Consider the following 108,649-nt stretch of genomic DNA (forward strand, 5'->3'; position numbering starts at 1 on the left):
GGTGTCAGTCACAGACACGGCTTGGGTCCAGCATTGCTGTGGCTGTGGGGGAGGCCGGCAGCTGCAGCTGACCCCTAGCCTGGGAACCTCCATACGGTGCAAGGGAGGCCCTAAAAAAGCAAAAAAAAAAGGGGGGGGGCGAGCAGCTGGATTTAGACAACTCCCAGTGAAAAGCTTTTAAAACAAAATCTCATTTTGAGATGCTAACCCACATGTCCAGAAAAATGGATGAGGACTTATATTTAACTGGTTTACATATAATTTATACCCTCTGCCCTCCCTCTTATTGTTTTAAGCATAAATTTGGTGCTTCCCAATTGCTATTCCAAAGCCAATTCAAGACAACTACTTGGGCTTATTTATAAAACAAAATCAGAAACATTCTCATGGAAGCTCTGGGCAGATTCAGAAACACGTTGTAAAGATACTGTTTGTGTTTTGCACTTTTTAGGGCCACACTCGAGACCTATGTACAGAGGTTCCCAGGCTAAGTGTCGAATCAGAGCTACAGCTGCCAGCCTACACCACAGCCACAGCAATGCAGGGTTTAAGCCACATCTGCAACCTACACCACAGCTCAGGGCAACTGAGTGGGGCCAGGGATGGAACCCACATCCTCAAGGATACTCGTCGGGTTTGTTACTGAGCCACCATGGGAACTCCTACATTTCTTATAATTTTCAGGTCCCATTTACTATAAACTAGCTTTATTGTCCCCAGATTCAGTTTCCTGTGAATTATTTTATGCAATAACCCTCAGTTAGCTGGGCTTTAAGATAGTATCCACTTGACCTCAACATTGTTTTGTCAGTTGAAGCATCATTGTCAAAATAATTTCGAAATGAGCTGAATTTAATTAAGCACCCATGGCCCTGGGTAGCTGCATTTCATAGCAGGCAGGTGAGGACAGAAAGAGAACGGATAAGTTTAGCGAAGGCAGGCACGTCTCTTGGCCCCTACAGCGCCTGAATTAAGACAGGATTTCTTGCTATTAAAAGAGAAGTTTAGGGATCAAACTTAAGATAAGTATCTGCAATTCCACAAAATTCCCACGTGGAAGTCTCTCAATTCTGTTTCTGGAGAAATTCAATTTCCATTCCAAGAGCTGTAATTCATCTTCACATTATATCATTAAAGACATTACAGGTCAATGAAGTGGTGGTTGACTTTTTAAAAAAAATTTGGTGATAAATCCACTAGTTTAAGACTTTTGCTGACTGTATAGCACAAGGAACTATACCCGGCTTCCTGGGATATTTAGGTATAACCGAGTCACTTTGCTATACAACAGACATTGGCATATTATTGTAAATTTAAAAAACTTCCAAGATATAAGGAACACGGTGTGGCTGAGGAGCCCAGGCGACAGAATTATTTGAAAGCATTGGCCGGAAGATGCGGAGACAGGGGTTGGTTTTTAACACCACGCAGAGATGGTCTTTGAAAATATTTGTCTCTGTTGGTGGGGGATTTACATGCAGCACCGACTCCGTTTAGAGTAGACCAGGAAAAGCCCTTTGCACGTCTGCTCCTGCGGCAAAGACGGAAGCAGCCACCCAGGGGACTCAGAGAGGATGTTTCTGAATGAAGGCAGAATCCCACGAAGTCATCCCCGGGTTTAATTGGCCACGAACAGATCCTCGAAGGAAATAATTCTGATTTTGAATACCACTGCTCAAGACTGTCACTTGAAATAAAACTTGGGCCATGGCACAACGAAAACCGATCCTGATGAGAAGAAAATCACTGCTGGGGAACTGGGGTGAGAGGGAAGGTGCTCGCGACAAACAGGGGTCACTCTACGCGCAGCCGGAAACAGAACATCCCAGAGAAAACGGAGGATTTAGGACTAGCTATTGGGCCACAGATTAAGAAGAACCACTTAATGAGTCTTTCTGTGCGGCCAGACCTCAGCCTCACTTTAACTTGGCACTTCTTTAAATTTTGAAAACAGTAAAATCCCGTGTAATAAATGTTATAATAAATCCATTCCTCTCAGAAGTGATAGATGCAACTCTCGTCCTGATAAGGAAGGAGAATGAAGAAGGTACAACCACAAAGTGTCCCTCCAGTGCTTTCTGGAAGATGGAGCCTGAGAAAGGAAAGCCATCCACGCCCGTCAACGAAGGCTGCTGTGATCACCAGCCCCTGCAGCCACCCCACCCAAGGGCCCTCAGGAAGCACCACCTGCCCCCTTCCAGCGGCCGTCAGTCTGCAGCCCCTCCCCCGTTCCTGAGCCCTGGGGGTGTGAGAGCCCAGGAGGCTGCCCCAGAGCCGGGGTGCATAGGAAAGGGAGGACTTGGGGAGCAGCATCCTCCCACACCCAGAAAAGCGCCAAGTTCCCTGAGATCTGGATTTCTTTGATCGACAGTCATCTTTGTTCCTCCTACCCTCCCCCCTCTTTTGCAAAACTCCTGTCTACGCCAGCTTCCCCCTCGCCTAACTGGAGCCCTTCTCTCAGGGTTACTCGCGAAGCTGCCTCCTGGGGCTTAAGTCTTCAGTCTTGTCCACCAAGAAAACACAAGTCTCAACCTCAAGGTTGTGCACATTTTTTCAGTCGACGAGCCAATGGCAAAAGAGATGCCGTTGACAAGAGCACGATTTGTACCCGTTGATGACAAAGGAAGAGTGTCGAGTCTGAGGCACTTTATTATCTCAAATTTTCGAAGCAATTCTCAGGGGTATCATCTAATCCCTCTGTCCCCTAAGAGCTGGCCAGGTCCTGAAGCCACATTCCGCGGCTGGAGAGCACAGGTCCACGCCAGCAGAATCCAAGTCCTCTCCTCCTACAGCTCTCCGCCTGGACGGTAAACACACCCCCACTGCCTGGAGACGAGACAGTGACTCAGGGGCACACATGCGACATCACGCTGGGCCGGGATTCTAGGAGCCTCAACCTCCCAGAGCCCCCAGCAACGGAGACGCCCCCACGAGGAGAGAGCAAGAGCATCTAAACCTCCCAGACCTGTTGTGTCCACGCCCAGGGTCCAAGGCGCAGGTGATTTTTGAACAGAATAAAAAATAAAAATTACATTATCATTTTTCAAAAACATCAACATACCTTATTTTATTTGACAACCAGTATTCCATTTTCCACAATTGGCTTTTTTCTTCTTTACAAACTCAGCTGAAGATCCAACTCTTCCAAAGAAAATTGTATCTACAGTTTTACATTTAAAGATTAGATAGAGAGGTAGGTACATACATGAAGATATTTATATACCAAGTCTAGAGCAATTTGATATAGCCCGAAATGCATCTTTTCTTTAGAGACTGTGACAATTTTTTTAACTTTATAATCTTAAGTTTACAAAGAAGTGCACTGGAACTAATGCAGGAAATAATACAATGAAAGAAATTCTCCCCTTAAGACATGGCGTTGACAACAGCTAAGCTAGTTTACATCCTATTCTGTCAGAATAAACCTTAAGGATGTGTCTAATAGGATCACGAAAAACACAAAGTTTAATCGTTTCGGCAGGTGAAAAACGTCTTAATGGCTTCAGACTTTACTTAGGACCAAAAATTTGAACAAATACAAATTCCAACCATTAAGTGACGGAATTATATAGAACATTAGTTATCTTCTGTGTGTGCTGTCATTTGATTTTGAGAATGAGTAACCTGGATTAGACTCCGCGTAGAGAACACACAGCTTTCACACAGAAGCACCATTCACCTCGCCCACCTCACTGCAACAAAACTGAGACCTGGGCTTTGTGCATTTGGCCTGGAAATGAGATTTCTGGCTGTTCACACGCTGCAGCTGGCGGGGGACTGAAGTAGTTGTCCACAGTCATGCAGATACTAAATGAAGGGGCCAGGGTTTGATCCGTCTACTCTGCCCACAAAGCCCACATTCACGTCGTCTCTGCTGTCTAGGCCTCCATGGGGATGGACCCAGACAGGCTCCAGTGAATACTGGCCCGTGTCCATTCGGCGACTAGGAATTCCCAGCAGCTTTACAGTTCCTGGAGGTGAGACGCATCCGCCCCATGGGAGGTAACGCAGCAACAGCCGGACCCAGATCATCACTCTGAACTGGGGAGAGAAGCCCCACAGAGGACCCAGGCTTGCCCAGGCCTCCACCGCCCCGGACGCGGCAGGTCGGAATCCGGAAAGTTCTCTGCTTTCCGTGGTCAGGAACGTCGACTCCCCCAGAGAGGGTTGTTACGATTTGGCCCCTTAATAGTTTTTACTTAAGCACAAAACACAGTCATGGGTATCCTCTTGCGGTTTCCCCCTTCTCATTCGGGTCCACACAGCCTGCGCCCTGGTCCTAGCATCACTCAGACGCAGTTTGAGTGCGCCCTGCTGCCAGCATGAGGTCAGTCTTTCAATATGAACTAAACCACTGTCTTTCGGGCACGATTTTAAGACCATTTTCGTTCGCTGTGTCTCATGACTGAGGTTTCCTCATCTTCATCATTAACCCTTCACAACTGAGCAAGCTTTTGCTTTTAACCACATTGAATGAACCTATAAACTTCCACCATTGGGGTCAATTCCAAGGCCACATATTGAATTGCCCTGGTTTATGTTGAGAATATCTTTTTTCTGTTTCTGTGTCGCCAGCAGTCACACGTGTGGACTCTTCCAAAATCCTGCATGTATCATCAAAAACACTCATCATTTGTCTCAACAGCCTCTCACTCAGTCACTGCGAATCATACAGCAAATGAGTTCGGTGAGCCTCTGAAGCCTACTGGACTCTCACGACACACAGAGCCACACTATCTACCCATTTCTTTGAATTTGTCTTTTCTAGGGCCGCACCTGCAGCATGTGGAGGTTCCCACGCTAGGGGTCCAGTCAGAGCTGTAGCCACTGGCCTACACCAGTCACAGCAATGCCAGATCCGAGCCGAGTCTGCGACCTACACCACAGCTCACGGCAACACCAGATCCTTAACCCACTGAGCGAGGCCAGGGATCAAACCTGCAACCTCATGGTTCCTAGTTGGATTTGTTAACCACTGAGCCACGACGGGAACTCCCTGAATTTCAAATATATTTTGAAATAGCGAGGACTATATTGGCATTAACAGTAAGACAAAAGCTACAGCAATCTGCGACAGTGTTTGCACATTTGAGTTATATAAACAATAACAGAGTAAAAGGGAAATATTTGGGAGTTCCCGTCGGCTCAGTGGTTAACGAACCCGGCTGTTTCCATGAGGTTCCAGGTTCGATCCCTGGCCTTGCTCAGTGGGTTAAGGATCTGGCATTGCCGTGAGCTGTGGTGTAGCTGGTGGGAACCTCCATAGGTCGCGGGTGCAGCTCTAAAAAGACAAGGTGGGGGGAGACACGCAAGTTAAGTTTTGTACATAATGTAGAATCCACACGTTATAAAGCAGGATGGTCCAGGCCAGTGGCTGAAACGATGGCTCATGCTGTCTATATAGAGTCTGCATTCCTACCAGCGACTCGCCTTTTGCTCTTTTGTTTATCGGTCTAGGCAAACCTTTAATAATCAGTTGGAAAATTCATGCTCGTTTAAATAAGAACGACTTGGTGGCATTTTAAAGGCAAAAATGCTAATACCAAAACGTCTCGCTCTGATGCTGAAGCAGGAAAAATGATAAACAAGGGTGGCAGTCGCTGCTTTCCCCACAACACGGTGTCCAGCAGAATCACAGAGGGTGGACAGACCGTCACATGCAGCAGTGAAACAGGCCCTTCACAGACAGTCACTGTCCACCAAACACCCGGCCCCCTGCATCCCTGCCCGGAGGCGTCTCCAGTCCACACTGCTTTCCTTTTGGTCCAAAAAACCCCACTGTACTGAGGTATTACCGACATACTCTGACAAACGGTACACGACTTGGTGAGTCCGGGGACAAGTGTCCAGCTGTGCTGTGAACTACCCATCACCTCCACGCCCCCCTCCCTCTTCCCGATCATTTACAGTGACAGGCACTCTTGGGACCGACCTTGCCGCATATTCTGAGGCACCCCCAGCGCAGTGAGCGGCAGCTGCCCCGCGGTGCAGCGGATCCCCGGGCTGCCATCTCCCATCACCGACACCCTGCGCCCTGCGACCAGGCCCGCCCGTCTCCCTCTCCTCACAGCAGCCGCCACCCTGCATCTGTGGGTCTGAGGAGTAGGTCCCTCTTCCTAGTCCCATCAGGCGGAGCCGGTCCCACGTCCGACCCGCCCCATTGGGCCCACGGCGTCACCAACGGCAGCCTCTCCTCCTAAGGCAGAGTAAGATCTCGTTGGATGGAGGGGCCTCATTTTTTCTGCCACTTGGTCCATCAGCCCTCAGGACGCTTCCACATCGAGGCTGCTGTGAACACGGGGAGGCAGGCGTCCCTTCGGGATCCCGGCGTCAGTTTCTGAGGACTTCCTCACGGGTGGGGTTGCTGGGTCACAGGGCAGCTCTGGGCTGAGATTCCTACGGAAGCTCCACACCGCTCCCCACGTCCCAACAGGGATCAAGGGGTGCCTTTTCCCCACACCCTCGCCCACCCGTCTTTTTGAGAACAGCCCTTGACAGCTGGGAGGTGGCGAGCGGCCCGCACTTTCATTGGCCATCTGGATGTCGTCTTCGCAGAAGGATCTGTTCACCCTTAAACCTCTGCCGGTTTTAACCCCTTTTGTCTTGGGTGTTGCACGAGTTCCCAATAGGTTTAGGATGGTACCCCTTCATCAGACTGCGAATGTCCCCTGCCATCACCGCCCTGATGATGCCATCACCGGGGAAGGCCCTGGGCGCCACCATCACGTGGGAGACCCCCACTCGTTCCCCGAACCCCGACCCTGCCTCCTCTGAGGTTGGCTGCTCTGTCCTCCCAACACAAATAGAAAATCATCTTTTCCCACCATCTGCTTCCAAAAAGTGTGCCCAGAACGACTCACCTGGCAGAACCGGCAACGTGGCGTCTGTAAAACTCCGGGCACTAGACAGACACCGACCACATTCGCGAGCGGGCTTTCCAGAAAGGTCTTCACACATCCTTCCGGATAAGCCAGACTCCAGCCCGAGCTGCAGGGGCCGCCACTCTTGGCCGCCCCTTCATTTCACTGCTATTTTCTGGAGAAAAAGAGCAGAGGTTCTCGTCCTTCTTTCTGGCAAACAGTCAACTCTTGGCACATGTTATTTCTCCCCCCTTAAGGGTCTTTTTATGATGGTTTCTGCCGACTTGAGAGTGGTTCTCAGAAGCTGATTTTAGAAAGGTGGCTCTGATTTATACTGTGGGCAAAATACAACAGCAGCTAAAGCATCTTCTCTCCTGCTGTCAGCCTTCTTCTAAGTAAACGTTCCCGTCTCGTTACCGCGCACTCTCGTGTCACTTAGGACAGAACGTACTTAGTATTTTATATAAGCAAGTGGCTGCTGGGAGACAGCGCTTTGCATAATGTGTTTTCACATATGCAGATATACACACATTTAACACTGTACCATGAATAACCGTATACATGCACAAGTTTATCGACTATGAAGATTGGAACATGTTTGGAGAACATAATGCATGGTGCAAACATACCCTCAAAGAAAATGCCTGAAGAGATCCAGTGAGACATTGATACATTATTTTAACAAGATTTTAAGGAGCTACGTAAGGCAAAGGATATTCAAAATTTCAGGAACAAAGCAGAATGGATGGAATTAAATGGCTTAAAATGGAGTATCCTTATGCATTTTGTGATTTTTATATACACATTTGAAATTATATTCTTTCAAGTGCTTTTTATAAAGCTAATGAGATGTATTTTAACTTTTGGTCTTTTTGCCTTTTCTAGGGCTGCACCCGTGGCATATGGAGCTTCCCAGGGTAGGGGTTGAATCGGAGCTGTAGCCACCGGCCTCCACCACAGCCACAGCAACGCGGGATCCGAGCCTCGTCTGCGACCTACACCACAGCTCACGGCAATGCCAGATCCTTAACCCACTAGCAAGGCCAGGGATGGAACCCTCAACCTCCTGGTTCCTAGTCGGATTCGTTAGCCACTGCGCCACGATGGGAACTCCTATACTTTAACATGGTAACATTTATAACATTCTACTGTCAAGCTACATGAATATCTTCATGTTTTACAGTCAGGTATCCTTTTTAAATATCAAGATTGAATTTCTAAGAGTTGAAGCATTTTACTTTCCCGTTAATAGGGAGAGAGATCTGCGGTTTCCTCCAGAAAATGTGTCTTTCTGATTATCAGAGCCATGCGATCTGACAAAACCAGTATTTGTACATAACCACACGAGTCCACCCCACATGCATATCACATATGCATGTGTCTGCATCCTAAACCAACAGGTCCCATACATGCAGTTACACGCCAATTCTCAATGCTCTGGGGAAAAATGCCACGCTCAAGGCAGTTCTTTAATACTTAAGAAAATTTTCCATAAACCCAACTGGACCTTACAGTTGAACCAAAGGTAGTTTTGTGCCCGTTTTCAGCATTTTTCATACCTGTTTGCCGCGGCACCCTTGAATGTTTTAAAATCTAATCTGAAATTGAAATTAACTCACCTGCATTTACACCTGATGAAATTAATTCACAGGTGTGGTTTCTCCAAACATCAGTAATTCCTTTTTGAAATATCAACGTTCTGGATTTGTCTCCCTCGCTTTGTTCACCCGTTTCTTTACAGATGTGTGTACGTGCGTGTCTGCCTCTACCCGTCAAGTTTCTCACAGTAAACCTGAGTACAATCCAGCTGTTCCGCCTGGATTTTGAGAGCCCCCCAGCCCCCCGCGGCCGATGCTTCCTCTTCCGGTTTTCAGCGCGGTTTCCCTCCTTTATCGCTCACACACCAAGCGTGCACTACTTTGTTTTACGTTTGGCGTATCAAACCATTCTCACTCTATTCCAGCATTTTCTAGGCGAAATTTGTTCGTATTTTCTCCCATCTAATATTTGGAGTTTGCTAATTAAGCTCCATCCCTGGACACTTGGTTGGATGCTCGTTCACACTTCAGACTTTGCAGAGGCGAGTTAAAGAGGCGTCAAGGCCAGGAAAGCGGCCTCCCCCCACCCCGCCCAAGTTCCATGAAGTTAGGAAATGTCTCTGCCTCGCTGGTCACTGCTCCAACTTCCGGGCACGGTCTGCGTGTTGGGAGAGCAGCAGGGGTGCGAGGCAGGGAGGGGACCACGAGCTCAGGGGAGAGGGAGGCACAGGCCACCGCCGCGCCGGGGCCCGAAGGTCCACCGGCCTCCCCACTCTGCCCCGGCCACGGTGCTCCCACGCGCACTGGAGGGAGGGGCTTGAGAGACATCCGCTGAGACGACCTCATAATTTACGAGCTTCCCGGATCGAATTGTCCCCATCGCAAGGGCGTCTCGGCCATCTTCCTTCAACTGACCTGACGAACGCCCCACGGAGGGTGAACACGCAGCCATCCATCAAGCCTTCGCCCCGGGGCACGCGTGTGGAACCGCCAGAGCCGCAGGTCCCTGGACGCCTGCGCAGCAGCAGCCGGGCAGGTGCAGGTCCTGAGAGCGGAGGGCGCTCTCTGCGGGGGGGCGTACACAGCGCCCCGAAGGCGGTGGCGCCGCGAGGGTGACAGCAGGCCGGCGTCTCCCCCAGCACCGCAGGGCATGTGGGACTCGGCCTTTCCTAGGTGGATAGTCCGACACCCAACACACGTCTGCATTAGGGACCGCAACCCGAGCCTGGGACACAGGAAGCCAAGTTAAATGGACCAACGAGGTATAGCGTCACATCCTAAGAACCACGAGGGTGCAAGACAGCTTTTTCGGAATATCTACTTTCACAAAAGATAAACCGAATCGCCCAACATAGCGACTGGGAGCTTATCGCGGCATATACGGTACCATAAATTTAAAAGATACCGAACAACTTTTAAGCATCCAAGGTATTTTAAAGGATTTCAAATATTTTATCACAGAAATACATGCACATGATTTAGAAACCACTGGGAATGCAAACTTTCTCTAAAGTATCCTCTTATCTGCTTTTGTGCCCTCAGAGTTAAGTATCTCAATCATGTCATTGTTTGTCTTCTTAGTGGCCGCACCCTCAGATGAAGTTCCCTGGCTAGGGGTCAAATCAGAGCTACAGCCACTGGCCTACACCACAGCCACGCAGGATCCGAGCCGCGGCTGCGACCTACACCACAGCCACAGCAACGCTGGATCCTTAACCCGCATCCTCATGGATACTAGTTGGATTTGTTTCTGCTGCGCCACAACAGGAACTCCCCGTTTCTGGTTTTAAATCACCCTGTCCCTAAATCATAGTTTTATGCTGATCAGCACCTACTTCATTTTCCCCAATTCCTACCCCAAATATAGATATATTACTTCAGTATTTTCAACGTCTGATATTAACCACAACTTCTTGTGCTGTCAGCTCGAGGTCCTGTCTAGTGACCTCTATTTAGTAGGCATGAGAACACCCACACCTGTCGTTACTAGGCGAGCTCAGGAAAACTGCACACCTGCTAGGTGCCATTTCAGAGCCCTAGCCCCTGCATATGCGTACAGACACTTGCTAAGCCTAAGAGCAATAGCAGCATATTAACAGACGGAAATGAAGGATTTTTTTTTTTTTTTGGTCTTTTCTAGGGCCGCACCCACAGCATACAGAGGTTTCCAGGCTAGGGGTCTAATCAGAGCTGTAACCACCAGCCTACGCCCACAGCTCACAGCAACATGGGGCATCTGCGACCTACACCACAGCTCATGACAATGCCAGATGCTTAACCCACTGAGCGAGGTCAGGGATCAAATCTGCAACCTCCTGGTTCCTAGTCAGGTTCCTTAACCACTGTGCCACGACGGGAACTCCAAGGAGCACGTCTTAATGAGGGTAGTTTGCAGATTCTGACACAGCTTCAACCACAAGCAGAAACTGCTATTTTTGAGACGTGTGCAGAACAGCCCCGGTCCCATGCTCATCACGATGAAGCCCCTGCAGCCACCGCACTCGATCGGGACAAGAACCGGGTTTAAATCCAGCGTGGTCCCCAGGTCTCCGTGTTTCTGAACAGCCCTGCTGAACACTTCCTTGTGTATTAAAAACCAGGCTATCAAAATATAATGCCAATTTAAGGTACCACAATTATTTATATTAGTGTTACTGGGACAAAAAAATACGATGTGGTAAATTAATCTTTGTGCAGCAAAGTACTTCTTAAAATAGGTCTTCGGCATGCGTGGTAATGAGGTACTGCTATCTCTGCTGAACAGACATCTTGAAATAACGATGTCCAAAGTTGTTTAAAATCCGTTCCCGAAAATTCCCGTTTCAGCAATGCAAGCAAGACTGATTTTCTCACTTCTAACACCACACAAGCCTCTTTTTTTTTCCCCCCCAAATCCTTTGCTCAATGTAGGGACTCATGAATCAGCTGTGACTTTTACAGGCCTCCGTTGACCTTCCCACTGATAAACATAATAATGCTTGGCTGCTGAGGATCAATCAGCTTTCATAAAGGCAGCTGCCCTCAGATTAATCTCATATTATTAATTTTCCAAGTTAAAAAGACAAGCAAAAGACAGGCGTGATGGCTTTCACTGCTATTTGCTCCCCTAAAATGATTTCCTGTGGACAATAAACAAACACATTTCCAATGTGGCGAGGCTGTAAGTGTGCAGGCTTCATAAACGTCCATTTAAATGGATGTGACGGAGAGTTTGGGATTGTAAAGATTACGGGAGACGCCTGTCGTTGTAATTACCTGCTCAGTTCCTCTGTCACTCAAGATGCCACAGCTGCATTAAAAACTCTCATCATCATCTAATTCTCAGATCAAATTCCCATCTTCAATATACCCTTTAATAAGGCTTCCATTCTCCATCTTTTAGCCTTAATTATCGCTCCCTGTCTCCCTTGACAACCAAATTAAAAGGTACCCGCTACAACTCCATAATGTGATCATAATACTACCTTGGAAATCAGACTTGTCTCCTGCGAATGGGGACTAACCCTGTCAAGGTTGGAAGTCTTCTGATAACTAGATTTTCTACGGATAGTTTCAGCACTGGAAGATAAGAAATGCAGTTATATAATCTTTTATTGATTCTTTTGTTTCCCTTTTCCCTCCTTACCAGTACATACAATCACCCAGGCAGCTTTTAGATTGGTGAAGCTGGAAGTGGAAAATTCAGAGACCCACCTGGAGCTGTATGCTGAACTCCTCACTGAATACTGGTAGTGCCTGTTGAAAAAATAAGGCCGTGGCAGCTGGTGTGGTGAAAAGGCTTTTGATTTCAGCATGGAGCCAGCAGGGTCTACACCGACTTTAGCGTCTCTACCTGCGAATACGAGTAGTTTGACTTAGAGCTCTAGATCCTCGACTCTCCTGCTTTTGAGATTGCATCACAGCAAAAACAACTTCTGTTTTTAAACGTGCCATTTTCCACCATGGCTACAAATCTTCGGTTATGCCGGTTTTGTTATTTTGCTTTTTAGGGCTGTGCCTGCAGCATGTGAAAGTTCCCAGGCTAGGGGTCGAAGTGGAGCTGTAGCTGCCGGTCTATACCACAACCACAGCAATGTGGGATCAAAAGCACACATGTGACCTACACCACAGCGATGCCAGATCTTTATCCCACTGAGCGAGGCCAGGGATCGAAGCCGCATCCTCACGGATGCTAGTCGGGTTTGTTGCTGCTGAGCCATGACAGAAGCTCCACTCTAGTACTTTATGTCAAGAGGTACCGCGATAACCCTCCCGAGACCCCCATGAATTCCCCTGCAGGAACCTACACGTTTGGTCTTTAACTCCTTGTTAGCTTTGGTTGTCAACGCCCAACAGCCTGGCTTTCTACCACCCGAGCCCCCCCCACGGACTCCCACCAAGTGAGGGGCCGTTACAGTCGTGGTCGGTCGTGGCGATGCGGGAACGCGTGGTGGCTGGTTGTGGGAAGTGGGAGGGTGGTCCGTGGTCAATGGGGAGAGCGGTTTGCAGTCGCTCCGTAGGAGGTGGTGGCTGGTAACGGTCCATGGTTGGTGGTTTCTGCCGAAGGAGGCGACTGTCAGTTGCCAGTGGGTGATGGTGACAGCGGTAGTCGGAGCAGTGGCCGGCTACTGGCACTGCTGTCGCTGAGCCACTATGAAGGCCTTTTCATCACAGGACAGTCTTGAAAACCACACGGTTCCTTTTCCGGCTTCGTTGCTCTTCCGCGCTCGTTCCTCTCCCCCACGCATCCCGCTGGCGGGCTCCGAGGCCATTGTGTAGAAGTGGAGTCTGGGCTTCCCCGCGGCTCAGTCACCTCTTGCTGCCATTTTGCACGATTTATAGCAAAGCTTCCAGCCTCAGCGAGTGGAGGTGTCTGAGGAAGCAGGCCAAGTATTTTCCAGCTCCTTCCAAGGTCTCTCAAGTTACTTATGACCTGCATGCAACTACAGAGCTGGCTTTCTGCAGCAGATGTAAAGGCAGGCAGCTTATTGTCATAGCGTGTTGGGATATTTCTAATCACATCGTCACATGTGTGCTGTCATGCAGCACATGTCACATGTTCACTTTTCATGCAGATACTGATCAAAGGAAAGGGAGCGTTAGAGCAGGAGCTTCTGAAACTGAAGAGTATTTTCTGGAGTCACTCTGTCAGAAGCTGACAGACAGGTGAACATAATTCAAGGGGAATGGATGTGTCCAGAAAAGACTGACGATGGGTTGAAGGGGATTCAGTTCAGCACGAAGAGAAGAAACGCAAACCAGCAGGCACAGTCAGCAGCGATGCCCAGGGTGGGCCGCCGGAACCGCATGAGCAGAGATCCTTTAAAGAGTCCACCCGACAGAGCCGTCGATTTGGGGCAGAGAGCAGCGCGATTGCCGGCCGTGGCCACAGAGTCAAGGGCAGTGGAGGCAAAGGCGCAGGGCCAGGTCTCTGCAGATAAAGGGTCCTGCAGGAGGCCCACCTCCGAGCCCCGGAGCCTTTAATTACCAAGAAAGCAGCATTGATTGGGACGGCGGCGCAGAAACGCAAGCCAGGAAGCAGATAGGAAGAGAAAGGGCAGGATGGTTCTCTTAGGCAGTTTATTGAACTAGCTATTCGGTCCCAGGCGATTCCGGCTCTAATCCTCCGAAACTGGAGGAGCCCCATGGGAGGAAAAAGGCACGGAGACCTTGACCGTCGAGAGGCTTCCCTTAGAGGTGACTTTCGGTGAGCACACGGCGGCCGGGTCAGCAAGTGTCGGCAAAGATGGCACAAGTCACTGCCTGGGAAACAGCAGGAAGGTGATGGGCACTTAGGAGCAGCCCTTCGGTGACCGGGCACGTCGCGAACGTTCTCCGGGATCAGGGAAGGGAGAGCTCACGGCAGCTGCCACGTGCTGGCCACCCACCACCAGGGGTCTGTTTTCAGAAACATTTACACATTAGGCCATTTCATCCGCTTCTCAGCTTGAGTTGTGTCCTACTGTCCACGTACTTGGGGGAAAACACAAAATCTCCCCATTGGCATGGGTGACAGCCGAGACCATGCGTGGCCAGCCTCGGTGGGCCTTCACAAATGCCAGCGCATCCAGGAGGACACTGGCAGGAAAGCGATGCACTGACACATGTTAAATCGGGTGAAATCACAGTTACTGGGGGGGTTGAAACACCTGAGGGTCCCGTCTTCATTTAGGAGCTGAACTGCGGTGTCTGCACCGTCTCCGTGAGGAGGCCCTGTGGGCACGAGAGCCAGGCTGACAGTGTGTGGGCAACAGGAACTCGAGCCACATGCCCCGGGGCAAGCGCAGGCTTTGCTCTGGCTGGGTGGCTTTGGGGGCGCTCCTTCCCCACGTTGTTTTTCAACTTCTGCGTCCATGAAGTGGGTAATAGTGCTGGTTACCTCCCTGCGGGGCAGCGAGGACGAGTGTCCTGCTTGGGGGTGCTCAGGAGACCCGGGGTGCAGGGGGTGTTTGGTATCTGCAGTCACCAGCCACATCACACCAGGCCCAGGCCGTCATCACGACAGCTCAGCACTGACAACGCGTTTCATTTCCACTCATTTCTTTGCAGACAGACATGAATTTCATTTTTTTCCGCTGATTGAGAAGATGACTAGAATTAAATGACTAGAATTAGCAGGCTGGAGATCTGGGAACTGATCAAATCTGGCAATTTCTTCCGCCAAAATTCTTAAACTGCCTTTCAGGTTCAGCCCTTGTCTACACATAAACATAGGTACTGACAACACAGTTATCACGAAGACTCAAAACTTATTAAAATTATTCAATAGGGGTTAAACATACTTTTGAAATGGTAAATCATGAACAGAAATGACTATACCAACATATTACACATAATCTCTCAGCATCTGTGATTATACTCACTGGTAAATACAAACGTACCCCCTACATCCAAATTATTCGGATTCAAACCAGAGATTTTTTTTTTTAATTGAAATTCTTGAGTTCTCACTGCAGCACAGCAGGCTAAGGATCCAGGATTGCCACAGCAATAGGTCACAGCTGTGGCTCAGATTCGATCCCTGGCCTGGGAACTCCCATCCGATGGGGTACAGCCAAAAAAAAAAAAAAAAAAAAAAAAAAAAAAAAAAAAAAAAAAAAAAAAAAAGCTAAAACTCACCTGGCATTAGATGCATCCCCAAATGTCCTAATTTTTTACTGACCCTGAAAATTCAAAGTAGACCCAGATCATGGGGAGGGAACAGCCAGGAGAACGTTGTTCTGGAAAGGACATGGCACTTCCAGGCTACCTTGGAAGGTCAGTGTGCGTTAAAAGTGTAGAGCTTTGAAGCCACTTCCCAGAAATTCACCTTCAGCAGGTCTGGGCTGGGAACCGAAGTCTCCATTTTTAAGGAAATGGAACATGACTCCACGACAAGCGTAAGACTTCAGGGAACTTTACTATCGGCCTCTCCGAGGCCATGGGATGCCTCGTGGTATATGCACAATTGACTATTTCATGAAATCTGCAGAAGAAAGATGCTTTACTGCCATACAAGACTACTGTTTTGTTTGAATGTGACTTTCCTCAAGGCAAGGGACCCAAGACGGTGACAAGCTTAGTCTGGATTTAGCGGGACATGGTTCTGCGGCCTTCACGATCACAGCAGGGCCAAGGGCAGCCTACCTGGGAGACGACGCCTTCCAGGCTCACTCCCATGGCTGGTCTGCTCCTCTCCGAGCTGATTCACTAGGAGCCTGGACCTGGGGGACAGGACCAGAGAAGGCCCTGAAGTAGGCCTTTGTCCTGTGCAAGCAGGGAGAGGGCCAGGTTTGAAATGCAGGGGCACAGAAGCCAGTTCACGGAAGTCATGGTCCAAAGAGTGCAGCTCTGAAACAGACATCGGATATGACCTGTGCAAAGCCAACAGCCTAGAGATACTTGCAGGACGTTACCAATGTAACATCTGCATTTTCAACATTAAAATGTAACCATGTTAGAGTGAGCTTCCTACTCCCCGTGCAAAGGACAGCTGGAAAAACCGGAGGGAAAACTCTCACAATGTGTCATTAATACACACATTTTATAGATTTCGTAATGTTTGAGATACTTAGTATTTTCATTTCTAACTCAAAATACTCTAAGTTTTATAGTCATGATTGCAGTCTTTTCCTTAAAGGACCCCTCCTCCCATTTGTAATAGTCAATCTTCATAAGGACTGAATCCATCCCTGAAGGAACTCTGGATGATTCTGAAGCTCCTGACATACTTAAAAGATGTGCCTTTGAAGAAATCCATATTGTCAAAATGACTAGATCTGTAGATTGCCTTGGGTAGCATAACACAATCCCTACCAAGTTACCACTGACAGTCTTCACAGAACTTGAGCAAAATATTTTAAAATTTGTATGGAAACACAAAAGACCCAGAGTAACTGAAGCAATATTGAAAAAGATAAATGGTAGGAAATGGGAGGAATGAGGCTCCCTGACTTCAGACTATACTACAGAGCTATAGTCATCAAAACAGTATGATACCGACACAAACACAAATACCACTCAATGGAGCTGGATAGAAAGCCCAGAAATAAACCCAGGCAGCTATGGTCACTAATTTATGACAAAGGAGGCAAGAACATATACCTTGGAGGAAAAAAACAGTCTCTTCAGTTAAGTGGTGATGGGAAAACTGGAAAGCTACATGCACAAGAATGAAATTAGAACATTTGCTGACACCATACACAACAATAAACTCAAAATGGATTAAAGATCTAAACATAAGGCCAGATGCTATAAAACTCCTGGAGGAAAACATAGGCAGAACGCTCTTTGACATAAATCACAGCAACATCTTGTTTGATCCACCTCGTTGAATAATGACAATAAAAACAAACCAGTGGGACCTAATTAAACTCAAAAGCTTTTGTGCAAAGGAAACCATTAAAAAAATGACAAGACAACCCACAGAATGGAAGAAAAAAATCTTTGCAAATGACACAACTGACAAGGGCCTAATCTCCAATATACACAAACCACTGATACAGTTCAACACCAACAAAGGACCCAATCAAAAAGAGAAGACTTAAGTAGACATTTCTCTAAACACAACACAGCCAAGAGGCACAGGAAAAGATGCTCAACATCACTAATTAGGAATCCAAATCAAAACTACACTGAGGTAACACCTCACACCAGTTAGAACGGCCACCATTACTAAGACTACAAATAAAATCCTGGAGAGGGTGGGGAGAAGAGGGACCCTCCTACACCGTTGGTGGGAGTGTAAACGGGTGCAACCATTATGGAAACAGAATGGAGGTGCCTCAGAATCTAAACAGAGAACTACCTTATGATCCAGCAATCCCACTCCTGGGCATCTAGCTGGAGAAAACTACAATTCAAAAAGATACATGCACCTCTATGTTCACTGCAGCATTATTTACAACAGCCAAGACACAGAAACAGCGTAAATGTCCATTGACAGATGAATGGATTAAGAGGTGGTACCTATGCACAATGGAATATTACTCAGCCAAAAAAAGGAATGAAATAAACCAACAGGACCTAATTAAAAGCTTTTGTGCAAAGGAAGCCATTTAAAAAAGACAACCCAGAGAATGGGAGAAAAGTCTTTACAAATGATGCAACCAGGATACAACTAGAGATTCTCACACTAAGTCTAGTTAGTCAGAGAGAAAGACAAACGCCATATAAGATCACATTTGGTACCACATGTGGTATTAAAATATGGCACAGATGAACCCATCTACAAAACAGAAAAAGATCAGGCCTGTGGTTGCCGGGGGGGGGGGGGGATGGGATGGACTGGGAGTTTGGGGTTGGTGGATGCAGACGATTCCATTTGGAAGGGATGAGCAATGAGGTCCTGCTGGGCAGCCCGGGGAACTACCCCCAGTCTCTGGGGAGAGAGCATGGCGGAAGGCAGCACAGGAAAAAGCACGTACACGTACGCATGACTGGGTCGCCATGCCCCACCGCAGAAATTGGTACAAACAGCTTAGCAGGTTAAGAACCTGACTGGTATCCACAAGGATGTGGGTTCAATCCCTGGCCTGGCTCAGTGCGCCGAGGATCCGGTGCTGCTGCGAGTTTCTGTGTAGGTCACAGATGCAGCTGAGATCTGGCGATGTGGGCCAGCAGACGCAGCTCTGATGTGACCCCTAAACTGGGAGTTTCCATGTGCTGCAGGCGCAGCCCTAAAAAGAAAACAATTGGCACAACACTGTAAACCGACTATACTTTACACACACACACACACAAACAAAAAACAAAAAACGCATGGCTGTGTAACAAGGATTGGCAAACTGTGGCGGCGGAGCAAGTCTGGGCTGCTGCCTCCTCCATGTGTTCCTATTGGAACATAGCCCTGCCTCGGGCGTCCGAGTACGCCGCGGCCCTCTTGTCCGCAAGGACAGTTGAGGCAGAGACCACGGGGTCTGCCAACTCTAACTGTCCCATTGGCCGTTTGTTGGTCCTTTGCTGTAGAATGCGGCTTGGTCAACATCCACACACAGGCCCCCACTTCTGGGAAGGTTGCACTTGGAGTCTATCTCAAAATAGGTTTAGGAGTTTCCTAGAGGCCTAGTGGTTAAGGGTTTGATGTTGTCACTGCAGCGGCAAGGGTTCGATCCCTGGCCTGGGGACTTCTGCTTGCCGGGGGCATGGCTAAAAAAATTTGAAGTTTAACATTTTAAAATAACCATGCCTCAGTATACTTTAGATTTCTTCTAAAAAACAAACATCTGCCGTAAATATGTGTTCCTGTAAGTTGATTTTATAATATACTTAAGTCCCTTGTCACTTCTAATCCATATGGGTTTTTAATACAACAAGTTTTTTTGAATTAAAATGCACTTTGAATTTTTAAAATCAGGAACACTGAATCAGACAGGAATATATAAATGTTAGGTAGATATCTCAGATTTCAGTATGGAATAAAATATGCACCTTAAATTCTTAAACTTTCCAACTAAATCCCATTGTTCAGGAGAAATAATTCTAAATTAGCCATTTTTAGCAGAGAAAGCACTTTGCAAACGTCTGACCAGTTTGGCCCAGTCTCTGCACAGCCTCCCCCCCACACCCGCTGCCCAGAAGTTTATTACTGTCCTTGAAAGTAGAGAAAAAGACGCCACAAACGGTCCTTGTGGCCGTGGCTTCCCTTTTTTTGCACTCAGACACTGGATTAATAAAGGGTCCTTCCTCTGAGGGCACAGCGACGCCACAATCAGCCGTGGAGAAGTGCCACTGGCAGCAGGGCAGCCTCGCGGCCCCCAAGGTCTGCGTTTCCGCAGCCGCCCCCGCCCCGTCACAGGCCAAGGCGCTTCCGGGACCCTGCACCTTCTCACTCCCGGGAGTGCACCCGACATCATCCAAAGCTCCACTGGGAACCATCTCAGCGTGACACGCATCCCTAACTGCTCTCCTGTACCCTGGGTCACTGGGGAGGGCAGAGCCGCCGAAGAAACAGCTACATTCAAAGAAAAGCCACTGGGCAAGCGAATCCACAGGGCGGGTCTTGGGTCCTGAACACGGGCCACCGCCTGCCTCCGACGAGCCGCCTTGTAAGCTGCGCTCCTGCTCCGGCTTGTGGGGGGAGCACAGAAGCCCAGGACAGGTGAGAATTCGGAAAACGCCAACCATGTGCCTGTTGCTCGGCCCGTATTCAAGTCCCCACCGTGTCTGAGAGCCTAGGTGTGTACACCTCCTCAGAGGGAGGGCTGGAGGCCTCTCACGCCAGAGCACCCTTTAACCCACGTGACCGCCGACTTCCAAACGAGATCACGTAGGACTGTTAAGTCTCAGGTTCGTGAGCAGGGGGAAGAGTCCCATTTCTAGGGCACAGGGTACTTGGTATTTCCGTAAAGATCTATTTCAAAGTCATGTTAAGTATCACCGGTGCCAAAATAGCTCGCGTGTCAGACCTTCTATGACAAAGGGTATTTGTCACACATTTAGGATGCCTAAATTCCCATGCTAGCGCTAAAACAGAGCAGACCACCTATGGCGTTGAAACTATGCCCCTTTCTCACTGGCCACACTGAGCAAGCATCGTTACGGGTCCGCAGGTGCACCGGAAAGTAACCCCCTTTTTGGAGTAAATCTTTGCTCCGATGTGTCTGCATCAGTGACACACCTCGGCCTGCAGACATTAAGAGGAAGACACGGCTACCTAAAAAGAAACTTTCTCACATCCAGGAGCAGTGAACAAAGACCAAATATGTAGAAAACTACACTCTGGGGGGGTATTACCCAAACAGGCTGCTCAGTGCCTCGGGATCGTGATACAAAATTGACGGGTGTTTTATTAAGATTCCAGAGGACAGAACTTAAAATGCCAGGGACGCCGCTTCGGCTTTTTCACTGAGATCTGTACATTAACGTCCACACACGGGGCCCAGAGCAAGAGCCACTTTCCTTCCTGTGTGTGGCCGGAGAAGGTTCTCAACCAGCGTTTGCGAATCAAACCGATGGCTCTCGGGAACACCAGCTCATGCCGAAAAAGGTCAGCAAACACCGTGTGGAGAGTCCCGATGCCTCGTCTCTCCCCAATTCAAGATGCCACCGTACGTTTTCCATTGAAGACAGGACTTCACGAGCCTACGGGCCAATCTCTCGGGTTCCTTGGTGATACTCAAAAGTAAGATCAGGCTTTGCGGGATGGAGCCCCTGACAGCTCCTCCCGGGGGGACGGGCCGGATTTACGTCTTCAGCACGTGTCTATTTCTCGAGGGGCTGAAAGGGACTGGTCTTCAAGAACCTCGCCTGTTCGTGCGGTTCTGCCAAGACGCGGTTTGGTGTTTGCCTCCCGTGTTGCGGATGCTGACATTCTCGGCTGAGGAGTGAAAACCCAGCCGGGCCCTGTGGGGGCTCCTGGGCACACAAGCCCTTCCGTGTCCCCCATTTCTTGTTCTTAGGAACGGGCCTCATTCACCTCCACGGCCTTCCCCGAGTTCCCAGGGGCAGGCTCGGACGGCTGCCGATCAGGGGAGGGAGAACCAGTCAGGCGACAAGAGCACGGCCTTGGGGCGGGATCCCGGTTCCCTCTCAAGGGGTTCACGTAATGCGGGGGGCCTCCTACACACCTAAGAGCAAAGGGAGAGTCCTCGTGCTTCTTTTCGAAACGAATTCTTAAAACTGAACACCCTGGGGCCAACCCTGTGCTTCTCCCTCGCTGGGTGCATCCTAAACACAGTCGCCCGTGACCAAGGACGCGGCGCCCTCGGCAGCCGCCTGTGGGTTCGGTCACCAGCACAGGGTGTGTTTCAGGAACTCGCCGGGTTTCTTCGGATCTCTGACCAGCATGTCCTCTGGGACAATCGGCTGTGTCCCTCTGGGCACAGACACAAGACCAGCATCGTGGTCAAGCCGAGATCTCCTGCCACCAGCTCTGATGCCCAATTCCCCCAAAGAAGGCCCCTCTACCCCAAACCTGCTGTTTTTCTTTTAGACAATACACCTCCCCGCAGTTCTTCCCCGAGGAGGACACATCTTTCCGGCATTAGCCTGCGGTGGCCTCCTTCGCCAGGCAAAGTAATAAAAGCTATTTTTCTTCTTTACCCCAAACTGTCTCTGCATTTCTCTCTGCGCCAGTGGACAGAGGCCGAGTTTCGGTGATGGGAGCGCACAGGGACGGGGGCTGGGCAGGAGCACAACTTGGATGGAGCCGGTCTGCAAAGCGGCCCCAGGCACGCAAGGCAGGGAGACCTAAGAGCGGGCAGACACTCCAGACGGGCAGGGGCGGGGGGCGGGGGGGCCTGCACGGGAGGCAGCCCGACAGGAGATTTCCACACCTGCCCATCCAGGAGGATCCCCCTCCCTGAGGCCTTCCCGGGGTTCACTCACCTGCTCTGTCCAGGTGGCCTTAGCACACTCCCTCAAGGCTGCGTGCTTCCAGGGCTCCTGACCGGGTCCAGCTCAGAGTCCAGTCTCCCGCCCTCAGGCTGTCAGGACTCGATCATCCCTCACAGGTGCCTCCTCCAAGGACCCAGGGCCGTCGAGGGGCCCATCTGTCTGGCAGCTCTGCGGCTGCACCGAGCGGGACACAGGGTGACGACCCAGGCGTGGGCAGGAGCAGGCAGGCTGAACCCCAGGTCCTCAGGGGCTACTGTGTCCGCCGAATGCCCCTCGGGCCAAACCACCAAGGCCAGAGGCTGGGGGCTTCCTCGGGGCATCACTGCCACGTGACTTCATGAACCCAAGCCCACTCGCCAGGTACCTGAATCCTGCTCGGACAACAGCACAGGTGTCTCCCTGGGAGGCAGTACTGTCACTGAAACTTGGCCTCTGTCCTCCAGTGCCGGACAGAAATGCAGAGTCAGTTTTGAGCAAAGGAGGAAAACCAGCTTTTACTGCTGAAGGAGGCGCAGCAGGCTAATGCCTTAAAGACGGTGCCCTTGGGAGGACAGGAGATGCTCTTCCTGCGGAAACGGGGCCGCGGGGAAGGTTCAGGGTAGGAGCCAGCTGGCCTTCTTCAGAGCGGCTGTTTAGTGGCCCTGGGACGACGGGTCCCGGTGGGCCTCCTTTCTGGAATGGTAAGGCTTCATCAGGTAGCCAACATCTTCCACCTATTGGGGGTTTTAGGTCTGCAGAAGAGCTCAAAGGTATGACGTGTATCCCTTGAGGAGCCAGGACCCTGCCCAAGGTGGCACCGTTGTGTCTCTTGACCGCTCCTCCCCGGGCGCTGCATCCCCTCCCTTCCCTGAGCAGCACCTGCCCCTTGGAGCTCAGGGAAGGCCGCAGAGGATGCAGCTTGTTCTCGACACACAGGAAATGGGGGACACAGGCTTTTGCGCCCAGGAGCCCCACGGGCCCTGCTGTTTGCTTCCCTCTTCTGACACCCTTCACCCTCGAGAACAGGTGATGGACAAGCGGGTGAGCATGCGTCTTGGACGGAGACGTTAAGCTCGGCAGAGGAACTCGGCTTTCGCGGAGCTGGTTTTAGGTCTATGCTCCCGTTTTGCCCCAAGTCTTTGCATGGGGAGCAGGGCAACAACCCCCTACTTCCTGCTGAAATGGGGCACAGTCCTGCCTCATTTTGGGGAATGGACACCGAATTAGAAATATTCCTGAGTCCCGAGTCCTGGCTCCTAGTCTTGTATGACTGAGATCTCGATGCCTGGACTGTTCTGGAGTGACAACCGAACGTTGACAGAATCTCACTCCCTGGGGAGTCCAGGAGACGTGGCCCCAAACTCATCTGGACGGGCACTGCGGAGAGACCTGGAGTCCGGTGTCCACCTTCATCTAAGCGGGTTTTTAACGTCCGATGTGGTACTGACATATACCTAAAGCGAGCTAGTGGCCATCACGCATCGTTTTTCTGCTGATGTCTGATCCAAAGTGATTTCATTGTTTAAATAGTTACAAGAGGAGACCTTGAAACCATAGGCTGCAGCTACCAGCAGACATCGCTGTAGGAATGCCTTGGTGGCAACACACGTCCGACACAGCGCAGAAAGCGCGAGTTCCCAGCAACACAAGGAGCCGTCTGAAACCACGATCCTAATGCCGCCTAGCATTAGTCTGCACGTCTGAACCACGGTTACTCCATGTTTATCTGTAAAACTATTTTCCTTAATGGCCAAGGCAGATATCACTGTCAAGGGTTTTAGTGCTTTTCTAGCTATGAGGGATGCAAGAACTGGGCTCATAAAATCTTCTGAGGACCTGGCTCTGTGGGTTGTCCCAGAGCAGAGGCCTCCCTGCTGATCTCCACCCGGAGCTCTTTTCAAGGGGTGTTAAGTGCCAGCAGCTGCGGCGGCTCACGATTTATCCATGCAGAGGCAGACGGCAAGCGCTCCTCTCCAGCTCACAGGGCTCCCGACGCGACCACTTTGGGAGGCATTTCATCCCACGGTGCCAGGATGCTCATTCCCAGGTCTGGCAACGCTCTCATTGACAGGCCCTTGATGTGCTTTCACTGGACTGGGCCTTATCGCAACAGCCGAAAGTCTCTGGACCACCGTCTTTCTAGTCTGTCGTGGTCCAGGACAATAATTCCCTTGTCACATCTTCTCATAGCTAGAGTTACACTACGGCAATCACTGACCTGGCAAAGAACTACGTATTTGATCAGCTGCTTCCAGTCACTTCATTTTTTGGAGGCTCAGCTACACATGTGGCAAAACAACAAACAGCCTTATAAAAAAAGGTAGAATATAGCTAACAACAGAGTATACAACATACACCAAGAGCTTCCCACGCCAAGCCAGTTTTCAGAGATGTCAAGCCCAGGGAGCAGACCAAGCAGCACAGGATCTCGGGATTCCGTCTATGCCCAGAGCCTGGTGTTAGAGGCACAGAAATTCATCCCGGCCTTGCGGGACGTGCCCTTCTAACAAACCAGCTACGGTTTTTGGTTGAGACTTAGCTGCTCGTTTCTAAGTTTGAGTGACCCTAAAAGAAATTCTTATCTGTGGTCAGGGTCACAGCAGGTTTTATTAATTGGCCAGGTGAGATAATCCTGCCTAGCAATAAAGTTCCTAAGGGCTATTTGGTCAGAGCCTTGGGAAGGAGAAATGCACCAAGCTAACCTGGAAGTACTAGACACAGATAACTGGCCACAAACCCAACGATTGTTCTTTTTTTTGGGGGGGGGTCTTTTTAGGGCTACACCCATGGCACATGGAAGTTCCCAGGCTAGGGGGTGAGTCAGAGCTGTACCTGCCGGCCTACACCACAGCCACATGGGAGTCGAGCCGGGTCTGCAACCTACACACAGCTCAGGGCAATGCTGGATCCTTAACCTCACGGATACTAGTCAGGTTCGTTAACCACTGAGCCATGATGGCAACTCCTGGACTGATTTTTTTTAAATTAACATAGGATCCTGCTCCTGATGGAAAAACATTTGATTCACACACAGAAGTTCAGGAAAACAAATCATCTCACGAGTCAGGTTCAGGGCGAGGGGTCTGCATCCTCTCATCCTGGTGCAGTTTCACTCCATGTGAGCCTTGCTTTAAGATGACGCTGATGCAGGAGTCCTCTCTACAGACCAGTGCAGTGCAGGGGTCCAGTTCAGCACTGTGGTCTGAATATCAGGAACTCACGTTTCAAAGAGTCCGTTCCATAAATTTTCTCTTAAGAGGAAGCATTTTTGCAAAGCCATCCCAGTAAAGCCATTAACTGCCTATACTGACCAGACTCAAGAGACATTTACGACCTGATTACAATGCAACTGACAAACTTGGTTCCTGTTGTGACATCACACGGACTAATCCAAGGAGGCTTATCACTCATTTGATAAATTAACTAGGAAAATACACGGGAGAGCCTTACCTCCTCCCCTTCCACCACTCCTGAGACACCTTGGGGCCTCTGAAGCATCCCAAAGTCAGCTGAAGTGGGAAAAAAAAGAAAAAACAAAAAACAGAAGGAAACTTTGATAGGAAGTTCCTTAAACATATATTTTTTAAACATTTAAAAATTACAGGTCACCGTGGATAATACTTTTCCCAAGTGACGAGAGACCTCAAAGGCAAAAACAAATCACTTAAAGGCAAAGAGCGTCACATGAGCTGTTGTCACGAGCACGCAAGACGGTCTTCGAGCAGAGGACGGCCACGTTCAAGTTTTGCCCCAGCTCGCTGTTCAAGTTCAGTTAAAATCCTGAACTTAGTCCGGAGCGTCCACTTCCCTCAGACCTTCCGTCTGTCCTGTTTGTCCCGTTTCTTCATCCCAAACAAGCCACCAGACAGAATTCCTTCTCCTTAAGAAACGCAATTCCATTCCACGTTCCTTCTTTACCGAAGGCGCGCATCCTCCTTTTCTAAAGCCACCGTAGACTTGCTGCTACAACTCGGCAAAGTGTCCATCAAGCCGAGGGGCCCCTTGGGGCTGGTTTCCCGTGAGTCGATCCCAGAAGAGCCCTTGGTTCGTAGCTACGAGAGGACCAGCTGGCTCCCCAGGGAACTGCCTGATGGAATTTCAGAGGTGCTTCCCATATTGGCTTTGTTCCCCCCCTTGCATGCACAACTGGGGCCTAGGCCAGCACGCCCAACAGCCGAGCGGAAATCAGACTGACCGCCTAGTTCCACTCAAAAGCTTTCCCACGGTACCATCACATGGAATTAAATGCACGCAAAAACAAAGCAAAAACACCACGATAAAGCCCTGGACCTGAGTCCAAGTGATGCCTTTACAAACAGACTTGCCAGCAAGAGCCTAGAATTGTCACAGGAACCAGAACCCAGGGGCCTCAAAGTGTGCGCCAGGCGACTTACCCAGACGCTGACAGAGATGTCCCGACATCCCCAGACTCTGCTTTTCTTCTCCCTCAAATGATTTCTCCGAGCAGGAGGTTCGGGTTGGTGTGGGCTGGGTGACGGCCTTGCCTCTCTCCTGTTACCTGCTCCCACCCCAGAGATGGCAGGGCGGGTATGATCAGGGCATGGCTCTAGGGGGGACCCCTGGCGACCTGGCCTCTGGAAGCCTCCTCCAACCCTCCACTCTCCCAAAGGAGAGAAACCCCAGAGCAACCATCAAGCCGAGGTGCCCCACAGGGTCAGCCGCCCACGAGGCCAGGCCGGACAAGCCCCCAAAATTCACCACCGAACCCAGCTACTAGTACCAGATTAATGTGGAAACGGTTCCGAGCTAAGGAGAAAAAAAAATTGCTTTCATTTCTTTGCCAGGCAAGGGCAGCCACAATGGGCTAATGCCCCAAAGGCTGTGCCACCCTTTAGGAGAGACTAGGAAGTCGTTCTATAGTTTGGGAGTAGAAAAAGGACCACAGATCTGGGTGGATGCCGGCTTGCAGTCTTCTCCAGAGCTGGGGCTGGGTGGCCCCGGGACTGGTTCCGGGGGTCCTCCTCTCTGGTTTCCATTTGCTGGGGGTTACAGTTCGGCAGAAGAACTCAAAGCTGCTGTTCTGTGTCTTCCTAGAGGAGGAACCAGGACCTGCCCCAGGCTGCGCTACTGTCTCCCGACGGCTCCCCCTGCTCTCCACATCCTCTCCCTGCCCTGACGAGCGACTGTCTGAACCTGCCCTTTGGAGCCTGGGGAAGGCCTTGGAGGCCGAGACCTAGTCCATAAAAAGTAAGAAACGGGGGATGCAGAAAGGCTTGTGTGCCCAGGAGCCCACAGGGCCCTGCCTGGTTTCACGGTCCGTGCTTAGTGAAGACGGGCGTTGCTGGCCGAATTCAGCGAGGGCTTCTGTGTGGGCTGTGACAGACCAACAGAGGGGACCGAGCCCGTACCAGAGGGAAACACCATGCCTGCCTGGCCGTGAGAAGGGGGAGGCTGGCGCTGCAGGAGCCTGACCTGGTGGTCCGAACACCACACACTGGCCCGAGGCCGTGCTGGCGGCAGATGCTTGATGGACGGGATGGGATGGGCCAGACCAGAGAGTTCCTCAGGATTCGATGGCAGCGTCTGGGCCTCAAGATTGCTGTGGGCTTTTAACCAAGAGGACCCCGCAAGGCCTTCCCAGAGCAGACTCCCACTCATGCTCTCCAGCTGCCTTTTTTAGGGATACAAAACTTCAGAGAACCAATTCAATCAGAAGTGAGAAAATAAAGGAAAACATTCAAGCAAGACAATGATGGTTTAGCCATTCAACAAAGGCAAGGGCCTTCAGTTCTTCCGCAAGGGCCACAGATAATACCCTGTCCCTGGAGCTGCGCTGCAGGCGCTGAAGCCCCACCATGGGGGCGAAGTCAACTGTGTGCTGCCCGCAAGCTCGGAGACCCCGGAGCGGTGGGAACCAGCAGGTGGATGATGCTGACGCCCGACGACCTCACCACCCGCCAATCAGGAAACGCCCAGGAGCTGACCACGCCCCGCTCCCTGAACCAGCAGGAGTCCTCGCCAGCCCCTCCAAGGTGAGGGAGGAGGGGGACTGTCCTTGAGTCACTAGCCAGCTGTGTCCCCCTCTTTGCCTGGACATTAAAGCTACTTTTTCTGTTCCCTGTTTCTCCTTGGCATCGGTGTACAGAGACTGTGATTTTGCCCGCAGGTTGGCAGATCAGCCTCTTCCTCGAAGGGGTTCCAGCAACGTCTGCGGATGGTCCTGCAGCGGAGGTGAAAGGAAAGCAGGAGAGGGTGGGTCCAGGCCAAGCAACTAGGTCTGTTCCCTGGGGACAGACGACCGCAAGATGAAAGCCGTGTCCTCGGATGCAATCAGATAGCATCCGCTTCTCGCTCCGGAGGTCCAGGGGCGCTCAGGGATGGCGCACGCGCAGAAAGGTTACCCAGGGGTCGGAAGGGAGGGCCCCAGACCACAGCACTGCCCCCCACCCCACCGCGGCGCCCCCGAGCCCTCGGGCTAGAATCCACCCGAGGGCAGGCCTGAGTCAGGCCACAGCCAGGCAAGCCAGACGACACGGGCCGCAGGAGTGATTTAAAGCGCACCTCGCTCCCCCCAACCCCCGACCGGCACCCCAGCCGGCCTCTGCCGCCCCCGTCTTTCCTAACAAACCTGCCTGGCCCCCTCCACGCCCGTCTTCTCTCTTCCTCTCCGTCCAAAGGCCTTTTGTCAGTCTCTCTGCCAAATCTTTCTCCAAAGGGACAGAGTTCTGGGGACCGACCCGCTAGGAGGTTCAGCTTCAGGGCTCCCCTGACAGCCACTGAGCGCAAGAGGACCGGCCACCACGGCCGCGTTAAGGGCCTGCCTCTCTGGGCGGAGGACAGGGTCGGTCTGGGGCTCCCCCGGACACGCGGGCGGTGCCGCCAGCCTCTGGGAGGGGCTGGCCTCCTCGCAGGGGGGCAGGTTGACTTACCTGTGCTTGGAGGCGGCCCAGGAACCTCCTGAGAGCACTCCAGCCAGAGCACCAGGAACCGTCCATGAGAAAAGAAACACGGCCACGATGAACGCCCTGACAAGCTTATTATACTTCAATTGACAGGAATTTAGTTATGTCTGTGACATATTTTAGTCATTAGAGTTACGACAGACCTCTATCAGGACAGTGTTCTTTAGAAATGTCATAAAATGACAGCCGGATGTTAGTTTAGCATCACTCGTGCTGAATTACAGGGGAGGGCAGTGTAGCATCGAATAAGCCGCATCACCTTGGCAGCTCCTACTGCAAGGAGAGAGGACATGTCTTATGTTTCAAGAGCCCGCCAGAAGAATCCCAACTTAAGTTCAAGGTCTAAAAACCTTGGCGTTCCCGCTGTGGGGATCGGCAGCGTCTCTGCAGCGCTGGGAGGCAGGTTCAATCCCTGGTCTGGCACGGTGGGCTAAGGATCCAGCATTGCCACAGCTGCGGTGTAGGTCACAGCTGCAGCTCAGATCTGGTTCCTGGCCTGGCAACTCCATATGCTGTGGGCCAGCCAAAAACAGCCTTCATTTTGCATGATTGGAGGGTGGGGGGGGAGTTTGCCAAAAATATCAGGTTTCCAAATAATTACATAGGATCATAGGTCTCCATGAAACAAGCTACTCCTTCAACCTAAGTGACAAAGACTTCACGGCAAATATAAAAATGGATGTAATTATAAAAAATAGCTCTTTTAATAAGGACGACTCAGTTTCCTTGAGTATTCAAAGATCTGATACAGACAATATGCAGCAGGGGAAATTATTTTGATAAGACAGAATCTTTGTTTTATGGGCAGTTTACTTAAACAGTAAGGCTTTCACAACCTTGGAGAACAGACCAATAGTCCAAGAAATCCGCATTTGGCAAGTTAAAAGTTTTGGTTTTACCTATGTGCCTTCTGGATATTAAAGATTTTTCTTGAAACTGACTAGAGGTCTTTCACAATTTTGACAATTCATCCAGAATAGAAAATTATACGCATTTATCCATAAAGAGACAGTCATCCCACAGCTTTTGTTCCAAAATTTTAGTCATCCGTCAGGTGCAATGCCGTAAACCTCATCTAGCGTCTGTTCTGAAGGGACAGACGCAGGCGTCCCCGGCAGTGTCCCCGTACCTTCGGGAGGGTTTACTTTTCAAAGACGCATGACTTACATCTTCAAGGCCAAGGGAATGCACATGGCTTCCCAGGAGTTTTGGGGTAGATTCTCTATTAGAAAATTTTCTAATTAAAACTTCAAATTTATAATTAAATTTTTATAACTAGAATTCTAGAACAGGGGCTAAACAGCACGGGGCATGGTTTCCACTCACTGTCAAGCACCACACTGTCCTGCATCTCACGCCTTCCCCTGGATCCTGCTCCTTACTGCCCTAAATCCGGCTTCGCCCCCAAGCTCAGATCTTCCTCCTGCCGCCTGTGCCCTCTGAGCTCCGCAGGCGGCCAGCTTAAGCCTCCAACCCCCCATTTCCCTTGGTCCTGGGGGAACCAGCGTCCAGGTCTGTGTAGTGTCCTGCTCCCCAACCCGCGCCTGCGGAGCGAGCCGTCACCCTCCCGCTGCGCCGCCTCCAGACCTGGGCAGTTAATTCACATGAAACACACATGCTGGCTGAAAATTGATGGGGGAAGAGTAAATGAAAGGCATTGATGCTGCCGCCCCCAAACCAGGCTCCCCTCCCTGCAGGCGTCCAGCCAACAGACCCAACCAGCCCGAGATCCATGGAGGGTTGTTACCTGCAGCAAGTTAGGGGTACCCTGGGAACCTGGCCCAAAGCGGTTTCTGGGAGAAACAGCAGAACTGGGCACGTTTCAGGATGGGGGACGTGTACGTTCAGGACGGGGCCTGCAGCACAGAACGGGGACGGGGTGGACAGGGTCCAGGCCTCAGTTGATTGGGATAAGCAGGGTCCACACCCTTCGTCCCCCACCCCCCAGTGGGGGGGGGGGTCTCAGGGGCGCAGATCCCAAAGACACATTGTCACCTGTATCCCTGGAGGCCCCGGGATTCTGCCGCATCCCTGCACTGTGTCTGCCTGCCTTTTCCCAGCTCCTGCCTGCCTCTGTTCCCTTCAGAGAATTCCTGAGACCTGTTCCAGGACAAGCACTGCAGCCCGGCTTAGAGCACAAAATGCCTTGGGCCCAGCGGGTTCTCTTATGTCCAGAGCACCCCGCCCGGCTCTCTTTCCCCAGGGACCCCGACAGTGCAGCCTTCACGTGTACCGAACGTTTAAAAACCTTTCCACTGAATTTTAAGAGACGGTTTTTTAAATCACGGCATATACAATGTTGGACGATTCTCAAAAATCGGAGGTTATCTTTATAATTTCATGTAAGGTAAAACTGAAATATCAAATCTAAAGTCCCTTCTAAGTTTAAAAGAATCAAACCAGCACATTAAGTGGCTAAGACATTGTCCTGTTCCCCACGAGTTGTGTGCTTGGATCGACTTGAATGCTCAGTTCCTTCTCTCCACCGGCGGCCTCGGACGGAGGCAGCAAACGTGTTGACTGGTCTCTGCGAAGGTTCAGCGTTACTAAGAGTCCAAAGTGAACTGAGGTACATTAAAAACCTGAAGAGCTCATTTCAACAGAAACTGACTGGCATCGGTCAGCCCCAAACTGAGTGGGCAGGAGGCCCTGCGGTCGGTTGGGGCCGGGGACTTGGAGAAAGGGCGCAAAAATGAAGCAAGACCATTATTGATCACCTGGAGCCTACAGCCTCGGGATGGGCCGTCCTCGGTGTTTGATTTGATAACCTCTAGCCTTCCTTTCCTGCCTGACGTAGCTGCCTCGGGGTCACAGCCATTTCATCTAACAGCGTCCTTATGAGGACGTAATGTTTTTTCTATAAAAAGCCTCCCTTTTGGCTTATGACATTGTCTAGGATCAGAGTATTAGCTTTTCTAAACAACAGAAGGTTGGCCAGAAACAAAATCCCATGCTTTTTCAATTGCACTACTGTTGATTACTGATCATTAGCTTCGGTGCCAACTGTGTTAAGAAGCCAGGCGGACAGGAGTTCCCGGTGTGGTCAGCCGCAATGAAACCGACTAGTATTCACCCCGGTGCGGACTGGATCCCTGGCCTCACTCAGTGGGTTAAGGATCTGGCGGTGCCGCGAGCAGGGGCTTAGGTCACAGACTCGGCTTGGATCTGGCGTTGCTGTGGTAGAGCAGCGCCTGCAGCTCTGACTCAGCTCCTCGCCTGGGAGCTTCCATACGCTGTGGGCACGGCCCTGAACGAAAAAGAAAAGCTAAGAGAACAGATACAAATCCTCCTGTTACAGGGGTGACATCGAAAGTCAGGGTAGCAGCAGTGACCAAAGCTCACAGTCAACGAGTCCTTGCCACGTGCCACGCTGGCCCACTTAAAGAGAACCACCTTACACAAAAAAAAAAAAAAAAAAAAAATGAGAGAACCTTGAGAAACGTGAAACTTGCAAAGTCACATAATCTAAACACGCCCAAGTAAAAAAAAAAAAATAGGTATTTCCTAAAGATTCACATGGTAATTCAATCTTAATCTTCCCACAAAACAAAATTTCGTGCCAAAACTTCACACAGGACTGAAATCTGATAACCGGTTACTATAGAAATTCTATCAATACCAACGTGATTGCTTTAGACGCAGACGGACGTGAAGCCTTCTTAATAGTTATCCTTTAAACAAACACAGTCTAGACTGGAAGGTTATGATCTGGACTCCTTAGGTTAATGTCAGCTGCGCTGCAATGACCTTTCTCTACCGATTGGACTAGTTCTCGGTTTCTGGAGTCTGATTCCAGCCTGGTGGCTGCAGCAGACGCCCGTGTTGGAGGCTTAGGAATGACCCACATTTATTTCTCACAGTTCTGGAGGCTGGACGTCTGGGATCAAGGCGTCCAGGTCAGGGTCTGTAGGACCGCTGCCTGGGTCGTAGCAGGCATCCTCTCAGTGGGTCCTCAGGGGACAGAAAGGGTGCGGGAGCCCCCCCCCCCATAAAGGCACTAATTCCCATCCGACTCCAAGGCCCCAGCTCCCAGCACCATCATCTTTGGGGGTAAGAACTCAACACACACACATCAGAGGGCATAGGGTCAGCAAAGCTTTTCCCCTCTTCCCTCTGGGGTCTTTAGCAGGTGCATCAAATAGGCATTAGACAGATGAGCAGGAGAGAAAGACCTTCCACACCCACGGGAGCCCAGGAAAAGTGACACTCGGGGGGGGGGTCAGGCGACTGAGGCTTCTCTCCCACCCCGAGCCAAGGAGGAGGGGTAGGGCTGCGGGGGTCCAAAGATGCCAATGACAACTCAGAAGCACAGGTGTTTGATACACAAGTGTTGTCCCCGTTTGCCCGGTCAGGCAGGCGCGTCCCACGGATAACAGGGAACCGAGTATCTTAAGTTCCAAAGAACAAAGACAACCTGAAGTGAAGGAAATAATTTCGACAAAACAAGAGCTGAGGAAAATCCTCCACAACCCTGTCAGGAACAGACCGACAGTCCAAGGAAACTGCCCTTTTAGCAGGTGAAGTCTGTTTATGTAAGGACACCATTGATCAAGCTTATCTTTAGAATCACTAACACTCTCATTCGATTTTAGCTGTGGCTTAAACAAAGAAAAACCTCTCTCCGTCCCCAAAGCTTTCTGGATCCATTTAGTTCATCCTCTATTTTTCTCTCATCCTGGAGGAAAAGCCATTATACCACCCATTTCCTAAAACAGCTCCATAACACACATTAGCCAAAAATACAACCTATGTTCCCTGCATGCACAGTCGATTCCCTTATTTCTAGGGGTTTCAATCATATGTGTGTGTGTGTATGTATATAAGAATTCTTAACGCTGATAAACCTTAATTCCTAGTGAAAACTAGGTTGGCGACACTCAACTGTTGCACGCCAGCATTCTGGAGGTTGGCAAATACCTACAGTTCGTAACTTCCAGAAGCATATGCTTACGTAGGACAGTTTTAATGGGGCCTAAGATATGTCTACTGACAGATCCAAGTCATCTTACCAAAAATAAGCCTATGTGTAGGAATGTTTAATTTAGAAATGATCTAGTCAATGAATTTCCATCATTAAACTGAGGAAACATTTAAAGATGTAAGTTGCCAAAGAATTTTCTCTAAGTAGATTTACCATAAAACACGTATTAGTAAAATGTTCATTTGTAAACTTGTACCCAGCTTACATCTATTTAATTCTACTTAGATTAGTCAGGAAATTTCATGAGGTATTCAGCTATCATTCAAGTTATTTTCTTCACTGAAATTTTGTAAAAAGAAAATAACATAAGCTTAGTTGACTAATAAAACCAGGTAGAATAAGCGCTGTGAGTACTGTATTTAGCCTTGATAACTCTGAAGACCTGTCTTTTAAAATTAAACCTATCAAGCTAGACTTTACCAAATATGTTACCTAGATCATGAGAACTCAAAGCATTTAGGTTATTTTCTATTTGAGAATTTAGGAATAGTTATATAGCACTTTGCGTTACGTCAATGAAGTACAGCTATTTACCAGTTTTTTTTTTAATCTTTTTACCATTTCTTGGGCTGCTCCCACAGCATATGGAGTTTCCCAGGCTAGGAGCTGAATCGGAGCCATAGTCACTGGCCTACACCAGAGCCACAGCAATGCAGGATCCGAGCCGCGTCTGCAACCTACACCCACAGCTCACGGCCATGCCAGATCCTTAACCCACTGAGCAAGGGCAGGGACCGAACCCGCAACCTCATGGTTCCTAGTCAGATTCATTAACCACTGAGCCATGACAGGAACTCCTATTTACCAATTTTTTGCACGACCATTTGAACATAGAAAAATCACATGCATGAAACAAACACATCTATAGATATAAAAACGCAGACAGGTACAAGCAGAGACTAGCTTCTGTCACAAAATTTTAGCTGTGAATTGGGTATGTCAGCACAAAACCAGGATTGTTTTAGGGCCGCACCTGCAGCATATGGAGGTTCCCAGGCTAGGGGTCGAATTGGAGCTGTAGCCGCCAGCCTACACCACAGCCACAGCAATGCGGGACCCGAGCCGGTCTTTGACCTACACCACAGCTCATGGCAACACTGGATCCTTAACTCCCTGAGCAAGGCCAGGGATTGAACCCTTGTCCTCATGCATACTAGTCAGATCCATTTCCACTGAGCCACAACGGGAACTCCAAAACTCACTAGTTTAGCAGTAAAGGATTGTAAATCGCTTCTTACTCATGTTTGTGAAGCAGACGGAAGAGGACCAACCCTAACTCTTCTTCACAGGTTCTGAGCCAGACCTTCAGCTGCACTGGGCTCAGAAGGGGGCTTCTGGGCAGCCCGCATCATAAAGTCTCTTCCTCTTTGGTCTTGGGGGCATGTGGGCAGTTTCTCACCTTCGGAGGTGTTTATATTTTTGGACATGGTAAGATTTACTTCAAGGAAGAGAAAAAAATGAAAGTGGAATTCTGGAATATATCAGAAGTCCAAGGAAGTTACCAATGAAAAATGTTCCTTTTTAAGAGCTGGACAGTCCTGATTCCAGACCCTCATCTTTCACAACATACAGAAGCGCTCAGACCAACAGGGAGGAGGGTCTGGGGAGTGGGAGGCAGATGGACTGTGCAGTCTTTCCAGAGCCGCGTGTCCGGATGGGCATTTGTGAGCTCAGGACAGGTGCGTTTACCTCCTTAAGGAACGGGGTTGCAAGCCTGATGTCGAAACATCAATCCACCCACCCAACTGCATCATTTTCAACCGCTCTGTATCAGGGAGAAGATTCCTAAGCAAGAAGGAAAGCAAGTTCCATGTTCTAGAGCTTCTGGGTTCCGCGTGATGGGCCTTTGAAAGGTCCGCACAAAGCATTTAACAGAGGCCTTCAAATGTCCTCCCCTCTGGGTGCAATTCAATCTTCGCTCAGTTGCCTCGATCAGCCCCCAGCGGGCCCAGTTCCTCCTCATTCACAGGAGGACCTGCGAGAAATTCTTGTCCTCTCTCCTTTGCAAGAGTTATTTCCGGGGCCCTGCGGGCTGGTCTGTTAACAGTGTAACTGGGGGGAGAACAGCCTCAGCGGCTAATCCTGGGAGCATGGCTGGGAGGTCCAGGATCTTCACCTCTCCCCGAAGTTGGGGGGAGGGGGGAGCTTGGGGAAGTGGAGACAGAAGGGCTGAACAACGTACAAGACCCGAGGACAGGGGGCAGGACACCCCTGCAGCCCAAAGCCCGAGCAGACCCGGGAAGCAGGAAGTTAAGGGAGCAACCACACGACCCCGGCGCTGCTGCTGCTCCTTCCGCCAAATCCATTCCTGGATCTCAGCATCTCCACGAGCCACCTGTGCTGACGGCACCGCAGGCCCAAGTGCTCTCTGGAGGAAAAGGAGTTAAATTGGCAGCTGAGTGTTTAAGGAACTTCTCTGGGGAATGCAGAGGCCTTTGGGGAGCTTAGGGGGTTTTCCGAGAAGCTCGGGCGAAATTTAAGCCTCTATGTCAGAGGCAGCAAAAACCAAAGTGCACGAGCCTGAGCTGTTCTTGTTGTTAAGGGGCCTACGGCAGGCGCTCAGGTTCTCTGCGAACTTTTTTAACTGGGTCTTTCCGTGGCTTCCAGCACCACAACTGCTTAGGATAAGGGTGCTCTAGTTTTTCTTCAAATGTAAGGTTTTCCAGTCAAAGGACCCACCATCCGGCCCCTGAGAAGCAGCATCCAGCGGTGGTCCTGACTGCGACTCATCCATGGACGCCCAGGTGCCCAGGAGCAGGCCTGCTCCAGAGCCAGGATGTTCACCCCAGGGTGAGCCTCAGCCAGCTCTCGTCAGTGATGCTGAGAACAGCCAGATGCCCCCGGTCACCCGGCCACTAACCTGTAACACCGGGCAGGTGCTACTCGAAGGGGACTTCAATTCTGACAAAACGAGGGTTATGACAAAAGTCTCTCATGGCCCGGGGCTCCGAGTGACAAGCTCCCGTGTGAGCCGGCACAGCTGCTTCGTGTCCGGGAAGCCCAGTCAACAGCCACCAAATGCAGGCTGGGACCTGCACTGTCAGCTGGTGGAACCAGAGGACTCACTGGTCACCGAGCCAAACTCCCAGGACGCAGAACTCGTGACAGCAAAACCTCCGGTGGCTTTTCCACGAGGGCCCACAGGTGAGTGTGCACACCAGACGCCAGTGTGGACAGAACCGTGTCTCAGAGCTTGCGGGTGAGCACGCAGATGGGACCTCGGCCTGCGTCCTCCCCTGTGGTCTCCCCACTGTGGACAGAGGCCAGAACCGAGGGAGATGACGTGTCGGGGAGGAGGGGTCACAGAAACCGGGCTGTGCCTGGCAGAACCTCCCAGAGACACCACCCCCAAGGCCCGACCCAGCGCCTCTCCGATGCTCTCAGTCCAGGGAAAGACCGCTCTTCCGCCCACCGGCCCCGCAGGCGGAGGCCGGGGAGGCCGAGGACCTGAGAACTTCCCGCCTCGCAAGGTCTCCGGAGGCTTCGGGACCCCCATGAGCGGGGCGCCCCTCGCAGGCCACCAGAGCTGCCCCTTCCTCCTCCCGGGTCGTTCGACACGGACCCGAGACAGGTCCACACCAGAGGCCCCATCCGAACTGCGGCCTGTGTGCCACCCGAGCCGACAGGAAGGCGGCAGGCGTCCGGGGCTTCAGAGGGGAGGGAGACGGTTCAGGAGCCGAGGATGTCGGTCAAGAAATGTTTGCCCCGTCACGCAGGTGCCTTTCTGGCACGGAGGTTCTCCCGCGACGGCTCTGCCTCGGGGTACAGAGCCGCACCCCCAGTCTCTCAGGCAGTTACGGCAAAGGTGAAGAACCGCGTCGGCGGGGTCTCCACTGCCTTCAGCTCAGAAGAATCCCAGCACCAACGTGGCACACTTCGGGTGGAAGACTCTGCCCTCCGTGGGGGCACCTTCAGGCCACAGCATCCCGCCCACAGAAACCACAGCAGTGTCAGCCCGCCCGCCCCCAGTGCCATCACATCAGGACTCAAGACCGAAACTGGGGGGCAGGCACACTGGTCTAGAGCAATTCAGACAGCCTGCTGACCCCCAGAGCCGGGCTGAGGGCCCACCGCACAAACGGCAACCGTGACAAAACACGCCACTCGCTTGCTGGGAGAGCGTCCTCGCATGTTTACCGAGGCCCAAGCACTGTCCTCGGAAGGCTTTAACTCAGTGAGGCGGAGACTTGGTCACCTGAAACGTGACCAACAACAAAGTAACTCATTTTGGATCTCACGGTGGGTGATGCCTGCATCCAGGAGGAATTCATCAACGGGCACGGGCACCGTGCTGCGGGCATCTCGGTGGAGGGGGGTGCTCAAAGGTGTGATCTACGCTGTGAATTGCAGCAGAAAGCAGCTCAGCCTCAGAGGACAACGGCACCCGCCAGTCGCCTCCAGGGAGGACAGCTGTGCCGAGTTCAGACGTGCTTTGTGGGGTCAGACCTGGTCTCAAATCCGGGCTCCCTCACGGGGAGCGTTTCACAGCCCCCCGCTCTGACGACTTCCGTCTAACGGTGATATCACTGTCTCCATTAGTTCCGACCCACGGGAGAACCTGGGCACGGCGCTGGCGGGTGGAGGCCATTCTAAGGGGTTGGTCCCGGGCTCAGGGATCCAGACCTTGGGCCGACGTGGGTCCCCTTCCGGTCTGCCCTGGACCGCCTGCGTGGTGGGGAACGTGCGCTCACATCCCAGTTCCAGCCTCAAGTACCCTCATTTATAAACCTGCAGAGACCATGAAGCCTACAGCACAGAATCACGATGAGAACTGTGTGTTAATATTTGAGAAGCCCCGAGAATAGTGTCTGGGGCATGTGATAAGCAGTTTCAAGTCCCGGTCCAGGTTGTGTTATAATTTGAAGGAATCCATCTGGAAAGAAGATTTAGAGTGAGGAGTTCCCACCACGCCACAATGGGATCAGTGCCAGGACACAGCTTCAATCCCTGGCCCAGCAGAGCTGTGTAGGTCCCGACTGTAGCTTGGATCCGATCCCTGGCCTGGGAATTCCATATGCTGTGGGGGTGGCCAAAAAGGAAAAATACTCAAAGATTGGAAATTTTTGGCATTCCTGTTGCGGCTCAGCAGGTTAAGACCTAGTATCCATAAGGATGTGGGTTTGATCCCTGGCCTCACTCAGCCGGTTAAAGACCTGGTGTTGCCTCGGCTGTGGCGTAGGCTGGCAGCTGCGGCTCTGATTTGACCCCTGGCCTGGGAACTTCCATATACTGCAGGAGCGCCCACCCCCCAAATAAAAAGACTCGAGGTGTCTAGCTCTTACAGGATGTCAGCATCTATACAAAGGGCAGAGAACTTACACTCTCATCCCAACTTGCAGGCCAGTCAGGGCGAGAACACATGCGGGAGGAGCAGGGACTGGTACGAAGGGCGGCGGGCGGGGTGACAGGGCGAATTCAACTACGCTCTCAAAGCTGAAAAGCCTACACAGCAGGTGAATGAGCCTCGGGGCGAGTAAACGCAAGTCGGACGCTAAAGGCTGCAGACCTGCTAGAACGCGCAGGGGACAGTCCCCTGCGCTCTAAGTGCCGAGCATCCCATTCATTACAAGACTGAGAAACAGGCCAGGACACAAATGAGCCCACGCCTCTGCAGTGATCCAAAACAGAGTAAAGCTATACGCAAATGTACTCCGTAGCATGTCAGCAGTGGACATTCCAGTTGAATAAAGTCAGAATTTATGATATGCTTTTAAGATCGAAATCTAGAAAGGGATTTAAGTTCTCATAAAATCTGACGAAAGGAAAACTGTATGAAAGAATGCTGGATGAAATAAACAGAATCCAGAATCAGTCCGAGCACATGCAGAGGCTTTAACATTGACCAGCGAGATGGAAAAACAGGAACCCCAAGACGTCATGGCTTCAGAAATGCAATTTACTTTTGCCCTCTCTCCTTCTGTTAAATTTCACAAGGATTTGAATTTTTAATTTTTAAAGGTAAACATTTGAGGAGTTCCTGTCGTGGTGCAGTGGTTAACAAATCCGACTGGGAACCATGAGGTTGCGGGTTCGGTCCCTGGCCTCGCTCAGTGGGTTAAGGATCCGGCGTTGCTAGGAGCTGTGGTGTAGGTTGCAGATGCAGCTGGGATCCCACGTTGCTGTGGCTGTGGTGTAGGCCCAGTGGCTACAGCTCCGATTAGACCCCTAGCCTGGGAAACTCCATATGCCATGCGAGCGGCCCAAGAAACAGCAAAAAGACCAAAAAGAAAAAAAAAGTAAACATTTGATAACATTTCAAATAATGAGAGATGCTTGCTATAGCGAGATCACGTAATGCTTTGCTCATGGCCATTATCTGGTTGTGATTTAATTCCAAACAATCTCGCAGAATTTTTGTTTTGAAGCATGTACAGTAAATGTTTCTGCTGTTTTCCAGAAATCATGACCAATTCTCCCAAGAGGTGTGAGCGATAGGTCTGAGGCAGGGCTTCGGCAAGACCAACAGGAGACGGTACATATCGATTCGGCTTTTTTCTAACATCGGGAACAAGGCAAGGATGCCCACTCTCCCCATTTCTACTCAACGCAGTCCTTGAAGTGCTATCCATCGCAAACCAGACCAAAAGAGGCATTCAGACCCGAAAGTAAAGATTTGTTTGCAGATGATGTACGTAGAAAATAACTCCAAAAAGCCACCAGACCTAAAACAAATTCAGCACGTTTGCCAGATAAAAAATACAAAAGTCAGTTGCAGCTCACGAACAATGATCTAAAACAAAAATACGGTTCCATGTAAAAACTGCATAAAATTGCATCCACAAAAAGGCAAGCACTCAGAAATGCATTTAGCCAAGAAAGGATGAGACCTGCACGCTGAGAACTGTACAGTATTCAAGTGAGGAAAATAAGGGAGCTCTCCTTCACGGCTGGGAGAATCGTCTCTTTAGGGCCACGCCTTCGGCATATGGAGGTTTCCAGGCTTGGGGTCCAATCAGAGCCGCAGCCGCCAGCCTACCCCACAGCCACAGCAACGCGGGATCCAAGCCACATCTGTGACCTACACCACAGCTCCCGGCAACACCAGATCTCTCACCCACTGAGCAGGGCCAGGGATCAAACCTGAATCCTCATGGATACTAGCCGGGTTCAGAACCTGCTGAGCCACAACAGGAACTCCCCGGACGAATGGGAAGCATTGATAATAAAGAGTCGAGGATCGTGGCGACGCCCCACTGACAGCAACGGACAAATCATCCGACGCAGTCGAGAAGGAAACAGGGGACTCGGGTGACACGTTAGGCCAGTTGGTTTTAACCGTCTGTCTACACGGCATTCCACCCCACACAGCAGCACACACACACTTCTTTCACACGCACGTGGAGTATCACCAGGATGGATCATTTTCTGGGCCACGAAACTAGTTCCAAAAACTCTCAGGAATTATCATTTTCTCACAATGGTATGAAACTGAAAATCAAAAATGGGAAAAACAGACATGGAGACTAAACATGCTACTAAAAATAGGTCCATGAAGACATCAAAGAGGAAGTCAGAAAACTCCTCGAGACACGTGAAAACACACACAGCTTTTTCCAAAGTCTATGGGATGTGGCAAGCGCAGGTCTAAAAGGGAATCTATGGCAACACAAGCCTGCCTCGAGAAAGAAAAACGTTACCCAAACCACCTCCCTCTAAAGGGTTTGAGAGGAGGAGCTCGAGGCGGCGGAGCAGAAGGGCGTGATGCTCCTGCAGATACACCTGCACGTGGAACCGGCCTCTCAGAACACGGCTGGACGCTGGCAGATCGCACACAACCCAGACTGCAAGAAACATCATCGCGTAACTAGAAGCAGGCATCAGGTCGGGCCCTGTGCCCTGGGAGGGAGATGCCCAAAGGAAAGGTTCCCCCACCCTGGAAGCCCCTTCGCCAGCAGCCAGGGTCAAGCAGGGGCAGAAAGGGAGGCTCGGAGGGGAGAGCGGCAGGCAGGCCGGAGCCTAGCACAGAGGTCCTGACCCCTCCCCGCGGCCCTCATCCCCAGACGCGTAGCTGCCGCGGGCTGGCGGGCTCTGGCAGGTGGAACTGAGGGGAGGACAACCTGGGGGCTGGAGTGTGATCTGGGCCACAACTGGGCGTGTGTGCAGGACAGAGCCCAGGTCTGCCACAGACGCTCAACTGTTGACAAGAGCAAAGGGAGGGTCGGGGGTCTGCCGTGGCACCCTCACTCTCCCGTGTTCACAGTGGGCACGGCTCTGCCTCCATGGCTCTGGGAGAGCATAAGCTCCAGGAGGTGCCCACACATAACACGGGGTCAAGACCTGAGCAGATGCCCAGGGGTGGTACCACTTCAGAAGCAGGGCTAAAATGTTAGCAATGTCCCCCACAACCATGAGATCCACAGGTTTACGTGTTGTGGGAGCTTTGGAAGCTCAGCTCCTGCAGGGCATCCCAGCAGATCACTGTTGGCGCCTGTGGCCAGGGAGCCCAGCACTCCGTGGCTCCCAGCTTTGCCAGCATGCGTGGTCGAGGTGGGACTAGGGTCCAGGTGCGTGACTTCAGCGGGTCTGCACTGGTGGCTTTGTGAGCCCAGGACCTTGCACAGCTGGGCTGACTGCCTGCACTCCCCGCAGTTGAGGCGGGACCCAGAGAGTGCCAACAGCAGTGCAGTTTTTGAGCTGGCACAATGGGAGCCAGGCGACACCACAGAATACACTGCCAGGGATGGCTCCTGCTGAGGAATACCCAAGTGTGCCCCACTCTACCCCCATGGAACAGCTCCAACCCCCACCAACCTTCCACAGCAGCTCAAACGGATCTGGGGGCTTCTGCTGGAGCAGCCACAGAGCAGACCCTGCCCCAGAGAGGGCAATGCCAAGCACAGAGCGAAGAGCCGGCCCCATTCTTTGCAGGGCAGGCTCTGGTCACCACACCACCAATCACACCCTATGAAGGGGAGGATGCCCAGCACCCACTGAGGAAACACCTGGCAGCATCCACACCAACAACAGCCTTGGCACCAAAGACACTGGACTCAGGTTAAAGAGACACTCCCATGTCAACACAGCCCAAACCCACAGTGGATAACTCTCAACCCTGAGAAATAAAGCAGCAGAGGAGCCACTCCCAATTAAAAGATCAAGGGAAACCCCTTGAAAGAAAGCAATGAAACAGAGCTCTCTAGTGTAAGGCAAGACACCATAAAACTCCGAGAACAAAGGCAATACACTCAGGCCTAAATCTTATCAATGTTTCCTTAGGTCAGTTCTCCCCAAAGGCAACAGAAACAAAAGTAAAAAATCAAACTTAGAAGCTTTTGCACAGCAAAGGACACCATTAATAAAAAGACAGCCTTTGAACTGGGAGAGGGCACCTGCAAATGATGAAACCGGTAAGGTCTGAATTTCCAAAATGCACAAACGGCTCATACGACTCAGCAACAACCCAATTCAAGCACGAACATCCAAACAGATTTCTCCAAGGATGACCTATAGGCGCATGTGCAAAGATGCTCAACCACCACTATTAGGGAATGGCCATCATTAGAGAGTCCAGGAATAGCCAGTGCTGGGGAAGGTGTGCAGCAAAGGGCGCCCTCTGACATGGCTGGTGCAGCCACTAAACTGGTGCAGCCACTGTGGAGAACAGTATGGAGCTTCCTCGAAACAACTAAAAATGGAGTTGTCATACGATCCAGCAATCCTACTCCCAGACATACGACCAAGAAAACTCAAGAAGAAACATGAGTCCCAATAATCGCAGCAGTGCCGTTTAATAGCCGAGCCATGGAAGCAACCTAAGTGCCCATCGGCAGAGGAGTGGCTAAAGGCACATTAACCACCAAACTTTCCCCAGCATGACTTCCTCTTTCTCATCCTGTATTTCCTCTCAGGCCGATCCCTTCCATGCCTGTAATGGAATACGACTCAGCCACAGACAAGAACGAAATGATGCCACACGCAGCAATGAGAATATGCTTAGACATGATCATGCTACGTGAAGACAGAAATACTACATACCATTTACGCGCAAATTTAAAATACGCGAGTCAATTTCCAAAACAGCCACAGAAAAACACGGCTACCAAAGGGGAACGCAGTGGGAGAGACAAATGAGGGGGTTGAATTAGCAGATAGAAATTAAATATAAAATCAAAAAGCTCCTGTTGTATAGCATGGGAACTATGTGCGATACCCAGTAATAAACCATAACGGGAAATACGAAATGTATGTATTACTTTCTGCTGTACATCAGAAACCCTGTAAATCTATAGTGATAAAAAGAATAAAGTCAAAAAATTAAAGGGTTAAGAAATAAAGCCCCAAATCAGCAAAAGGAAGGAAATAAAGATCAGAGGAGAAATAAAGACCAAAAAAAATAAGTCACAAAAACCAAGAGTTTTTGGAAAAGGTAAAACTGATCAGCCTATAGCCAGGCTCATCAAGAAAGAGAGGGACCCAAATAAATGAGACCAGCACAGACAAAAGTCACGAACATACATGAACAGTTTTCTGCAACAAACAAGGCAACCTAGGGATGGATACATTTCCAGAAACACAGTCTTCCAAGTCTGAATCAGGGAGAAATATTTAATCTGATAGACCGATCCATGTTGTGAAACTGAGTTCATAATAAACTTCCCGCCATCAAAACCCAGGACAAGTGGGCTTCACGGATAAATTCTACCCGAGATGCAAGGCGTGAATTCCTCTGCCTTCTTGAACCATCCGGAAAGCCTGCAGGGACACTGCCCACGAGGCCAGCGTCAACTGACACCAAGACACTATCACCAGGAGAACGTCAGGCCAGTGAATCGTGTGCGGGCCCCGCGTCCTCGTGTTTTGAAGGAAAGGGCCTTTCCCTCAGCCCCGGCCTCCCCTCGGCCTCAAAAGGCTGGCTCGGGAGTGAAAGATCCGGAGATTGTTCGGCGGCATCTATAAGCTGGCGGGAGAAGACGTAACACGGCCCCACCAGCCAGATGCCTCCGGGCTCCAGACGCCAAGGGGGAGAACAGACTCCAGCGATGAAGGCCCAGGACCGAGACAATCGAACGAAGGGCCAGGGGCTGTTACCCTTCACACTCGCTGACCAGAACCCCTTCCCCGAGCCCCTCTCTCCTCGAGGCTAAGTGACTTCTCACACAAACCCAACGAGAAGCACGCCCTGGCCCAACGGCGGGGAGCCTGTGCTCCCGGCCACTCGGCCGGTCGCTAAACCTGCTTGCGACCTCGTCTCCGTGCTCCTGCCTCAGTGTCTCTGTGCCCCGCCGGTCTAACGGAGACACTAACACAGCTAAAAACTAAGCAAAACCGTCTTTGTGTTTTACCTCGCCTCAGTTCTCTAACTTACTCTAAGCGGCTCTTCGAGTGACTTTTTAACGACTGGTCATTTCCAGGAAGTGGCACTGGTGTTTTCTTTCCCTCCGGATGCTCCCGACACCCTCCCCTGTGTGAGCATCTTCCCCGCAGACGGAAGGACAAGGTGTCACAAACCCCAAAGACAACCAGAAACTGTCACTGGACCACCTGACTGGCCTTGAATCGGAAATGGCCCAGGGAGAGAAAAAGTGCAGGCGCCTTAATCCTTATCAGCAGCCCTGGTTTCTGAGCTAAACCGATAAAACCCCTTGCGGCCCCCTCTCAAGGCAGGACACATTTGGAGGCCTTACCTGCTGTGGCGGCCTCCGCCTGGCAAAGCAATAAAGCTGTGCCGCTTCACCCAAAACTCCGAGACGTCACTGGTACCCGTGAACAGAAGCCGGTTTGGGCTACAAAATTTTGAGGCTCATCAGGATCTGACTTGGAGGCAGGCAGCTCGACCAGAAGGTCCGAGGTCTTCCTCCATCCTGGCCAGGCTCCTTCAGGAAAGCGGAGGGTTGGAAGACGCCCTGGGCGCCAGATCCCTGGGCCCCAGGATGGGGAGCCCCGCCTCACTCCCACCGGCCTGCCCGCCCCGCAGTGGGACTGCTGGGGGGACGGAAGGTGGAGGAGACGCCAAAGCGGCTGCAGAGGCCGCCCCCAGCTCCAGGCCATTCCTCTCTCTCCCCCACACCCCAGCTGGGGTTCCTGCTCCGAGGAATTATTTGTGGGAGGGAGAACGTGTCCAGGATGCTGCCTCAGCCAGCACCTGCCTGCGTCCCCAGATGAGCAAACCGAGGCCTCTTTGACCTTGTCTGTCCGAGGAACCTCGGGGTTCCGCCCAGGGACCTTCTGTTTCAGAAACCCTGTCTGGAAGGTCCCGCCTGGACGAAGGTCACAGGCTTAGTGGGGCCTGGAAGCCAACCTGAGCTTTGTGCTTCTTTCTGCTTTGAGGCTTCCACTTACTTGCCAGAGAGGGTTCTGGTTTGTTTCCTGTCCACACGGGCAGCACTTCCTGCTCCTACCTGACAGCCCCCCACCAGGGAAACTGTCCGATTGGTCGACCTGCAGCTACAAACCTGCGATTAAGGAAAAAGATTGAAAACTGTGTGGCCACAATATTTTCTTTAGACTCCAGAGAAACGAGTTAACACTCCCCAACTAGTCCTCCTTCCAGACACAGGTGGAGACGGCTGGCCTGAAGAAGATGCCCCCACCCCGTCCCCGGGTTCCAACCCCCAGAGAAAGCAGGCACCCCTCTCCCTCACGTCCTTAATACACACACACAGCCCACCCCGCCCCAGGCTTTGGCTTCGGCTTATTTAGAAGGTCAATCCAGAGTGGGCTTAAAAAAAAAAAAGGGGGGAAGAGGCTTTTAAATTCAAGTAAATGTAACTCATTCCAGCGGCTGCTCTTGATTGTACTTGGCCAGGTGAATTGCCAGGACACGTGCAGTCGGGACTCCCTTTCTATTTACACGTTGTTTGTTTAAAAACGCCTTTTACTTGACAAAGTCGAAGCTGGTGGATGTCGCCCGCGATTTGCTCCCGCAGGAATCGGGCCTCGTCCTGCACGTTCCCATCTGTCCCTCGTGTGCGTGTCCGGCTGGACGGGAAACGCCAGCTCGTCTCCAGAACTGAGCCGCTTTCAGTTACAAACCAATAAAATGAACAAAGATGACTGTCCTTCGTAATACGGCCTGACCAGAATATTCTCTAGAGCAAATTTCAAGACCCGCCAAGAGATCTGCACGGCTCTGTGTCTGTCTCCGGTACTAACGAGCTCTCTTGACGTCGCTTCAAGTAAGCACTTGCAATTCTGAATATAAGAGAAACTAAGCAAAATAAATTTCAGGTTTACACGACCTGCAAAGAAGTTAACACCTGGCATTAGAGTTTAAGAATATTAATACAGACTAACTTGAGAGCTGTACTTCAGTTTACTCAAAGTTGATACTATATCACATTTGCTGTGACTGATGGGATAAAAGCTCTTAAACACTTTAAAAATGTTTTAAAATGTCTACCTGAAAGAGCTTTTCCAGATTTTTGGTGACTTGAAACATTAAAAATCATTTAAGCTAATATACAGGCATATTGATGAACAAATCTAAACTTACCTACTTCTATGAGGGGAAACTAAAGATGTTTGGTTTATTAAACATGCACTTTGTGCCACATTAAAGAAAAATTGTGCATTAGGGAAACATTTTGTGTGTGCGCGTGTGTTTAGTGCCGCTCCCGTGGCATGTGGAGGTCCCCAGGCTAGGGGTCCAATCAGAGCTGTAGCCCCTGGCCTACACCCCAGCTCACGGCAACGCCGGATCCTTAACCCACTGAGCGAGGCCAGGGATCCGACTTGCAACCTCATGGACACTAGGCAGATTCGTTTCCACCGAGCTAGATGGGAACTCCTGGAAAAAACATACTTTGAGAGGTTTTATGGAGGATGTGAAGTCTCTCAGCAGAGAAATCTAATATGACAGACAATTCACAATTGCTTTCTTGGTTTTCCCTGAAGTTCTTAAGGATTGAGAAATTATATGTAATTAAAACTACTAAATGAGGAAAACATTTCCAAGTATAAAACAGTGTTGCCAGTGATCTAAAAACTGAAAATTTTCTTCTGTTGAGAAAAAAGTTCTGAAATGCTGCCTTTGGTAGAAGATTGTGTGAATTTGTGTTTAGGTGACTCGTGGGCCTTTAAAATCTTTTCTTACTTTAAATACGATTTGATCAAATGTTTTAAAACTATTTTTTAAACAAACTTCTCAAGTGTCAAGTTCTAATTAAAGTTCTTCTCCAGCTAATTTTGAGGTACTTGAGAGGCCCCCAAGGTGTCTCAGAAAGATGATAAATTGGGATTATTTGCCAGATTAAAGAGAGGAGACACTGTCAGATACAAGGTAACAACAGGACCTAGGAAGAGGTCATGCCACAGCTACAGAAAAATTAACCCCTCCTTGTCAGGCTCTGCCATCCTGATGTCTTGTGCCATGGCAAGAACGTGTCCCGACACCAGAGCATTTAAGTGGGTAAACGGCAGCTGTAAAATAAACAGCGCTACAGGAGATCCAAGCCGGCCGCTTGGCTTTTCCGGCTCCTGACAAGCCTTGTTTTTATTTGATGGGTTAAAACTTCCCTTGGCCGTAGGGCCGATGCCCTCATAGAGGGAAAAATAATGGTTAAAATATATTTTCCACTTGGGGTGTAGCTTCTACCGCTGTTGGTGATCAAGGTGCCCCCTCACTGGACACATCATCCAAACAAAACCCTCCAACTTCTTGAAATTATCACTGTCACCGTCATTGTCAATCATCAGGCAAAAGTCAGCAAAACTAGTAGACACGCCGGACTCAGAACAAAAATCAACTACCATGAGATTAAATCAACTGCTAAATATGAATTTATGGCTTTTGCCTGGCTAATTGCTGGCTTTTAATCTTTGTTTTTCAGATAGAGAAGCTCTTCCCCCAGGCACTTATGCTTTACGACAATGTGGTAATTTACAGCTTTGCGTTAAACTTGTTTTTCTACCTGATCGATCCTTCTCAGAAACTGGGGACACGTGGGTTCTGTGAGCTTGGAGCTTAACCTCCCCCTGACCCCACACTGCAGGACACGCACGCCACTGCCCCCCGCCCCAAGCGGGGAGCCAGGCAGACATCACCCGCTGTCTCCTGTCATCTCCAGCTGAGGAGTTCCAGGGTGGCAGAACTTTGGCCCAGCAAAGGAAGCCATCGACAAAAAGATGAACTACTCAATGGGACAAAGTATCTGCATAATAGTATGACCCAGGGGTCAAACAACCTGATTTTAAAGTGAGCAGAAAATTTGAATATTTTTTTCAAAGTACTGAGAGCTAACAGGCACATGAAAAGATACTCACTGCTCATCACCAGGGAAAAAACTCAAAACCACAATGAGGTATCACCTCGCACCCGTCAGGATGAGATCCGAGAGATTAAGCACCGGTGAGGTTGCGGACAAGGGGGAACCGGGCCCACGGGGGAGAACGTCCCCGCACAGCCCCCGTGGCAAACAGCATGGAGGTTCCTCCAAAAACAGAAAACAGAGCCACCCTGTGATCAGGAGTTCCCGTCGTGGCTCAGTGGCTAAGAGCTCAGCTAGTATCCATGAGGATGGGGGTTCAATCCGTGCCTCAGTGGGTTAAGGATCCAGCTTTGCCTCACACTGTGGTGTAGACGCAGATGCGGCTCACATCCAGTGTTGCTGGGTGTAGGTCAGCAGCTGCAGCTCTGATTTGAACCCTAGCCTGGGAACTGCCATATTCCACAGGCGTGCGGCCCTAAGGAAAAGAAAAACTACGACCCTCTGATCCAGCAATCCCGCTCCTGGGCGTTTATCTGAAGAATAAGTTAAAACTAAGTCGAAAAGACACAGGCACCACTTTGTTTACTGTAGCATTATTTATAATAGCCGAGACTTGGAAGCAACCTAAGGGGTCTATGGATTTTAAAAGACTGGCATATATACACAGGAATATTGCTCAGCCACAAAAAGAATGAGCACGTGCCATTTTCAACATGGGTGGACCCTGAAGACATCATGCTAAGTAAAATTACCCAGCCACCAAACAAGTATGCATGATCTCATACAAAAAAAAAAAATAATAATAAGACAACATAAGGTAAGACGATATTATAAAAGTGAGCGTGAAACCAGAAACAACTCAGAGCACTGCGGCGGCTGGCAAAAGCAGGTGTGGGCAGACAGCAGCATGGGTGGAGTGGACCACAAGGTACAGGCCTGCAGTGACGAGTCCGAGGATAAACTGTGCCGTGCAGTGGAGGCTGCGAGGGCGGGTCTTACGATTCTCTTTGCGAGAAAGTAACTTGGCACTCTGGGGGGCTGCACGCCGCCCACCGCGGTCACTCCGCGACGCGTACACACCTGACAGCAGTCCGTCAGCTACACCCCAGAGGCCAACACCGATGCTGACCACCAGTTAGGGAGAACTCATCATGCAGAACATACATTTCAGGCGCAAATTTATGAACTTCAAACTCATTCCTAATTGTTTAAGGGAAATTTTATTAATAACTTATGAAAAATGGCCCAAAGCTATAAAATATAGAAGTTAATGATTGAATAAAACCACAATCTATAAACTTTTAGAATTAAACTGATTTAGTAAAAATTGATGGATACAATATGAATAAAAATAAGTACTTTTTTATGCCTGTCAGAATTTAGAAAGCAATACCACTTAGAAAATAAAACAAGGAGGACCGCTGACATTCTTAAAAGTAGTAACTGTCATACAGACTATACCAACATTTTGTGTCGTTAAAGTGGACTAAAGACATTTTAATGCAGGACTACCTTTCCTACAGTTTATAAATTTAATATGTTTCCATGAAAATTTCAAAGAACTTTGAAGAATCTAGACTAGCTCATATTCAAGTTTAAGCAGCATGATAAATGCTCATGATCAGTAAAGACTTCTGAAGAATGGGTGTTGGATAAAACATTTTCAAATGTAGATCCAGACTTACTTTCAGTCTATAGCCATGCAGAGAGTATAGCAGTATAGAAAAAAATGGAAGAACACCCCACAATCTTGTCCAGGAAGACTACAAAGAAGTGCTTTGTGTCTCGGTAAAGCGTGAACTATAATTGCTATCAGGACAGGTGGTTATTCACGTTAGAACATTAAATTGGGTGTCAATTACCGACTGTTTCAAAGACCACTGTCAGGTACAGTAAAAGCATATAAAGTATTTACAGACTTAACAGAGGACATGATACTATATATAGAAAATCCTAAGGACCCCACATAAAAACTACCTGATCAACAAATTCAGCAAAGTAGCAGGATACAAGACTAACATTCAGAAATCACATTTCTGTATACTAACAATAAAATATTAGGAAAGGAATACAGGAATACAGTACCTTTTAAAAATCACACCCCCACAAAAAAAAAAAAATCACACCTGGAAATAAACCTGACCAAGAGGGTGAAAGCCTTATATGCTGAGAACTATGAAACATTAATCAAGGAAATTAAAGAGGATTCAAAGTGGAAAGATATTCCATGCTCCTGAGAAAAATTACTATTGTAAAAATGGCCATACTATCCAAAGAAATCTACACACTAAATGCAATCCCCATCAAACTGCCCAAGACATTTTTAACAGAACTACACCAACCCACCCAAAATTTCATATGGAACCACAGAAGACCCAGAATTGCCAAAGCAATCCTGAGGAACAAAAACCAAGCAAAACTCTTCCAGATTTCAGCCAATATGACAAAGCCACAGTCATCAAAACAATGTGGTACTGGTACCAAAACAGTCAGACCAATGGAACAGAATAGAGAACCCAGAAATCAACCCAGACACCTATGGTCAATCTTTGACAAAGGAGGCAAGAATATATAACGGGAAGAAGACAGTCTTTTCAGCAAGTGGTGTTGGGAAACCTGGACAGTCACATGTAAATCAATGAAACTGGAACACACCCTCAGACCACACACAAAAATAAACTCGATATGGCTTAAAGACAAACGTAAGACACCAAACTCCTAGAGGAGAACAGAGGCAAAACATTCTGACATCAACCTTACAAATAGTTTCTTAGTCCCCCAAGGCAACAGAAATTAAAGCAAAAATAAACCAATGGGACCTAAATCAAACTGACAAGCTTTTGCACAGCAAAGGAAACCAAAAAGAAAACAAAAGACAACCTACAAACCTACAGAATGGGAGAATAGTTTCAAATGATGCAACTGACAAGGGCTTAATCTCTAAAATATACAAACGTATACAACTCAACAGCAAAAAGCCAAACCCAATTGAAAAACGGGCAAAAGACCTGAATAGACATTTTTCCAAAGAAGATATACAGATGGCCAACAAGCACATGAAAAAATGCTCAATACCACTGATTATTAGAAAAGTGCAAATCAAAACTAAAAGGTACCACACCTCACACCAGTCAGAATGGCTATTATTAATAAGTCCACAAATAAATGCTGGAGAGGGTGTGGAGAAAAGGGAACCCTTCTGCACTGCTGATGGGAATGTAAGTTGGTACAACCACTATGGAAGCAGTATGGAGGTACCTTAGAAAACTATACATAGAATTACCATATGACCCAGAAGTCCCACTCTTGGGCATATATCTGGATAAAACTTTCCTTGAAAAAGACACATGCACCTGCATGTTCACTACAGCACTATTCACAATAGCCAAGGCATGGAAACAACCAAAATGTCCATTAAAAGATGAATGGATTAAGATGTGGTAAATATACACAATGGAATACTATTCAGCCATAAAAAAGAACAAAATAACACCATTTGCAGCAACATGGAACTAGAGACTCTCACACTAAGTAAGAGAGACAAATACCAAAAGATATCACTTATATCTGGCATCAAATAACCCTTTCCACAGAAAAGGAACTCATGGACTTGGAGAATACTTGCGGTTGCCAAGGGGGGAGGGAGTGGGATGGACTTGGAGTCTGGGGTTAACAGATGCAAACTCTTGCCTTTGGAATGGATAAGCAATGAGTTCCTGCTGTACAGTGCTGGGAACTATATCTAGTCACTTATGATGGAGCATGAGAATGTGACAAAAAGAAAGTATACATGTATGTGTGACTGGGTCACCTTGCTGCACAGTAGAAAATTGACAGAACACTGTAAACCAACTGATGGAGAAAATAAAAACTAAAAAAACCTTAATGTTAAATATAAACCAAGTCCCGACGTATCAATGAAATTGTAAAAATCTTCCGCCACTGGAATGTAAAAAGATGAGGAAAATAAATTACCACACGTGTTCAAGTACGAATGGAAGCAGTAAAGTAACGCCGCTGTCTGTCCATCACACGGTTCTGATGTCTCGGTCTTGACAGGAACGATGTGCAAGGTCAAGACACCAAGAGCCGCTCTCGCTACCGAGAAAGTCTGCGGTCACGGCCGCTCCCACGCCAGGGTGGAAACCTTGACACAGATGCACTCTGACAGCGGTCAGGGGCTTCGGAGTAGAGCTACAACCAAGTCGGTCCAGAAGAGGCGTCACTAGAAAGACTCTGCAAGGAAATACCGAGAGGAAGACACAAGAAATCACCCTGGCCCGAAAGAATAAGGCAGGTAAGAACAGTGAACACTGCAAGATGTCTATGATTCGGGGAAAGGAAATCTGAAGTTAACACATTAACACTTAGAAGCACTCAGAAGTACAGGAATTCTCTATGTGAGCACACAGCCTTTTGTTTTTTTTTTTTTTTGGTCTCATGGGCCGCATCTGCAGCATATGGAAGTTTCCAGGTTAGAGGTCGAACCGTAGCTACGGCTGCCAGCCTACACCAGAGCCACACCAACACGGGATCTGAGCCGCACCCACGACCTACTCCATAGTTCATGGCAACGCCAGATCCTTAACCCACTGAGCGAGGCCAGGGATCGAACCCTTGTCCTCATGGATACTAGTTGGGTTCGTTAACCACTGAACCACGATGGGAACTCCCAGCATTTTTATCTTATAATCCTGCAGCCCACTTAAAGGCTCAACCAGGGAGAAACAGTAGTCTACCAGGCCACAGTATTTTAAAGCACAAAACGCAGAATGCATACCAACACTGCCACTGCAACACTGCTGTATTTTAAAAACTACAGACCCAGAATTTCAGACGACATGCTGCTACTAGACTACGATCCTTTTTTGCATATCGAAATATAAGTTTAGATAAAATGAGACTTTAGGCACTTGAGAACTGCATAATGCACATAATTAAAGGGTTTTACAACATTCTAATAAACTTAACATCCTTAATAGGAGTTTTAAAAGTTTAAACCTACTCAAACACACTTTTTAGCTTTTATTTCATGGCTGTTCCTGTGGCGTATGGCCATTTCCAGGCCAGGGACTGACTGACATGCTGGATCCTTTAACCCACTGCACTAGGCTGGGATCAAACCTGCACTTCAACAGCCACCTGAGCCACTGCAGTCGGCTTCTTAACCCACTGCACCACAGCAGAACACGCCAGTTTTATAGCCCGTCAGCTTCCAAGGGAAAAAGCAAGAACACCTACCAGTGCAAGAGAGTCGTCCCGATCAACAGCTCTTCTAACGTCAACACTCACACATGGACGCGGGCACACGAGACGCACCCGTGTTTGCGTTGAGGTGCAGATGCAGGAAGGGACTAGTGGGGTACCTACTGAGCACCCCTCACTGGAGATGTTACTGCAGCGTCAGTATCAGTACTCTGAGCAACTTACCGTGTTTTACTAAGGACAATCCTAGATTGAGATGGTGGAAACGGAGTCCCTGCATCTAAGCAATCCTCTCCCCAGATCCTCGGTGCTAAAGCCACTCAGAACGATAGAAAACCACGAAGATGGGACCAGACAGCAGCAAGCCTGAAGTCATTAGATCTGGCAAACAGACCAACAGAAGCCCACCCAGCAGAGCCAACCAGGACCCCCAAGCCCGCAGTGAGGAAAACCAAGCCCGGCTTTAAGTGCGGATTCGATTCGCGGAGCCGCTCAGGGGCGCGTCGCCCCACTGGGATGGGATGAGCACGCGTTAAACCGGAGCTGGACGGCGGGGTTCCATTCCGCGCGTCACCTCGGCTGGACAGAGGGAACATCTGGCCGAACGTGACCGGGACGTGGCGGAGCGTTTCGGACGAAATGAGCACTCGGGTCAGGAGACGCGGTGAAGCCCATCGCCCTCCGCGGCACGGGCGGCAGGCCCTCTTCTACCGGCAGGTCAGCAGAACAAAGCCTGCCCGGCCCAGGGACCCAGGACGTGACGTGGCCCTCTCCCCCATCCGGGACTCAGACCCCAAGAGCCCACCGTCTGTCGTCCATCTGCTTCTCTGTACGCACACCCTGTAGCCCTGTTGCTACTTCTGTTTGCACATCCCAACGCTGTGTCGCTACACCCCTGTACACACACCCTGTGGTCCTGTCCCTATGCCCCGTACCGACATCCCACACTTGTGCTCCGCTGGAGAGCCCCGACTCCCAAGTGCCTGGAATCTTGCGAAGCAGTTAAATCCCCAGGTTGTTTACAACAGCTCCAGGCTCTGGGTGACCGTCCCTTCCTTCGCGTCACGCCGTCTGCAGGTTTATTCTGTGTGGAGGGTGACAGGTTCTCAAGACTGGAAACCAGACACAGTTGAGGGCACGGCTATCACTCTTCAAAGAGAAGCAGGCCCACACCACGCACTGGAGGCGCCCCACAGTATCTGCCAACCTAGCTCCTGGAGCCGTGCAATGGGTGCAACCTTTCAGGAACTAGCTGAGCCTCTCATGAGGCACCTGCACTCCACGAAGAGAGACGTAAAGGTTCTGGCCATGACGTCATCTTGAGCTTAAGCTCACTACTGAGCAACCCAATCTTCTCAGAACTTCTAAGTTTATTACACTGTTCTCATTTGTAAACAGTTAACAGCCTGATGAGGTAAGTATGACACCAGTTTTTAGACATTAAAATTAAAGACTACAAGGAAAAAGAAATACCATCAAAGTCTCCAGAGTGGGAGTTCCCATTGTGGCTCAGCAAGTTAGGAATCCCACATCCTCATGGAGACTGTTGGTTTGAGCCCTGGCCTCGATCAGTGGGTTAAGGATCCAGTGTTGCCATGAGCTGTGGCGTGGATCACAGAGGCGCTTGGATCTGGCATGACTGTTGTGCAGGCTGGCAGCTGCAGCTTGGACTCAACCTCTAGCCCATATGCCACAGGCGTAGCCGTAAAAAAACACTAAGGGTGATGACAAGTTACTGTTTTCAGGAGGTTAAGAACAATGCTTCAGGAAACATGCTGAAAAGCTTTTAATGTTATAACACCACCTCAATAGAAAAATTATAAAAAGATATAGTTGAACTCTTCCATAAAAGTAGATGATAAACAGATGGCAAAGAAATCTGAAGGACTAATCCTAAGAGTCCCACACCTGAATGATATTGGACATTTCTGAGAAAAAATTTAAAAGAAGGGGGACGGAATCAACTAAACCATCCAGAGTCCTGAGAATGAAGCAGCATTTTCTAAGTCGAAAGGACCCACTCAAGCCACAACTGGCCCCACGCATGACACCTCTCGTAAGATAGGAGTTAGATCCTAAGATTTCTCAGGAGTTCCTTTTGTGGCTCAGCAGAAACAAATCCTCTTAGTATCCACGAGGATGCCGGTTTGATCCCTGGCCTCGCCTAGTGGGTTAAGGATCTGGTGTTGCCATGAGCTGTGGCTCGGATCCCGCATTGCTGTGCCTGTGGCATAGGCTGCCAGCGACAGCTCCATTTGAGCACTAGTCTGGGAACTTCCATATGCTGCACATGCAGCCCTAAAAAGCAAAAGAAAGATTTCTCAACAGCAGCACCAGAGGTCGGAGACAGGATTTCATACACCACAGGATAATTTTTAACTTTAAATTCTATCCCCAAATTATTAGTCAAGTGAGAGAAAGGCACTGTTAATTTATGATTTTAACTAAAGACCCTTATTCCCCTTATGCGTTTTGTCAAAAGCTACCTGAGGATGTGCTTCACCAAAACAAGGGCATAAACCAAGAAATATACAAGGTTCACAGCAAACAAAATATAGGAAGGAGACAAACAGAACAGAGATGATGAAGGAAACTGACTGCCACGGACAAAACACAGGGGCGCAGGTACCCCAAATCTGAGGAAAACAAGGTCTTCCGGCAGCCACACTGCAGTGACTGCCTCCGTGACTGTTTTGGCCCGGCGATAACTGGAAATTACAGCAAAACGGGACCATCATTTTGATCAGAACTCTTTGACTGGGCTGTGCCTGACGGACCTAGGGTCTCAGTGGTTACCCTGCAGTGGTGTCACTTCCTCAGCAACTCTCAGGAAGAGCATTCCGATCGCCAAGGAACACGGGCTCTGCTCAGGCTGCACACACACAGTCGCTGAGAGAACGTCCCGACTTAACATTGGCTCTCTAGGGAGGGAAACGGTGGCTGCTGGAATAGGTTATGAAACAATTACATTTTTATGCGTTCTTATTTCTTCTGAATTATCATAAACATGATTTATTCAAATTGAATAACATTTTCTAAAGACATTAGCAGCACATGCAAATACAATTTGAGCCAGCAATTTTACTTCCAGGATTTTGTCTCATATTTATACACATTTTGATGATCTCTTTAGAAAGATTTGCATTGCAATATTGAGCTAGAAGAGTATCTAATGATCAAATGCTGGTTATTGAGAGACTAGTAGTGATAGATGGTAGGTAAAACTCTGCAGAAATGCTAAAGTATGAATACGCTGGTATTGGTAAATTTTTCCATATTCTTTAAAGAAAATCAAAGTTAAGAGCATATTACACGCTACCCTTTGTATAAAGTGAAAAGATTACATTTTCTGTATTGCTTAGATACACATAAAATGCATGTGAAAAAGAACATGTATGGTAAAGATTCTTGTTGCATTTCTTCTTGTATTGTTTACATTTTGAACACATGGTGTATAGCCCAAATTTACTTTAGAAGGTGAAGGAGAGCAAGAAATAACTGGGAAAATCAAACAGATGAGTGACCTAAGGAAACAGATTGTACAGAATCTAAGTTTTCAAAGAAAAGTGTTTAAGAGGGTCTTGGAGGAGGGATGTTGTTTTGAAAGAATCTGAAAGAGAAACTAGTCAAGATTCAAAGCTTTTCAGGCAGATCAATGTCTAAGTGCATGGAAATGAATGCCCATGGAGCGTATCAACAGTGGAAATTCCAGGATGACAGGAGCAGCAGAGGAAATACAGCAGTAATTAAACTAAAGCTGAACATTCACATTGCACAAAAGAGGACTACCTGACATGGCCACGAATGGTCTGTATGTAAATGAAAGTTGGAGCCTAAAAGGGACCCACGTGGAACTTCAGGAATTCCATTATTTATGAACAGTATTTCCAAATGTAATCTTACAGAAGGATTTTTTAAGTTACTGGTGTCCTATATAGTTACTCCCATTATATATGTTGTTTTGCTTTTTTATAGTATTTAGTCTGTTGACCAAATGCAGGGACTGTCACATGTGTGACGTCGTGAAAGTGAGGGTTGGTGTGGCCATGACAATGTGCCCTGAATCTGTCCTATATCCCCTGACACCCTTCACGCCCTCAACAATACTTTACAAGACATAACTAGTTCTGGTTCATGGACTCTGAAAAAAATTCACACTGTAAACATTTTTAATTACGCAGTCATTTGAAAATATCAGGCTTTGACATGATTATCTGCAGTATTAAAACACTAAATAAAAAAAAATCATATCTACAAACAAAATACACTAAGCAGAGTAACTGCATTTATTTATGATGTAAAGTAAGTGATGTATGTAGTTCCTTCCAGATTGTTACATCATCTGACATTTAATGCATCTATTACCAGCTATTTTGCAAGATTCTGGGCCTATCAATAAAAAGCTTTTATTTTTAGGGAGGGCACATACGGACTGAAAGTGAAAGGATGGGCAAAGATAGTCCAGGCAAATGAAAGCCAAGAGAAAACTGGAGTAGCTGTATTAGACCAGAAGACTCATGAGAGACAGGTCATTACATAATGATGAAGGGGTCAATACCATGACAAAGCATCTGTCAATATGACACCCAACATGGATCACCTAACTATAAAGCAAATATTAACAGACCTAGGGAGAAACAGGTAAAAGTACAGTAACAGTAGGTAACTAACACCCCACTTACAACAGTAAATAGATCCAAACAAAAAAAAAAAATGAAGAAGATGCAGACTTAAAGGCTAGGCTAGACTGACTTCAGATATACAGAACATTCCATCCCAAAGCAACAGTATTGTCAAGGGCTCATGGAACATTTTGTGAGATAAATCGAAGACTCCTGGTTCTAAGACTGTAATATCAAATATCTTTTCTGACTACAATATATAACTAGCAATCAACCACAAGAAAACTGGTCAATTCACAAACCTGTTGAGATGCTACCAAGAAATCAGTGGGTCCAAATAGTCCAGAAAACTCAAACTCCCTTGGAACACAAGTACAAGATACCTCAAATCATGAGACGCAGCAGCAGCAGTTCCGCAGGGATATTTACAGCAATAACACGCCTACCTTGAGAAACACGTCTCAGCCTAGCTTTACATCTCAAGGAACCACCACAAGAGTAAAGAACCCCAAGTCAGAAGGAAGGAAATAAAGATCCGAGCGGAAGATAGAAACAACCTTTTCTACCGAAATTTTAGTCAAAGACTGGATTCTTTGAAAAGAGAAAATGGACAAACTTCACTAGACTTACCGAGAGGCCTCGAAGAGGAAGCATCATCACAGGGAGACCACAAAGAAGTCAGTGGAACACCTGCTATCACTTGGAATCTAGAAGAAGGATACAAACTCATTTGCAGAACAGAAACAGGCTCAGACTTCGAAAATGTATGGTTACCAAAAGATACAGATTAGGGTGGGGAGAGATGGACTGGGGGTTGGGAATGGCATATGCAGACTCGGGTAAGTGGAGTGACCGGCCGACAGGACCTGCTGTACAGCACAGGGGACTCTATCCAATATCGTGATCATCTATGCGAAAATCTGGAAAAGGATGTGTTTCTATGCCTAAGTAACTGAATCACCTTCTTGTCCAGCAGAAACTGCCACAGCATTGTACATCAACCATACTTCCATGAAACTTAAGGGAGAAGAGTAAGGAGACATTGCAACTGATACCACAGAGATACAAAGACTCCTCAGAGACTGTCATGAAGAATTACACACTCAAGTTGGACAGCCTAGAAGATACGGACATTATGTTTTAGAAACCTACAACCTTCCGAGACTGCATCATGAAGTGGAAAATCTGAATAGATGGATGAGCAGGAAGCTGGAATCAGTCATCAAAACACCTCCCAGAATCCAAGGACAGAAGGCTTCACTGCTGAACTCTACCAAATGCTAACAAAAATACATACCAGCTTATAGTTAAAATTCTTCCAAATGCTAGAATGGGAGGAAACACTCATTTCATGAGGCCAACATTACTCTGATACTAAAATCAGACACAGATACGACAAGAAAATTACAGGCCAACATCTGTAACGAACACAGATGCAGCAATCCTCCACGAAATAGTAGCCAACCAAATTCAATGGCACATTACGAGGCCTATACATCATCATCGAGTGAAAGTTATTCCAGGGTCAATATCCCCATCAGTGTGACAGGTACCACGTGACCAAAGTGAAGGAGCAGTCTCAGTAGACAGATTCGACAGATCCACCCACACCCATGGTAACGAGATCCCAACGATGTGGGTAGAGAGAATCCCCCACGTAACAGACCCACGGCCAGCCTCGCACTTGGATCGGGAACAAGACAAGGAAGCCCACTCTCTGCTTTTGTTCAGAGTATTCGACGTCCTCGCCAGTGCAACTTAAAAAGCCATCAAAACTGGAAAGGAAGAAGTGCAATCTGCAAAGGATAACAGTTTTATGTATAATCCCCAAAGATGCCCAATTTAGTCAGAATTCAGCAAAGTTGCAGAACACAGAAAACACATTTCCACACGCTAGCCATGAACTATCGGCAACTAGGCCATCCCAGTTAAAACTGCATCAAAGAGTATCAAAGAATAAAACTTAGCCAAGGCAGTGAAAGACCTATATGTTGAAAACTACAAGGCATTAGTGAAAGAAACTGAACAGAAAGATTCTGTGCTCATGAACTAGAAAATTGTTTAAAGGTCCATACACATCAAACGACTGTGATTCAATATAATCCCGATCAAAATTCCAATGGCATTTTTCACAGAGGTCGACAATCCTAAAGTTTCTATGGAATCACCAATAACTAAATAGCTGAAGCATTCTTAAGAACAAAGCTGGAGGCATCAAACTCCCATACTTCCAACTACGTTACAAAACTTTAATGAAATGTGTTTCTGCTTTTATGCCAATGCCCATATCAGTGGAACAAAAGAGAACCCAGAAATAAACCAAGCAACTGATGACAGAGGAGCCAAGGATACAATATGAGGAAGACCTCTCTTCGATAAATGGTGCTGGAAACTGGGCAGCTACACACACACAGGAAACCAGCCGCTACCTTACTACACACGCAAATTCACACAAAGTGGATTAAAGAGGGAGTAAGCTCCTTGACATGGGTCTTGGCAGCAAAGATTTTTAAGTCTGACTTCAAAAGCAACAACAAAACAAAGTGGGACTAGTCGGAAAGGCTCCTACAAAGAAAAAAACCTACAGATGACCCATGAATAACCCGGGAAACGCAAGTCAAAACCGCATTGAGGCATCACCTCCCACCTGTTGGGATGGCCGTCACTAAAGCACAGGGACATGTGGCGTATTTCTGGTGGGGCCATTGGTGAAGGATCTGGTGGTGTCCCTGCAGCGGTTTGGATCCAGTCCCTAGCCCTGAACCTTCACATGCCACAGGCACGGCCAAACACACCAGGTGTCGGCAAAGATGCGAAGAAAGCCCTGGAGCCCTGTTAGTGGGGAACCTGAGTGGAGCCTCCACTGCGGGAGATGGATGGAGGCCTCGAAAGAGTCAAACACAGAACCCCCACGTGATCCCGCAAGTGCCCTCGTGAACACTTACCTTAGGATAAATGAAAATATTATCTTAAGACATCTGAACCGGAGTTCCAGTCGTGGCTCTGTGGTTAACAAACCCGACTAGCATCCATGAGATTGTGGGTTTGATCCCTGGCCTTGCTCAGTGGGTTAAGGATCCAGTGTTGCAGTAAGCTGTGGTGTAGGCTGCAGACACGGCTGGGATCCCGTGCGGCTGTGAAGGTGGCCAGCAGCTAGAACTCCGAGTGGACCTCCAGCCTGGGAACCTCCATGTGCTGTGGGTGAAGCCCCAAAAGACACCTTGACCCAACACTGCATTGTTTAGAAGAACCAGGGCAGGAAGGCAACCCATGCCCAACAATGGACAGATGGACAAAGGAGGCCAGATCTAATGGGTTCTCCTCAACCATAAAAAGGAAGTCTGCTGCTTGGGATAAGAGATTTTCCTCGAGGGCGTCATGCCCAGTGAAATGAGACTCCACACTCCTTCACTTCTGTGTGGCATCTAAACCGCCCCTGGCTCACGTACCGGGAGTGGTTGGGTGGTTGGTGTCCGTGAAAGACCGGGGGTGGGGGGGGGGTAGGGCCATGGGCGAAGAGAGTCCGAAGGAAAGGACGCCTGCTCCCAGTCCTGGGTGTGCGGTGCACAGCAGACCGAGGTCACTCCGGGGCTGCTCATCTGAAAGCTGCAAAGACTAGATCCCATATGTCCTCAGCATGAGATAATGCGATCGTTTTGCAACACACAAAGCTAACGTGTCAGTTACATCCCCAAAAAGGAAGGCAGTACGGCAGGAAAACTTAAGGTCACACGTTAGCAGTGTGTACAAGCACAGTGGACCAGGTGTCTGTCAAGCGCTTGGTTCCGCGGAGGTGTGCGGCAGGGCACACGCACAGGTGAGAGGTGCGGCTGGTTTCCTCTGTCGAGTCACTGCTACACTGGGTTTCACAGAGCAGACCCCTCGGGCCAGCATCTCAACACGGGGTCACAGGTGCTGCAGAAGTTCAACACTCCCACGCGTGATGAAAAACGGAACCCACGTTTCCTCTCAGGTTTGAGGCACATGATACAACCAGCTTGAGAAAACGGACCAGGTGAATCGAGCTGGGGGAACACAGCCCAGACCCGTCCCCTGGGAGAGCGGGGACCAGAGCCCTGCAGGGGACGCCGTCACGCCCGTACTTTGTGCTGCTGTTCACACCTGCTTTTTCCACGGCAAAGCCTAATCCCCAAACGCCAGCGAAAGACACCAACAACACGAGGATTGTTGTCATAAATGGATCATCGTTGCCTCCATTGTCAGCATCAGTTCAGACAAATCATGTCTTATTCAAAGGGTAAAGTTACCCTTAGTGTGTAATGAATATTTGCAAAATAATTTAAAACAAGGTCTTAGTAACGTGTAATTTTCTCATTCATTGTGAACAAGTGGAATATCATCCCCGAAGAATTCCTCGGGGTCTGAGAAAGAAAATAAAACTGCTCATGCATGTTTTTAAGTTTTTTGATGGTTCCGTTGGTTATAAACTTCTAGAAGGATGAAGCAAGCATCTTAAAGATCAATGAACACCCCTAGAGACATCAGGAAGCTCAGATGGGGAAGTCTTATAAAGGAGCATCACTCGTCAAAGAACAGTGAACATTAAAATCTGTACATTATGGGAAAAAGACTGAAAATGGAAGCAAGTCCAAGAATGAAGGGCAGTGTTTTCCAGGATATGCACGCCCTGCCCCCACCCGTCCGGAGGAGCCGCAGGATAAAGCGCTCGTCATGCACCAAACCACCTAGCACTGTCTGAAGAGCAGCGAGCCCCTGCTGCGGAGCCAGGCTCGTCCAGAATTCGGGCACGTGCCTCGGATCCACCACCACTCGGCACCTGGAAATCGTGTCAGCAAGAGGTCTCTGTCCTTTCCAGCAGCTGTCAGAATGGTACGGACACAGCGGCCCTCACCGTCCCGGCAACAGCACTCTGACTCTGCAAGCTTCCACCCACCGCTTGACCAGGCTTAAGCACTGGCAGCATCTGAAACCACAGCCCGCCTCCCCGCCCCTTCAGCACTGGAGTCGGCAGGAGCCATGGAGAACCAGGTGTGGATCCAGTGCAAATTAACTGAAATATCACCTTAAACACTCCTGTGTGACTGAAGAGGTTTGTAAATAAGAACACTTCATTTTGACTGAGACTCTGACTCAAAGCAGGAAATTTCCCTGAACGCAACACGAGTTAAAAGCTTTTGGAAATTCCCATTGTTGAGAGCCCAATCAGTGTCCATGAGGACGAGCCCGGCGGCCTCAGTGAGTCAGGGGATCTGGTGTTGCCGTGAGCTGTGGTGTAAGGGTCTCAGGAGTGGCTTAGATCCCACATGGCTGTGGTGTAGGCCAGCAGCCATGGCTCCAATTCCACCCTTAGCCTGAAATTGCCATATATCACAGGTGGAGCCCTCAAGAAAAAAAGGCATTGAACAATCTTGGTAGCTAGAAAGCGGTATGTTCATAATTTACCAAAGTTCAGGGCCTGCTGGCCTGGCCGTCACCTTCCACAGTCGATTCCACGGTGCACGGAGTCAGGAGCCCAGGCACACAGCCCCTGAGCGCGTGTACGGATCCCTGGGGTCCTGGCTACCAAAGGGCCACATTCTTTCTCTTCGGTAGCAGAGAATGTGCAACAGCTGATTTGGAAGGAGCTGCCCCCCACGTCATCACCAAAAGAGCCGTGGTCTGAAATGCAAGATTCCTCAGTGCCTCGAAAACAAGATCTGAGCCTCAAGTCTTCCCTCCCCGATCGACTATAAATCGACAACAGCAAACCACAGCAGCCTAGATTTAGGGGAATCTTATCTCATTATCAAAATCCCTTTCATTTGCAGAGAGTTTCTTAGAGCCAATAAATACCTCTTACCCCTGACTTCCTAGGCTGTAAGAACAGATGAGCGAGAAGGGGAATGGGTTTGGTCCCATTAGGACACCGACATTAGTGGAGGAGCAATTATCAAAGTAATTGACTATTCTGGCACCAGGAGGGGGTCCCCTTCCCAAGGCCCGTCGGCTCCGAGGCAGCTCGGGTACCGCTCACCCTCTGCTGTGAGCCCATGTGTCGGGGCCTCATCTCCCTGCGATTCCGAGTGCAACCGAAACATCACGAAGGGGAGGCGGTGGCCGCCTGCCTTTTGCTGCTCATGCCCCTGCTCCGTCAGGAAGCGGAAACGAGGCAGCTGTCCCTCTGGGGACATAGGGCACCATGACCCCAGCGTCCAGCCAAGCTTTTAGTGTTGAGAGATTAACTCACAGGACATGGTTGACGGTTTCTTAGAGAGGTATCAGGGTTCGTCACTTTCCCCTCCCTTTCCATTCTTTTCCGTCAATAAAAGCAGCCTACACTTGAAATACTCCACCCCCTTAAAGACAGAATAGGTGCATGATTTAACATCCTTTGCACAGAAGACGCACCTAGTTTTTGCCATTTACAGACCCAGTTTACATCGGCACAGCCTCGTGGATGTTTGTTACACGCTTTGGTATATAGTTGACTCTACTACTTTGTTCAAATTGTCCCAGATTTGACCAGAGATTTTAGTGGCTGTGTCCCCGACATACTGTGTCCTCAATTTTTGTGCATTTCCTTTTTTTCCTGTTTCTTCCAGGCTCATTGTCTTCTCCCCCAAGTCCTAGGGTGAGGACTCTCTGGATCCTTTGATTAATGGTATCAGAAACCAAAGTCTAGGCACTGGATGGGTTCACAGCTGCCAAGATGTAGCTGCTTCCAGATCTTGTCAGCTGACAAAGTAATCTAATATCTGTATACAATTATCTAAGTCATTTTATATGTATCTACTTGTATCCACTTGAAATGCCTTCACACTGATGTCTCCAACTCCAATCCAGTTCCACCCAACAAAGCCTTTGTCTGCAATTTAACACCATAACAGTCCAAATCCCGGCCCCAGCCACCGTCTGCCATGCACGTACTAAACTGCTCATTTTTAGGACAGTGCTTAGGGGTTCAGAGCTGTGACCTGCATCCTTTATCGACTGGGTGCGGTGCCTCCGTGCAGCTCCCTCACCCTCATCTGACTCCACGCATTCCCGAAGTCACTTAAGTTGGTACCGTCCCTACCCTTTCAGCAAATTGCCTCACAGTTTGGATGTACATCTGCAGAAGCGTCTGTCCCTGTCTGCATTCCACTCGGATTCCTCCACCTAAGCTTGTTTTCAGTGTTTACACTTGAAGCATTTGCTAAGTTTCTCCAGATTTGACAAATGCGGAGCAGCCAGCAGGACAGTGAACGAGGGTGGCTCCCCCGTCCACAGTTTCTATGCCCAATTAGAACTGTTCAAAGAGGACTCCGGCGTGAAGGAGCACAGACGATTCTGAAACCTCGTACCCCTCGCCGACATGGAAAGTTTAACCAAATGCCTGCAATTTTAGTCTGAGGTTCTTGAGGAAAACAATGAGTCTTGGGAATCATTAGACCTGGAGAGGCCAGAAGGGGCAGCAAACGGCAATGCTCTGGACCACTCACTACCCTCACCCTAAATGGAGATGCACCTTCATATGGGAAGCAGCTGTCAGAGAAGTAGGAGCTACGTGTGCCTAGTACCCAAGAAGCCACAACATCTATTTTCTACCATTTTTTTACATTATCTAATGACACCCAGAGGCAGAGATTGTCGACACGAACGAGGCCAAACTCTTCTGTTAAAATACCAACTCTATCCATCAAGACTAGCTAAGAATAAATTTAGCCAAGGCAAAAGACCTATATACTGCCAACAGGACATTAATGACATAAATTTGAAGTTGCAAATGGAAAAACCATCCTGCGCTCATGGCTAAGAAAACTTGGTTAAAAATGACCCTAAATGGCCAAATTTAACCTTAGGAACAAAGTCGGAGGCATCACACTCCCCAGTTTCAAACTAAAGCTTTCGTCATAAAACAGTACAGTTGGACATTAAGAAAGACCACAGATTAACGAACAAAGAGCCCAGAAGCAAACAAACGCAGATACGGCCAATGAACTTAGAGGCGGCAAGCCTGTCCAGTGAGGAAAGGGCAGTCTCGGTACAAGGCACTGGCTCCCAGGGACGACTGGAGACGCTGTGCGTCCTTTCCTGGGCCTGTGGCCATCCGTATATTTTCTTTGGAAAGAACATCCATTCAAATCTTCTACCCATTTTCTTAATTGAGTTATATGAGCTGTGATGGACCTGGAGTATATTAGTGAAATAAGTGGTAATGACATAATATTTAACTTAGGTGTGTAATCTAACAAATGCATTTACCAAAACAGAAACATACTCCCACATGCAAAGCTAGTGGTTACTAGTGGGAAGAGGGACGGGGGAGGGGCGGATGGGCTATGAGTTGAGAGACACAAACTACTAGGTATAAAATAAACTAAGGATATATTATACCATGCAAGGAATAGAGCCAATATCTTAACTTTAAATGGAGTATAACCTGTATAAAAACTGCTATCCCTGAAACCAATGAAATACTATGCATCAAAAAGTGGACCACTATCTCACACGACACGCAAATATCAACTCAAAATGGATTCAAATCCCTTAGAAGCAGCAGTGAGCTTCCTGACATAGGTCTTTGGCAATGACTTCTCACTCCAAAGGCAAAAGAAAATAAAAAGCAAAATCAAGTGGACTACATAGCTTTTGCAAAGCAAACTGTCAACATGAAAAAGCAACCTACTGAATGGGAGAAAACATTTGCAAATCTAATAAGGGGTGAATATCCAAAGTATATGAAGCCGTCAATAGCAAAAACCCAAAGTCAATTTAAAAGATGGATCCAGGACCTGAACCGCCCCTTTTCCAAAGAAATACATACGGCCGATGGGCCCATGAAAAGCTGCTCAGCAACACTGACCATCAGGGAAATAGGAATCAAGCACCCGAGATCACCCAGGACCCTCGGGATGGCTGCTACCAAGGAGACGAGAGACACGTGCTGGTGAGAATCTTCCTGATGCAGCCCAGGGAACGCAGAATGGAGGGTCCCCCGAAAACAGTCCAACCCCCGAGTGAACCAGCAATTCCAATTCCGGATGTTTATCTGAAGGAACACACACACACACACTGGAGAGCATGTCCCACGTTCAGCACAGCATTACTTACAGCAGCTGAGACATGGGGACCACCTGAGCGTCCAGGAGTAAAATGCACTTGACAGGGGACTCGAAAAGCCTGGGTCTCAACTGCACGGCTGTATTTCACGAGGATCTTTCTCAGTATTTACTGTAGTACCACCCAACCCCCAGTCAGCCGAGTTCATGGATAATAAAATCTTGCTTTTGTGACATGAGTCGATCCTGGGGGCATTATGCTAAGAGAAATTAAGGCAGGAAAAGATAGTGTAGGATTTCACCTGTACGCAGTTGATGCCGCACCCCCACCCCCAGAGAACAGACGAGAGGCTGCCAGAGGTGGGCGGGGTGGGGTGAAGGGGTCCAAAGGCACAAATGTCCTGAGTCCTGGGGGTGACAGCAGGCTGACCAGTTAACCGCTTCCTGTTCAAAGTCGCTAGGAAAGCCCATCTTGATTCCTCACACACAAAGCGCAGCTGAGTGTGAAGGATGTCACCTGGACCGGAGGCGGTTTCGAGCGCGACACCAACGCGAAATCGGTACGTCGTACACCTCAAACAGTGTCACAGATGTTTCAAAACGTCAAAACAAAAACACTACAAGATGTCAGTGGTGAGTCAGGGAGTTTGTCAGTTATTCTCTTACACGTCTATTTTACAAATAATTTTAAGACGAGCAGTTGTTGTGTTTTTAAGACAGTGAAAGCTGTTTTAACATCCTTTTAGGATGTTTACAAAGAAAAACCACAAAGACCTGGAAGCTTAAAAAGGATGACGAAAGGTTTACATGAACACTAGTGTGGAAATACCCACAGTCATCTCAGAAATGCAGGATTTAGGACAAAGAAAATCAGGGAAAAAAAATGGGATTCTAAAATTGTGAAGAGGTCAATTCCCAGGAGAAACGTCTTCAGCGACCAGACCGCATGAAGCGGAAACCTCTAGAAGAGGCCTGATGTGTTCATCATTACAGCTGGACGCACCGGCAACTCCAGCGACGGAGTGATTCCCAAACCAAAGATCGAGATGGTACCCAAGGTGGAGAACAGGAGTCGCCCCGACAGCTCTGCTGGTGGCTCTCCGTTATCGAGGAGCATCCTGGGTGGTTTGTTCCAACGAGGGCCCAAGCGTGTCTGTTTCCCAACCCTCACAGCCAGCGCTGCCCGCCGCCAGGGGATCCTGGAACAGAAACCGACCCGGTCCGCAGCCCGGCCTCCAGCACATTTGACGGCAAGCATCAAGCGAGTGCAGCCCGGTCCCGCCAGGCCGGTGCAGAGGAAGCCGCTGGAGGGACACTAGCACAGTGACTGCTGGCACTCCAGGCCCCACCGCGGACAACCGAGGCCTCGAGAGGAGGTGGCGGCCTCGGGGTCCGTGAATGACCGCGCAGGTGGGCCGCAAGTCTTTCCCCGACGGAGCCCCAGCAGCCACCCAGCGAAGAAGGCACAGCACAATGGCTGTGGGGCAACCCCCCGCCCCCCGAGTTCGCTCCTCTCCCAGTCAGGTGGCCTAGGGCGCAGCTACCAATGCCCACACCTTGCAGGGACACGTGTCTACAGTGAAAAGGTAACTGACCCACTTGCAAGATGCCAATTTTGTTACGGCGAGTATTCAAGCTCTTCCCACAGCAACTTGCAAGTGTGCAACAAAGTTGAAAACCCCCACCACGCCCATCAGCCCTGAGGTTTAGCCCTCAACACCCTCCAGCCAAGATCCTGGGGTTTCTCTCGACCCCAAAGCACTGCGGTCCTGTTTCCCGCGTCTGTGGCTTTGGCTCTAAGCAGCCACGTGAGGCAGTCATGCTTTCTGTGTTTTTCATCTCGAGACGCTGTTCCATGAGGTCAAATAGCCCCACGTACAAGAAAACCAAGTGGCTGCTCTACAAGGAGCCCGTGGAAGGAAAGGGGCGCCTGCGTCTGCAGAAGCAGCCAGGGGGCTGCCCTGGGTACCAAGTGGGGGGCTGTGATAGCGGAGCTTCCTCTTCTGCCTCACACATGTTTGCAGACACACAGAACCCCGCCTACATCCTCCGGCCTCTCTACCTTCTCACCTGGTGTTGTCTCACCCTGCATCCTGCCCGAGAAGCCAGCATTGCAGATGGGCCTCCTAGGAGCAGGTGGTTAAAAGGGGACAATGTGCAGTCACAAGACTAATAACTTGTGGGGACATGACACAGCCTGTTGACCAGAGCTAAGACCACCGCATTCTTGCAAAGGTGCTGGCCGAAATCTTAAATGTTCTCATCCCAAGAAAAAACTGTGCATGATAGATGTTAATTCAACTCACTGTGGTGATCTTTTTCCTATATATTCAAATACTGAATTACACTGTTCACCTTCAACTGACATTTCAATTTTACCTCCGTGGAAGACACTTCCATCCAGTTCCATAAATCGCCCACATCAAGCCAGGATTCTTTCTTCCCCCCACATCGTGCTCCCTCTGGAGCAGCAGCCAGGTCCAGGATAGACTGGACCCCTCTCCAGAACATAAGAGTCTGAGCCCCAGTCACCTGGCTGCACGCACTGCAGCATACACACCCCTACCAGGCGCCTCTCCCTTCCTGCACCCAGAAGAGCCCCTGGGGGTGCCAGTGCCTGTTTACCTAAAAGGGGGGTTTTCACACTTCCTGCATCTGTTCAGATACCCGGTAGCCAGAACCACTTTGGATTTCCAGTCTGCCATTGAGACCTGCTTCCAGTAGCACAAGTCCACCTGCATGTGCTCTTAGGTTATGTTTACACCCAGCAGTCGTACTTGGTTCTTTCGGCCCCATCACTTGACATCTTGCTTCTTTCTAGCAGTTTGTTCGCTTCGTACTTGCCTTTTCTTTTTGGTCTTTTTAGGGCCACACCCATGGCATATGCAGATTCCCAGGCTAGGGGTCTAATCAGAGCTATTGCTGCCGGCCTACACCAGAGCCACAGCAACACTGGATCCTTAACCCACTGAGTGAGACCAGGGATTGAACCCACAACCTCATGGTTCCTAGTCAGATTTGTTTCCACTGAGCCACGACGGGCTCAATGTGTCCTTTAAACTACACTGGACCAAGTTACCTGAATTTTCAAGGCTGAACTTAGGTGGTTTACCAGAATGGAAGCCTGTATGGCCAAGAGGGAAAACTCCATTCTATACCAGGGGCGGGTGAAGGGAAAGACATGAGTGGTCCTAGGATGAACTCCTAGGCCATCAGACCCATTCAGCTTGTTATGTCAAGCTTTTCTGAACAATTTAAATCCAAACCCTGCATGAGATGGTGCTTTGAGAGTTCACATGCAGAATCCAGCAAAGTTCTGTTAGCACATACCTGGCCTTCTTCCTGACCCACAGCCACAGGTGTGGGTCTCTCACCCCTGCATAGGCGACTCCAGTGTTCATTTGTGCTCTTTTGGGCCATTAAAAGCTAAACCCTGCAATCTTCAAGAGCCACACCTCAAGAGACAGCTGAAGCTTGAGGGAAAAAAAAAAAAAAAAATCACTACTGTTACTTTCTGCTTCGTGCTTTTTGCACGTGGAGATTTCCCTGTTTGTTCTGAGTCTGGTTGTTCATTTGAGAGACTCACTTTATCTGACGTTTCCAGGTGGTGGGTGATAGGAGACAATGTTTTCCCTGCTATATTGTCTTTCGACATGATTCTATTTTAAACTGGTGACATGTAAATGACTGCCCGGCAAATCTGTGAAAAAGACATTAGATGAGCTGGACGTCTTTAGTGTTTACATTTAAGTTAACCTGAAACAGTCTCTAGACTTCAGATTGAAGACTTGTTTCCACTAGACAAGTTACTTGCTGAAAACTTTCCAGTTTTAAAAACAGGCACGTGCAGAAACAGAAACCTCGTTCCCTGAGGGAGCCCCCAAGTTCAGACCTGGGTGGCTCTGCTTACTGGTCACACTCCCCAACGGTCTCCCCACGAGGAAAGGCTGCTTAAGATGCAAAAACAGGGAGCGCAGGGCGGAGAAGCCGGGTGGACAAGGGCTTAACCCAAGGGACGTCGCCTGCCTCCAGGGGCACCCCACTAACCCAGGTCCTGCCAAACTGCCTCAAAGCAACAGACACACCCCCCACCCAGGAGGGGCCTCTAGAGCTCCAGACCTGCTGGCCAGTGCCAGGAGAAACTTCGAGACAGTCGACGCCCAACGTTAGGCTGGAACCTGAACCAGGAAGGCCATTTTCCGGTACAACGAGGATGCGGAGCCCACGAGTGAGACCTGAACCTGACCGTGATTGTACTGAGAGCACGACGCAGCATGAACTCTGCTGCTCTTTTCGGTTATAAAAGTATCTTTCTGCTATTATTAGGGGTAAAGACGAAAAGCTCTTCCACTTAAAGCTGTTCAGACAAAAATCCCTCGCGGGGGGCGGGGGGCTTCTGCTTTAGCGACCTCACCTGGGGGCTGTTAAGGGGCTCATTTGCAGACTCACTGAGGACGGGATCTCATTCACCTGCGTGGAGTCGGCATCCCTGTTAAGGGCTCCGGGGCCAAACCCGTCTGCAGCCGCAGGTGCTACAGAGGCAGGGCCTGGGGCCTTGTGAAGTACGGGTCTTGCAGGGGAGGGGATGGCGAGTCCCCGGCTCTGAGCTGGAGGCACAGACTTGCTTTTAAAAATGGGGCATGGGGAGGAGATGCCAGAGGAGGTCGTGCTGACCACCCAGGCCTGGTCTGGACCCCACGGTGGAGCCAGGAGGCGAGACCTGGGTGCGCCCAGGTGTTTTTACTGGCATCTCACTCATCAGCTGCTGTTTACAACAGCTGCGGAGAAAGTACTGGAACCCAGTACTTGCCCGAGTAGCCTCAAGCCCGTCATCTCCCCTTTGCAATCGATAAAGGGCACAGCACAGGTGGGCAGGTGGGCAGGGACAGTGACCTACCTTTGGACTTCCAGTTTGAAATGAGGTTTGAGCCGCTGAAGAGCTGGGTGAGAAGGAAAACCAAGCCCGTCTGCCTCGAGGGTCTTTCCAGGCTGCGGCCTCTGCCCACAGTGCGTTTCCTAAATAAAGCACCTTTATGAAGACACCTCACGCTCTGATTCCAGGACGCATCTGCCCTCTCAGGGCCACCATGTGCCTGTGTGCCCTTCTGAGCAGCAACGACTAAAGTTGGGGACACAACTCCCCCCGGGCCGGGGAGGTGAAGGGCCCTCAGGGAGGCAGGGAACTGCCTTCAAGCTGCTGACCCTGCAGCAGGCTGAGCCCCCTCCACCACCCACCCCCTCTGGGGCCGCAGCTGCCACCCAGCACCTGGCCCCTGGGGTGGGGCTTCTGACACGGGCTTCTCACCATTCACAGGCCGCGAGCCGGAGAGAACCTCTCCTCCTCCGGCGTCTCCACCGCGGGCCAGGGTCCCCACCTCTTCCTCTGGTGTCTCCACGGCAGAGCGAGGTCTCCTCCTCCGGGGTCACCTCCTCCTCCTCCTCCTCCTCCGGCATCTCCGCGGGGGGCCAGGGGGGGTCTCCTCCTTTGCCGTCACCACCACGGACGGAGGTCTCCTCCTCCTCCGGCGTCTCCACCGCAGGCCGGGTCTCCTCCTCCTCCGGCGTCTCCACCGCAGGCCGGGTCTCCTCCTCCTCCGGCGTCTCCACCGCAGGCCGGGTCTCCTCCTCCTCCGGCGTCTCCACCGCAGGCCGGGTCTCCTCCTCCTCCGGCGTCTCCACCGCAGGCCGGGTCTCCTCCTCCTCCGGCGTCTCCACCGCAGGCCGGGTCTCCTCCTCCTCCGGCGTCTCCACCGCAGGCCGGGTCTCCTCCTCCTCCGGCGTCTCCACCGCAGGCCGGGTCTCCTCCTCCTCCGGCGTCTCCACCGCAGGCCGGGTCTCCTCCTCCTCCGGCGTCTCCACCGCAGGCCGGGTCTCCTCCTCCTCCGGCGTCTTCACCGCAGGCCGGGTCTCCTCCTCCTCCTCCTTCAGCGTCTCTACCACGGGCTGGGGTCTCCTCCTCCTCCTCCAGCGTCTCCACCGCAGGCCGGGCTCTCCTCCTCCTCCTCCAATGTCTCTACCGCAGGCCAGGGTCTCCTCCTCCTTCTCCTTTGCCGTCTCCACCATGGACCGAGGTCTCCTCCTCCTCCGGTGTCTTCACCGCAGGCCGGGTCTCCTCCTCTGGCGTCTCTACCGCTGGCCGGGCTCTCCTCCTCCTCCTCCAGCGTCTCTACCGCAGGCCGGGGTCTCCTCCTCCTTCTCCTTTGCCGTCTCCACCACGAACCGAGGTCTCCTCCTCCTCCTCCGGCGTCTTCACCGCAGGCCGGGTCTCCTCCTCCGGCGTCTTCACCGCAGGCCGGGTCTCCTCCTCCGGCGTCTTCACCGCAGGCCGGGTCTCCTCCTCCGGCGTCTTCACCGCAGGCCGGGTCTCCTCCTCCGGCGTCTTCACCGCAGGCTGGGGTCTCCTCCTCCTCCTTCAGCGTCTCTACCACGGGCTGGGGTCTCCTCCTCCTCCTCCAGCGTCTCTACTGCGGGCTGGGGTCTCCTCCTCCAGCGTCTCTACCACGGGCTGGGGTCTCCTCCTCCTCCTCCGGCGTCTTCACCGCAGGCCGGGTCTCCTCCTCCAGCGTCTTCACCGCAGGCCGGGTCTCCTCCTCCGGCGTCTTCACCGCAGGCCGGGTCTCCTCCTCCGGCGTCTTCACCGCAGGCCGGGTCTCCTCCTCCGGCGTCTTCACCGCAGGCCGGGTCTCCTCCTCCGGCGTCTTCACCGCTGGCTGGGGTCTCCTCCTCCTCCTCCAGCGTCTCTACCACGGGCTGGGGTCTCCTCCTCCTCCTCCAGCGTCTCTACTGCGGGCTGGGGTCTCCTCCTCCAGCGTCTCTACCACGGGCTGGGGTCTCCTCCTCCTCCTCCAGCGTCTCTACTGCGGGCTGGGGTCTCCTCCTCCAGCGTCTCTACCACGGGCTGGGGTCTCCTCCTCCTCCTCCAGCGTCTCTACCGCGGGCTGGGGTCTCCTCCTCCAGCGTCTCTACCACGGGCCGGGCTCTCCTCCTCCTCCTCCAGCGTCTCTACCGCGGGCCGGGGTCTCCTCCTCCTTCTCCTTTGCCGTCTCCACCACGGACCGAGGTCTCCTCCTCCTCCGGCGTCTTCACCGCGGACCGAGGTCTCCTCCTCCTCCGGCGTCTTCACCGCAGGCCGGGTCTCCTCCTCTGGCGTCTCTACCGCTGGCCGGGCTCTCCTCCTCCTCCTTCAGCGTCTCTACCGCAGGCCGGGGTCTCCTCCTCCTTCTCCTTTGCCGTCTCCACCACGAACCGAGGTCTCCTCCTCCTCCTCCGGCGTCTTCACCGCAGGCCGGGTCTCCTCCTCCGGCGTCTTCACCGCAGGCCGGGTCTCCTCCTCCGGCGTCTTCACCGCTGGCTGGGGTCTCCTCCTCCTCCTTCAGCGTCTCTACCGAGGGCTGGGGTCTCCTCCTCCTCCTCCAGCGTCTCTACTGCGGGCTGGGGTCTCCTCCTCCGGGGTCTCCACCACGGACTAGGGTCTCCCCCTCCACACACCGGCGTCCTCCCCCATGCTCTCTATGCAAGAAGCCCACGCACGCCCCCGCCTCCCTTTTATCAAAGGCACCAATTGCCCATCAGGAGGGCTCCACCCTCAGCTCGTGGCCCCACTGCCTCCTAGGAGCCCCACCTACCAACACCGGTGGGCTTTTAATCTGCTAATTGGGGGCGGGCACAAGAGCGTCTGTAGCTCCCAGCCAATCCCAAGCAGGCCTCCTCGTGATCTAGAAGCGTCTTAAGTAAAGGTGATCTTGCAAACCCCGAGTAAATTCTGCTGTCCGGGGCCCCCGTCAAAGAGAACAGCACCAGCTGGAGCCATCCCTCAGGAAGGCATCCAGTGTGCCCCCCATGAGGGAGGTTTTGACCCCAGGTCTGCCACCTGAGGTGTAGACAGCGGCTCAGCACCCCCTTCGGAGGGGGGACTACCTGGGGTTTCAGGACTGTGCCTGCCAGTTGTTTAATGTCTCCTCATAAACTAAGAAAGATGTGCTTGCTGGCGAGGGCGGGTAAACGGCGCTCAGCTAAAGGCGAATTACCACCCCAGGTTCAGGCTGGGGCTTGACTGTGTCGGCTGCTCCCGATACTTTCAGTAATCCTGGTGTATCAGTGCCTTGCTCACGCCATCACCTGGTACCTTGCTCTTGAGCATTTTCTAGAAGGTGCCCACGGGGAAAAATGTGGACGAAAATGTAAAATTATACAAGCCTTTTAATTCATTAATCTACGTTTTTTACAAGCAGGCTTGAAGGTACCACTATACATCGGCGGCAAACACGTTAATAATCCGGTTCGTTGGACACGGTGCTCTGCACGGAGAGGTTAGACGCACCACTCCCAGCGACAGCAGTCAAGGCTGCTTTGCGCGCGTCATAAAACAGTCCCCAATGGAGCACAGCATCGCGCGGCCACCTTCACGCAGCCACTGGGCCTGGAGCAGCCTGGCGTCGCCAGGGGGGACCTCGCATCTGCTCTGTGGCAGGGACAACGCCGAGTCTCTGCGAGCATCAGCTTCTGTACCTTCCTGGAAACCAAGACAAGGCAAGGCCTCTGAGCCGGGGTTTTGTGAGGACCACAGGAGGGATGAGGGGCTCGGAGACTGTGCGCACCTGCCCCAGGGTCACGTTACGTAAATCACCTCGTCAAACACATCACCAACATCAATACCTGCTTTGCTTTTATAGATAAGGAGACACAGACTCAGAAGAGCCAGGTGAGTGGTTCAAGGTCATGCAGGAAGGTGTCCATGGCTGCAATTCAAAGCCAAGTGCGGGCACCTCCAAAGCCAGCATTCTCTCACTCTGGGCCTGGGAGCCTCTCAGAACCTTGCAGGGGTTTCACTGCTAAGTTGAAACACACAAGACGATTTTTAAAAAGAAGTTTTACGAGGGATGTCCTAAAATGAATTCTTAGTCTTGGTGGTATTTTAGTCGTTGCTACTGCAAAAGAAGTGAATGTTTCAGATTTTAAAATTCACCAGCAGGCAGTTGGCTATGAATGTGAAGTTACATCCTTGAACCTCCTAAAAAGATTGAGCTTTTTTTTTTCCTTTCTCCAGTTGAGCTCTGATGAACTCTGCTTTCTTTATCAACATTTTTGCTTAATTTACCAGATCTGGATGCCTTTCAGGATCCATTTAGATCTTTAAGTGCAGCCTAAATGGAATAGTTGTGCATTATTAGCTTGGCTGCCATTGACAGCTGCAACCAGAACAATGCACAAATGGAAACTGCTTAAAACAATAGCCTGCAGCAATTATGCACCAATAACTGTTCAGAAACTGCCACACCTGTTTTCCATCCATCCTTATTAACGAGCTCAATTCCAAATCAAGAGTGATAGGAAACAAACTAACTGTTCCCAGCTGGTCCATGCAGATGTCAAAACAAAAGCCGCTGAAGTGGGAGACCCAGGTTCTGTAAGATCTGCCAACGTGTACTGAAAATCCAGAACTTTCCCTCCTCCAGTGAGGGGACCAAGAGGATTTCACCGTCAGCGTGCACCAGTCCAGCGTGGCTTCCGAACTGAGGGAAGGGAGATGGCGTAAGCAGGTTGAGCCGTAAAATACAAGCTTTTTAAATAATTTCTGGCTCCTCCTTTGTGTTGGCGATCCCGTCTCAAGAAAAGAGCAATGTTCAGTGTCTCATCTTTGACAGTTTGGAGCACGCCAGTCTGGGATGGAAGGGCAGTGCCAATGGCACCCATGTTTTCCCAGCTGTGAGGCTGGCATCCTTATCTGAGGAGCGGGGCATGGGGGGTGGCGGGGTGCATGGAAAATACAAACATATCAATCCTTCTCATTTCAGCTCCTGGGACGGGAAGGCAGGGAATCGATCAAAGCACGTCCCTTCCTTGAGATCAAGGAAAAACCCAGCTCTCTGCTCAACAGAACGCAAGCTAAACGGCGCCACAGGTTCGACTCGTTGCAGAACTCTAGGCATGACCTGGGTGGAGAACAGCAGGGGGTAGATGAGATCGGGCTAATCACAAACGAGACGCTTTCCGGAGTTAATTCTACAAAACAGAACTCTTTCGAAAACAATTTTGTTAGATCCTGCAGGTCCTTAGGTTAGAAGGACTACTTTAGTTTAGTTTATTCTTTTCCAGAAATGCAGGCTCCGTGACATCAGAGACGGTGTGTGCGCTTGCTCCTCCAATTGCATAGATTTTATTCTGTGAAAAACAAGGAACCAGCTGCTGCCCCTAAAGTCTTCAAACCACAAACCAGATTATGGTGACTCTCAGACAACCCGCTAAAACCGGTTCTCCTAAATCCATCTTTTCCAGGAAAAGTGAAGAGGAAGCAGTAATTAGAACAGTGAAAAAGAAAAAAGAGAGCGAATGTTGCCAAAATTTGGCCACTGTCTACCAGTGCTGCGTTGAAACGCAGAGACAGAGTTTGGGGTAAAGGAGAAAAAGATAGTTTTCATTGCTTTGCCAGGCGAAGGCGGCCACAGCATGCTAAAGCTTCAAAGACTGTGGCCCCCATGGGGAAGAATTGCGGGGAGTTTTATGGTAAAAAGGAGAAAACCAGGATTTCAGGTGAGAATCAGGCTTGGGGCAGATACGCATTCTTCTTTCCTTGCGGGGAATCTTAGGCATCACCCCTGGCGCCAGTGACCTCAGTCTGTCCGTGATGGGGTCTTCTGGGTTACTGCCTGGAAGCACAGCACTTGCAAAAGGGCACATTGATCAGGGACTAGAGCAAACTACGAAGGTGCCTGAAAAACACTGTGCGCTGACAATCTTTAACCCGCCAGCTACTGTGCTCAGGGTTCCTGACCTTAGCTTATGGGTGATTGTGTTGAGGGTGCACTTACGCCAGGGAGAAGGACAAGGAAGGACTCTAAGCTGTGCAGTTTTAAAGAATTCATTTCTACGTGGGATGTGGCCCTAGAAAAGGCAAAAAGACAACAACAACAGAAAAAGAATTCATTTCAAAAAGAAGCAGGAGGACTCTCACTTTGCTCTTAGGTGTGTAGGAGGCCCCCCACATTACGTGAACCCCTTGAGAGGGAACCGGGATCCCGCCCCAAGGCTGTGCTCTTGTCGCCTGACTGGTTCTCCTTCCCCTGATCGGCAGCCGTCCGAGCCTGCCCTTTGGCGCTCAGGGAAGGCCGTGAAGGCTGGAGGAGGCCCGTTCCTAAGAACAAGAAATGGGGGACACGGAAGGGCTTGTGTGCCCAGGAGCCCCCACAGGGCCCTGCTCAGTCGCCCAGCGAAAGTGTTCATTAGAAATCAGGAAGGGTGAAGATGGTAGGATTAAGAGAAACCGAGAATTTTGCTTTACTATTTTCATGGCTTGGTTCTGAAGGGCCGCCTCTTCCGGGAAGCCTTCCATGCATGCCTCACGGGCAAGAGCCAGCTTCTTCCTCGGGACTGTAACTCTTTCCACTGTTGCACTTAATTTCCTTCCACCCTACTGTCATTACCTGGCCCTAGACGGTTGTTTTGATTTTATCGTGTTTTATTTGCTGCGGTTGGTGGTCTTCCCCCCGGAGACAGTGAGCTACAGGGAGTCGGACAGGACGGCTGGATCTGGAGTCGGCAGAGGAGCCTGAGACAAGGTAGTGAAGTTTCAGTGACGCGGGCGTGAGAAGGGGCACAAGCCCCCAACTCCCGCTGCAGATGCTTCTCCCAAATGACTGGGCCTGGCTTTCCACGTGCTAACAAACCAAAGCCCAGAAACTTCTTTTATCTGCTAAAATACATCTTTCATTTATAAATGCTGCAAACCTCATGCCAACGGTTTTTAGTCCTTGTCACCGATCAAGGAATACATTGAAAGTGTGGATTCTCCAGGGTTTCCCATGACTTTTACAAGAAAAACAATTCATCGGTTAGGGGATGGCTTTGCAGTATGAACGTGCATATGCCTCTGTTAAAATCAAAAACAAACGGGGACCAGCCTTGAAAACTCCCTGAGCAGACAAAGCCAGTTTAGCCACACGAGCAAAGCTTAATTGAGCTGATTTTGCACAGCTCACTCGCCCAGGGTCCCTTCTTGCTGACGTCTTGGGGAATCATAAGCAAAACCTGAACTCTTTCCTGAGCTTGTGATGAGGTCACCACTGACCAATTCGCTAACATTTCAGAAAATTCTAACACTAACCAGTCACATGAAGAGTAAACCATCACCCCTCTCACTGTTTTTTTTTTTTTTGTCTTTTGTCTTTTTAGGGCCGTCCCCACGGCATGTGGAGGATCCCAGCTCAGGGGTCGAATCGGAGCTGTAGCCGCTGGCCTACACCACAGTCACAGCCACGCCAGATCCAAGCCTCGTCTGCGACCTACACCCCAGCTCACAGCAACAGTGATCCTTAACCCACTGAGCGAGGCCAGGGACCGAACCTGCAACCTCATGGTTCCTAGTCGGATTAGCTTCTGCTGCGTCACGACGGGAGCTCCCCCTCTCTCACTTTTTGACAACACGCCCCTGGGCCTCCTTCCACGTTTGATCTGAGGCTCCTGGTTCGAGGCTGTTCGGTGTCTGGCTGCCCCTTGTTACTGGTCATCCCTCAGTGAGTGGTTGGCTTTGCTCCTTTATTTCTATGCACCTGACAGCCCCTAGCATTTCCGGCTGCTGCCTTATCCTTGCCTCGGGACGGGAGTTATGATTATTTACGCCCTTTCAAACATAACGGCAGTTTCGCGCATCGAATCCGTGTTTTAAAAAAGGAGGAGACATTGGTGGCGAGCGTACCCTAGAAATTACTTGTACGTAATGCTACAGAAACTCAAATTCTCTTAAGTGTTATTATAGCTAGAAAGAGCTGGGTCTCTGCACATTTTGAATTATGACATCTGCTTAAAAAACAATCTAATTTTTTAAAAAGTAAGATTGAGGACATCAACATCCAAGGGCGAAGAGGAACATGAGTGTCGACGCGTAGGTTACAACTAAACGCCTTAAAGAATGTACGAAACGCCTACTTTTTGCAGTAATAACGAGGAGGCTGGCAACATAGGCTAACACTGGACCTGTGTCAGGACCTCTTCCCAACACGACATTTGGCAAGTGTGTGTGGGTGTGTCCCCGTGTATGCGTGGGTGCCCCCGGGTGTCTGTGAGTGTGTGTGTATGTGTTTTTGCCTGTCAGTGTGTGTGCACGTCATTTGCGATTATTGGGAAGACTGACTCTTTGACTCCTCGGTCCTACGGTGTCTGGCTTAGTGAGGACAAGACACCGCAGTATAGAATGTTCTCTTATATTTTCCTCTACAACGTTTATGCTTCCTGTCCTTGGAATGTCCTTTTGAAGATTGTATTCGGCACAGATACTCACTACCTTTCCTGAAAAAGCCATTCTTTCCCCAACTGATTAGACATAGCACTTTATCCAGTACTCATCTTTATCTTGTATTATTCTGTATGATGGTTTAGTCTCACCGTCTTGTTATTCTCCTCCTAAAATTGAACAGACATATAAAAATAAGAAGAGTCTTTCGTGTTGTGGCACAGCAGAAATGAATCCGACTAGGAACCATGAGGTGGCGGGTTCGATCCCTGGCCTCGCTCAGTGGGTTAAGGATCACGTGTTGCCGTGAGCTGGGGTGTGGGTCGCAGACGCGGCTCGGATCTGGTGTTGCTGTGCCCCGATTCAACCCATAGCCCGGGGACCTCCACATGCCGCTAGTGCTGCCCTAAAAAGCAGTGAACAAACAAACAAAAGAAGAAAGATGGGGGACGGGGAGGGAAAAAAAAGCAGAAGAGAAGGGGGACCTACATTTCTTGAGAATTAATTCTCTGCCACGTTTTTGCTAGGGGGAACAGAATTCCAAATAGTTAAGTGCCTGGCTCAATCCTGAGATCATCAATTGAATTAAAATCATTTTTCTTCTCCTACAGAAGATGAATATATGATATACGGCTGTAATAGAGTAAATCTTAGATTTATAGTTAGAATACCTGAGTTCAAATTTGGTCTCCACTTTTGCAGAGCTCCAGGGAGAATCAGATAAGCTGTCTCATGTAAGTGTCTCTCTGTGTGTGTATGTGTGTGTGCAGTAAATCTCCATATATGAATCAGTGGTCATACTTTTTTTTTTTATTGTAAAGATGGTCAAATATTTTGATTGTATCCCATTTTAAGAGGTTCAAATGCCGAGCCTGAGCTGGGCCCCGGCAGCTCATCAGGGTTGACAGCAGGGCAGTGCTCAGGAAGGTCAAACCGGACGTGCACAGAGAGGCGAGGCCACGTTGGGCTCACTTTCCGGAAGCCCTGGAACAGGTAGTCAGAAGCTTCGGGATTTGTGAGGGATTATCCAGGAAGGGCAATCATCACTCGGTAATGAACAATAAATGCTAAAAATAGAAACCTTAATTCAAAAAGTGAGTTCAAATTTACATGTAAATACACGCTATAATATAAAATAATCCTACCATATATCTGACATATATTACTCCATCTAAATTATTTATATTTTGCCCACGAATAGTCCATATTCATAAATATCATGTTTGGATTGATTTATTTTTGTCTTTATACACAGTCTGCTCTTCAAGCTCCAGGCTTTTAATTAATCTGGATTTGGAGTATAAATTCTTTGTGCCTTGATTAATACCAAGCAAGCTTTATTTAATTAAAGAGACAGGCTGGTGAAAGACAATTTAATCAAAAATTTCATATGCATACAGTACATCTGTAGTTAATACTTGCAAAGGAAAGAGAACACCTGATTTATTGTATTTATTTTTTAAATGTTGTGAATAAAGCGATAGTCCTAGTTCCTGTGATGAATGCGTCCTGTGCCTGCTTCATCTCGAATCCATCACCTCGGAGAAGAGAAGGAACACAACGCAGAGGCCTCGAGGAGGCCTGGCGCCTCGCCCTGCTGGCGAATCTCACCCGTCCGAGAAACCCGAGGGGTTTCTGTGGGTTTTAGCCCCGGCACCTCTGTGCAGAACTGTGAGGGCACCGCTCTGCAAAGAAGGTAGGCGAGGGCGTGGAACTTAATCCTCAATGTCGGACCCTCACCACACTTGCTAAGTCTTATTTAAGTGTCGTTAATTCACCAGGTTGCAAAATCCTTTCCGCTGTACAGCGAAGTGACCCCGTCAACCACGTACACACATCCCTTCTCTCAGACTCTTTCCACACAGACGACCACAGAACACTGGGTGAGTTCCCCGTGTGCACAGCAGGTCCCGCTGGCCCTCCGCCCCACACACCTCGGTGTGCATACATGCCAGTCCCCAAACCCCCCAGGCCATCCCCCGCTACCATCCCCTTTGGCAACCACGAGTTTTTCAAAGCCTGCGAGAAGAGACTCATCAGATTCTTAAAATTTATGCTGTTGAAAATTGGCATCCTTTGAAGATGAGCAGTTCGTTCATAGGCATTTTGTTGGAAAGGCACTTCTGTAATTGCATGTAAATTCACAGGACTGAGTGCACTCTTTCTGCAGGCTGTATCAGGCTTTCTGCACCCATTTCCTCACTGCTGGACATTCAGGTTGTTTCTGATTTTTCACTCTGTAAACACTGATTGGATCAACATTCTTGGACAGAAATCTTTATTTATGAATCTGGTTATTCCTTACACGGGATAGAATCCCAGCAGTGGAAATCCAGGAGATAAAAGTTTTGCAGCTTCCTGCTGCATTTTGAAAAGCGTCTTCCTAGAAAGTAGCGGTTTATTTCTCCCACCAGCCCAGTGCCTGCTTCCCTGAATCCTTTTACATTCTCATGTGTCGGAAGGGTTTGTACCCATATTTCATGTTAAATGTAAGTGTAACAAGTGAGTTAGGACTGAATCTGCCTTCAACACAGAGAGAAAAAAAATGAAACCCACAGTTGCTCTAGAGCACGTTTTAAGCAGCTCCCTCATCAAGGAATCTGGGCATTGCACCGGCATGGGCAGTGAGTGCCAGGCCGTGTGGACAGCTGGTTCTCCGAGAGGGTGCCTGGACCAGCAGCATCAGAACCTGCTGGCAACGCAAGTCCTTGTCTCCACCGGCTTCTGGAATCAGAAACCCCGGGGCCGAGCCCCAACGCTCTGCACTAAGGGAAGCGAGCCGACCCCACCTAGTCCTTCCCACCACGTCCTCTGCCTGCCTTTTGTCTGCAGAGAAACTTTAGCCAGAGAATAAGTATAATCAGGAAGTGAGGGAACGCAGAGGCAAAGGAAAACCGTCAAACAAGACAAAATATTAGTTTAGTCAGAGACTTTCAGTCCCCCTCAAGGACTGCAGATACTACCCCGAGCCTCATCCTCCAGCTGTTCTGTAGACACGGAAACCCCCACCAGGCCGACGAGGCTACATGATGAACAGACGGCCAGCGACATCAGCTGCCACAATTCCCAGAACTGGCCTCAAAGGGAACAGGGAGCTCCTGTTGGGGCACAGCGGAAACGAATCCAACCAGGCACCATGAGGATGCGGGTTCGATCCTTGGCCTCCCTCAGTGGGTTTGGGATCCAGCATTGCAGTGAGCTGTGCTGCAGGTCCTGGACCCTGCCCGGATGCTGCCTTGCTGTGGCTGCGGTGGAAGCTGGCAGCAGCAGCTCCGATTCAACCCCAGCCTGGGACCCTCCACGGGTGTGGCCCTAAAAAAATGACAAAAAGTAAGAAAAGAAAGGGGAACAAACCGCTCCAGGAACTGAAGACCAGCTGCCCTGAAAACATCCAGGTGACCAAAGCGACGCTAGTCAGACACCACGTGACCGATTTCAAGCCTCGGTCCACGTGACTGAGCCGGTCCCCGCGTGCCCCTCGCCCCAAGCTCCCCGGGAAACGCGCGACCCCGACTCTCCGCGAGGGGGGGGGGCCTCTGGGCAGACGGCTGCCGTCCCCAACCCTGGGCCACCGGCCCCTGAAATGAAGCCAGCTGTCCCTCCGCCAGCCTGGCCTTAGAGCAGCGAGCGGCTGCACCCCGCTCTCGGCAACACTAAGTCTTCTGGATGATTCCAGCGTAGACCAGCTTTTAGAGAAGACACAAATTTCAACTCGCTCTTGAAAGGGCTCCAGCCCCGGCGGGGCGGGGAGAACAAGGCGGGCAGGCGCTGGGAGCTGGGGCTGAGCCCTGCGCTCCCCAGGATGGATGCTCCCCAGCAGCGAGGCAGGCGGGGCCTCAGCGCATCCACCTGCCGCGTCGTGGGCTCCGTGTCCTGGCGCCATCTCTCCCATCAGGCCCGGTTTGGGCAGAACAGGGGCAACACTTGGGGCACACCCTGGACTATCCCCCTAAGATTCAGGAGGACCCGGTCCCTCTGGAAACCCTCGGCGGGCGGGCATTTACACTCATGGAAAAGTCCAGTCTGCAGCTGGTGGATCGGACAGCAGGAGGCAGGGAACAGTCGTCCGGGTCCCCAGTCACCAGGAGAGCCTTCCTGCTAACAGCTCAGAAGGGACATTCTTTACCGCTCAAAGTGGTGAGTCCAGGGAGTTCCCGTCATGGCTCAGCGGTAATGAACCCAACCAGTGTCCATGAGGATGCAGGTCCCATCCCTGGCCTCGCTCAGTGGGTTAAGGATCCCGAGTTGCCGTGAGCTGTGGTGTAGGTTGCAGACACACCTCCAATTCGACCCCAAGCCTCCACGTGCCATAGGTGTGGCCCTAAACAAAAAAAGTGAGTCCAGCAGTGTGGACATGTGTTCACAGCAATTCAGCAATATTGTCAGAGGAATTACCACCTTTTTTTTTTCTTACATTCCATATTAGAGGAGACTAGATTTGAGAATTAGAGCAGTTTTCCACCATGGAAATTTCTCCAAGCTGCTTCCATACCAGTGGAGACAAATACTGAGGACAACAGAAATAAAACAGAAGAAAATTCAAAAAACAGAGAAATACATTAGTTTTTTTAAAAAAGAGAATTTTCTTTTTAATGAACTACCTACAGTGGCTAGAGTAGTTGTGGAGACACGGAGAATAATCAACAGAAGTGGGATTCCAGCCCACAGACGGGAGGGAGCTGACACAACTGAAGCCTGTATCCTGCTGCGAAAAACAGAACCGACCCCTGGGGAAGGTATCAAGGCAGCCTTCAGCTGCAGCACTTAGACCTGAAGCTGAAACCACCGTATTTGTTTTTTTCTTTTTAGGGCCCCACGTGTCTCATGTAGAGGATCCCAGGCCAGGGGTTGAATCAGAGCTGTAGCTGAGGCCTACGCCACAGCCACACAATGCCAGATCCAAGCCACATCTTCAACCTACACCACAGCTCATGGCAACTCGGGATCCTTAACCCACCGAGCAGGGCCAGGCTTTGAACCTGCGTCTTCATGGATACTTGCAGGGAGCCGAGAAGATACAAGGAGCCGAGGAAGGGAGCTTGCCTGAACGGTACAATTCCGAGGGCTAGCTCCTGATCGAGGCCTGTCTGAACAGTGCAGTTCCGAGGGCAGGTTCCTGAACAAGGAAATGCCTGCCTGCAGGGCGCAATTCCGAGGACAGGCCCCAGAAGACGATAAGGCTCAGCTGCTGACCTAACAACAACAAAACGAAGGGGCTGCTTAGCAGCGCAAGAATGGAAACTATTTCTCGGATAATTCAGTCTCTCCTGTTACTTGTTTTTTATTTTACTTTCCTGTATTGATTTGTGACTCAGTGAACTGAAATAACAATGGAATAATAAGAGTTTCACCCTGATGGAATTGCCCCCCAAAATCTAATTTAGTTAAAGTAAGAAATTATATTCATTAGTTTGTTTTAAGTCACAATAGGTCTTAGAGTGAGGTATTTTGGAGTACACAATAGGTTGAAAATAGGTATGGATTATTCTTGGTAAAAAACATAATAATTATAAATCTAATTTTCTGGGAAGCTTTTAAGTTTTAATAAATTGGTTGATTTAGAAATAAAAATAATTTCTTACTCTGTCCCCTGGCCATAATACTTTGAAGTTTTTACCCTTGGTTTTAATCTAAAAATGCACTTTGTTAATATCAGATTCTTATACCTGTGACCTTCTGGCTGTTAATGATGAGCTTAACATAATAATAGGTAGTAACCACAAGATGCTTTGTTCCAAAACTTCTTATTTTTATATAATTTTTTTCCACATGATATTTTGTACCCATTATAGTTTTGCATGATGTATTGTATGCGTTGGTTTTAATTGAAATCCTTAGAACACAATGTATATCTATTGTACCATGTAGTCTAAAAGTTTAACCTTTAAAAATATGATCTAAGCACTGTGATGTGTTGCAATTAAGCTGTCTACATAAACTGCTACCTATGCTAATAAAATCGGAGCAGTCCAGCGCCCTGAAAGAAGGGACAAGGAGGCTGTCTCTGTGTGCATCCCCGACACTGTCCATCCCTGCAGGAACACCCAGGCTGCTGGAGCTGGACTCCGGCAGACACTAGTCAGGTTCATTACCGCTGAGCCACAGCGGGAGCTCCAAAACCACCGTAGTGATTGAAGCCGGCTGGTAAGCGATCTGTGTGTGATGTTTCAACCTCGGGCAGCTCTCTTCATAGAACAGATTCCGAGTTGAGTGTTTCCTTTCTAGTGCAGTTTTAGAAGAACCCACGGTGCTTTCGGCAAACAGACCCAAGTCAGGTGGGCAGTGCTGCCGCTACACAGCCACCTGTCCTGTGTTGTGGGACCTGGCTTCCAGGGAGCCTTGGCCCAGAGGGACAGAACCTCGCAGATCTGTCACCCTTGCTTGGCGCAGACTGGAGGGCCGCCTGGAAGAGAGCTTCAGGAACAGGGTGTCCTAACTGACCGGTTTCCAAAGGGAGCACTAGTTTTAGTTTCCTTATAGGATAAAAGCGATGGTTTGGGAAAATAAAATGGTTTTCAGCCGTCTGAAAGCCGGTCTCTCTGACTGTTCCTCACGCGTGTGTGTGTTCTAAATTCTGCTTATCCCAGCTCCTTTTGTCTCATTTTGCAAGGTGTTTGACTACTTACTCCTCTCATTAAATTAATTAATCCATCATGAAGATGTAATTATTTCCAAAATTAAAATTGTGAGAGAATGTCAACATTCAAGGAAAAAGAGACCTGTGAATGTATACTTATGATTCAAATATTTATTAAGCATTGAAAAAGATGGAACTAGTTATGTGAAAGTGTGGACATTAAAATATTTGTGTAACGTTTCTTTCTTTGTGAAGTTAATGTATGCAGATAATATAGGTATTTGACCCAAATAACAGATATTATATCAAAAGAAAAGGAAATGCAATCCTTTTGCCATTTTATGTGGATTTTAAATGTGAAATACTAGGACACAAAATAATAGTAAAATCTCATTTTCTCTAAAAAGCTGAAGTAAAGAATAGATAGATAGAAAGATAGATGGGTTTTTTACTTTATGAAGAACTGCATAGTTTCTAACCAACCAATTAAGAATGTTTTCTCAGAATGCCCGCTGTGGTGCAGCAGGTTAAGGATCTGGCATTGCGGCAGCCGTGGCATAGGTCGAAGCTGCAGCTTGGATTCAGATCCCTGGCCCAGTAACGTCCATGTGCCACAGGTGCAGCCAAGAAAAAAACACTTTCTCTATTTCTCTACTTTCTCAATTGCCATCTACAATAGTGATACTTGGGCTAGTGAATAGGAATAGTCACTCTATTTTATAGGAGTTTCTGTCTGTATTAATTTTTGGATGGTATAATTTGGCTTTAAATTTGTTGTCAGCAAAATAGGAGCTATCTGATTATATGAAAGATTATGACTATGTTTTAGGAATGCAAGAAGAGAAATGAGTCATATGAAGATTTGCATCTCCATCTATGGACCAACTGATCTACAGCTAGGAATTTGGTGTATCTCTCTGAGCAGGTGTCACACAGCAATGCTTTGGGCTGGATGGAATAGGAAATCTGACAAAAATTGGCTGAAAATAATATTTAATGTTTTCACATGACAAATTGGGGTAAATGACTTCTTTTGTGGCTTCTACTCATGTGCATCTCCAATTGCTATTTCCAGGTGTTTTCCAAGTAGCTTTTGAAGCTCCAAGCATTGCATCTGCGTGCAAAGCAGGAGGAAGGGGTGGGAACACACCGTGTCCACACCTGTCCCTCAGGGTCAAATCACAAGCCTCCCGGGAGCTGCCGTCTCCGCATCCCTGTGGGCTGGATGGTGTGTTGGTTACTGAGCTGAAGCTGAGGCTGGAGGGGCCCGGAGGGGTGGGGCGGGAGGAAGGACGGCCCCTCCCGGCGGCGACGCCCAGGATGGAGGGACGGCGGAGCAGCGGCTTCCTGAGAAGTCCTCGTTGTCGCCCCAGCACGGGCTCTGCTCTCAGGAGGAAGGTCCCTGCCACTTCCCTCTGGGCCCTGCGGTGGCTCTTCCTACGTCACCCTTCACGGCCACACCCTACGCGGGCACGCAGATCATGCCCAGTGTGGGAGAAACACACTCTGAAAACCAAGGAAGGTTGGGATCGAGGGCTGGGTTATTTCAAGTCTCAAACAGGCAGAAATGTGATCAGACCAGGCTTTTCGCGCCTCTGGCCATGCAGTTCCCTCACGTGTGAGGGGTTCATGTGCCCCTAACTGCTCCCATATCTTTCCTGGAAACAGGTGTCAACCCTGCTCGGCTGCCCTGCACCTTCACATCCGCTGCAGGGGCACCGCCCAGCCTCCCAGGGCCTCTGGGTGCAGGCCATCTTCTCAGCCACCGTGGTGGTCACCTGAGGTCCTAGGTTCTGGACCCTATTCTGCTTCTCTGCTGGGAATCCAACAGCTGAGCTGGCACAGGCGCTCCTACCTGGATTCTTCTGATCCTTCCCTCAGGGACCAGCTTCTAAATTACGGGGTGTGGGGGGGTGGGGCGCAGTAAGTGTGTCACTGCCTAACAAGAGTCCCCACTGCTCTGGCTTCTAACCAGTTTCTCCATCTCATAATACCTGAATGCCAGGAGAATCACAAACTACTACTCTTTGGAGAATTTTTGTTATTTCAGAATCCTCCTCTTTTTAAGTTCTAATTTCTATATTCAATGTTGTAACTAATTCTGGTTCTTGAAATAAGGGATCCTGAGTCTCCATGGCTGAACGGCAATCAGCTGTATCTCCTGTCATCAGAAGCCAATGTGAGCTGTCTGGGCGTCAAGGAAGTGGCCCCACATTGAGACTCTCTGGTTCACAGCATCTTCTTGCTGTGTCCTCATCTGAAGGAAGTGGAGAGGGGGGCTCTGTGGGGTCCCTTCTGTAAGGACACTAACTGCCTCCTGGGGCCCCACCCTCACAACCTCTCACCTCCTGACAGCGTCACCCTGGGGGTTCGTTAGGCTTCAGCACGAGAACTTGGGACACAAACGCTCCAGCTGTAGCCACGCGTTCTGCTGCCCTGACATTGCTACCACCGAGTGCTCTTCCCAGCGGACAGCCTGACATGGTGAGCATGAGTGTGTCGTGCAGACACACACACGATGCACTTTTTCACTCATCTGCCAACCCGAGATAGTTGGATAAATAACATTTGTGCCTTTGGAAGATGGATGCTTTTGATTTGTTATTTCTGCTCCCAGCGGTTGGTTCTATCTGAACTTGGTGCGTTTATCACTGTCTCACTCATTTCTGCAACACTTGGCCCCAGTGCCCCTTACCAGGAACTTGGCAGTGCCCGTGTAAACAGACGCAGACCTGCAGAGCCCACAGCCAGACACAAGGGAGGAGCCCCTTGCTCAGAACCAGATCAGTGGGCCTGCCTAGAGCCCCGGAGAGGCATGCGCCATCTTCATCCCAGCAACCCGTGGGCACAGGCACCGACCTAAAAGGAAGGGAGCAGGCTGCACAGCCAGAGGCCTGGCCGCGTGCTGGGTGCCACCCGGAGGAGCTCCGGCCGCCGGGGCTCCTGTGCAAACACAGAGGCTCAACCTGCTGTTTAACCAGAAGGACTGCCTGCCCTGACCTCAAGCAGTGACAGCCAAGCAGCAGGGAACTGCTGTCCAAAGAGCTTGGAGGCACAACCACGAAGCCTGAGCGGGGAGCAGGCTGCAGGCGGGCGGGTTGGCAGGAGCACAGCTGAGCCAAGCGTCCCCTGACCTCCGCACCGGTCTGAGAACACACCCCACGGACTTGGATGCTGCCAGGAGCTCGCATCCTCTCTGGTGTGGCCTCAACCCAGGAAATCCACGGGCACATCTTTGGCAGCTTCCGGGGCCATATCATTCGATCGACCGTCAATACACTCACCTCCTGCCTGAAATTCCAACCAGATGTGTGCTTTACAGACCAGTTCACGGAAGAGCTTTGTCCAACGTGCTGCTGCCACAGGGAGCTCTGAGCTAAGTCGGAGCCACGGCTGCACGCTTAGCCTCGATCAAGTGAGTACTGCGTTTATACTGTGAAGGTCAAATCTGCACCCTTGAGCATGTGGGGGTGAACAGTGGCGCACGCCAGGAAGCACCTTTTCCCTCAAGAGGAAGATGATGAGTTACGGCCAAGGACTGAATCAGAACATGACGTCATGGGTACCATTACTCATCACGGACTTGCCCTGAAGATCTAAGACGGCGGTGCCACTCTGCTGAGCCCGGGCGTGAGCGTGTGACTTTTCCCAACACGCTTCCATCCTATCGGGAGCAGGTAAGTCCTGAAAAAAGACGCCCTTCTCCCGTCTTCCTTTCCTACTCTCCCTCTCCATCACTCGGGAAGTGCAGCAGCCAGGACCTTGGAAGGTTCTGTTGGGCCTCAATGCTTGCTTTCCCCCCGCGGCGTCGGGACCTGTCAAGAGCATGGGCTAGAATTCACGACGTTTGTGGGTCAGCCACACTTAACATCTCTAGGCTTTTTCACATACAAGTGAAAGGATAAGAGGACTATGGAACTCACAAAATGAGTCTAAGATATTAAACAAAATCCACTCCCGTATTGATCAAATACGAATGGAGAGGCCCCATGTGCTCTGGGCCGGGAGGAGCTCTAGGCACCGAGGGTCAGAGCAGAAATAAAGCACATTTATACAAAGAAACGAAGTAAAAGGGAACTCGTCCCCACGGCCAGGGTGCCTGCACGTGACTGACTCCCACGGGGAACGCACACGCATGCACACGCGCGCGCGCACACACCCACACACACACGCAGTGGGGAAAATTAGCACGAGGTGATCATGAACCTCTGGGTGAAGATGCCCAGGCTGGGTGCGGCCACGCTGCAGAGTCCATGGCGCCGGGGGGCAGGGGTGGGGATGGCGGGCGTGTGGCTGGTGAGACCCTGGGGGCCCCTGGTCCCAAGCCCAGTGCATCAAGTGGTGTGACGCGTGAGAGGTGGCAGCCCGTTGCAGTGCATTTCGGAGTTAGGGCCCACGGCTGTTTCCGACGGTCTGGGGTAAGAGAAGAGAGCTGAGCCGCAGGGAGGCCCTGGTGCAGTGACCGGGCTGGGGGCCGCGGGAAGGAGCTGCGCAGGCTGAGCTGGAGGCCGAGGCTGTTTCGCGGTGAACCTGAGGCGCTTACTGGGTGGTGACAGGCGGCTGTGCAGAGCTCAGGGTGAAGGAGAGACGCCTGCGCCGGGACCTGCGGGGGGGGAGTGGGGCCGTCACCCCGGTGGCCGCAGAGGCCCAGGAGGGGAGCCTGGGGAACTCCGGAGACCACCGACCTCCGTCGGGAGTAACGGCTCAAGAACGCCCTCAGAGCCAAGCAGGCTCATTCCTCAATGACAAATAATGTTTGTTCTAAGCTCTTTGTTTCACCCATACGTCTTCTTTAGTAAGGCGTCTGTTCAGGTTTTTGCGTATTTTTAATTGGATTGTTATAGTTGAAATTTAAGAGCTATTTGTATAATTTGGATATACCATCTTCATCAGATTTTTCATTTGGAAATATTTTCCCAGTGTGTTGGCTTTTCATTCTCTTAGCAGTGACGTCCACAGAGCAGAAGACTTTAATTTTACAACATACAAATTATCACTTTTTTTCTTTCATAGGTTGAGCTATTGGTGATATAGCTAAAAACTTATCAGCAAATCCAGGCTCACCTAGATTTTCTTCTAAAACTTTTATTATTTTGCAGTTTATATCTTAGTCTTTGCAATAGCTAATCTTTAGGAAGGATAGAAGGTCTTTGCCTAGGGTCATTATTTTATTTATTTCTTTCTTTTGGCCTTCAGATGTGCAGTTTAAAGCACTCTCTTTCCTCTGTTGAACTGCCTTTGCTCCTTTCTCTAAGGTGAGAGGTAAGCCGACCCTTGACTGTCGGGGGTGGGTCTATTTCCGGGCTCTCTGCTCCGTGACACTGACCTACGTGTCTGTTCTTTCACATTGCCCTCTGCCCTCATCACATCAGCTTCGGGGTAGACCTCCAGGTCAGGGAGCTTGAGTCCTCCGATGGTGGGGTTCCAGACACCTGACATGTCAGCCACGGGCCACAGAGCAACAGCTCCTTGGGTTATTCTCATAATATCGCTTCCCCTGCAATTTTTTTGGAACAGAACATCTAAAACACAAGTAAGGAAATGGGTTGCTGATGCACCTAAATGCTATCTTGAGTTATTGAAGAAACTCAATTTTCTCCTTAAAAGTAAGCAAATCAGATCCCTTTAATTTTGCTAAGAAGCAACTAACCAAATTAATCACCAGTTTATTTCATCTTGTGATCAAACTGATAAAAGTCAACATTTGTCAGGGGTGTGCTTGTATGCCAATTATAGTAAAATATTACTGGCCCCTAATTAAGTTGTTTGTTTTGAAGAAGCTGGGTTTGGTCTCTAGGCTTTTCTCATAAATTATTCACACATTTGAGTTATGGAAAATACATTTGTCACTGCAACACTCAAGATTACACTTCCTCAATACTGTAAATAATAAAATACAGACTCACTTTTCTTTTAGGTTAAATGATTACAGTTCCAAGAATTAGGTTGTAACATTTATCCAGTGGGTTTCTTCTAGTGAAAACTTAGATCCCATTAATGACTTAAATAATGCAATTTTTAGAAACTCGTACTCAGGATGTTACCATAATATTTTACTTGGTATCTCACTGTTCTCATACTGAGTATCTTGAGAAAACTACACAGTCTTTGTTTGCAGAATACTGAATTACATTGGTGCCCCACGTGATGGCATTCCTGGTTGGCATTCCTCGGGTATCTTCATCTAAGAAACTGTTCTAATGAGGCCCTGGTACCCCCGTAATGAAGCCCATTGATTCGTCGGGCAGTAAGAACGCCTTCTGAACGGTGTCCTACACATGCGGAAAGTATAGTGGGTATTAGACACAGTGGTTTTCTACTCTGACCTGCGGTCTGCCACTCACGCCGTTAACACACTGAATGCATCTTAAATGAACAACCGGGTGCTTAACAAATTTACCGTCCCGTACGTTCCACTTTGGTTTTGTGCCTTGGTGAAACGAAGACTTTACGCTTTCATTCTTTAAACTGGGAAAAGAGAAAAAGAAAAGAATGCCACCCCTGTCACTGTGACGTTGTAAAAGTTAGATGTCAGTGAAATAAAGCCTGCTGCCCGGTGTCCGGCCAGAGGAAGTGCCAACCATGTGTCGGGCAGTCGCCTAAGCTGCCACTGTTAATACGGAAATCAGGGCTACCTTAACTCTTTGGTTGTTGATGCAAATCCTTCCCCAGTCCTTACACCTGCCGAGGTCGGGAAGACGTCGAGAGCTGTGAAGATGACAACGGCTCCCAGCGGCTGCTCAGGGACGCGGAGCCGCGGAGGTCATCGGCCGGAACCAGCGAGAGACGAGGGTGCCTTTTCTCAATCGCTTTCGAGCGCAGACGCGAGGAAGCCCTGACCTGCCCCGAATCCAAGAGCCCGGCTCTGGCCGGAAGCGATGAGAGGAGGTGCGAACCCCTCCTCCTCTGGACACAGCTGGGAGCTCAGACGCGGGCCGATGGCGGGACCGGGAGGGGGTGGGGAGGGGGCTTCTGCTCTCGGGGACGCCAGCTCACAGGCTTCGTCACCCAGAACGAAACCAGGGAGTCCCCACGCAAACCTGAGACAGCTGAGAACGGTTTCTTGCACCACAGACGTGGGGCGGAAAACCCACCCAGGCACTTTGTTCATCTCTTCTTTGGAAAAAAAAATGTATAATCCTTAGGCCTGGTTATCAACCTAGAAATTCCTAAAGAATATAAAAAATCTGTAATCTATGCTATGAACATACCACTCCTAGGATACTGATGAAAACGCAGTTCAGCTGTGAGAGTGGAATAGGAAAAAAACAAACCAACCCTCAACCCCCAGAAGAGCAGAAATGTACGCAGGGCGCAGACTACAGCTGGCAGAAGGACAGAGGCCTGAGAAGGTCACAGACTCAGAATCCAAGGACACGCACCTGCCTAGGGCTGAGAATTGATCAGAGCAGCAGACCCCGCAGACTGAGGATTAATCAGAACAGACCCTGCAGACACCGACGGGTACAAAGGAAAGAAAAGATGCCTAAGGGAGTCCAGAGTTTTGACAAATTTGACCAACTTCCTGAAGGAAAACTACCAAAGCTCACTCAAGAAGACACAGGTCACCAAAATGGCCCTATGTCTACTTAAAAGCTTGAATTTGTAGTTAAACATCTTCCCATAGAGAAAACTTCAGTTCAGTTTCACTGGCGAAGGGTCCTAGCACTTAAGAAAGAACTGTGAGCATTCCCACACACTCTCTCCTAAGATACAGAAAGGAAACAAATACGGAATACACATCAACATCACCCTGACATGTGAACCAGATGAAGATAACACAAGATGAGCCAACAATACCGCTCATGAGCGTACGCACAACGCTCCCCAGCCAACACCTCACATTCAGTCCTGTAGAGTATGAACAGGTTGACGTATTAGCAGAAAGTGATGTTTATCCCAGGAATTTAACGCTGGCTCAGTATCAGGATTTCAATCAAAGTCATTCGCCATGTTAATGAGGTAAATCACAAAAGATTCAGGAAAACATTGACAAAGAAGATAATTTTCAAACGTAAAAATTCTCAGTAATTTCGGAATAGAAGGGAAGCCCCTCAGGTCCTAAGTGGCGAGTTTGCTCAGTACTGAGGACTCAAGACTGATGACTGTCCAGCTAATGAAATACGAGGCAAGGACGTCCCTTTCACCACTTCTAACTAGCTGTTTCTGGAGGGCATGCCTAGAATTCACCAAAGACTCTAAAAGAACCTTCTAGAAAGTGTAGATAAATTTCACACTATCGCAAGGTCTATCTAAGGAAATCAATCACAAGACTGTAAATCAACGATACTTTAACTTAAAAAAGAAAAACCATTGTATTTTTCCACGCCAGATATGAATAATCAGTATAAAGATCTTATTTGTCATAGCACCCAAAAATAAACTGCTTATATACAAATTTAACAAAGTACAAGCAGAATCTGTATGCTAAACCCTACAGAATATGGATGAAAGACATCACGCTGGAACTCAGTAAACCGAGGCACAGCCATGATCATTCCTGGACGTCTCCGCACTCCTCGTGTGGCAGTTCTCCCCAGTTTCATGCACAGATCCAGCACGACCCCAGTGGAAATGCCAGCAGGCCTTTGGGAATAGATGGGCAAGGGTGCTCCAAAGTCTGCACGGAAAGCCGCGACCAGATGAGGCAAAACAATTCTGGCAAAGAGCCGAAGAATTCTAGGCGGAGGAGCCTGGAAAAGCCAGAGCAAAGTGGGACCCTCGCGTCGTGGGGGGGGGGAGAGACCGGGAGAGATCTGGTGAGTTCCAGACAACCAGCCCTGTCAATCCTTAGCCTTTCGGATCGTACTAGGTTTATGCGGGATGCTAACACCCCTGGAAATTAGGAGAATTACATGTGGGAATTCTCCGCATGGTTTTCTGTACACATTTTCCCCTTTGTGTGTCTAAATAAAAAGCTTTAAGAAGAGACAGAGACACAGTACTTTCCGGGGGCCCCTTCCAGGCCGGGCCAGTCCGGGCAGCTGGCTTGAGAAGGCAAAGGCTGCAGGTGGCTTCACCTGCAGATCTGAACAAGGCGCAAGGCTTCATGTGAAAATCCAGGGTTCCGACAAAAACTGTACCATGCAGCGTCGCACCCTGCGAGAGCGGCCTCCTGGCAGACGGGAGCCCCGGCTGTTGGTGAGAATGAGGGGGGCCAGGCCCTGCAATGGTGCCACCTCTTTGGAAAACGGTTTGGTGGCTGCTTAAAAAGGAAACACGCACTCAGTACACACCCTGCCCTCTCCACGCCTGGGTATCTACCCAAGTACACACCCTGCCCTCCCCACGCCTGGGTATCTACCCAAGTACACACCCTGCCCTCCCCACGACTGGGTATCTACCCAAGAAAATCCACACACGCGTCCACACAGACAGGTGCGCCACCGCTTAAAGCAGCAATGTTTCTGGTGGCCCAGAGAGGCAAGAACCCAAACGTCCATAAACTGAGGACCGAATACATAAAATGTAGCATTTTCTGAAAATGGAATCCTGTTAAGTATTAAAAAGAAATGAAACACCGACCCAGATGTAACATGGATAAATGTTAAAAAAAGTTTTGCCGATGAAAGAAGCCCGACAGGAAAGACTGCACTACGTCCTTATGCGCTTCCTCTTATAGACTCTGCGCGGCCGGGTAGCAGGTGCTCTCCTGCGGGAAGCGCACCAGTGTCTGGGGCTGGGGGAGCGGGAGCTCGGGGAAATTGTCGGGGGACGGACATGTCCTGAGACTGGATTCTGGTGATAATTGATCAACTCTGATAATTTACTAAGACTCACTGAATCTCACACTCTCAGTGCTCAGTTCTGGGGTGTGTTGTTCCTTCTAAGGCACCTCAAAGGCTGAAGGCTTAAGCAAGGGAACTGGCAGAGCTGCACGGAGCCTGTCGTGGCGCAGACTCTGGGCTGGGTCAGAGCGCAGGACACCAGTGCGACATGCACTGCTTGCCCGTCAGGACAGCGTTTCGAGCTCAGCTTTTGCTCTTGTCTCTTGAACTACAGCTTCTTGGAGAGACGTCCACGAGGAGCTGGGGAAACACACGCCCGGGGTGGTGAGGGGGCACCAAGCGTGAAGTCAGACCAGGGTCAGCCCACCGTGCGCCGGTGACTCGCTTGGCGGGGCTTTCCTGGGCACCTCCTCCAGGCAGACCCCCGCGCTCCAGCCCCGTCCAGCACTCCCTCGCTCCTAGCACAGTGGTGGCTGGCGGCCACGCTCTACACCTCAGAGCAGTGGCCTCTGTCCTTTGCTCCACCTTCCCGAGACCTTCCAGTGTTGCCTGAATGAGGCGGATGAACCTCGTTCTCTCGTAAACGAGATGCTCCTGGAGTCACAGGAACCTGGAAGATGAGGCAGGCATCCCTGTTGTTGCTGTAGGTTCACCGCGGGCCAAGATGCTGCAGAGAGTAGGTTAAGTTAGATACACGTTTAGGCCTAAAAAACGCTGTAAGGAGCACTCCGTCTTCAGGATGGTTAAATCAGCCACCAAGGCCGCTGGGTGGCAATGGCAGGGCATGTCTGAGCCCGTGGCCTGAGACGCCACGCGCCTGCTCAGCCCTGCTCCACACACCAGGCCACGGCCATGGGGCGAGGCTGCTGGACCCCTGCACACACACGTGTCCACCTGCCGAGGAAGGGCGTCTGTGGTCTCCCCGAGTCCCTGTCCGTGTAAGGTGGACCTCGGGTGACGTGTCTGTCCCCACAGCCCCAAGCCCCTCGGAACCCACCCCCCAGGCTTACTCCCAGGTGCAGAGGGAGCTCCTGGGACTGTGAAGTCACTCAAGAAGGAAGCCCAAGAACTTGGCTTCATGAGTCTTTGCAGTAAAACACACAAAGAGCTTAGGATCGGACTTAAATGTCTGAGTGGCATTTACCAAGTTGATGCAAACTTTCAACTCTAGCAAATAAAACCTGGACGGGCTCAGCATGGCAGCTGTGTCATCGGGGCCGTGGGGGGCACCATATCTTCACTGGCCAAGCAGGCGCCTGGGTCCCCAGGCATCTCAATCCGCTGACCTTTCGGCGCTGCTCAGTGTCACCTGGTGAGTCCCCTTTGCGCATCCTGAGATGCTGGAGGGAGGCGGCAGGGCGCCTCGGGGAGATGAAAGGGAGGCAGCCGGCCTCACTCCGCTCCTCACGCGGCAGAGAGAGCAGGCAAATTATCTGATAACAGCAAAGAGCCGGCGCGGGCAAGGCTGATGCTATCAATACGGGGATTTGATAACCATTTTCCTCCTCAAAAGGGAAGGCGGCTACTTTGAAGTCACCTTAACATGGACCTTTCATCTGCGTTTTCACTCACCTAAACACCAAATTAAAAATTGTTTGCGAAATCTCAGGGCTCCTTTTGTGAGCAGCATGCTTTGGGTTTTTAATTACCTGCCCTTTTATTGGGGAGGGGGCTTGTTATCTAGGAATAGATGAGCGTCACTAGGATGAAATTTCTGTCCCTGCAGGAGCCCCAGGCCTGGCAGACGCACAGCAGGCTGCCCGCTCACCCCTTGGCCTCTGCAGGGGATGTGCCGAGGGCCCCCTGCTGCTCCCTCTCCCCACGTCGCTCTTCCTGAACCAGGCTCGTCCCTGAAGGGCTCTGGCGCCTGGCAACACTGATCTCCGGGATGCAGGCGGGTGAAGGGACCCTGCCTGTTAGAGTCAGACAGGAAGTATGAGCCATGTCGACTAAATCCCCCAGGTGAAATTATTTTGGTAAAATCTCCAACTACTTATATTCTAAGTAACTGCTTAATGTCCCAGAATTCAAGGCAGGAGGCACCTGTCGGCCAGTCAAAATGAGATGTATGCTCAGTGCCATGCAGAGGGCACTAAACAAAGATGATTTTCAATAAATATTTTTCTCTTTAATTTAAACAATGGATTAAAACTCTTAAGGATGGAAAGGTTACATACTTCATGATTCCAACTCTGTGACACTGGAAAAGGCCCAGCTGTGGAGACAGTAAAAAGATCAGCGGTTGCCAGGCATGGGGGGAGCCACAGGGAGGGATGACTGGGCAGCACAGAGGGTTCTAGGGCAGTGGGACTTCTCTGTGGGACACTATCGCAGTGGGTACGTCGCAGTCTACCTTCGTCAGAACCCACAGACTGGACAACACAGAGTGGCCCTCACGTCGTCTGTGGACTCTGGGCGATGATGCTGCATCAGTGTCGGTTCATCACTGTGACAAATGTCCCGTCAGCTGGGGTTCTTGGTGGTGGGGATGCTGACGGTGGGGATGCTGACAGTGGGATGTTGACGGTGGGGATGTTGACGGTGGGGATGCTGACGGTGGGGCTGCTGACGGTGGGGACGCTGAGGGTGGGGATGCTGACAGTGGGATGTTGATGGTGGGGATGCTGATGGTGGGGATGCTGATGTGGGGACGCTGATGGTGGGGATGCTGACGGTGGGGATGCTGATGTGGGGATGCTGAGGGTGGGGATGCTGATGTGGGGATGCTGACGGTGGGGATGCTGACGGTGGGGATGCTGATGTGAGGATGCTGATGTGGGGACGCTGATGGTGGGGATGCTGAGGGTGGGGATGCTGATGTGGGGATGCTGAGGGTGGGGATGCTGATGTGGGGATGCTGACGGTGGGGATGCTGACGGTGGGGATGCTGATGTGAGGATGCTGATGTGGGGACGCTGATGGTGGGGATGCTGAGGGTGGGGATGCTGATGTGGGGATGCTGAGGGTGGGGATGCTGATGTGGGGATGCTGACGGTGGGGATGCTGACGGTGGGGATGCTGATGTGAGGATGCTGATGTGGGGACGCTGATGGTGGGGATGCTGACGGTGGGGATGCTGATGTGGGGATGCTGACGGTGGGGATGCTGACGGTGGGGATGCTGATGGTGGGGATGCTGACGGTGGGGATGCTGATGGTGGGGATGCTGATGGTGGGGATGCTGACGGTGGGGATGCTGACGGTGGGGATGCTGACGGTGGGGATGCTGGTGGTGGGGATGCTGAGGGTGGGGATGCTGACGGTGGGGATGCTGAGGGTGGGGATGCTGATGGTGGGGATGCTGATGTGGGGATGCTGATGGTGGGGACGCTGATGGTGGGGTGTTGCTGGTGGGGATGCTGACAGTTGGGAGGTTGATGGTGGGGAGGCAGATGTGGGAAGGGGGCTGGGTATACGAGAAAGCTCTGTGCCTTCCTCTCAATGTTCATGTGAACCTATAACTACTTTAAAAAATAAATCTTAATTTTAAAAAGTCAGAAAAAGAAAAAAAAAGCCAAACCAAATACAAATTAGGTATAAAACACTGAAAAAAAGTCTTAGGGCCATGATCTTAAGGTTTTAGTTTGGAGGCCTGGCTTTGCCACAAACAGAAGATATGTATAACGTTCCGAACCTGTTTAATCTCAATATTCCTTTCCTGATCTATAAAACCAGACTGGTATGTCCGTAGTCTAGATGATAAAAGATGGTATTTTGCAAAATTAAAGCATAAAACCCCTAACAGCTCCGCTGTCTCCTTTGGCCAGAAGGTCTGGGGCGGGGGAGACCCCACCCCCATGGAGCAGCCTGGAGACCCCGGGGCCCAGCAGTGGTTCTCTGGTTGGACGAGTGAAATAGAGCTTTGCTGCTTTGGGTCCAGGAGACGCTATTGACGTGGTTGTCTCTCCAAGTTCATGGGTGAAGCCGCTTTCAGTCTCTTGAGGACAGAAGTTCTCAAACTGTCCAGACGTGCAGAACTGGAACCCACTGTTCTGTCGGAACTTTGCTCATTTACACATCACCGGCGGCACTGCTGTGTTTTGTCACATCTTGGCAACCACAAGTGTATGACAACACATTTAGCCCTAAAAAGTGAGCTCTCCAACTCAACATGACCAGAGCTTATATGTTCTTCTCTAATATAAATGTGCTATTTGCTCACCAATTTTGTTTTTGGTAAAAGCTCAATGAAAGAAAAGTGACAGCAGATGACAGAGATTAAAGGAAATTTTACAAAAAGAACAAATATCAAATGAAGAAAATATCACCCATTAAATTTTTTGGAAAATGGGGAAAAGGGCTCCTATTATTCCCTTTCAGCAGCAGAGCACCCTGCGCCCAGCTCTCAGAAATCCGTGTGCCAGAGGAACATAATGCGGGGGCCGCAGTGGGACAGCGCGTGTCCTTTTGTTGGGGCTGCGGAGGAGCTCCAGGCGGGATTAGAGTAATTCAAGAGAAACAGAGCAGGGCTGACAGGTTCTTTTCGATGCATCAGGCTCCGAGCAGTTGGCCTGCCACCCGTCTGTGTGTGCTGGGGGAAGTGGGGTGCTCACAAGGTGTTTATTCTCAAACCAGTCTTTCTGCTGGTTCGTTTCGATGTAAATCTTTACCAAATGTCTTGAGCATGATGAACGCAGAGAAAGGGGACGCGTCTCCAGGTGCACACGCCCTTAGAGCCACCTAGGAACCTCCAGCCCCTGAGAGACTCCCCCAGGTCCCCTCCAGCCCCCAGAACCCCACCGGTAACACTATCCTGGTTCCCATCTCTGTAGGCCGGTCTCCCCTGCGCTGAACTTCACACAAGCTGAATCCTGCGTTCCGTAGAATCACTCCGTGTTGTCTTTGTGGCTCCTTCACTCAACAGTAACGCTGCGGGTGCATTAATGGGGGCACTTTTCCATATTAAGGAGCACTCAGCAGTGTTGGACCCCCCGTGACAGTTCAGCATCTGGGGGACCGAGGCCAGGGTGCAGAGGCTAAGGATGGAGGGAGCAGCCACCACCACCACTCCCACTGGGAGCCCCTCCTCTGCTGGTCCCGGGCCGCAGCTCCGTTCCGCTGCCTTGGATGTGACACGCCCGCACCTCAGCGCATTCAGACACAGGACCAAACCCCAGACTCCCGCGCCTGCGTTCACGGCGGGTCATTTGCCCGCTGCTGCATCTCCTAGTCCTTCTTCTTCACACAGTAAAATGGCCCAGAACCTAGGAAACGCGGTCATCCTCCGGGAAATATGACAGCGAAAGTGGACCAGAAGACAACTAAGTGGACTTCATTTTACCTTTGGGGACTATAAACAATGATTTTGAAGAAATGAGAAAAAGTAATCCTACAATGAACGACTCCCTGTTTTGTGCACACAAGGGCCTGCAGAAGTACGCCGCAGAGCAGTTTCTGGGTCGGAATAAATTAGAGTTTGTAATGCATTTGCCTATATTGAGAAAGCATAAAAAAGAAATGAGGTAATTTTGTCAGGGTTTGATGCTCATTGTTCACTGAAACATAATGCAAGTTATGTCTCTGGCTATAAAATAAAATAATGAGGCGATATATTCCAAGTCTTCCTCATAGATTATAAGCTCAATCTTCCAATTGTGTATATTTAATGACCCCACAGTGCTGATCACTTATTTTCAAATGGTGTTTGGAGATAATAAGCTCGCGTCTGCAGTGCGCTGTGGAATTTGCTCTCCCAAGATGAAGGGTGCCAAGAATCTCTTTATACCACTGGGCTTGGGGAGCCCCTCACAGAACCGTGTTCCCCACAGCCAGCCCGGGAGCTCTCCGGCCCGGCCTGGCACACGCCACAGTCTTCAAAGCAGCAGGCCGAATGCTGCAGCAGCGCCATGCTGGATCCCCTCTTGACCACATCCACTAATTGTTCTTAATTGTTTCATAATGATTGGCTTCTGAATCTCAAGACAGAAAACCAGACTCAAAGATACCGTCCATGAAAAATAAGGCAACGATGATGATGAATTTGGGCCTGAGAAGTATCATCACATTCACATACTATTTATAACAAAGGAAGGTCAGGAAGCCCGTGCATTTGACAAGTGCAGAGTCCAGTAAGGGATGATCTTTAGTTGTAGAAACCTCTTGGCTTGGTATGTAGAATCACTCTTCATATAGACGCAGGCTTTCCCTCCAAGTCACTGTTGGGCTGCAGGGAACAGAGAGGCCTCCACTGGCCCAGGAGCAGGAAGCCTGGGCGGGGCGAGGAGGGTGAGAGAGTCGCCCCCAGGGCCGGAGGCGTGGGCGCAGCTCCAGCAGGTGGAAGGTGGCCCCGCGCCCCGGGGTGGGGCGGGGGCGCTGCTTCGGGAGCTCTCGGGTCCTCTGAGGCGCCTGGCACACACAGGAGCAGGAGCAGACTTGTGAGGGAGAGAGAATTTCTTTTGAGACAGTTCCGATGCAGCCTAAAGCAAGGGTGTGAGAGAAGGACCACAGAAGCATTTGTTACCGTATTCTGCAATCGTCAAATTCAGGAAAAGGATGCTGAGCAGAAATAAATGGAAGGATGGGGTCATGAGACGGGACGAGGGACTTGAGGAGCTCGCTGGTGTGACAAACGGGCCTCGGCCTGCGGGCGGCACGATGCAGCTGTGGACTTGGGGGGACGGGCGCCCCGCCCGCTGGGATCAGGACGCTTCTCTGTGCTGCCACGGAGCTGCTGCAAGTCAGGGGGAGGCACCGGGGCTCCACACACGTAATCTGTGTTTGGCAATTATTCTTCAAAAACGACACAAAACAAGGGAGGTTAAATTTTTTTTTTTTTTTTTTTATAGTAAAAGGATCACAGTTGCTTTACTTTCATTTCCATGTCCTTCCTTCGAATTTGAGTTGTCCAGTCAAAGCAGAGCAATGGCCAGGAAGGGCGCCGGCTCGATCCACCGCCAAGTGTCCCCGGCCATCCAGGGACAGCGGCCGCTGGACCAGGACGTGGGCCAAAGTGCACGGAAGGACGAGGTTTTACTCCGTCCCTTTTCTACACGCGGCCCCCGAGTCCCCCAGAAGTGCCTCATTATTTTTCTGAATTTCACGCTCTGCATTTTATTTAATCATATCTGTGCACAGAGCTTTTCCCCATTTTCCCGCCTTTCCAAATCCCACCGCTATCAGCTCAGTCATCCTCCAAGTCCAGAAAGACATTTTCTACTCCAGCTGTTTTCTATCAATAACTTGTTTCTATTAAAATAAATGTTTCCGAGGTACGAACGGCTTCACAGCTTCCTTAAGGAATGTGTGTGCTTGGTTTTCAGAGCATGTTAATGTAAACTCGATTTTAATATTAATGGATTATTTTATTGAGCTCTCAAAGCACGAAAAACAGATAATTTTGGCCCAGGGAAAAAAAAGAAGAAGAAGAAGAAGAAGCAAGCCTTTGCATCGTTCAGTCAACATAACTGGCCGTCAAGCTGGGTCAGATTTCACAGACGGGGCCACCTTCCTTCTGGGCTGTTTGCAGCAGCCGCAGTGTCTAAAGAATCTCTGATTGTCTTGCTTCTACTTAAAAAATTTTTTCTAAGTAACTCTGCTTTCCATTTGAATACCTTTCAATTTCCCGAACAAGAGTGATCCTGCTTTAGTTATCAATACCGTCTTTAAAACTGTCAAGGCCACATGCCCAAGCGTCACCGCCCACTAGACACTCCCCTCCCCAAATCCTTTCCAAATCATCCCCCAGTGCGGCTTAGGCCCGTGAGTCAGCCTCAAGCTCTGCCCACATCAGGACCAAAGACACCTGCTCTTGGGGGCCCGTCTACTGGGGGGAGGGGCTGCTTTCAACCCAGCAGGGCGCATGCGCAAAAGGCCCGTCGGCACCGGACGGACCAGGGCTCCCCCAGAGGTTTTGCAAGGGCGGGCCTGGCCCGCAGCCTGGGTCGTTGCAAAGGCCGGTACCGACCTCGTCCTTGACCCGCAGCTCTGGCGCTGGGGGCGACGCCCACCACCTGCGCTTCAGAAAGAAGCCCCCCTCTGGGTGACCGGGGTGCGTGCTGCAGGCTAGCGTGGGGAAGTCAGGGGCCCGGGCGACTGTCACATCATATCCACGCCGTCTCAAGTCACAAAAGGGTACCGTTTATAGGGAGAACAGTACGTAACACCGTTCTGACAGCACCGATGGTCAGAGAACGAAGCTGCTAACCAACAAAAGCACAGCGGAGGAGCCCTTCCCGAATCAGTCGCCCCGAGAGGACTGGACCCTCGGAACCTCTCGAAAGGGCGTGACAGAGGCTGCCACCTCCGAAATGGAATTTCGGTTTCACGGGAAAATGTTGCTATTGGTATTATTGGTTTAGATATGGGCACTTTTTGTGAAGAGAAATAAAGATGTTGAGAAATAATTTTATGATTATTATTGAAAGGCTATTGATCACTTTTAGAGAGTTTTCCGCTTTCTTATGAAAAACAATTTTGAAAAGCTTCATTTGGGACACAAAATTGCTAACGAGAATGAGGTGATACACGAGCGCCACTATCCTCCTATTGCTATCCTTACAATATGCTTATGTGAATTGGGCAAATATAAACTGTCTTTTTATATTTCTATTCTAGGCTTGTTTCTTACGTAAAAACTTGTCTTAATGAATAAAACTTCATAGTCACAAACATGCGTACGCTTGACAAGGACAATTGATTTTAAATGTAGAACTATACGTACGAATGGGTTCTTCTAAGTGCAGATAAGCAGCTTATCACGGGAGAAAAAAGCTTATCACAGAAGAAAAATGTGGCTTCGTGATAAAGTCACTATAATTTTTGATCTGGCATTTGGAGCCTCAGACAATACCCGCTTATTAATCACTCCTATAGGAGCAGGTTTTTAAATTGTGAATATTACACCATGAAAGAGAAAGTGGAGGAGACACATTCATGTGCACATCTTTCAAATCAAGTTGGAATGTTTGTCTTAAATATTTGATTAATCATGAAATTAGAAGAATGTCATTGTGACAAAGAGCATTTATCATATGGTCTGGACAGATAAAAAAACGCCTCGCATTTTCTACAGGTTTAGAGAGGATAAAAGGGACAGGATCCTGAGCCTCTCAGAGAGGAGAAGCATTTGCTACATAATTGATCTCCCGGGGCGCAGGGACGCCGAGCCAGCCGGGGCCTGGCATTCCCTTGGGAGCAGGCGGACTGGCTATCGCAGCCTCCAGAATAAAGGTCTGTCTTCCTGGCGTCTGTGCATCCCAGCACAGAGCAGGGGGTGCCTTACGGCTGTCATTTCTCCTACAGGAACTCACAGTAGGTGAAGGTCAGTGCCATCGCCCAGCCCCAGGCAACCCAAAGCTGCACGATGGAAGGTGCGGGGCTTACAGCGTCCCGCCCTGCTGACTGTTGCAGTTGCCTCAACCCTGGATGCATAAAATATACACCCATCAGCCTGACTTCCACCAGCTTTCCTTGCAGTATTTTGTTACCGCCCTGCAGGAGAGTAACGCCAGCACAAATTCCACGTGCAGATTTGAACCTTATCCAAAGGTCATTCTCAAAGTTAGTGTGCCAGCTGCCAGCCATGCCAACACACGGGACGCCTCACAGGGCAATATGCTCTATTGGCATTTTAGACAGAAGGCCGCTGCACAATTTAGGTGCCAGAGGGGCAATGCTCAGAGACCCAGGCGGCATGAATGTTACTCAGACTTCTTATGAAGAACAGGTGTTTTCTGAAAAATCTTCAATTCAATATGGTTTTGAGAGGTGGCTCTGGAATCTGAAGACTCTCAGGTCTGTCCAGACCCCTGACGCATGCACACAAGGCAACGCTCTTCAGCAGCAAAGTGCACTCACTCACTGAGACCCCTCACTGAGACCCCTCACTGAGACCCACGCACTGAGACCCCCTCACTGAGACTCACGCACTGAGACCCCCTCACTGAGACTCACACACTGAGACCCACGCACTGAGACCCCTCACTGAGACCCACGCACTGAGACCCACGCACTGAGACTCACGCACTGAGACCCCCTCACTGAGACTCACGTATTGAGACTCAGGACTCGCGCCATGCAGGGTGAATGTGTCCCTTTCAGATCACAGCTCACGCTCAACAATTCAAACAGTGCTGGTCTTAGCTGTTGGCTGGAAAGCAGGCAGTTAAATTAGTGAATTGTTAAGAATATTGTCAAAAGAGTTGCCGTGCGTTATTTAAGGTTATACAGGTCAGTATGGTACTTCGTGATTTTATTTGTCCAATGAAAAGAAACCAACAGTTTACAGCTGTGTCCGCATGTTACCTTCTGTTGGGAAAGCAAAGGCTCCTTCTGTGTTGAGAAACAGACACACAAAGGGAGGGAAGCAGTCGGCTCGATAGGGTTGTCTTGTTAACTTTAGTTCTTACTAAAGAGCTGCAATGAGAAGCTATGGTCCCTGCTGGTGAAATGGCTTAAGGATTTCAGGGGCAGCCTGCTTTGACCTTGTCCCAAATTTTAACTACCGAAAGTTGACCAAAACACCATCATATTAAGAATTCAGCATCTCTCAGAAGACTTTTCTTTAATTCTGCAACTAATTTAAAGCACAGAAATCCAGACCATCAGCATGTGTCTTAGCTAATGTAACACTATTAATTTTTAGTGAAGAGATTTTTTTGTGCAATAAGTGCCGTATATATTCATGAAAAAATAATATAGTTCTTTATCCCCCATTAGTCTCTTAACAAAATAACTAGGATTGTGAATTTTCTTACTTTAAAACATGTTTAAATTCTTGAATTAAGCCCTATGTGGATGTGCTATCTTATTTCTCATCTATGCTCATAAGTAAAATCTACCGATAACTCCAATCAAAAGAACAACAGGCCCAAAAAAGCCCTGCGGGAGGCAACCAAGATTCTGAATCAGAGAGGAGGTGACAAGAGAGGCTGGGCATCCACTGGTACCCAGAGAGCTTTCCTGTTACTTCCTTGTATGTGTGTTCAGAACCACTTAAGATGAAAGCGCATGTTTGAGAAGAAGGAAGATGGTGAGGGAATGGCAGCCTCACGCCTCGTGAGGGTGGCTCTAGGGTCCAGAGACCTGAGAGAAGAGCCGCACGTAGGACTCCAACACCTGCGGCTGGGCGGC

General features: G+C 49.9%; 1 protein-coding gene and 1 long non-coding RNA gene across 9 annotated transcripts; one reads left to right on the top strand and one right to left on the bottom strand.

The window, feature by feature from the left end:
- Window positions 1-3,039: 3,039 nt before the first annotated feature.
- On the bottom strand, window positions 3,040-74,285 carry LOC106505220 (uncharacterized). 8 transcript variants are annotated; one of them, XM_084980617.1, is made up of 14 exons: window positions 73,356-74,285; window positions 72,948-73,066; window positions 71,637-71,750; window positions 71,381-71,523; window positions 27,605-27,822; window positions 26,566-26,690; window positions 25,622-25,680; window positions 16,004-16,207; window positions 14,721-14,968; window positions 12,775-14,566; window positions 12,092-12,230; window positions 11,863-11,956; window positions 6,861-7,035; window positions 3,040-4,660 (listed from the first exon to the last, which is right to left on the bottom strand). In XM_084980617.1, exons 1-3 carry the CDS (start codon window positions 74,111-74,113, stop codon window positions 71,710-71,712), a joined length of 918 nt encoding a protein of 305 aa, XP_084836743.1. In that variant the 5' UTR covers window positions 74,114-74,285; the 3' UTR covers window positions 3,040-4,660; window positions 6,861-7,035; window positions 11,863-11,956; window positions 12,092-12,230; window positions 12,775-14,566; window positions 14,721-14,968; window positions 16,004-16,207; window positions 25,622-25,680; window positions 26,566-26,690; window positions 27,605-27,822; window positions 71,381-71,523; window positions 71,637-71,709. The 8 variants fall into 8 exon arrangements, with proteins under 8 accessions (XP_084836743.1, XP_084836742.1, XP_084836745.1 ...); XM_084980616.1 differs by lacking the exons at window positions 11,863-11,956; window positions 25,622-25,680; window positions 26,566-26,690; window positions 27,605-27,822 and having other exon boundaries at window positions 3,040-4,604; window positions 12,685-14,968; window positions 16,004-16,080; XM_084980619.1 differs by lacking the exons at window positions 11,863-11,956; window positions 12,092-12,230; window positions 12,775-14,566; ... (3 more) ...; window positions 26,566-26,690; window positions 27,605-27,822 and having other exon boundaries at window positions 3,040-4,604.
- Window positions 74,286-81,877: 7,592 nt separating this feature from the next.
- Window positions 81,878-83,158, top strand: LOC146399625 (uncharacterized). The gene is made up of 3 exons (XR_014818192.1): window positions 81,878-82,009; window positions 82,754-82,971; window positions 83,057-83,158. It is a non-coding gene; the product is annotated as an uncharacterized LOC146399625 (long non-coding RNA).
- The last annotated feature ends 25,491 nt before the right edge of the window (window positions 83,159-108,649 follow it).

This window comes from Sus scrofa, chromosome 10 (genome assembly GCF_054392235.1).
Source record: "Sus scrofa isolate SSC_HxYL_T2T_F1_AM1 chromosome 10, Sscrofa_HxYL_maternal_Yorkshire_Landrace_v2.0, whole genome shotgun sequence".
NCBI classification, from domain to species: Eukaryota; Metazoa; Chordata; class Mammalia; order Artiodactyla; family Suidae; genus Sus; species Sus scrofa.

Coding starts and splice junctions, on each gene's coding strand:
- LOC106505220 (XM_084980619.1), bottom strand. CDS start 74,113: ATGGTGGAGACGGCAAAGGAGAAGGAGGAGGAGACCCTGGCCTGCGGT. Junction 73,067..73,355: donor CGGCTCGCGGCCTGTGAATG/GTGAGAAGCCCG, acceptor TGCTTTATTTAG/GAAACGCACTGTGGGCAGAG. Junction 71,751..72,947: donor TTCAAACTGGAAGTCCAAAG/GTAGGTCACTGT, acceptor TCTTTTTCACAG/ATTTGCCGGGCAGTCATTTA.